This window comes from Desmodus rotundus, chromosome 8, assembly GCF_022682495.2.
Source record: "Desmodus rotundus isolate HL8 chromosome 8, HLdesRot8A.1, whole genome shotgun sequence".
NCBI classification, from domain to species: domain Eukaryota; kingdom Metazoa; phylum Chordata; class Mammalia; order Chiroptera; family Phyllostomidae; genus Desmodus; species Desmodus rotundus.
Genome location: NC_071394.1, coordinates 32,505,151 through 32,649,329, shown reverse-complemented (window position 1 = coordinate 32,649,329; position 144,179 = coordinate 32,505,151). Strand labels below are relative to the sequence as shown.

Sequence of the window (144,179 nt, the reverse complement as noted above, 5' to 3'; positions counted from 1 at the left end):
CAGGTTAAAAAAGGTCTGGCAATACTCTTGTTTGTTTGAACAGAAAAGTAATCTACATATCACTGTCATCCAGTACCTCTGAAGATGTCAGAAGGCAGGTCATTTCTCTCTGCTAAAGTGCTTTTGCTTTTATTACCAGCCCTATAACAAGATTATTGAAATGATTCAACAATAGTCATGCCACAGCCATAGATACTTGTTGAAAGTAAATAATAAAAGCATTTTATCTGAGCGGTTGTCATTTCCCCATTGAGGGATATATCTGGTACATAAGCACATTTCTATGTGTGTCCGCCTTATGTGAACTGCTCTAATTTGGTTATCCTGAGAGGTGTCATTGTAGCTTCATTCCAACAATATTAGCAGAGAGGAAGAGGTCAGTCGTTTTCAAACTGTAATTTCTAGTCACTCCAGTCAAAGGGCTCACAACAGGATTGAAACCTTGTAAGAAAGATTTTAAGGAGACTACTAGAAGGTATTCAAGCGCAATACAATAATCTGACATTTAAAATCACCATAAGCAAAACTCAGGGAAAGTAACAAGTTCACTGAATTCAGATTTAAAAGTTAGTAAGAAAGCACAAGCTACTGTTAAAGTTAGAGGGTTAAATGCTTATATATATATAAGCACCTATATATATAATGCTTATATATATATTCACTTACTAATATATTCACCTTCTAAATTTTATGAGGGCTGGGTCAATTTTAAAATTAAAGTAATATTTGTGCCTTTTTAAAGTTGTCATAAATGCCATTTTTCATTTAAAATCTTAAGCCAAGAGACTCAATAACTGTTCATTATTTCATAGTTTTCTATTTTATTCCTACCAAGAAATCAATAATTTTGCAGAGACATTTCATTAAATAAAATTTTTAGTTTTCTTGCATTTCAAGTAAATAATATTATCTGAAGGAAAACTACTTTGATTGACTTACTAAATGCAGAGAGAGAATACTGTGTGTATATGGAGTCAATTCACTGTATCCCATAAATGTTTATTGAGTAGACCCCATGTGTGAAGATTTTTGCAAAGAGCATCATCCTTATGTACCTTATTAGCTATATGGAAAGAGAGAGACATCAAACAAGCAATTACAATGAAGTAGGCCCCATGTTAAAAATGAGAGTATGATGGTTAATTATACTGAGTGGCTAAATTCCAGGAACCAGAAGGACCTCATGGAAGTAAAATTTAAATTGCTAACTAAAGGCTGAGTAGAAGTTAGCTCAACTAAGAGACAAGGGAAGAGGACATCAGAGTAGAGAAACAGCACCTGCCCAAATCCACTTTCCAGAGAATGGAAAGTCCAAAGAACAAGCAGATTTGTAGAGCAAAGATGTAGAGCTTAAGATGAGATGTCAGAATGAGGCTTAGACTTGGAAAGCTGGACATTCATCTAATTAGAAATCAGAAGCCATTGACCCAATTGAAAGGTTTTAAGTAGCAGGGTAACATGGTTAAGCGGTGAGCATTGGACAATCATTCTGACTACAGTTTCAAGAATATTTTAGAAAAGAGCTTGAATCAGTCTATTGCAACAGTTTAGCTGAGAACTAATGATCTGGCCTAGGGAGTTAGTAATGGCCATGGCTTAAAATATGGGACAGAGAAGATTTGGTGAATAAATATAACAAATGATGAAGAAAAAGAAGAAAAAAATCACATTTTGGGGGGCAATTTGGTATTTCGTAGTGCTCTTTACTGAGATGGGAAACAATCAAGATTGACTGCAATTCTCAAATATTCGATGCATGACACAAAATAAAAATGATTACTTTGCTATTTCGTTCCATGTAAATATTTTATATAAAATATATAAAGATGCATGATGTTTCATTCTGTTTTTCCAGAAAGCCAGACTGCATAATTTGTTAATCATTATTTTAGCAAATGTAGACCTGGAATTCTTAACACACTTTCCACAAAGGAAATTATAAAGCCCTAAACAATTAAGTGGCCTTTTTACAACACAATTAATGAAAAGGCTAGTTACAGCACAAATGGACAACGTCCTTTTTTTATATAATAAATTCAAAGTTTTAAACTGAAAATGCCATGTAGAGCTAACTTGTATAACCAAAATACATTTTTTGTTCATAACACCAAATATTGAACACTTATATACTCAGTGCTCAGGCCCCCAGAAAGAAATTGAAAAGTATAACCAAACACATTGGATCTGACTTACATTTTCTTATAATTGACTATGAATTCACTGACTCATCAGTGCATTAAATACCAATTTGAACCACCTTAAACTATGTTTTATAAACCTGGGTTTATTAGCCTATGAAATTTATCTAGTCTCATAAACCAACACTTCACACAAGGTAAAGTTAAATAAAATATAACATACAAATAAGTTGAAAGATTAGAAACATTAAAATGTTATTGTGGATATACACACACATATAGCATCAAAAATTATGATAAATACGTGAGCCATTTCACAATTTATATGCAAACAATGTTGTTGCAAAATTTGTTGTTTATGAAAGGATTTTAAAAGCACATAGAAGTTTTGTTTTGTTGTTTTTTTTAAATCTTGCACCACATTATACACAAGCATCCATCAGCTGGCCACTTTCAAGGAAGAAAGCTGGGTTGACAATACTTAATGGAAAACATAAAGAGTAAATTTTAATGGAAAGAGAACTTTATCTGACCAGGAGTCTTTTATCCATTTCATCCCAGTGGTGCAGTTGTTACTCTGACATTGACATTCCCATGAGTTATAAACTGAGAAAGAATTTCCATAAAAACAGCTAGCTGGCTTTGTTAAGTAAAACAGGTCCTTTTATCTCCGCAGTCTAATAAAGAAGTACAACTAAAGAACAGTGAGTGAGAAAGAAGGAACCTGTTTTCCAGCCTAGAGCCTCTTCAGTGTTTATATTTTACGTATCAACGAGGCTGATCACATCACTTCATAGATACACTCAGTGATGCTATAGCATTTAATTTGCTTTACTTCTGAAAATTTTTCTTTGTTGGTGCAACATTTATAAACGGGATGCTTCCACAGATAGGCACAAGTGACTTGAGTTAACTTGGATGTTCTGGTCTGCATCTTTTCCACTAGACAGAATATGCCAACACTCTCTGGGAAATCCTGAGTACGAGTTTGTCTAGGCAACAAACACCTCTTGAACACCTACTTTTTTTATTTATTGTGTGTTTCCATTAATCTACTTTATTTCAAGATAATTGTCAATTTGCACTCATTTGTTCAAGTATGTGAATATTAATGTTCACCATATATACATTTAATTATACCCTGAAATATAGTATTAATATGCTGCAAAAGAAAACTAGTTAGAGCCAAGGCTCCTGTATCCTATTTGGAGATAAAAGCTGGAAAGAGAATTATCATTTACTGAATAGTTGGTTTACTAGGAGTTGGCTATTATCCTAGTTCACAAAATAAATCATCTCATTTCATCCTCATCTTTCCATGAGATATGTATTATTCCCACCTTTTTTGAGAAATTTAAGTTCAGAGAAATTAATTAAATTGTCATCCTCACATATCATCTAGATCCCTGATTCTTTAGGTGTTTTTTTTTCCTGTTATATGTACTGAAAGTGAGCTGTACTTCCATATGAGGATAAAAAACATATTTATAATTTATCATACTATCATACTATTAAGGAACTTGGGACAATAATGTGTCAGAATGTTAGCTTTAGAATCAATAGTAAGAGTGGAAAATAAATTAATGCAATATTGATGTGCATTCTTTATCCCAAAAGGATATCAATGGGTAATTTTAGGTAATCAATGAATATTTAAAATTTGCTAAAATTTGTGAGTATTCTGTCTGGTAAACTTCTATTCATCCTTCAAAGACCAGCTCAAAGGTGACCCCCTGAGGCAGAGTTAATCACTACTACTGTGCATTTCCCTTACGTCAGTGTGTCTCATGTTGCATTACAGTTATGTGTTCACCTGTCTGCTTCCCTTTTGATATGTTGAGGTTTACAGAGTCTGTATTTTTCTTTTGCCCCAAAATTTGGGACTTTAATAAAGGTGTGTGCTATACAAATTGATAAATTATTGTATATTAATTATCTGGAGAATTAATGTTTTCCAGTCATCAGAAAAACTTTCCTAATAAAATGTTTTAAAGATCCCTTTCCCTTTGGTTGGTGATTTATTTCACCTTACTATATCTTAGGATTTTTCTTTAATTTTTATTGTTATTCAATTACAGTTGTATGCTTTTTCTCCCCATCCCTCCACCCCACCCCAGCTGAACCCACCTTCCTCCCCCACTTCCACCCTCCCCCTTGATTTTGTCCATGTGTCCTTTATAGTAGTTCCTGTAATCCCCTCTTCCCATATACCTCTATTCTTTATTTAATATCATGGCATATCAACACTTCGCTGATGTTCTATTCAATGCAGGTATTGTTGAAATAATTTCTCCAAAATTCAGATAATTTTACTTTTATATCACTATGTTTATAGATAACAGTAATAGACTTCTTTCTTTGTAGTTTTAAAATTAATGGTAAACATAAAAAATACAATACTTTAATATCCATGTAGTTTTTCACTTTTTCCATTAAATGGAGGAGAAGACAAGGTCTATTATGAATTCCTTATATTATCTACCTTTTTATTATGCAAGTTGGTTCAAATATGAAAAACAGCCTCAAATAGCAAAGATATAGCAAAAAAGCAAATGTGTGAAAAAACGTTAAGTCTCAGTCTATGGCACTGTTCTTCAACAAACCCTATTTTCTTTACTTCCATATGAAACAAAAGAGCCAGTCATATGTAAGTTAATAAAATGAACACAAGGGAGATGCACTCAAATTAGAGCCAGACGGTGAATAACATAGCAGGAATGTACTTAAAGCCTGGTACCAGCTCGTGACAAGGTCTGTTCTCTGTCTTAACCATCGATTTTTGGAAAAGCTTCAGGAGCCATGAGAAAAACTTTCAACCTGACAAGCACTTCAGGGCTGGGAAAGGCTCCTGTTTTAATTCGGTCCAGATGTGATCCTTAATGAAAGCATTATGGTTCTGCAGCTGCAGTGGATGGTACAAGAATGTTTAAAGAATAAATTATTTTAAAAATTTTTGTTTTCCCTCCTACAATTATGCTTGACCTGTGTTGGGTGAAATCTTAAGATACGCTATCAAGTAATTTATGGTTCTGTGCTTTTCAGAGTCTGAATATGGTACTGAACTTCATGCAAAGGAGAGAGATGTGAAAACTCAGGATGTATGGAGTACATAAAATATGTTTATCATCCTGACATAGAGTGCCTAAGTCCATAAGTCTCCTAAAGTTAACTTTCAAGCATATGTAATATGAAAATATTAAACCAACCAGAACACTGGCCCTCACAATGTAAGCTAAATTATTTACTTGGACATTACTTGCTTATTCATATTTGCATTGTGTTACAGTCCCTGGCAGGAATATATACACATTTACAACATAAATATTATGTACCTTATTTTAAATTTTAAAAAGTCATAAACCCAAAACGAATGTCATGTTTAAAAGGCAACAATAGGAACAAGATCTTACAGAGAAAAAATCCACTTGACCAATCTGACCTGCTCCTTCAACATTTCAGAAACATAACATGTCGTGGGACCTAAATATCAAGCTGACTTCATCTCTACGTGAGAAAGACAGACTCCACTCAGTATGACTTGTTTTCATTAGTAAAATAGAAAAAGAGATGGACCATGTTTGGAGGGAAATGGGAAGTTATGATTATTTTGAAGCATTCTCTGCTTGCCTTGTTTATTGTTTTGAAAATGCTCCAGTTGGGAGGCATAGAGTGGGGGCTGAGGGAAGAGCTTGCATATTTATGGAAACATTTGTAACCATATAACATTCCAGCTAAAGAAAAACCTCCATTAAGTGTAAAAAATAGTTTTTAAGCTTTTATAGCAAGTTATTTTCTAAGAGTAACAAGAAAAAGAAAAAAGAGGGAAGAACCAAGTGATTGAAAGGCATTAAATGATTCTGCTTGAGAGTAGGAAATGCAGGTTATTATTTGCTGATGGATTATTCAGAATGAATTTCATCATTCTTGCTACAAATGTTTTTTTTTGACACTTTAATTATGAAGGAACTATTCTGAAACACAATATGAGCAGAAGATGCTATAAGTTTAAGTAAAATGTTATTACATCCTCATTTTACAGAATTCACAATCACATTGAAATTAAACAGCATTTCTTTTTTGCGGAAACACTTATTACAAAAATGGAATGCATGTAGATTCACTGACATTTTAATCATTTTATTTTATGTAGTATTTAGAAATAGTGGGAATTGAGTGAGGAAAGCTTTGGAATTCAACGCCTATATACAGCACTATGTGTGTAGTACAGTCTTACATGCCATGAAAATGGAACATTTTTACTTCTATCTAGAGAAGCAAGATACTCATTAAAGGCTGACAAGTAGGTAACATATGTTGTTGGTACCTGAGTACATCTACACTCAGCTAACCTCTGTGCACCCAGCTGGTTTTTACTTGTTCTACCCTCACGCCCTCAATTTCCTAACAAAAATCTTAGTTTGTAATTTATTTGGGGATATTTACTCTAGAACAACCAGCCACCAGCCCAATGACCACACTTTAAACAAGTAATTTAAAGTTATTTTTACAAGCTATATTTATGAAGTTGTGATGTGTTGATAAATTTATCAGAAAATATGATGGCATATGAGCGGCCATAATTACATATGCATTCCAAATAATACAAAACCAACTGATTAAATGCAAATTCTCTGAGAATTCTCAACCCGAACTAATGGAGGAAACAGAACCATTAAGGTTGAAAATCCTGTTTTATCTTATTTCAGCTGGTGAAGATAGGCAATAATAAAAATTTGACCCTTAAAGACTAACTTACTTTTAGAACACAGGTGGCAAACCCAAGGCCCACAGGCCAAACCAGGCCCTCCACCTTGTTTCTACCTGGCAGCACCAAGCTCTCGCTTAGCCATTAAGGCGTAGTTACATTTAGACCATCCTAAAATTACATTGGGCCCTTTGAAGGAGACCTCGAGGCTGATGTGGCCCCGGGTAAAAATAAGCTCGACACCCCTGTGAAGTTTCCACCTAAATTAGATGATCATTTCAAATTTTCACTTCTGTGTGGTGATGTGGGCGCACTTCCCACACCTGGCAAGATTACTGAAGTCATTGTTTTCACCTGTAGAGTTTCTTTACTGCATTTCCCTGCAGTCTAGAAACTAGGACCGCTGGGAGAGTACTCCCTCTGTTGTCACGAGTTGTGCTTACTTCCCATGTAAACATGTCCGCTCCAAAGTGTGGTTACTCTGCAGGCCAGAGCAAAACACCACGAAGGTCTGCATATCAGAAGAAATGGCAATTCAGAGAGTTAATGTTATTTCCAGGCAAGTTAAAAAAACTGTTTGACAAAGATTTTACTTTGCTCAAGGCTATTGAAGAAAAAGCTATAAAAAGCTAGTTTTGCTCCTATTCTAAGTAAGAACTCAGCTTATAAGAAGGAAAAGCAAAAAAATGAAAAGATCATTACATCAGGTGAGGAAGGAAACATGCCCTTCTGTAATGTTTAATTTAATTAGGCCTTCTTCTCGAAGTGTCACACCCCCCAAATGGTAACATATTTAAAAATCCATACCCTACAGGGAGAGGAATATTGAGATAATCAACTTCCTGCCACCCTCCCAGAAGCAATTTTATAATAATAGTATTATTGATAATAAATGATATTATGATATGTTATTAAATAACGTGAAACATATAGAAATAATTATCCATTTTACTTAGCTTGCACCTGTAAGTCCTTATTTAAGCAATATATATTACCCTGATTTATAATATCAATCAATAAATTCTTAAAACGTAGGTAGTGAGTCAATTTCATATTACAGGTGATCCATTCATTAGTTCTCTGTTTTCACCAGCTTTTTAAAAGCCAGCTTTTAATATTTATCGCATAAGTGATTAAATATGTACCCTTATAAAATTAGTCTATGTATTCAAACAACTATTAAGAGATATCAAATCATAATTTTTATTTTGAAAAGTTATCTTTGGTGATAAGAAAATCCCTTGTATTTTTTTTTTGGTGTGTTTCTTAACCAAAGAAATTATAATTTCAAGCTGTTTTGCCTCTTAATCCCTTTGGTATGGCTTGAAATTAGTGATGCATATGGTTCTGAAATTCAAATATAATGCAAAAGACTTTCTACATCTCAATCATATGAATTCATATTCCATGTATTGAAAAATCAACATAAATGGAATATTTTCAAAATGTACATATCAAATGTGAAAAAAAGCATAAAAAATCAGTCTTGGCGTTGCCTTGTATTACTAAGGCTGGTTCAAGAGAGTTTTGACTGTGGCAAGACTTCAGTATCTTATCCGTCTCTGAGAGGCTGGAGGGCCGTCCTGCTTGTTCCTGCAGCTTTTCTATGCCACTTCTGTAGAAGATGCCCTAATTTAGCAGCTACACCTCCACCGTTCAATATGCAGAGAAACATTAAATTTAATAGAAGCTGCCCCTGTTTTGAAGACACACTTGATTTAAAGCCACTCGCAGTTTAGAACTGCAGGAGATGTAATTAAATTTTACAGAAGCCACAGCTTTCAAATGAAGACACATGATCTGTATGCTTGTGTGAACATACACACACATGCAGCAAAAAGGAGACATTTAAAAAGTTATTGTCCATAATTATTGATATTATAATTCAAAATACAAGACATTATTGCTCAAGTGATATGAAGGCTGTTTTTATTCATATGATAGGTATAACTATGAGAACATACAAAGATAATCATTATTATATTATTATAATAGTACTTTATGGACCAAATTGATCAATATTCCTCTATGTACATTTTACTGTTAATGTTACCTGTTCTTGGCACTATACGTTTATGGCAGTGGCAGAAATGGAGAAAATGCTCTGATAAATCATGTATCTGTTTTTTGCTGCTTCCACACTAAAAAGATTTATTAAAATAATGTGATGTTATTTAAAATAACCTGAGAATACATTTTACTTGTTTGCATGCATATATAATTCATAGTTCATTTGAAGGTGGAAAACATTATATACAGTCTTATATATATGTATACACTGTTCATTAATGCATCTAAAAAATTCCAATATGCGGAAGGAATCAAGATACAAATCTATCACAAACCATCTCTTACCTTCAAATTCTTAATTTAGTCTTTAGGGTTATCTACACTGTTCAAATGTGATCAGTTTTAAGCTTTTATTTAAAGGGAAAAGATATAAATTAAGACTCCCAAAGTCATTAAGTAACTTTTTTATGTGGGGGGGAAAAAAACCTCCTTTGGAGATTAAATCTTTGAAGAAGACTGTAAACACTCTTCAGACTGGCTTTGTCCCTTTCATGTCTGTTTAATGCCTTGGAGAAGATGTCTTCTGTTTTGACCCCCTTGAACTTTAGAGACTAGCTCAATAAGCCATAGAAAGACACAAAGTTTCAGATAGAATGGTCTTTAAAGCAAAAAACCTTCCTCAGGGCTATAGCCTCAGTGTGAGAATAAACCCAAGGACAAGGAGAAATCTCCTATTTTTGCCACCATTAATTATCCACTTAGTAATCTACTCCTGCCGTAAATGCAACACTTTCCTAAAGGACTCTACTTTCCCATGCCTCAAGCCATGGATTATGAGCAGCCCCAACCTCCACCACCTCCCCCAAACCCCTCCTTTGTTTTTCAAGATAAGCTGGGTAAATTGTGTAACCAGTTTTTAAAGCAAACCATTAGATTTTTGTTTTTGCACTGAAGCTCCTTAGAGGCCCATATAAAGAATTTGTGAAGTAAGAGGTGTGAGAATTCCTGTGTTGGTCTAAATGTGTAGAATATTCTTTTTCATTTACTGATATTTATCAGTTAAAAAGAATACCAGTTCTTTATATTACAATGGTTGTATTGGTTTCTTTTTGCCTTCTAACAATTTTTTGTTTACTCCCTCTACTTTGTAAAATCATTGTAAGTTATATTCCATAATACTACTTATTATATTTCATGCTACAGAGAATATTCAGAAAAGAACTAATCAAAAACAAATCATATATATTTGACATCAAGTATTTTTTTTCTCTTTGCGGAAAGTAGTCAGTGTAGTAATCAGATTGGCCAGCTGTATTACTAATGACCTCTTGCCAGAAATCACCACTGTATTCTAGATGTTTAAGGAATGAGGATGTTATAAAAATGTCAACAGTTGTTATCTACGGGTAATGGGATAATGAGTGACATTGATGTTCTTGTGTTTTCCATTTTGGAACTTTTCACAATAAGTATTTATTACATTGAGCAATGTAAAAATGTCATTTATATTTTGTAATTTTACTATGTAAGTTGTATTTTTTACTTAAATATATTTAAAGATAAATATGCTTGATTACTATTTCAAAATGAAAGAGATTATTTTATATAAACTAGATACATAAAAAGCCTTCTCTTTTTTTTGTAATGAAAACTGTTACCTATCACAGTGTCTGGTTCCTCATGTATCGTGGCTACTACTTAGATGTATTTTTGTTTTACTCTCATTTGTTTTAGTGTATAAATTAAGAGAAAGTGTATCAGCCTAAATAATAAATAATCGTCCACAATAAATTTCTTAAAAAACATAAATTCTTCTTCTATTTAAATGTAAATTTATAGACTTAATTGTGATTTAAAAGTCTTCTCCAGCCTTTATTAATTCTATGATTGGTTACTGGATACAAAATCTTACAGGAGCTCATATTTGGGATTTCCATATCTTAGTCAACTTTTTATTAACTTATATGTGCTAAAATGTCTAATTAAAGTTCAACTTAAAGGGAAAAAATGAGAAAATTGATCTCGATAATAGAATCATAACTCATGATTGGCTTCATTCCAGCGTTCTTATCTTTGAACATTAGCCAGAACTGTTTTGTTTTCATTTGTGTTGTTATTTTCATTGGTTTTCTTCCTTACTGAGTTATGTATTACCCTGGTTAAGAAAAGTGTTTTGTATTCACATTGTCCTGGCTTCCATTCCCAGTTTCTTTTCTCATTCAGTACATTTTGATTGAGTGTCTTACTTGTGCTAAGCATGTCTGACCTTGGAACCCAACTGTTTCATTTCCTCATCTGTAAAAGAGAAATAAGAGAGTTCTGGCCAAGATGGAGGTGTAGGTAGAGACCCTTCGCTTCCTCAAACAACCAAAAGGAGGATAACGACCAATCTGAAATCAATAAACAGCCAAAAGTGCCAGAAAATCAAACTGCGTGGAACTCCGACAACAAAGGAATTAAAGAAAAATATCAGCCAGTACAACCAGACCAGTAAGGCGGCGGAGCACCCTCCGGCTCAGAAAACCGCCACTACCTGGCGGACCTAGGGGGCGAGGCTGGCTGCTGGGCTGGCTGCTGGGCTGGCGGGCTGCGAGGGAGGGGCGGGCTTACCGGGACTCAGACGTGGCTGTGGGCTACTGTGGTTATGGAAGTAGGAGAAGCTCGCAGTCTCACTGGAGAGTCCGTTGAAAAGGGTGATAGAGATGAGCAGGCATCTGTTCCCTCTCTGGCCCCTCCCCAACAGGCAGCGTCACAGCGCAGTAAGGAGGGTCACCCTGCCCAGGTGAATACCGAAGGCCCCGCCCCCTTACAACCTATCAGCTGGGCCAAGACAAAGAAATATGGCCCAAATTAAAGAACAGAGTAAAGCCTCATAAAGAGAGCTAAGCGAGGAGGAGATTGCCAACCTATCTGGTGGAAAATTTAAAGCCCTGGTAATCAAAATGCTCACAGATCTGATTGTGCTTGTTCGAAAAATGAAACAACAAATGAAGGATATCCAAAGTGAAATAAAGCAGAATGTTCAGGGAACCAACAGTGACAGGAAGGAAACCAGAACTCAAAGCAACAATTTGGAACAAAAGGGAAAAATAAACATCCATCCAGAATAAAATGAAGAAATAAGAATTCCAAAAATGAAGAGACTCTTACAAACCTCTGGGACAACCTGAAATGTTCCAATATCCGAATTATAGGGGTGTCAGAAGGAGAAGAGGAAGATCAAGAAATTGAAAGCTTATTTGAACAAATAATGAAGGAAAACTTCCCCAATCTGGCAAAGGAAATAGACTTCCAGGAAGTCCAGGAAGCCCAGAGAGTCCCAAAGAAATTGGACCCAAAGAGGAACACATCAAAACACATCATCATTAAGTTACCCAAGATTAAACATAAAAAGAGAATCCTAAAAGAAGCAAGAGGAAAGGAGAGAGTTACCTACAAAAGAGTGCCCATAAGTCTATCAGCTGACTTCTCAAAAGAAACCTTGCAAGCAAGAAGGTGCTAGAAAGAAGTATTTGAAGTCATGAAAGGCAAGGACCTATATCCAAGATTACTCTATCCAGCAAAACTTTCATTTAGAATGGAAGGGCAGATAAAGTGCTTCCCAGATAAGGTCAAGTTAACAGAGTTCATCATGACTAAGCCATTATTACATGAAATGTTAAATCTAAGAAAAAGAAGATAAAAAATATGAACAGTAAAATGACAACAAACACAAATATCAACAAATGAACCTAAAAGAAAAACAATGAAAACAAAAACTAAGCAAACAACCAGAACAGAAACAGAATCAGAGAAATGGACATCACATGGAGGGATTTCAGTGGGTAAGTGGAAAGGAGGAATAGGGGAGAAAAGGTACAGGAAAGAAGAAGCATGGTTAGTAGGCATAAGGTATGAGGGGAGAGATGAAAAATGGTATGGGAAACAGAGGACTCAAAGAACTTATATGTACAACCCATGGACGTGAACTAAGGTGGGGGATGCTAGAGGGTTGGGGGGGCAGGGCAGAGGGGGGATAGAGGGGGGAAAATTGGGAAAACTGTAATAGCATAATCAATAAAAAATATTTAAAAAAGAAAAAAGAGAAATAAAATATAACTCATGGAGTTATTGTGAAGATAAGTTAGATTATCTAAAAAAGGTTTTAGCACAGCATGTCCCATACAGTAAATATAGAAGCTATTATTGGACAGCATCTGTTTCTATGGATATATTTATAAATTGCTGCACATAATTTATGTATATATTTGTTATTGTTAAGCATGCAACAGAATTTTTGATGGGATTTTTACTCAGGAAGCATGTAAAAGTCAATTGAACTGGATTTCTTTCTTCAAAGACAAATCCAAGTCATTTTCTGCATTCTTGGACTAGCATCTGTGGTTACCAAGAGTAGCAACATAGAATATTTGTAAATTTACTGAAGACAGGAAACATATTTCATTCTTTCTCTATTTCCTTCATCTATCACAGTATCTGCCCCCAAATTGGTGCTAAACAAAGCTTTATTGACTTAAAAGCTGAAGTGGCAGAAAACACCAATATTAATTTGATATAAAAGTGAAATGATATAAAACTTCAAATACACTAATTTTCCAGAGAAGTAAATAACCCGTAAAATTACAATATGCTGACTTATAAGCAAACGATGTAAATAAGGAAGTGAAATAAGCCAGGCAGTGAAAGACAAATGCCATATGATCTCACCTATATGTGGAAACTAATCAACAAAACAAACAAGCAAGCAAAATATAACCACAGACATTGAAATAAAGACAAACTGCCAGTAACCAGAGGGGTGGGGGAGAGGGATAACAGGGGAAAAGGGGGGAGGGTCATCAAGGAACATGTATAAAGGACCCATGGACAAAGCCAAAGTGGGGTAGGATCAAGGGCGGGAGGTGGGAATGAGTCAGGTGGGGGGGAGGGAAAGTGGAGTCAATTGTACTTGAACAACAATACATAAATAAAAATTAAATTAAAAAAGATTTAAATAAGGCTTCAAATAACAAGGTTAACTTAATAAAGGTGATTAATGTGAACAAATAAACATCAAGATGCAGCCTGCTGAAAAATAACTTCAAGAAATGAAGACTGCTGCAGGCATCCAGGAAGAAAAAAAAATAGCTCACATGTAAAAGACAAAAAAATCATGCAGATTTTTAACTTTTTTTCATATATTTCTATGAAACCTAATGTCAGAAAATAATGGAACAACTTTTTTAGAGTACTTAAGGGCAAAAGGATGTAATTGAAGGATTTTATACCCAGCCAAGTAGTCAAATAATTAATGGCTCACAAATTTTACTACTAAAAATATTTTTCTGAAAAAATTACTTACATATTAGTCACCTAACCAAAAGATGCACTGACATACAGAATTCAACACTGAGGATGATTTAGCTTTAAAAGAAAACCTAAATGCTTTTATATATAACAATAATTAATGAATGGAATGGTTACAAAACATAAGGCAAAGTGATTAATACTCTTGCTAAAGAGTATACAAAAATTCACCAATGATAAGATCAAAATTCCAGATTACATAAACAAGAGTTGTACATTAGAATTCAAGTTGAGGGAAATCATAAGTGTCCACCTTTTTCTTCTCTCCTTCTTTTTCTTTACCAAATTTTCTGAAAGTGAAACATTTTACCTATTGAACCAAAATTCATATAAAATAAATGAATAAATTTATCAACGTATCCTGCATATTTTTGTATTAAATGTTAATATCTTCAATTAGGATAATAAGTTTAATGTACTATTTGAGTAAATACAATGCAAGCCACAGCAACGGGTACATTTCAGGTTTATTCTGAAAGCAGCACTGCTTCCCAGCTGTATCCCAGACTCATCTGACCAGCCAGATACTTTCAAGTTACAACGTTCTTTTTCTCTCCCATATATTTTGGGTCATTTTCCATTTTTAGTTGAAATATTTCCCAGGGTCTAGTCCTATCCAGACATAAAACTGATTAGTTTCTGCCATGCTCCAGCCTCCCACCTTCATTGGAAGACATCATTCTTTCTCCATACATCACAAGATGAATGAACGACTCAATTCTTGCGCAAACGCTTATAATTACACGGTCTTAGAATATTCTGTCTCATCACTGGCCATCAGTGGATGGGACCCATCCTTCCTTTACTCTGTCTGTGATTCTTTCCCAAGCTTGACAAAGTTTTAATTCATTTCATGTAGTAGTCACTTGCTGTGGTCAGATTCATAGCCCTAATCATTCTCATTGACCTTAGTTATGGCTCACATCCTTTGTACACAAGCCCTATATGATTGCTGTTTAGTATAATATTTCTTTATCCATTATATTCCTACTACTTTTTTTGTAATCACAGAGAGCAGTAATACTATGGCTTGTTCTCTTTAAAGTAATTAAAAATTATCATTCTTTTTCTTGGTGAAGAATAAGAATACTTTAATAGAAACTTTTATAAGAATTTATCTATATGTAAGGTTGTTTTGTGAATAAAAATGGGTGCATAAGGTCAAATACGGAAAGATAAAATAATGAAAAACATCAAAGAATGCGATCAAATTCCAGTTTAAAGTAGATTCTGCTTAATAGTTTCTGATATATTTTCTCTAAAATTCCTTTTAAAATACTTAATTATTTTTCATAATTAGCACTATTATGCAAAATTGAGACATGTTGACAGCCTTTGGCCAAAATCAAGATAATATTTTATCAAATATATATATGGGGCAATGAGAATATGGAAAAATCTCTTAATAGACACCTCATGCCTCACCTCATGAAAAACAGGTAGAACACAATGAAAGGCCCTCTCTGCATTCTCCTACTTGAGTGTCAGAAGGAACTGTCATGATTTCTGACTGTCTGCTTCCTCAGTTCAAAGTTCAAAACATGTGGCAGCTCAAAATATGGTTCTTATCCTGTTCCTTCACCCTTACTATTCTTTTGCAAGTTACACATTATGTCATTTCTTTTTACTCAATTTTCAGTATCACTTCAGGCATGACATCTTCCAGACTATAACAGGACAGCAGTGGGAATGTACTTGTAGGAGCACATTGCATTGAGGGTGACCTGAAAGTAGAGTAGGGAGAATATTTTCATCAAAATTATCAGAGACTCTGAGGTGGGAATAGGCATGGCGTTATTTAGGGCAGCTAATCTGACTAGGGCATAGAGAACCACAGAGCAATGGAGGGATGATGTCAAAGATGTAGGCAGTGTAACAAGTTTAGATTTTACTCCATTACCAAATGTTGCCAGAATAGGCTATAAGTATGGAAATGGTGTAAACTGGTTTATGCTGGTAAACTGGTTGAAAAGTCAGTCTTATTGCAGAATGGATGATAGTTCAGAAAGCACTAAGAGTGAAGAGAGGGAGACCAGACGGAAGGCACAATCACAGCAAATACATTGAGCTAATAGTGTTATATTTGTGTGTATTATGGCATCCCTAACAAGAGAAGGAGTAGAGTTCTGTTAGAACCAAGGGGGAAACTGGACAAGGAGACAGTGTGCGTAGAGTTTAGAGTGTGGTTAAAGAGGTTAATTTGGGAGGAAAAGCACAGCCAGTGTCTTTCCCATCTGGCAATTGTCAAAATGCTCTCTGTGCCTATGAATCAGTTTCTGTTCTCCATTTTTATTTTATTTTTTAGATTCAATTGTTGATAGATATGTATTTATTGCCATTTTATTGTTCATATTTTTTGTCTTTTTTTCTTGTTAAAGAAGATCCTTTAACTTTTCATGTAATAGTGATTGAGTGGTGATGAACTCCTTTAGCTTTTTCTTGTCTGGGAAGCTCTTCATTTGTCCTTCAATTCTAAATGACAGCTTTGCTGGGTAGAGTAATTTTGGTTATAGCTCCTAGCTTTTAATCACTTTGAATATTTCTTGTCACTACATCCTGGCCTGCAAAGTTTCTGTTGAGAAATCAACTGACAGTCTTATGGCAGCTCCCTTGTAGGTAACTAACCGCTTTTCCCTTGCTGCTTTTAAAATTCTCTCTTTATCTTTATTTAACCTTTGGAATTTCAATTATGATGTGTCTTGGCATGGGCTTCTTTGGGTTCGTCTTCTTTAGGTCTCTGTACTTCCTGGATTTGTATATCTATTTCCTTTACCAGGTTAAGGAAGTTTTCTTCCACTATTTTTTCAAATAAACTTTCAATTTCTTGCTGTCTCTCTCCTCCTTCCAACATGCCCATTAGGCAAATGTTGGTGCGCTTGCAATTGTCCCAGAGGCTCCTTAAACTATCTTCATGCTTTGATGATTCTTTTTTCTTTTCATTGTTCTGACTGGTTGGGTTTTTTTGTTTGTCTGTTTCCTTGTCTTTTGATTCTCAGCTTAATTTACTTTACTATTAATTCCCTATAAATTATTCTTCATTTCAGTTAGTGTATCCCTCATTTCTGATTGGTTCTTTTTTAAGATTTCTATGTCCTTTGTCATGCTGATGAAGTCCTCACTAAGTTTCTTGAGCAGCCTTATAACCATGGTTTTAAACTCTGTGTCTGGTAGTTTGCTTGCATCTGTCTGGAGATTTCTCCTTTTTTCATTCGAGAACTGTTTCTTTGTCTCCACATTTTGGCTGACTCCCTAAGTTTGTTTCTATGTATTAGGTAGAGTGGCTATGTCTTCCAGATTTGGTATAGGAGCCTCATGTAGTAGGTGTCCAGTGGTGTATGGCCCAGTGGTACAACCTCACCAGTCACCCAAGCTGGGTGCTGTATGTGTGCTCTGCTTCTGTGTGGACTGTGTGCACTGTCCTGTTGTAGGTGAGCCTTGCTTACTGTTGGCTTCACTGGGAGAGATTAATCCCGAAGCCAATGGGCTGTGAGCACCAGCTGCAACTACAGTGGAGGTGCTACTGTGCGGAAGCCGACCCAATGGAGCAGCACTTGCTTCACTTGAGCTTTGGTCCTCACCGAGTCCACTTCTTGAGTGTGTTGCTTATGGAGATGTAATCTGTCGTGGTCTGAAGCTATCCACTTGGTGCACTGGCTCTGGGGCGTCCCAGAAGGTGCCAGGTCAGCCACCAACTTTGCCCTGCTTGGGACTACCCAGCACAAGCTACTTAGCAAGATACTTATGCTGGGCTTGGAGGTGCCTAGGAGAGGCAAAGCCATAAACCAAGTCCAGCTTCTTTTAGTGCAAGGCCTGGGCCCACTTAGTGAGAATTACAGGGCATGTCAAGGTCAGATGCTGCTTGTTTATAATTTGTGAACCTTTAAGAGATTTTAGCAAAGTTCACACCAGAAGCCAAGAAAGGCAGTTTGTATGGAAAAACCACTGGAAACAGCATGGGTGGGCCTGTAAATTGGGTGATGTGGGGTCTCAGGGAATCACTAGGGTGGGGCAAACAGAGTGAGCCAGGTTGATGGACACTTAGATATGGCACATGCTGGCTGGCTCTGTGGGGGATGGAGCCTCAGAAAATGAACCATGATCTCTGCCAGTACTTTTTTCTGGCAGAAAGCTGCCCCTTCAGCTCTCATCTTGATGCTACACAATTCAGTTCCTCCCTGTATGTCCCTGGGGCCTTTAGGGCTGCTGCCCCAGTGCTGGAGCTCAGATTGAGTGAGTTTAATATATCAGTGTGTAGTCCCTTTAAGAGGAACTGCCTGGGACTCCAGAAGCCCTCTGTCTTCCCCAGCCTCAATTCCCACTGGTTTTTACAACCAGAGTTACGAGGATTTCTCTTCCCAGCACTGGAACTTGGGGCTGGGTGGCCTGGTATGGGGCTGGGACTCCTTGCTCCTCAGGGGGAACCTCTGCAGCTGAGATGTCCCTCTCGATTTCTATCCAGCTCACATTGGTGCTGGCCCAGCCCCTTCTGCACCTCTGTGTGCAGCCTCAATGTGGCTGCTCTAAATCCCTTGCTGTATGACTTCCTTCAGCAGAATTCAGGTGGTTCTGAAGATAGTTGTTCTGTAGTTTAGTTGCAATGTTGATGTGGTTGTGGAAGGATTCGAGCACCACATTTACCTACGTCGCCCTCAATGACTAAATACTAAAATATGCATTTAATACTAAATACTAAATACATACGAAGACTAAAATAGGAAGATTCAGCAAACAGAAAAGGAGACTGAGATGATAGGGGCATTGAAATAAATTTACTTCTCAATCACCTTTGACGGGTGTGTGCTGCAGAACCACTTTGGGCCCATTTTGTGGTACTTTCCTGATAGCAAAAATGTAGGCCATTCAGCAATTTCTCTCTTTGCCAAACTCATAAAATATGGTTCAATGTTCTAACATACCTCAATGAATATTCAATAAATGCAAGATTGGACGAAGAGGAAGCTATATATACAGAAAAACCCCTATTTATGCTATCACAATTTTGCATTTTCTCGTTTCCTGAGCCATGAAGTTGTCTGTGTTGCTAATGTACAGATTTCCTGCCATTTGCTATCATGTCTCAGAAACTGTTAAAACATAGCCCCGTGTTTGCTGTGAAATTACCCTCGAAAAGAAAGCTGCCGAAGAGTACATAGCACCTTCTTTACTAGTACACATCTCCCCAATTGCTACTGCCTTCCTATTTAGGAAGAAAACCATTATATCTTTCTAGTCAGTGAACAAGCAAGCCTTATTGAATACACTTTATTCCAGACACTGTGCTAGATACAAGGATTCTTGAGACAACAGCCAGCCACACCTCCTCAAGAAGGTCATTGAAGGGTGACGAACAAAGGGTTTCTCTTAGGTTGTGAAAGGGTTAATGTCACTGCTGTGTGACTGTGCCACACAGGGTGGGTGAGGCAGGGGCTGCGGGGTGGGGCGGCGGCAAGAGTGAGACCAGAGGATCCTGTCAGTGCCATTGCAGCAAACCAGACAGGACAGTGGCTTTGGTTAGAGCATTATTAGCGAATGTTGTGAGAAGTAGTCAGATTTAAGAAATATCCCAGAGGTGGGATCCGTGTTAGAAAAGGATCACGTATGGTAATGTTTTTTTTTTCTCTGACTAAAAATGAGTGGTGATGTCATTTACTGAGACAGGGAAAGTGAAGAAAGCAAAATGTTGGGGGGAAATTAATAAATCAAGAGGTTCTTATGGGACACGCTAAGTTTGAGATGCCTATTAGATATCCAAGTGGAGTTGCTAAGTAGGCAGGAGAGAGGTGGGAACCGAACATTGGCTTTAAATCTCATTAGTGCATCAGCAGTATTTAAAGCTATGAGGCAGGATGAGATCACCAACAAGCAAGTCACGTGGAGAAGAGAAGATGCAGTGACACCGCATCTCACTCCCTCAGAGTAACTTGGCTCACACCCAATACCCTCCACTCCACCCTGGAGCTGGGTGATACTGGCCGCTGGTCACTTCCTGGAACCCACAAAAAACCATCCATTCTCTTGTATGGATGCTGCTAGCCTCATGCTAGTCTCAGAGAGCTGTGCTTCTCCTCCTTCACTGGCCTTTTGTGAGCATGTGTAGGAGAACCTCCTTCCCTCATTCTCTCAGACAAAGGCACTGGTAAGACAGTATTGGTATGTTAAGAAGACTGACGAAAACCATTATCCATCACAGGAAATTACATTACAGAAAAGGAAAACTTTCTTCTTCTACTCCTAGTACCCCACACTGTGCCTTTCCTACCCCCAACAAGGCTACCTTCCCTTTTTAAAAAAATCACAATTTAGTTTTGCTTTTTCTTAACTTCCCAATCCCATACAGATTCTTTACCCTATCATGGTACATTTAAGAGTTCTAGTAAAATGTTTTCAAAAAAAAAAGCAATTTTCATCCTATAATAAATTCTGCTAGTTTCTACAGTGTGAAAAGTACTGCATTTTTTAAAAAGTGACATCTTTCATTTTTCTTTTTTTCTAATTATATTCATATTACATACGAATTACATATCACACTTCTAAGGAGATTCCTAAATGTATTCCTATTCATGTTTAGGTCTGCTACTTGAAAAAGTTCTGCCAGTTACTTGGGATAATTCAAGTTTGGAAAAAAATGTACTATTTAAATATGTAATAAACCAATTATTGTACACAGCAGAAATGAACACATACTAATCTTTGTAATTGACTATTTTTTACTCTATAGTTTCTTCCTGTTATTATTAGTCCCTCCCTCTCACTACAAAAGTGAAATAGAAATAATTGACTGAGTTGTAGAAACAGGAAATTACTGGGAAGGCAGCAACAGAGTGCTGGAAGCAGCCCAGCGTGGGAGCTGGGCAGATCTGCATCTGATCCAAGCTCTTCTCATTCCTACCTGTTGTAGCCCTGAGATGCTCATCCAACTGACCCTCAGCACTTCATCTGCAAAACAGTGACCATCACCTTGGAGATTCATTCTGAGCATAGAGAAAATATTTGTAAATATCTGCTACATCATAGGCACTAAATCCTGACGATTATCAGACACTTTCAGACTCCATGTTTTTGTTAGGACTACATAAAATGGCCACTGGGATGGTTGGGCAGAGCCACAGAACTTTTATTTAAACTCCGACCCTGGTAAATGCAGGAGAATGTTCCCGGGTGGCCCGTTTCACCTGTCAGCTATTATACTTGACTCCCGTCTGCCATGTCAAAGTCACAGGGCTCCTGCTCTTGGCAGTGAGTCCTGCACTGTCAGCAATTCCTGACAGGTGAGACCCACTGGCCCAAGATCAGAAAGCTTGCTTGCTTTGCAAAAGGACCCGCCTCACCTGTCAGCTGTCACAGTCACTCTATTTACACTGCTCCACTCCAGGAAAGGTGATATCTCGTTCAGGAGAGTAACAGCCTGGAGTTATGAAGTACAAATGAAGTGACGGCTGTTGTTTATTAGACTGTGTGTGGTATTTCTTAGAAATGGTTTGCTTTCAGTGGGTACCTTTAGATACAGCTTCTTTCATGGCACTTGAGAGTCACACTTGAAGGTTGTGCGGCTGACTGCTTGGCTGAAAAAAGTGGGGTTTGGTGCTTAAAAGATTCCACATTCATCAGCCGGTTCCAAGGGACAGGACGGGCTCAGGGTATGGCTGTGTGGTAACATGGTGGGCTCCACCTGTCAGTTGGGTTCCCATCCAGCCTTTCTTCGTTTAGAGACCTGGTTCTAAATGTGAAATGCTGGGCTGCATAACCTCAGGGGTCTACCCTCAGCACCCAATGGAAAGAGAACATCCATAAAAAATAGTAAATTGTAATGTTAAAAAACACAACCTCCCTCATTATTACTCATTAAGTGTAAGCATCATCTAATGTACTAAAACTGTAGCCTGCAAGTACTATGGCAATTGTGTCTCCTCTGCTACTGACACACATGAACACACACATGAGGCATGCCCACTCACACATGGGAACGTGTGTGTGTGCAGGCATGCACACAGAAAGTCTTTCTTTTGGGGGGTAGAAAAAGCTATCCTCTCAGAAAGGATTGTTCAAATACAAAGTACTTAGAATTAGAAATAAAAAAATAGTCACAAAATATTGGAATAACACAGTCAGAAAAAAGCAAAACCAAGAACAAACAATAGCAACAATTTTAAAATACATATTTTTTGTTACACCAGTAATTCATAGCCCTAAAATTCAAATATTAGAGTATACAAAGTAGAACATTTAAGTAACTTCTCTCAAATACTTCCAGAGATACCTATGACATGACTCCTTAACGTAGCTTTTTAACTCACACATTTACTCATTGCTGTCCTCTCCCACTGGGATTTCACCTCTGAGTTTGCTGTTTGTCTAACTCCCCAGAATTCTACCAGTGTTGAGCTCAATGTCTGCCACAACTAGTCACTCAACACACTGGTAGAATGACTGAATATTTACACTCCTGTATTGAAAGTCAGTCCTTTTTTGGCACCAGACCATCAATAACCTGAAATGCAGAAATTTTTCAATCAAGAGCACTAAGTGCATCTACTTTATTCTCCTTAGTGAGCTCCATCTTGTGTTGGCTGCCATCCATTTTCTATCAAAAACAGTTAAAAAATTCATATTTGAAAAACAGTGTGTAAGGCAGTGTTTCCTAACTTGAATTATGTTATATACTGGAAAACTTTCAAAAAAAAATTTTTCAAACAGACACAACTATTTAGGGAATAAGGAAAGAAATAACCAAGTTACTAAGGAAGGGGTTAAGAGGAGAAACAGTTAAGTGGCAAGAGTTTTCTTTCTAGAGTTGGATTTGCGGTTGGGACGTGGGTTCATGTCGTCTGTTTTTAACCACACACAGGCTAGATTCTAGACCTATCATTGGTAATTCATTAATGGTGACAAATAACTGCAATATGTGAATGCATTCCTTTTAATGTAAATTGAAGAAAATTGGAGGTCAATATTGTCATTCTCACTCACATATATTAAAATTCTCTTTAGGAAAAGGCAGGGAAAGACAAGGCATTTTAGCAATGCATTTAAATATGCATTTCTTTTTCCACTGCAGTTACAGGTTGAATAAAGTCTGAAAGGCACGTGCGATCGCGATTAGATATAGGGAGACCCTGCCAGGCTCTCTCTTTGCACCTCAGTAGAAACTAAGTGACGTTGGGGTACTATGGCCAGGCCCAGCCCACGGGTTTCCCCAGCAGAGAAGGAATTCGAAGGCTTGAGGAACTTCTGCACTGAACCTCAGATAACACTGCAGTCGCAGTCGGCGCACAGGAAACAGCCGACCAGTGTCCGCCCATGTATCCTGGGAATGCGCATGGTCTTGAGTGGCGCCTCCAGCCCCCTGCCGGGGCACAGAGCCAGCAAGTCTTCTTGCCCCCTGAATCCTGTGTGAGTGGGTTAGGGGCGGGGGACATACAGTGAAATATGCATTTCTAACACAATGAAAGTGGTTCATACTTGTTGAAGTCATCCTTCATGTGCATTGTGGCAAGAAGTGATAAAGGACTCCTGGTCTAAAAAACTATTTACCATTTTATTCTCTAAGCTGTGTACTTTTTTTCAGACTAGGACATCAGGATGACATGAGTTTCCCATGTGAAAAAATTTTTATAGGTCATATGAATCCTTTTGCATTCATGTTGGGTAATACAATATTATCTTCTAATATACATTCATTTTATTTATTTTATTAAATTATATTGATTAAATTATTTTATTGATTATGCTATTACCGTTGTCCCAATTTTTTCCCATTTACCCCCTCCACCCAGCACAACCCCACTCCCTCAGGCAATCCCCACACCTTTGTTCATGTTCATGGGCCATGTGTATGTTCTTTGGCTTCTCCATTTATTATACTGTACTTCGCACACCCATGGCATTTCTGTCACTGCCTATTTATACTTAGTCTCCTCCCTTCCTCACCCATTCCTTCATACTGCTTGCCAACCTGGCAACCATCAAAACACTCTCCATACCCACGATTCTGTCTCTGTTCTTCTTGTTTGCTTAGTTTGTTTTTTAGATTCAAAAGTTGATAGTTATGTATTTATTGCCATTTCGTTGTTTAGTTTTGATTGTCTTTAACTTACAAAAGTCCCTTTAGCATTTCATGTAATAATGGTTTGGTGGTGATGAACTCCTTTAGTTTTTGCTTGTCTTGGAAACTCTTTGTCTGCCCTGTGATTCAAATGATAGCTTTGAATATTTCTTGTCACTCCTTTCTGACCTGCAAAGTTTCTTTTGAGAAATCAGCTGACAGTCTTATGGGAACTCCCCTGTAAGTAACTAATTGCTTTTCTTTTGCTGCTTTTAAGATTCCTTATCTTTAACTTTTGACAGCCTCCCTGTGTGTGTTTCTATGTATTAAATAGAGCTTCTATAACCCCCTGTCTTGGTGTTGTGGTCTAATGTAGTAGGCATCCTGTAGGGTCCAGTGGCATAGTTTCTCTAACACCCAAGCTGGGTACTTGAGGTGTACACTCCATGTGTCTGAGTACATTGCCTCTTGTAGTTGAGCCTTGATTGATGTTAGCAAGTCAATGGGTGGGATTTACCCAGGTCAGTCTGCTGCAAGAACTGGTTGTGACCACTGACATCCAACCTCCACCCCCTGTAGGATCAGCTGTGCAGGGGCAAGTTGGTGGTGCTCCAGTGTGGTCTGTAGCTGTCCGCTGGGTGTAAAAGCTCTGAGGTTTCCCAGATGCTGCAGGCCAAGTTCTGCCCCCACCTGTGCTCTGCCTGGGGCCACCCTACCAGAGCTATAAAGCAATCTGCAAATGGCTGCTACTTGTGCTGAGCTTGGAGGTTCCCAGGTAAAGCCAAGCTATGAATCTAAGTTGACTGCTGCTAGTTCCAGGCCTGGGGCCACTTAGCAAGAAGTACAGGGGCTGAGGGCTCACTGAGGCTGGTTGTTGCTTGTCTGAGAGAATTTAGGAAGTTATGAAGAATGAGCCAACACCAGCCATTCATATGGAAAAGCCACTGTTAACAGCTTGGGCGGGCCCATAAATTGGTTGGGGCAAAACCTCAGGGGATCTCTAGGATGGAGCAAATAGCATTAGCCAGGTTGATGGAGTCTCAGATAAGGCACCTGTCTTCTGGCTCTGTGGTTCCATGGAGGGAGGATTGAAAAAAAGAACAATGGCTTCTACCCACCTTTCTGTCTGGGAAAAAGCTGTACTGCAGTGTTCAACTTGATGCCAGATACTTGGGTTGCTCCCCATATGTCACTGGTGCCTTTCAAGCTGCTATCCTGGTGCTAGAGCTCAGAGGGAATGGGTCTGAGTAAGTCTCTGTGTGGGTTTTTAAGATTAACTGCTTGAGACTCCTGAAGTTTATTCCACTGACTCAATCCCTGCCTTTTTCTGTAGCCAGAGTTATGCAGAGATATAACTTCCTGGTACTGGAACTCTGCTCTGGGGTGCCTGGTGTGGGGGTGGAACTCCTCATTCTTGTGATATCCTTCCCAAATTTTTACCCACCATAAGTGAGTGTAGGACCAGTCCATTCGACAACCTGTATCTCTATACCTCCTATCAGTCTGGATGTATATGGTTTCTTTAATTCCATAGTTGTTGGACTTCCATTCAACTTGATTTCTGACAGTTCTGAGTGATGGTTGTTCTATATTTTAGTTGTAATTTTGATGTGTTTGTGTGAGGAGGCAAGCTTTGTTTACCTACCCCTCCATCTTGACCAGAAGTCTCCTAATCATTCATTTTAGATAGAATATATTTTATGATTCCATTTTATTTCTTCTATTGGTTTGTTAGCCATAAGTCTATGCTTTATTTTAATGGTTACTTTAGGGTTTATAGGATGCATCTTTTCCCTATCACTCTATCCTCAAGTGATACTCTAATGCTTCACCTATAGCAAAGAACATAACACCATTCTTGTATTTTTTCCTCCTGGCCTTTGTGTTTTGTTGCGCTCTCTCTCTCTCTCTCTCTGTATATATATATATATATACATATATATATATGTATGTATATATATATGTATATATATATATATATATATATGTTATAAGTCTCACACTACACTGTTTTTTTCATTTTTTCTTTGTCTATTTTTTCATCTTTTTTTTTTATCCTCACTCAAGGACATGCTTATTGATTTTAAAGAGAAGGGCATGGAGGAAAAGAGAGAGAGGGAGAGAAACACGATGTGCCAGAGAGAAACATCAATTAGCTGCCATGCCAATGTCCCAACTGAGGACCAAACCCAGAACCTAGGCATGTGCCCTGACTGAGAATCAAACCTGCAACCATTTGGTTTACAGAACAATGCTCCAACCAATTGGAGCCTAGCCACATTGGCCAGGTCTGCTTAGTCAATTTTTAAAAAGAGATTTAAATAACAATATAATCTTGTACATTAACCCAATGTAGTCACCATTTTCTGTGCCCTTCATTCCTTTGTGCAGATACATATTTACTTCTGGTGCCGTTTTCCTTCTGCCTGAATGGCTACCTTTAACATTTTTCACAGTATAAATTTGTTGGTGATGAATTTTTTCATCATTTGTATGTCTGAAATTCTTTGTCTTTATTTTAAAAGGAATTTTCATTGGTAGAGAATTTTAGGTTAACTTTTTTTCCCTTAGTATGTTGAAGATGGCACTCTACGGTCTTCCCATATGCATTGTTTTCAATGAGTATTCTGCTGTCATCGTCGTCTTTTTTCTCTGACCCATTTTATAATATTTTTCTTCATTGGTAAATTTGAGCAAATTAATTATTATGGGCTGTGGCATGGTTTTCTGTATTTCTTGTTCATAGGATTTGTTCAGCTTCTTAGATTTGTGGGTTTGTAATTTTTACCAAGTATGTAGATTTTGGGCCATCACTTTTGAATTTTTTTCTTCCCCTCCCTTTAGGCACTCTGTAATAAACAATATGTTTACTGTTCACCCATTTGAAGTTTTCCAAAAGCTTAATGATACTATATGTAATTATTTTTTTTTCCTCTTGTGTATTTTATTTTGAATAGTTCCTACTTCTGTCTTCAGGATAGCTAATAATTTTTTCACCAATATCTAATCTGCAGTTTTTCCCATCTTGTTTATTTTTTCATTTTATGCATTACAATTTTAATCTGCAAAAGAAAGATTCAGGCCCTTTTTATATCTTTCATGTCTCTGTTTAACATGTTCAATCTTTTCTCTAGCATATTGAAAAATACAGAGTATTGTTAAAGCTTTAATATTTTTATTTACCAATTCTAATGTCTTCATCAGTTCTGGGTCAATTTTGAGTGATTTTTCTCCTTATTATGGGTCGTGTGTTTCCACTTCTTTGAATGCCTAACAATTTTTTAATAGAAGTTTTGTTGAATAATTATGTATTGTTACAAATATCCTTGAGCTTCATTCTGGGACAAGTAAAGTTACTTGGAAACAATATGATTACTTTAGATCTTGTTTCTAAGATTTGTTAGATGGGGCCAAATCAGTGTTTAGTCTAGGATGAATTAACCCCTAATGTTGATAACATACTGTCAGTACTCTACTCAATGATCCATGGATTATGAGTTTTTCTTGTCTTATTGCTGGAAATAAGCACTATTCCCTGGCTTGTGTGAGCTCCCTATAGAGTTCCCACGAATACTTTTGAGTGTTTTTTTTTTCCTCCCCCCCACACAAATCAGTCCTCAACTGAATACTTGAGGAGGAGTCTCTGAAATTCTCTGGAGTTCTCTCTTGATGCAGTTCTTTCAGTTTTAGTAGTTTGTCCTGAAAACTCTAGCTACATCAGTCTGTCTGGAATCTCAGCTCTGTCTCCTCATTTCAGGGAGTCAGCAAGGCTCTGCTTAGTTTTCTTTCCCTGCACTATGTCATGAAAGGTCTCTCAAGGCCATAAGATGGGACAATTACAGGGTACATTTCTTGACTGTCCTTTGTTGCCTGATATCCAATATTTTAAAACCACTGTTCCCTATAATTTGTCTGGTTCTTCGTTGCATGAGTCAGTATGGTAAATCTGGTCTCTGTTACTCCATGATGGTCCGAAACATAAGTCTGACTAATTACACTAATTATCGAAATAGTAATAATAATTAAATTAAATTTTGCTCCCCCAATAAAGAAATTAAATTATATATATAATAATAAATCCATCAGTAACTGTTAAATGTTTATTGTTTGATTTGTACCTCAGATTTTTTATTTTTCCATCTTAGGAGGAAAACATACTTTCTAGCTTTCTGAAAAATTGAAGTGATTGCTGTATGTGTATAAAATGACACTGATTCCCACCAGAAATCATCTAAATACTGGGGAATGGCTTATGGAATATGTTTACAAGTTTTCATAGTTAGGATTTATACATTTTAGACGTTATCTAAGTCACTGAGTGTCTGGTACTGGGAAACTTACTTGTATTAATTGCTTTTCTATCTTTGTTTCTACTTCCTGGCAGTCCTTTGGCAAGCATTTATTAATTCTTCAAGACTCAGCAGAAAGAAAGAAGGAACTCTTATGAAAATGGAGAATATTATACTAAGTGAAACAGGTCACTTGGTGAAAGACAAACACCATATGATCTCACCTGTAAGAGGAATCTAATAAGCAAAATAAACTAACAAACAAAATAGAACCACAGACATGGAAACATGGAGCAGACTGACAGTGACCAGAGCGGAGGGGGTAGGGAGTTAATGGGAGAAAGAAAGGGAAGGGACTAGTCAAAGAACATGTATGAATGACCCATGGACATGGACAACAGTGTGGGAATTGACTGTGGGAGCGGGGAAAGGAATGGGTGGTGGAGGGCAAAGGGGGAAAAACTGGGATAACTGTAATAGAATAACAATAAAAAATGATTTAAAATAATAATAATAAAGATTCATAATTAAATAAAGCTTTTTTCTCACACTTCTTCCAGGTAGACACTAATCCTACCTTCCAATAATCCTATTGGTCTGATAGCATTTTGTAAATAGCACCACTTTAGCACTCACAGAATATTTGGTAATTATTTACTGCCATGTCTCTTTCCACCAATAAAACTACGTGTTCTCACATGACAGGGCTCTTCAATTTATACTTATATTAGCACTTCCCACCCACTCTTACTACATAGAGGTGATAAATATTTGTGAAACCGAATTACATATGTAAGACATTCAGGGATGTGGATAAAAAAATTAAGATGATAGGAACCAAGAATAACTTATAAAGAGTAATGGAAAATAAAGTTGTGTTAACAGGTTGGGTCAGGTTTGGAAGGATGGGGAAAGTTAGTAAGAGCATCAATATTTAAATCAGAAGAAATAGCTAGTAATTGAATAAGAAAGAGCAAAAAATGCATAAAACAACATTGTGTTTTTCCTTTTAAAAAAAGTATAAATTTGATCATCTTAAAAATTTCTCATAATTTCTGTATCTCAAAAATACTTGAAGCAAAATAGAAAATAAACACCTTAGAACAACTCCTCTAACCCTCTCCCTTCTCCTTCCTCTGATCCTTCTTATATTCCATTAGGGTATTTTCTAAATATATAGTTACCTTTTTTTAGATTTTTTAAAATTTATTTATTTTTAGAGAGAGGCAAGGGAGGGAGAGAAACATCGACTGGTTGCACACCCCCATTTGGGGACCTGGCCCGTAACCCAGACACATGCCCTGACCAGGAATTAAACCAGTGACCTTTCAATTCATAGGCCAAGGCTCAGTCCACTGAGCCATATTTTTAAAGCTGCCTCTGTTAAGTCTTTAGTACTTGCACTGAAATCTACAATTCTTTAAAAAAAATAATTAATATTCTACAACCATGTAAGGTCAATTGGGGCAACTTATTCACCTCCTTGCAGCTCTATGATTTCTCAGTTAAAATAAAGATAGCCATTCCTGCTGTAGTTTGGTGTCCCAAGTACCTATTCCTCTTCTGCTTCAAGGCCTAATGGTAAGGAATGGAACAGAGAGTAAAGTGTAAATTAAAGTCTAAGCTTATTTGGGAATGTCTGTCACTCCCAAGTGTAAGAATGGAGACAGTGACTTATACCTGAGGTCAACATGGCTTTCTCCTACCCTTCCCATCGTTCCTGAGTCTAGACTTCGACAGCCAACCATGAGGGAGGGTACGGTCTGCAAAGCAGCCACAGACTATATGTTCTGTCTGTGTTTGCTGCTTGGAGAATCTGTCTCTATCTCAGTGATGGGCAGAAATGCTCACTTACCACTGTTACAAGGGGAAGGCACCAGGGAGCCCAAGAGAGTGCAATGAGTTGTGGAATTTTCCTTGGTTCTGTTATTTCAAGGGCAGAGAGATCTGAGGAGGGGCTGTATATCTCTCATTCATTTGAACAAGCAGCCCAATAGAGCAAAAATGGAGTGTTTCTCCCACTACTATGGGGCAACTGTGTCTGGGACGTAGGGGATGTGATCTGCTGGCTGGTAGGTTCTCAATAGTCATACTACCTGTTCTTCCCACTATGGGAAGAAGGAAGTATGGAGTAGAGGGAATAAAGCCAGAAATACTCCCTTCAAAATTCCCCAAATTTGCCCCTTGTATGGGAATATAAAGATAAAGGATCCCTTCCTTAAAAACCTACCTGGCAGGGCTGGTAAAATGATTAAGTGAAATATACATGGAAAGCTCTTAAATATCACTTTCCACATAGTAGGTATTATATAAAATTAGTTTAAAAGTAATGATAGTTCTTGAACTATGGTGTCTGAACTCCAATGGGAAGAAGTTGCCAGTAAGTACTAATATTGACTAATTTTTCAACAAGCACTTTAGTCACTCCTCATATATTATTGCTATTATTAAGTACCTAACAAGGTTTGTTGGCATAGAACAATGCATTGCCTTGAATTGAAAATAGACAGTAATTCAATAGAAAAATTTATAGGCAGTGTAGAACCCCTTAAACTGAATTAGAGTCTTAAATATAGTACTTATAGTACCCTTGATGTAAGCTTTTTTAAAGCATTAGGGGAATCAAACAAACAAAGTCTATATTTTTGCATAGGGTGTTTTATGTTCAACGCTGCAATATTTATGTTTGGCACTATTCACTCCATGGGGAAAATATAGGCTGTGTGCCTCTTATTTGCTTGCTCGTTTAGTCTCACTGATTCTCAAGGGCTTACTACACCCACAGATTTTGTCACAATATGTATATTCTGAAAAGGAACTTTACCATTCAAAAGTAAGCCAAGTTTAATTTGGTAATTGTTATATACTGTAAGATATTATTATTTAGTATGTGTGAAGTACCTAGAAGATCTATCATCAGTGAATATGACATAACATAATCTATTTTACATAGTAAAATGGCTTGCCAGGATCTGTTTCATTTCCAACAAATGGATGATTTAAAAAGACTTCTTTTTTTCCTGCTCTTAGCCCATTATTAAATTTGCTATCAAAGTAATCAAGAGCAAATAATCCAGTTTTCTTAGACCTATTAGATTCTCACTTTATCATTTCAATTAATGTTTTGCCTATGGACTATTTAAATAATGTTTTCTTCTAGGAATTCTAATTGTTCAGGTCTTTAAATAACAATAGTGAAGGCCAAGTCTGCAATATTCTTATTTCTTAGAACTCTGTAACATACTAATTTTTCCCTCAGAGATGGAAAAAAGCAAGCCTTTTATCTTGCTTTTATTTGTAAATATCCAATGACGTTTATCAGTTAGAGACAGTAAAGAGCAACGATAGCATGGAAGAGACTGCAGCGGTCAAGGACCTCCTGACCGCTCAGAGTCCCAGCAAAGAAGCAAGACGGTGACTCTATGAGGTTCAAGACTTTCCGAAAGGAAGAATATAGATTACGGACTTGTACTTTCCCCACCAGACTATTCTAAGCACATGCTTGCCTAGAAACTATGTCGGTTACAGATAGTAGAAATTAAAATAAATATACTATTTTTACAAGTACAAGGTTTGTGTACCCAATGCTTAAGAAGAAAGGACTGTATTCGATACATCAGAGTTTGCGTAACGAAAGGTTTGTTCAAGAAGGCCTAGCTCAAGAACATGGGAGAACTAATCCTCAAATCCATCCTAAGAGAATCTGGAATTCAGGTATCTTTTATTGTTAATGTGTCAGAGTGTTAATGGGGAACAGCACCAGCATGTTAGAACTTGGTCCTGGAGTTTTGGCTAAGAATTCAGAGCCAAGACTCAAGTACAAGAAAAAGTTTATTTAGAAAATCACAGAGGTATAAGAAGTGAGCCATGGAAGAAGTGAACCAGCTAGGCTCAGGAAACAAGATACGAAGCAAAAGAAAGGCCCTTGGAGGTTAGGAGAAAGAAAGGCAAAAAGAATGTACTGGGGGAAGGAGAGAGGAAAGGCCCCAGTGTGTGCTGGGGGTGGGCAGGGAGAGAGAGACAGAGAGAGAGAGAGAATGCTGGGGAACGGGTTGGGGAAAGGGATGGAAATGCTCAGGGGGGAGGGATTAGTACTGCCTACTACAAAGGAAGAGAAAAGAGCAGAGGCAAGGTGTAAGTGCATGACGTAGGCAGGTAGGCTTCAAGAGGGATCCAGGGAAGAACATGAAAATTTCTAAATTTTTGTTCCTGGTTGACCCTGGCTGATCTGAGCCTGGTTCTGGAGTCATTGTTTTGTGCATATGTCCCCACCTCTCCTTGGACAAAGGAAGGCTTCTCAGGACTCAAGCAGAATTCCTCTAATTAATTAGCATATTTATGGCAAAGCTGTTAGCATAAAGGCCATCAAAGAGAGCAAGCATTTTACTCTGTTACATTACTAACAACAACAAAAATAATAGCCATAATTTGTTGAGTACCTATTATGTGCCAGGTGTTTTACAGATCCACCCAAATGATTTCACACACACACACACACACACACACACACACACACGAGCTCAGAGGCTAAGTACATCTGGCAAGATCATGGTTTATAGATCATGCAGCAGTCACTCAAGCCAATTTAAAACCTAAGTTCTTCCTCTTTTTTAAAAAAACATTTTATTTATTTTTGTTTATTTATTTTTTATCTAATTATTATTGTGTTTTTCCCAATACCAATTAGTCCCTTTATACCCTCCTTCCCCCAGCAATCACCCCACTGTTGTCCATGTCCATGGGTACTTTTTCCTTTTTGTTCAACCCCTCCATGTCCTAACCACCCCCCACCCCAACTAGCTGTCATCCTGCTCTCTATCTATGAGTCTGTCCATATTTTCCTTATTAGTTTAGTTTGTTCATTAGACTCTAAATATGAGTGAAACCATTCACTTAGCATAATGTTCTACCAGTCCATAATGTTCTCCAGGTTCATCCATGCTGCCGCAAATGGTACAATTTTCTTCTTTTTTATATTACTGAGTAGTATTCCATTGTGTAAATGTACCATAGTTGTTTTATCCACTCATCTACTGATGTGCACTTGGCAGCTTCCATGTCTTGGCGATTGTAAATAATGCTGCAATGAACATAGGGGTGCTTATGTTCTTTCAAATTAGTGTCTTGGGTTCTTTCAGGTATATTCCCAGAAGTGGGACTGCTGGGTCAAAAGGCAGATCCATTTTTAATTTTTTGAGGTAACTCCATATTGCTTTCCACAGTGGCCGCACCAGTCTGCATTCCCACCAGCAGTGCACAGGGGTTCCCCTTTCTCCACATCCTCACCAGCTTTTGTTGTTTGGTGATTTATTGATGATAGCCTTTTTGACAGGTGTGAGATAACATCTCATCATGGTTTTAATATGCACTTCTCTGATGATTAGTGTTCTTCCAATTAAACTGTTTTTATGGAACTAAAGGGGTTTGTTGGCCTTTGCACACCAAAGCCCAATCAAACACAAAGAGGAGTTTGCAGCCAAGAAAGTAAACTTTTATTAATTAAGGAAATGGTACTGAAACTGGAAAAGCCAGCATTCATGCTGCTGGTCACCTACTAGACCCAATAATCAGAGATGGGGACTGAATCTTTATGGGCACTTTATTCAGTTGGCCAGCAAACTAAGAAGATGGCAGGTTTGTACCCTAACAGACCATCTTACATTTCCTTTCAAGCCAGACTTTTTAGAAGGGGTCAAAAGTGTAGGTAAGGGGTTTGGAATTCAGGGGAAAAGTTAATCAGATAAAAGCTGCAGCATTCTTTCATCTGTGTCCTGGGCAGTGGGCATCTATCTCACTCTGGAGCACAACGGCTCAGATACCATCCTGACTGCTTGCAGTCCTCCTAAGGCACAAAGGTGGAATTGCTGTGGTCTCCTGGTGTCAAAGTGTGTCAAACCTTCAATTCCTGAAGCAGTAGCTTTTACATGCATTGATTTCTAAAAAAAATCGTCCAGCATTTGAGTCCCCCATCAGTACCACACCCACAGACACAGGTGAGACCTGGTTCCCTGGATGGTTTCTAGTGGTTAGGTTATATAGGAGTCTAAAGGAGTTTGGGTCATAATCTCTTCTGATTGGTTGGAAGTAAGGTGGGGGATACTGGATCTTTGCATCAGGTCCTAATATCACCCATGGCATTGCTCTGTCTGGTTGTGAAAGAGTGTGGTGGGTGGAGTCTTTTCTCTTCCCTGGGTCTGGAGATGAAACACAGCTGAGGCCTAAAAATTATCTCTAGTTTGACTGAAACTCTATCTCTGTGGTCAACAGACTCCAGGCTTTGTTCCTAAACTTATTTGATCCTGACAAGAACCTCATTGCCCTGAGGGCTGATTCTTAAGGGAATGGAGAGTAAAAGAGGTGGAAGCGGGTGAATTGGGTACTGGATGAGGCTAGCATGAATCAAAAGGAAGGAAAACATACAAGGTCATATTAAAAAATAAGGTTTCTATATGGTTACATTGTTGTTATGTGAGAAAAACCTACACTCATCAACGTGATCATTTGTGTTTAATTTATACAAAAAATCTAAGCTATTTAAGTTCTAGTCCATTGCCATTTACCAGCACTATTTCTGTAGGGATGAACTATACTAATTTCAATTCAGTTATGCTGATTCAAAGGCATGCGTGGGTTTATGATTGTAAGTACCTCTATGATTCAAAAAGGTAAACTGTTCAATTTTTTTTTCCAATCGATCAAGTTGACTCTTTGCTTCAGAATAAGACACTGCTACATAAAGTATTGCATGTTGATATAAGCTTTTGAACAAAGAAATGGAATTGACACTCATTATTGAAAGAATAAAGTCACCCCCATTTGCTATTGTGGCACCATTTGCCTAGCAGGCCTATGACCTTGTTAAACATGACTGCCATTTTATTCTTTGAAGCTTGTCCCCAGGACTGGAAATTACTGGAAGCAACATCAGAACTAATTGCTCCCTACAGCCACCCACAAAAAATAACATTGAAACAAACTGCAGCCTGGTGTTTCAATGCCCCAACGGCCCAGGGGCCACACAACAGCAACACCCCACCTTTTTTTAATCCAACTATAGTCCAATAAAAGCTCAAAGCCCCCACCCCTCAATGCCGCGCATCTCTCCGTACCATGCCCCTCTCCTTTCTTGGAGAGTGAATAAAACCTTTATTTGCTACACTTTCTTCTCTTTGTGAATTCTTTCACAGCCCATGTCACCGAGCACCCTAACAGTTTTAACAGGTCTTCTGCAAGAATGTGATTTCTTAATCATAAAGGAAATTTATGGGAGTGTATACCAGGTTCATTTTCTGAATGAGGAATTAAAAACTTACAGAGAACAAGTCAGTTGCCGAAGAACATAGAGAAAGCTGGCAGTCTAGTTCTCTTAAACACAGAGTGGTGGCAACAGAGAGACGCTGGAGGAATGAGACCTACCTAGGGTCCAGTCCTGGCAGTGCTTTTAACCATCACTGGCCAGACTCTGGACTAGACACAGGAATTCCAAGAATGACTAAGCTCCTTACACTTCCTGTGCTAATGGCAGCAGTGGCTTTGATGGCCCAGTGCTGTGGGGTGGCTTTTGAGTCATAGTGCGAGCTCAACCAAGAGTTCATTGTTTTCAGCTCTCAGAGTGATTTTGTATTCCATCGAATTCCCTGCAGAAAATTTTTCCCTGCTTAAAGAAGCTGGAGTAAATTGGCTCTCTATTCCTGAATTCATATCAATACTCTTGTGAGTACAATGGTCTATTGGACTTGGGGAATCAGACCACATCATTTACACCTCTGTATTCCTTAATATTTTAGACTTTAAACATCACAATTCACAAAAATATGGACACTTGTTTGTTTACTGGAGTGGCAGAAAGTTTGACTTTTCTTTAAACTCAGAAAACCTGACAAGAGATAGGGCTACAGAAAAAAATACGCAACAGATGCAGCTGCCCAGGATGGGACAGCAACTCATGTTTTGTCGGTAGCGTGTTTTCGTCTTACTTTGCCTCATCCCTTTGTCTCACTTTGCCTCATCCCTTTGTCTCGTGTGTAATGAAAAGGGAAAGACCAAGGACGCGAATGAAACAGTCATGGCCAATATTTTTTTAAAAATAGAAGAAAAAAAGAATAGAAAAAAACAAGACAGCAGACCATACAGAAAGATTAAATATTGTTTAAAAATTATCTCTTGATGTTATTTTACAGCCTACAAGCAGATCACTAAATGAAGTTTGAAACACACTGGTCTCATGAGATGGTGTCAGAAGGAGTCCGAATTCCTCCACCATCTTTGGTTGGCAGTAAGGTTGCCCACAGTAAGGAGACGTTTCTCACCCCCAACTTCCGCCCTTCTATTCTTCTTCTTCTTCTTTTTTTTTTTTCTCCAGAAGAAGTCTTAAGTGTGTCCCAATAATTGGAGATTTGCCACTAAAGTCAACCCTTCTTTCTAGCCCGGTCCCCAATCACTGAAACATTTGGGCTTGTTGAATTTGTCTTATCCCCAAGATGTCAAAAGACCAAATAATTAAAAGAAATTGTGTCCAAACTTAACAAAGTATCAATTCTTTTTACAATATTTCTGAAGATCGGCCATGTAACCTCTGCCTGAATAGTCATGTTAATTTTTTTGTCGCTTAATTAAGAGAAGGAATTCAGGTCAGATGTGAAGAATAGTCAGGTATTCTTCTCTAAAAGCAATTAGCCACTTGGTTTTAACATTTATGTTCCTTTAAAAAATTATGTTTATTTACATGTGTTTCCTCCTCTATCTCCCCAGCTCATGTGTAAACAAAGTGATATACTGTTAGCCATTTCTGGTGCATCTGTTAAGAGAATATTAGCTTCTAACAGCTGAAGATGACTGGACCTTCACCTCTAATTTATTTCCTGAAAATAACAGTTGTCAGATGCAAAAATATGTCTATATAAATACAACCAAAAAAATAAACATATGCAGAGAATCATATGCTCATAATAAAATATCTCAACACAACTCAATTAATTGATGTTTTAGCCTTTTCAAGTTCAAGTGACTGTCAAAGATTTATTCTGAGCCAGGCTGATGTGGTCAGTCACATGCAAATACAAGACAGCTGGGAGCCCTTCAGCGTTTGGGTTCTCTAGAAAGAAAGAAAATCATTTTTCTAGATTGGGAGCCAGAGTCACAAACTCAAAAGCCCACGGGGGCCAGGCAGATAACAGAAACGAGTGAAGTGGTGAAGAACATGGGCCTACTAAGGAGCCTGTGCCCAACCAAGTGCAAGTCCCCCTTACTAAGCCCTGGCAAAGTTTTTCTATCAAAAGATGTAGGCTCAGTTGTCTAGATTTTTCTATTTTTAAATAATGGCCAGGCAGCTTTTTGTTTCTTTCTCCTCTTTTAGGAAATCTCTTCATTTTTAAGTGTTGGACACTAGCTCAATTAATAAAGAACAAAAACTCAGACAAACTACTGGGCACATGAAAAATATAAGCAAAAGCTCACGTGTGCCCAGTTAGGTGAATTTCTTTTAGGTCCCGTTTCAGTGTCTTCCCTAAAAATCAACATTTATATACATCTATGTACTTACACATGGGTAAGTTATTTTTAAAATGTTTTTAAAGTGTTTAAATTAAATTAGGAAATGTCTTTGAGATAAATCACTTTAGAACAGGGCCTGCTAGGTAAGGCAGCGACAGTTCTGCTAGGTCATGGAAGAGGGAGGGAAGGCAGAAAAGTACATTTTCTTGTAGAAATTACTGTTAAACAGTATTGTAACCCACCCTACCATTCTTCTCACATTGTTTCTATAAATGCCGACTCTAGTAGGTAGCTCATAGATAAATGGAATGTTTGTAAAAATCCTAGGAACTAACTTCAAAGATACAGACTCAAGCCTTCAGTCATTCCAGTTCCAGGAGATTCGCTGACCTTCAACCTCATAACCAGAAAGACACACACCAGACCATCGCTTGACCAGTCTCAAGGTCCTTATCAGAATAGACTGTGCTGGTCTGCATGTAGAGACCCATCCCTTTGATCTTTTGTTTTATTTTCCCTCTTCCTCCTTATTAAAAACAAAAACAAAAACAAACAAACAAACAAAACCTCTCTGCCTACCTCAGAGGGTTTGGGGATGCTTAAAGGAGACCCTAGTACAGGAAAACAACAAAGTAAGATGCCTGGAGCAGAAGGATTGCCCAGGAAATGGTTGTCATCTACATTAATCAACACTGTCATTTGTTCCCAGGCAAGCATTGGAGGTATTCAAACAATAACACATTTCTTGAAAACATCCAACAGTTAAACTGTGGAAGGGTTGGTTCCTCAGTGGGACAACATAACTGGAAAACAAATATTTGACCTCAAATTGAGATGCCATGAAATCTGTTATCCAACCTGGCCATTTTTGTCCAAGACAAAGGCTAACATGAATGGAATGCCCAGGCAGCCAATGAAAATTGGGATCTTCCCAGGAAAATCAGGAAACTGTGTGTTTATTCTGTTTATATTCCAACCTCCACAGTGCAAAGAGCCTGTCCTTGGAATGGAAAATACCGATATTGCACAGTCTGTCATCTTTTGCTGTTAATTTTCCATTAAGTAAATTATTGTATTGTTTAGCAGACTGTATTTGCAAAGTGAAGTTAATTTTTAGGCTTGAAACCTATGCAAAACAAAAAACATAATGGATAAAATTACAAAAATTGATTGCTAGCAGGTCATAATTTGATTTCTGTGGTTGTGGGGTGAAGTTTGATGCAATGGAGAACCATAAATAAGGACGGTTAAATAGTTTGGATTCTTGTCCCTGTGCCATCACCAGCTGGCTGTGTGATCACAGGGAAATTACTAAACTCTGCTGTGTCACACAGCTCCATCAGCTGCAAAATCAGAAAAATGCCACCTGCCCTAAGTGCTTCAGAGACTGGTAATACAATTAAATGAGATGTCAGAGTAAGTGCTTTGAAAAAATACGACAAAAGAACACTTATTTTTGTAAAAGATGGAGCTTCACTTCTTGAATAGAAAGCACCCATATCTCTTTTTAAGCCAACAAATGGAATTGAAAGAGGGTATGTATAATTATAACAAAGCTCAAAAGATCTGGTCTCATGGGCCTCATTTTCCTCGCCCTCCCATTGTTGTGGCAGATGATTAATCACCAGGTTCTTGACTTCCCACTTTGCTGACTGGCCACGCCAGGGTCGTAGCCACTTTTTAAATCCATCTTCTGGCTTTGCAGCTATGCAGGGCAAAGAGCCTTTCCTAGTGTTAGGTCATGCCAAAGCTAAACCCGGAACCCCCATTAGCCTAATTGACAGCATGCCTTTCCCCTGGGGAGAAGAGCAATAATCTAGCTATTTATCTTGTCTGTAGGTTTATCACCGCTGTGCTCAGGCAGAGATGTTTAAATATAAAAATGAGGTAAGGCACATTCTTGCCAGACCATGTGCCATTAAAGCCAGGTTGGGTGTCAGAAGAATGGAAGGGGAGCATCTGGGACTGTGGTCCTCTCTGTTGCTGTTTAATGTCTCAAGTGGCCTTGGAGTAAGTGTCTGCTCAGGAGGGCACTAAAGGACATCTCTTTGTAATTGGGAGCAGGCTGGAGCTGTGTGGCCACCGCTACCCACGGAGCTGCTGCCTGTAAGCGGCTAGACTGCTGCTTTTCTGCAAGGCAGAAGAGGCCCATTAGAATCATGAAGGGGTGGTTTAATTCTGCAACAAGATGTGTACAAATGTATGCCTCCTATTGAAACCCATGCAACAGCTTCCAAAGTTAATTAAAAGCTAATTTTCTAATGAGGTGGCAACACTGGCAACAACATGCTATCAGTATGAGAGCGGCAGTCAGCAGCCGGTGAGGGAACAGGCCACCGCCTTCTTACGGGATGGAACATCCTACCTACATCCATTAACTACCTTCCAGCTATATTGCTTTAATATTAGATACCAGTATAGACTGTCAAAAAAAATCACAAATTGCTCTGGAGTTGCCGAAATATTGTTGATAGTGATTTTGCTGCAGGATGCTTTCCAGCTATAACATCACAGACAATGAAATCCATTCCTGGAAAGATTAAATCCAGGGGCAGTGCCGTGGACACTCGGTCAAGTGACACGGGCATTGTCATCCTTTGGTCAATTACTAATTGTAGGCCAGAATTGCAATTAGCTTTAATAACTAGAAAGTGCCTTAAATTAACTGCACTTATGTTGGTTTTGCCTCTTATTTTGATTTCAAACACACAGCCAAGTGAAATGACTCATGGTCATTACCCTAATGATGCCAGTCTCCTGGCCACAGTCCGAGTGCGCCAGGCACCTGTGGCCACTCCTTCCCATTCTGCATGGGCAGTGTGCAGTGAATGATGTTATTCAAGCAGATGATGACGATTGTCAAGAAAATAAATAACATAAAAATAAAAACTAAGATTTCCATAGAAACTCCAGGATTCTGGATATTTAAGACATAGCTTGTGGACATCGTTAAAGTCTCTGAGACAATCTAATACATTGAATAGAAGTTTATTACGTAGTCATTTAACAGTAAGATGTGGAAAGGTGTGCTTTGAATGTGCTGCTTCTATAGGACATTTCTTGTCAGTCCAATAAGAGAGTAAATTTTTAAATTTATTCTTATTTTTGATTTTAGAGAGGAGAAGGGAGGGAGAAAGATGGGGAGAAAAACATCAATGCAAGATAGAAATATCGACTGGTTGCTTTCCGTATGTGGCCCGACCAGAGATCAAGAGTCCACAACCCAGGCATGTGCCCGGGACCGGGAATTGAACCGGCGACCTTTTTATTTGCGGGAAGATGCTTAACTGAACCACACCAGCTGGGGCAGAAGAGTAAATTTTTATTGATCCTCTTGGAAAATAGTATAGTTAGGACTTTTCAGTTAACTTTACGTACACTTTTCTCTCTCTTATTCTCAAGCTCATTTTCTCTCTCTCATAGTCTCTCTTTTACCTGCTCTCTCCTCTCACTTCTTATTCTGTCTCTTGTATTTGTTCATTTTCTTCCTCTCCCAGGCTCTCTTGTGCTCACACATGCTTGTGCTCACCAGAGTTCTCTGAAGCTTATAATATGGTGTCAGGTCTATGTTGTTGCCAGTTCACAGAAACTTCAAAAAACACCCCTCACATCTCACTGGCCAACACTGAGTCAGATGCCATGTTAAAGCCAATCACCAGAAAAGAGAACGAAGCCATGTGCTTGAATCGGATTATCATGACTCACTCCTGGGACTGCGACCGGCCCGACTTCCCCTGAAGTGCAGCTGTGTGCGTGTGTGGACACCGGCACGGAACTTGGGTCCTGTTAGAAAGGATAAAGGAGGACATGGTTGTGAGGTCAGAAACCAACAGTATTTGCTGCAAAGATCATTAGCACTATTTACACTGTGGCAGAGAGAGTAGAACAGGGTCTGCATAATAGCTCACAGCATTGTTCTCAGAAGAATAAGACGACCAAAGCTGGACCTTCTAGAGAGGAAGTAGAGTGCCCCGTCCTGTGAGACTAAGACCTACCCATGTTAGCAGGTGTGAGGAAAAGCTTAAAGTATCCTAGGAGGAATAAGAACCACATGCCATTCATTTGTTCTTTAATACATGTTTGCAGAGTGCTTACTATATGCCTGACACTTCAGTTGAGTCTCGGTTATGTCCAGTGAACAAGACAAAGTCCTTAATCTCATAAAACTTACTCTCTAGCAGGAGAAGCAGGTGATGAGCAAGTTAAACATATGAAGTAATTTCAGATTGTGAAGAAACTAAAACTGTGGAAAATAGTAGAGTCCCTGGAATAGAAAAGGAGCCGGGAACCTTAGCTAGCTTTGTCAAGAAAAACATATGGGAGGCAACCAATAGAGGCTTTGATGGATGTTTCTCTCTCACATCTCTCTCTCCCCCTCTCTATGTGCCCCCTCCTCTTTCTCTAAAATCAATAAACACAGGTGAGGATAAAAAAATTTTTTAAAAGGCCCTCTGAGGAAGTGACTACAAATATAAAGTAATAAAGGGAATTAACAAAGAGCTAAACACCCATCACAAGTGCAACACAGTTAAAAGGCACGTTCCAAATACTTCTCGACTTTCTCAGTGACGATTTTATTTCTGAAATATTGTTGCAACCATTGTGATTTAAAAATCATTACTAAGAACATACCATCTGCTAAGAATTTTGTGTACTTTATTGATTCATTCAATAACTATTCATTAAGCACCTACTATACACCCGGCACTGTTCTGGACATGTGCTAAGAAACAGCAATTCACATTTCTGCGGCTGGGGAGCTGACATTCTCATGAATCTATTTCTCATCAATTAAAACAAACAAACAAAAAAAAAACCAATGAAGTACACCCTAATCACATTTGGCAGATGGGAATGGAGTAGCTTAGAGATATTAAATACCTTGATTAACATAATATTTCAAACCCTTGAATTTTGCTCTTATATACATTGCCTTTAAATGAAACAATAATAAAAAACATAATTGTAGTAAAAAATGCAAGTGGTAATTAAATCTTATAAAAGCAGTCTTCAAAATATTCAGAGTAAAGATAGGTATACACCTGTGAAGTGAGATTTTAAAACAAATACCATTAAATTATTTATATTAAAATTTTAATTACCTTAATACAAGTGTGATATTTCTAATGAAGAAAAATGAGAAAGCCTTAATATTGGTGTTTTAAATTAGAATTTTATCCACAAGCAGGCATGGATGAAAGTCATTGGTTTACATAGAACTCCCCCCAAAAAACATAGGCAGCAAAATCTCAGGCATTTCTCTTAGTCACGTTTTCTCTGATATATCTCATTGGTCAAGGACAACACAAGAAATAAAAATAAGCAAGTGGGATTACATCAAACTAAAAAGTTTTGTACAGCAAACAAAACGAAAAGACAACCCGTTGAATGGGACACCATATTCACCAATGATACCTCTGATAAGGGCTTAACATCCAAAATTTAAAAGAACTCATATAACTCAACACCAAAAACCACAAACAATCCAATTTAAAAAATGGGCAAAGGACCTGAATAAACATTTCTCCAAAGAGGACATACAGATGACCAAATGACATATGAAAAGACGCTCGATGTCACTAATCATCAGAGAAATGCAAATTATAGCAACAATGAGATATCACCTCACACTTGTCAGAATGGTTGTCATCAATAAATGATCAAACAATAAGTATTGGTGAGGATGTGGAGAAAAAGGAACCCTTGTGCACTGTTGGTGGGAATGAAGACTGGTGCAGCCACTATTAGAACAGTGTGAAGGTTCCTCAAAAAATTAAAACTAAAACTACCATATGGCCCAGTGATTCTACTTCTGGACACTTATCTGAAGAAATTCAAAACACTAATTTGAAAAGATATATGCACTCCTATGTTCTTTGCAGTATTATTTGTAATAGCCATGATATGGAAGCAATTTAAGTGCCCATCAGTATATCACTGGATAAAGAAAAAATGGCACATATATGCAATGGAATATTACTCACCCATAAAAAATGAAACCCCACCATTTGCAGCAGCATGGATGAACTTAGAAGGTATCATGTTAAGTAAAGTAAGTCAGCATAAGAAAGACAAATATAATATAATTTCACTTATGTGTGGAATCTAAAGAACAATATAAATGAACAAACAAAAAAGAAACCGACTCATAAATACAAAGAACAGGCAGATGGCTGCCAGAGGGAAGGAGGTTTGGGGGACTGGGTAAAAAAAGATAATGCTATTTAGAAGTATAGTCTGGTGGTTACAAATTATATACACGGGGAGGTAAAGTACAGCATAGGAAATATAATCAATAATATTATAATAACTATGTCTGGTAGCAGGGAGAATACTTTGTAAAGTATATGTTTATCTAACTAACCACTATGCTGCATACCGGAAACTAATAAAAAATAATATTGAATGTGTACTACAATTGACCCTAGGACTAAGGTCCGTAAGCTTAACAGTTACATTCTCTTCTATGTAATTTATTGTCTCAGACCTCATGCTCAGTTTCACTAGCTGTTAGGGAAATGCAAATCCACACTACAATGAGATACCACCTCATACTTGATAGAATGACTATTATTAATAAGACATGGAATAACAGGAGTTGGAGAGGTTGTGGAGGAAAAGAAACCCTCATTCACCACTGGTGGGAATGTAGAGCCACTATGGAAAACTGTATGAAGGCTCCTCAAAAAAAAAAAAAAAGAATAAAGTTACCATATAACCTAGCAACCCCTCTTCTAGATACCTACCATTTTCAAAATTTTGAAAACATATATTCACAAAGACATATGCACCTCTGTTCATTGCAGCCCTATTCACGGCGGCCAAGCCATGCAAACAACAAAAGTGCCCTTTGACAGATGGCTGAACAAGGAAGACGTGGTACACATATACAGTGGATTAGTACGAGCCCTAAGAAAAGATGGAATACTGCCATTTGCGACAGCATGGATGGACCCTGAGAATACCTTGTTAAGCAACTAAGTCAGGCAGAAGTTAAAGAACCATACGATTTCACTCAAATGTGGATTACAAAACTGAAAGCAACAAATGAACAAACAAGAAAAAAAAATACAAAAACTCATAGACACAGACAACAATATGGTGGTTACTGGAGGGAAGGAAGTGGGTGGGGGTAGTATAGGATAAAAAGCATCATATACATGGTGACAGAAGAAGATCTGATTTGGGGTTGTGGACACACAGTGCAATATACAGATGACACATCACAGAATCGGACACTTGAAACCCATATGATTTTATTAACCAATGTCACCCCAATAAATTTAATTAAAAATATAAATAAATAAAAATAAATTCATTGAACTTAAACTTCAATGTGTAGGTAGGAATGTTCATAGCTTTCATAAGATTCCCAAAGCCTGCTCATTCAAAACAGTCTAGAATCACCTCTTTAGAAGTTATGTATATCCCCAAAGGGAACTTTCTAATAGATTTCAATGTTAAAGGGTTCGTTAAAGGCAAACACATACCAAAATAGTAGCAGAGGTCTCTATAGAATACCACCAGGAATTCTTAGCTCCTAAACGAACTGTGGTTAGTAAAAATTGTTAAAAATAACTATTAAAAAGTTTCACTTATATTACAAATAAGAGCCCAGAAGATCCAGCTTTGCCTGTTGCTCAGGTCTGATGGTACAACACTGACAAACACCAAGCAGAGGACAGATGTGATAAGATCTGATTTATTTTCTCTGCCTTGGTTGTCAAGTAGAGTGATCTTGATATGGAAAAGGTAGGACAAATGCTGGGAAGAGGAAATAGGAGCCTGAAGTCTGTAAAAAGACTAAGAATTTCTATCTGTCTCAGTTGCATTTGTCTCTTAACTTGCAAATATTATTCAGAACTTTAAGGAAACTTAGTATCACTTCATTATTCTAGCTTGGATATCCTTAAGGAATTATGAGGATTTGAAATTTGGAAAAACACACATGAGCAAATTTAGCTCTGATGCTCCAAATCAGGTCAGAGAACTTGACTCTAGTAGAGTCTGAAATGGATTGTTTAAAATATATCTTGGGTACACTTAAAATGAAGCCAACCTATCTCAGGCTTGTCTCCTTTTAAACTGGTGTTTCTCAAATAGGAGATTATGGAAATGCAGTAAACATACTGCATACCATAATATGTTTAATGAGTTCCCTATTTAGGAACACTCGTTACTTTTTTGCAGAGCAAAATACAGCATAACTTTACAGATGCTAAAATATGAAAACTGGAAAACTAAATGGAAGTGGTATCACCTACTCAAATAATGTCTTGATGAAAGCAAAAAGATTTAGAAGCTGAATAACCATGGTTAAAAGACTGGCTCTGGAACAAGACATTTTTATTTTTTGGAACCTAGATGCATTATTTCTGGTCTGTAGCCTTGAAAAAAATCACTTAGAAAAGCCTCAGTTTTGATGTAAAATGGAGATAACAGTATCATCCACCTCCCAGGATTCTGTGAGTATGAAAGAAAAAGATATACATAAACAGTTCACCAGTGAGCCCAGGCTGGCACAGTGCACAGTAAATGGTAGCTTTTGTTGCTTTTATTATTCCTAGCTAATTAAATGTAGCATTTTTTGTAGTTGTAAGCCCCAGTGATACTCAAGGGAAAGAGTTTAATGTAATGGGATAATAAATTTTAAAACTGTTAAAGGAATTATCATATGAGGAATATTAGTAGAAAGTCTAATAAGCTTTAATCTCACATGTTAATATAATGCTCCATTAAAATGTAATTAATAATCATTAATGTTAATTTTATTTCAGAGTGAAATTTGCCAAGGTACTCAGAGAAGTGTGAAGTTATACATAATAAATGTCTAAAACATTATAAAAACATGCAAAATAACAGTATTGATATATATAAAAATGGCTCTTTGAAAATATCAGAAGATAACCTCTATAGTTTGCATTCATAAATGCATTTCTATATTTTAACATCCAGTTATTCAGAGCTATGAAAGGCTACCTACTTCTTAGTGAAACTGTGCCATACTCATCACTCACCGAGATACTTTGTTAACAAAGTACAGCAGCTAAAACAGGATAGCAATTTGTTTGCTCAGTCCTTCATTTGGGAGTGTGCTAGGCAATTCTGGAAGTTGCTAACTAAATTATCTTTTCGTAGTGACTGTACTGTCTTTGTAATATGAAGACATTCTTATTTCTTTATTCTCCATTCAGTTCACTTATTGAGTTTCAGCTATCCCAGGCTAGTGTAATTAGGAAAGGATGAAGTAGACACGGAGCCAACCCACCGTTGGGTGATGGACTACATAAATCGTAGTGCTTGATGAACTGTGGCAGGTGCTCTTGAAACGTGTGACTAAAGTGCCCTGGAGAGGAAGGGAAAATGCCATTTCAGTCGAGTCTTGAAGCACCAGGTCTATAGTTCATGGGGCGGGGTGGTGGTGATAGTAGGTAAAAAACCTGGAGAGTAGAAGCAGCAACAACTAAAGAGCAAGAAGGAAGACATAGGTGAGCACTGAGGAATACACGAGTTTAATTAGATTGGAACAAGGGGTTCACACAAATAAAGACCAAGGAGCGCTAAAAGGACTATGGATTGAACCCTGAGGAACACGCAGGCTGCACAGAATCAGGAGGAGAAGTGAAAAAGAAGGATAATGTGGTGTGACTGAACCACGCGAAGAAAGGGTGTCAGGCAAACCATAGCTTCCGACAGTGTGGTGCTGCAGTTGGGAGATTATTGGTGACCTCAGGTAGATCACGTGTGATGGAGATTGAGGACAGAGGGGAGTCATGAAAAGGAAGAGAAAAGGAGAGTTGATGGATGTAGATGAGCCTTATGAGGGATGCACTTGGTTACGAAGAGAAGACAGAAAAGGTAATATTAAGGGCCTAAAAGATGCCCACAGAAAGAAATGAGAGGACAGAATGCAAGCGGGAGCACAGAGGTGAAGCAGGCAGGATGTGAAACCAACACAGCTAGTCTCTTGGCCAAAAAGGGAAAGAAGAGGAGTATGTAGGACAGCTAGTCTTCTACAGAAATATGCGCCGTTGACAGGACATCGTTGAGAACAAAGATAATTGAGAAAGCAGGTGTGGAACTCTTTGGACAGCTCAGTCTCAGCTCCCTTTGAGTCTCATTTAGGCTTAGATCAATGGTCTCCAAAGTGGAGTTAGTGCATCTTTAAGACTTTAAAGATGTCCGTTGTTCATTTACTGGGACACACTGCATTTTATGCATATGTATTGTATGTGGCTAATTTTATGACAGAATATAATGCTTTGTAATGAGATTGGAATGAAACTAAAAATGTTTTTACAACTTAGAAATATAGAGGTTTTCTTGCAGTGTAGTGCCAAAAGAATGACAAATAAAAAGTCAAATATTGCAAATTTGCAGACCTTTTCTTTATTGCAACATTTTCTTCGCTTGGAGCATAGGAGACAATGCTTAGTTTATTTTCCTCCTGCTTTTCACCATCTACTTGTCTCTGCCTTTTTCCCTGGAGCTTCCTCATCAGGCTGATTTCTTAACATTGGCTGGCCTAAGGATTTTTTCAGAGACCACTCTTTTTCTTCATTTTACTCATTCCATACGAAATCTTTTCCAATTTTATAACTGAAAATGCCACCCCAAATGACTCCCAAATCTGTATTTTTAGCCTGGACTTTCCCCCAAAACTCAAGTCTTAGTTTTTCAACCACCTATTTAACATTTCCACTTTAATCATCCCACAAATATATATATATATTTACCTTATTATGTGTCAGGAAACTAGGTATAGCACTTGGAGTACATTATTACTAAGGCCAAATCTCTGCTCTTTTGAACCTTGCCTTCCTGTGGGGGAGACTGAAAATGGACAGTATGCATAATAACAGGGTAAACTAAGTATGTAGAGTGTTCAAAAGTAAGAAGTGTTAAGTACTGAATAAATAAGACTATAGCAAGTGGCTTGGGAGTGTTGGAACAGGACAGGCAGCATCAGGTTGCAATTTTAAATGGGCTGTTTAGGATAGGCCTCACTGAGGAGGTGGCATTTAAGCCCAGATTAGGAAGAGGTAAAAGAGTGAGTCAAATAGAAAGAATGGTCAGAGCAAAAGCCCTCTGTTTGACAGGTCTGAAGAAATCAGGAACAGTCGGACTTGTGCTATGGTAGAGCGAATAAGTGGGGTCTCTCATTCTCTGCCTTCCGACCTTCTTCTCTGTAGCACTTCTCACCACCTGGCTTATTATGTTTATGTATTTGTATTATTTTCACTTGTTTATTTCATCTCTGCTTGCTTATTTCTCCAGAATGTGGGCTCTGTGTGGACAGAGATCCTTATTAGTTTTATTTCACTGCTGTATTTCCAGTTGCTAAAAAGCACCTTGCATGTAGCAGAAATATAATAAATATTTGTTGAGTGAATGAAAAGTAAGAAAGAATATGTCAATGTAGTGGGTCTGTATCTATATTTATTTATCTTTGGATTAAAGACAGCAAAAATTTGGATATTACTGTAGTCACAGGCCATTGAGACTTAAGAACAAATAAAATACATATTTTTATAAGAATATGAATTTATCATAACATTTAGAAGGCTAAAATAAAAATAAATATGCAAACATTATTAGGCACTATTTCTAGCTAATATGATTGAGGTTGAATTATTTATATTTTTTGTATTTTTTATAATGAACATATAATTTTTAAAAATGATAAAACTCTTTCCATGTACATATAACTTTTAAACCTGTGATATTTTCTGGATTTGAACTTTCGAAACAGAGGTGCTTTTTAAAGCCATGAGTTGGAACCTTACTATAATTTTTGGTTCAATAAAATATAATTGTGGTATACCTCCACAAGTCACAATTTAATAAACCTAGAGTCTCATTTCTAGGACCAAAGAGGGTGGGGAAACGTGGAGCTCGATAACGCTGTTTTGTTTCATTAAATGTCCTCACTGTCTGTGTGGAAGTGTGGCTTGTCGCTGACAGATGATAAAAGGCAGCAGACATCATTAGTGTCCATCGCATGACTCCTGACACCGACCGGGGTGCGGGCCTCTGTTTGCTCACGATCAGAGGTGAAGTCTTTCTACAGATTGATTTGAAATTACTTCTTAACTTTAGTGTTCAGATCTGGCCATGAAGCCAAGAGTGGCTTTCTATTCCAACCTTAAAAACCGTCTTATGAGGTTTTAAATCTTTCAGCTCTGCATTTCAGACTGCTTCAAGGGGTAACTATGTTCACAAAAAGAGAGTGTTCATGGAGTAGTTTATTAGAATTTCAAAAAAGTGCCATCTCTCGGTCTGCTCGTTACTAGGGACAACCTGATGCCAGGCAATTTATGATTATTGAAACATATCATTTGCATTTAAATTAAATGAATTAATGACGATTACAATAATACATTATATTTCCTTATTGTTTGTTGCTTTAATTTTTACACATGTGAAATAAAAATATAGGTTTTTATTTGTTTCTTATAGAGAAGATAATAAGACAAATATGTATTAAAGAAATTACTTAGTCTCTGTTATTTCCAGTTTTTTCATGAGAATATGTTTTTAGATGGGTTTTTCCCTTAAAACGTGGCTTCTTTCTATGAAATTTATTTAAGAAATAAAAGAAAAATACATTTTAATTGTTTTAGAAGTTATTTCTCAACATTAATCTACATCAAAAATCCTTTTTAATAAATAAATAAATAACCCAAATGTTTTATTTACAACTTTTTATATAAAAAGGTTTTCTTATGTCAGTAAATGATAATCTTAGTAACTAAATAATTAGTATTTATTGAGAAACTATAATATGTGGGTTATTATACTAGATACTATGATGAAAATTAAAATAACAAGATACCTCCCCTTAAAATGTAGAATGCAATTAGGATGTGCAACTTAAGACACAAAACATTTTTAAAATCAAAATATAAGTCTATAGAAAACAAATTGAAGGTGACTTTATATGTTTATTCTAGAAAATGGTTAATTTCAAAACTCTATTTCCAAGGAAATCATGGGACTGGAGATGATGGTGTCCTCCTAAACCTGAATCTCTCCTCAAGTCCTTCCTCAAAATAATAGTATCAAAAAAGGGGTGTAAATGAAATCACAAATGATTCAAGCCTTTAAACTCACTAGGGAGTGGGAAATACCACAATCAATTTACCTATAAATATAGATAGAAACTTCACATTCCAACAGACCTCCTAAGACTGATATAAGCCTGTGGGTGCTGAAAGCAAGAACGGGAAAGCTTAAAAGACATTAAAAAGTTGAGCACATAGAAAAAGAATAGATCTAGAAAAAAAAAAAGTACACAGTAAGTGGTTGAATTGTGATACTGTGTAGTTCACAGTATCAGCTACAGAAAAATCGATAGAAAATGATTGGTATTGAGGCTTCAAAATGTGTTTTGGAGAGAATCATAAAAGTAAAGATTATTCCCTTGAGGATCCAGCAGAAATGAGAAAGAAGAAGGTAAGAAGGGGAAACTGAGGATCTTTCAGAAGTGAAAGAGAAACAAGGCATGCCAATCCTTTGTCTCTCTCCTACCACTGAGCATTCATTAAAACAAAATGGCCTCCTTAGGCTGATGGAAGTTGGCACTCCTGGAGTAAAGACTCTACTCCCATAATGTCTAGGAATAGAAAAAAAGAATCACACCAAATTCATACAAAGCTAACAAAAGAAGAAAACAGAAAATTCAAATCACAATACTTCAGCTGATGAAATGCTCCCTGCCAGCAAAGGATTAAGAAAATCATAAAACAGAATAATGTTCTAACATGATTTTTTCCTGAATTAAAATCCTCAGACAAGTATTTGAAGATCAGATGTAGGTATGCAGATATACATAAAGATATAGATATAGATATAAACTAGGATAATAAATCTTAAAAGTTAAGGCCATAAGAGGGGGGAAGAATGTAATGCAATAAGAGTTGATTGATCTCATTCAAGAAATTAAAAGAAGAAACAAGTCCATCTCAGAAATAAAGAATAAATTAAAAGACACCCATAGCATAATAGACTATAGTAAAATTTACTAATACACTTTGAAGAAAAGCAGAATAACAATGAGATAAAAAGATAAAAGGTCAAAGAGAAAATGGTTAAAATGGAAGAGTTCGTTTCATTTGAACTCTATGCAGAGTTCAACATGCCTATAGCTCAAGACTCTGAAGAAGGAAAATAAAACATGTACTATAACTGATTTGTAAAATATAATCCAAGAAAAACAATTATTTTTTCATGTCCAAAGGGCAAAAAGGTATTCAAGGTATTCAGGAATTAGGATCTAATTACCAGGGTTAAAAAAAAAAAAAAGGTTGGCATCAAACTTCTCAAGTTTGATGAAAAACGAAACAACAGTGGAGCAACATTTTAAAGACATTCAAACACAGAAGTTAAAAACCAAGTGTTTTATAACCATCCAACTGCAATAGAAAAACACCTTTAAAGACCGTCAACAAATCCAGGGGTGCTTTACACATGAGCCGTTCTTTGGTTGGATGAGCTTCATTAAGCTAGGAAATACCTGGGAAAATTTGAGCAAAAGAAGTGATGAAAATCATTTCACATATTTAATTTTAGAGTTAAATTTAAGCATTACATACCTAAAAAGAGAGTGGTGGGATGGGTGAAAAATTGTGTGTGCACGTTATGTGTTACATATAAAATGTTCCGGCAAAGTGGGAAGAAAACAACTGGAACGGAGGAAGAGAAAGACAGAAGAGATAGAGTAAGATTATTGACCGTTCTATAGGGAATGGGCCATAGTCAAGGATATCATGTAAGACCGAGAGCACACAGAATAGAATGTAATTTATAAAAATTATATTTAAGGGCACTACAAAGGTATAAAATATAAGAGAATCCTCTAAATAAAAGTACCAATGTTCCCAAAAAATTTTAGAGCAAAAACAGACCAAATATATATGCACAGTATATATAACAAAATATATAGGGTAACATGAAATTATATACAGATTGGACACCAATATATCAACCATCAAAAAATACGAGTGGGCTTATCCCATCTATTATGAGAAAAATAATTCAAATTGGTTCATAAAGCAAATTTCAACTCTATGGTTTTGTGCAAGGGGCCAGTAATTCAAAGGTTGAAATTATGTATGGGATAGTATATATCCAGAAAATGAAACTGTAAGACAGCAGTAATTGTGGTATTAATATAAGAAAAGTAAAATTCAGATAAAAAAACCCACAGAAAACAAAAACCAAAAAACCATCAAAGACACTCAATAATGCTAAAAGTCAAAACTCACAATAAAGATATGAAACATATAAATTATCAATATACCAAATAGCAGAGCAGCCATGTTCAAAAAGCAAGAAATACAGAAGATGCATGGAGAAATAATGTAATAACTGATGCCATACCAATCGCAGTACAAGGCAAGTGAAATGGATGAAAACTAAGAAAGGTTTTTAACGTACACTGCAAAAGTACCTTCCAGAAAGTGAGACTGATCAGGGGCCTCAGGAGTTGGAAAATTTTAGTTTTAGGTAATAGTTAATAAGCTTGGTAGTTAATGCATGTAAAAAGCTTTGTTTCAGGAACTGAAGGCACGGCCCACCCTGACTCCAGGAGGCCACAGGCAATTGACCTTTGTTCTCCAGAAGAGACCCTAAGCAATCGAGGTGGTATCTGAGCCACATGTTCCAGGGAGAGACATCCCACCAACCAGGACACAGATGAAGAAAATCACCCAGGACACAGGACACAGGACACAGGACACAGGTAGAAAAATCACCTGTCAACAGACGAAAGGACATTAAGGAAATTGCTGGACAGCAGCTTTTATCTGATTAACCTCTTTCCTTAATTCCAAATCCCTTACCTACTTTTTCCTCCTTATAAAAAAAGGCTGGCTTGAAAGAAAATGTAAGAGGGTCTGTTTAAGGTACATAACCCGCTGTCTTCCCAGATCGACAGCCATCTGAATAAGGCACCCATAAGATTCAATTCCTGTCTCTGCTTACTGGGTCTGGTAGTGACAGGCAGCACGAAGGCCAGCTTTTCCAGGCTCCAGATTACCACTCCCCGAAGCAGCATATGGAAGAGACTGCTCCCTCACATCCTTAATTACCAATGGTTACTGGACTGCATGTTATATTTTAATTTAAGGTGTTGTAACCCAACAGTAATTCCTTTATGATTTCTGACTCATGAATCAATGACTAGGAATAATACCCCCACTTAAATATTCCACAACTGTCCACGATTCCTTCTAATAGTTTCTATGGTTTCATTTATTTCATACAGAAACCACAAATACCACCAGAAATTAATCTTGTTTTAAGTCATGGTATAAGCATCTTTTAATTTCCAAATGAATACTCAGTTGTTTCAATATATTTAATAAATTATCGTTTCACATGATATATATTCAAATGCATCGAGAAATTTTATCCATAAGTAGCTAAATCATCAGCTTTAGAAACAGATACATAATTCTTAGAGAGTTTTTTGAAATGTTAATGTATAGATTATTTTTTATGAATGCAGTGATCACATCTGATTCCCATTTACTGTTTTTAATCTGAAATGACCCAAATAATTTTAAAAGCACTTATTATTTATGTATGTACATGTATGCTATTGCAAGAAAAAGAATCAAAATAATACCCATGTAACTAGTACCCAATTTACATTTGTATTGTCTACGATTTTTATTTTTGCCATTTTGAAGAGTGTTAAAGATATTTCATTTAAAAATTTTTATATTCCTAATTATCCTTGTCATTTTACTTAATTTTACCATTGATTCTCTAAAAATTTTAAAGTATACTATCCTATCATTTGTAAATAGAGAAAATTTCAATTGTTTTTTCCAATTCTCATTTGATTTTCCCTTTAATCCAAGTATTGTACAATGGCCTGTTATTTAAATTTTAATTTTTAAGTTCAAATTTTACTGTACTGTAATCAGAGTGTTGTTTACAATACTCTGTTTTATGGAACTTGCTGATGATTTCTATTTGACCTGACATATAATTAGCTTTCTTACATGATACGTGTACTTTAAAAAGGTGGTGTCTTCTATTATAAGACATAATCATTATAAAAAGATGCTGAAAGTTTTAGTTAAAATATTGATGTAAAACATTAATTTGGAGGAAATCAGGTTATTACATAAACCCACTGATAAATTTCAGCATCATCACAAATGAGGCAACCAGATATTGTGTCTTATTAAGTATTATGAAATATTCTTGCCTTAAATAACAACAAAATTATCTGGGTCTAATCTAACCTAAGATAGTTTACCAAAAATAGAGTAGAGGACTAAAATGAACGACATAATGAAAAAGCCCAAGTCTACAATGTTGGACATTCAAAAGGATGTATAACTGAGCTGCTGCAACAGATCAGTAGCATCAAAGAAAAAAGAGGTTTATTACAGAATAAAAGAGATATACAACTTAGTGCAGTACAGATCTTGATTCAAAACCTATTATAAATAGACAACTTAGAGACAACTAGGGACGTTTGAATATGGCCTTGGTAATGCATGTTAAAGAATAACTATTTGATTCTATCAGCTGTAATACTTCCTAGTTAATGCAAGGGGTGGGGGGGACAACAAATAAACAAAACACCAAAGGTCTTGTCAGGGATTTATCCTGCGATATTTATAGGTAAAATATCACCATAGCTGAGGTTTCCTTTAAAATACCTTAGCGTACAAAAAATGGGAGGATATATGAGTGGCAAAATATTGGTAATTTTTGAAACTAATTATTGGAACTAATTATTGAAATTAATAGATGGGTAGACTTGAGATTCATTGTATTAGTCTCTCTAGTTTTGTATAATGAACAAATGTGGTCAGCAATAAGTAAAAAAGTCAAAGATATTGAAAAAATAGGTAAAGATTAATGATGATTCTAAGTGAAAGACTAGAGGCAGGTAATACAGTAAGCACACAATAATAAAGTATGACAAAGTAGAAGTGAGGTGCATACCCCTAACAAAGGGCATCTTTGAGATTGCATAGAATTTAGGATTGAGGCAGATAGAAGGCGAGGAATAGAAGAAAGCAAGAGCACTCAAATAAGATGCCTAGAACAGCACCTCCTATCTGGATCACAAATGTTTGGAAACTAGAGTAGTAAGTAATTTTTTATGTCTGGATTATATCTCTTTGCTTTACCTACTCTTCCCATGCTGTTCTTTTATGTAAAGCATCCTAACAAAGGCTAAGATTACGATCTCTCCTCATAGTGATCACTGCAAGAGTTATATCTCACCATTGTTTATCTATAAAGCCATCTTTTAAAAATGAATCACTAGAATTTAAGAGACTTTTAATGGCTTTAATCTCACTTGATAAATATGGAAGCAGAAAAAGAGACCTCTGAGCTTGGTGCCATCCTAGGATGTACAGGTTAGGCACTGAAGACTTACCTGCCTTGTCACATTCAAGAGAGCAACTACAGAAGCAATTTTTCCCAATCCCATGGACAGCTGAACACTAAATAGGACGATAAACCAAAATGAAGTGAGACATTGAAATCAATTTCTCTTAGGCTTACCAGGAACCTTCAGATTTACACAAACAATTGCATTTAAAGAAGTTTCAGGGGGAAAATGCCGTACTAAGACGGGTGTCCTTAAAAAGAGAATTTGACACATGCTATAGCCTTTATAGTCACCATTCACTGGGTTGGTCCAAATATTTATAGTTCATTGTTATGACTGCCAAAACTGGCAGCCACAGGATTGTTGTCTCAATTAGGACAGTAAACAGATTGTCTCTTTTTTTAATGAAAAAATCTAAAATGTAAAACTTCACAGTTTAACATGTTTATTCATCCAAACGAGCTAAAAAATAATGGTGTGACATCTGCTCGAGAGGCACTGGCACCTCAAATTTTGGCTGCCTCCCCACCAAATCGGTTGTTGTTTTAAAAAATGAAGAATAGGGGGAGGTGCTGTCATCAAAAAAAAATCTCCTGGCATTTAAACGATCTTATTTTTCTTAAAATAAGGATCTCAAGTCTGTGCTGGGCGATAAAAAAATTTAACAAAGAGGCACAATGCGGAATACAGCAGCATTTCCATGTTTTAAATGAATTTACTGACTCACTATAGATATTTCCACACTGCTATAGTTCTTTAAGTGACTCTCCCACATCCCTCTATACCTGCATAGCTAAACCCTGAACAAAACAGTAAGAACGTTTCTGTAGGTAATGAATTCATCCGCTAGTTTTTACTGCGGATGGCACTGATTCTGGATCTGATGTCAAAGAAATAAAGTGTAGCAAACGTTACTCCATCTAGTCTGCACTGGAGCCATTCTAACAAAGGCAGGCAGTGCTGCTAGGAGAGATGTGGTGTAAGTCTTCCCAGAGAAGCCTCAGGTGAGTATAAAGAAACCTAATTGTTGGTAAGGAAAAAAAACCAAAACATTTTATAGTCTCCGACTTGACAATCTTATGCTATGAATAAAATAAATTAAAATTAAAAATTTAAGTTTAATTTATAAAAGTTTACTTCTGAAGTTTATCTAAAGCATGATTTACACTACTGAATTATCACTGACTATACATTTTAAAATCATGGAAAATATAATATTTTAGTATTCACATAAATAGAAACATTATAATAAAGATTTAGGTTTATTTTCATAGGGAATGAAGAGGTATACTAACTTATATCAAAAACATTGAGTATGGTCTTTAACAATACTAAGATAAAAATAACATATTTGATTTCCTAGAAATGAGCGATTCCTTTATTCCAGAGTAAATGTAATGCTAGTTGTCTTGATCTCAAAGAGAACCAGGAGGAAACACATATATGTCCCAATACAACCTATGACCGACCATAAATGCTAACTGTTGACTTGATTAATATTGTGGTTATTAAGTTTGATTTATTAACTGCAATAACTTTGATCATCCACCACATACAAAAAACTGTGTCAGACTCTGAGGGGACTAAAATATTAACTGAAATTTTAACATGCATTTATTAAGTATGGGTAGACCCCTTTTTATTGGAATTACAAAACTGAATAAGAACTGAAGGTCATTATCAGAATCTTGCATTATTGGTTGGATGGGAGTATTCCTTCCATCTTTAGGAAATACTGAAGATAGAAAATCTTCAAGTATTTTGCCACCTGAAAACAATAAGCAAACCTATGCTGGTACTAAGATCGGTTTTTATAGGGAACCTATCCACATGGTATGGCGAATGTAGCCCAGCTCCTGATTCAGAAAACCAGCGGGGAGAGTTAGCACACAGGACCTGAGCCCACGGATGGGTTTTCCCGTGGGGAATCAGGCCTGCATTGTACCTAGGCTGCTATGAGGCTTGCTCTTTGCTGAAACTCCCTCACCCTGAATTGAAGCAGCAAATGTTTACTGCATATCTTTAAAGTAACTTCCTAAAATCTATGCTAAATCTCCCAAGTAGGGAGTGTAACCAGTTCAACCACCTTTCCCCTTGCATTTGCAAATATCCTTTTTCTTTGTGGTAATTAGCAACTTCTTCTCCTTTGTTACCTGTAAAAGGTAACCACCTAAAGCGAACCTGTGCATAGTAAATGAGGACCATCCTTGATGTAATGTACCCAGAGAAGCAATAAAGACCTGTCCAGGCGGGGGTCGGGCACTCTCATAGAGTAGCTGAGCCATCCCTTTTTCTGCACAGGAGTTCTTTAGTCCATGGGAATTTGTTCGTCACAGCCACGACACACGGACCCCGCTGGCCAGAATCTGCATCAGGTTTTTTGTTCATTTGTTTTAAAAGAAATTCTAGATGAGGTTATATTTCTTACATTTCCTCTCAAGAGCATTTTACATTCTTGATTTTATATGCAAAATAGCAACCAGCAACCCTTCCAGCATCATTCACATAGGCTATATGTTAAGTCTGCTGAGTTAGTAGCAATTTATTTGGCAGAATATGTTAACAGACTCTAACATTCTGAAAAGTCATTATAACTTTTTTTTGTCTTTGTCTTCTGAATTTCTCTGAGCAGTCAATTATTGGAGAGGGAAAAATGTGCTTAAAATTTGTTTCTGGTGCCAGTCTCCGATTTACACCAAATACTACTTCCTACTCGATCGAAAAGTGTGGACCTCTGAAACTGCAGGCTGACTATCAGCTCTTCAGAGACTGAAACCAGACTTCAGTCTGGGATTTCTCTTCAGAGGACAGGTTGTTTCTCAGTTAATGTGAGTGTGAAGACTTGCACTCACAAAAACAGTGGTACATAAACATACATTGTCTCACTTTACCTGCTATTTAGTAACATCAGAGTTTAGCCTTTGGGACTTATAATTGTCTGAGGTCATTATAAATCAATCAGCTATACAAATGGACTAGCCATAGGTTCACAGTATCAGAAAACTAAGTAATGAAACTTGACTATAATTATACTATGCTTAGACTAATATTTATTGCTATCAGAAGGAACATTTTAATCAAATAACTATGTTGTACACCTGAAACTAATATGATATTGTATATTAACTGTATTTTTAAAAAGAAACATTTTTTTCCCCAAAAGAATACCTCAAGAACAGGATAGTGAAGTTGTTTTTTTGTTTTTTTGTTTTTTAGGGTAACGAACATATAAACATTTCTAAGAATATAATTGTCTATTTTATATACTGCAAATTCTGTTACATCTCACTTGAATTGGTATGTAATAAACAATTAGTACATATCCTCTCATTTAAATTACCACTGAAATTAACAATAACTTTATTTAATAAGAATGTTTTTTGACACCATATGGGAGGGGAAAATTGTTCACATAAATGTGAGAGGAGTGGGGGAAAAGTATTTCTTGACATGTGGCACGTCACTTGGTAAAGTAAAAGGCCCATCATATCCAAAATGCCAGCTTGGATATTCCCTTGCCACCCACTTCACAAACAGACACACCACATGGCATTAAATGCTGTAACCTTTCCTAAAAATGCCACTTGGATTGGTCTACTGTGGTGAGTGTATAAGAACTCTTGGTCTGTCTCTTGAGTTTGTGATTTCAAGGGGAAGAATCCAGTAAATAACACTGTCTAAATTGTGCCCTCTGATATTTGACATAAATGATTTGTGAGGATATTGGAAATTTTGGCTCTTTTTACACTGATGAATAATTATGCTACTTGAAAACATTCTGCAGAACATAATGCTACAGTCACATTGACTATTTGCAAAAGTCTCAAAGAATATGTAGGGTGTTTATGAAAGCTTTCTTCTCTTGGCAAGTATGGAAGCAATCTTAGCATTTTATTCACCCTTCATAAAAACAACGTGTGCACTATAAAACACTTAGTGCACACGTTTCACACTATTCATTTTCCATAAAACTTTATATAAGGTAGTGGCTAACAACTCTGCAAAATATGTTTTTCCATTTTTCCACTTTCTAAGCTTTATGTATTCATGTGCTCTAAAAATATGAAAAAATTCCATAACCAGTAAAAATATTGAATATATATGTCATATTGTAACAAACGCAAATACCTTGAAAAAATTACAGAAACAGAAAACTGCATAGGCGAGTAATATGAGACATACTTTATTCCGTTTATTTTTCATGAAAGAGTTCTACATGATTATCTGACAAGAGACAAAATGTAATTTTTAAAACACCTTTGTACTGTTCAGCTTTAAGAGATAAACCACGAAGATTACTCTGAGGAGGTAGGGCTTCTGTTATTGTCATGGGAAGGGGACCGCACAAGTACACGACAGATTGCGACATACCTCCCTAACAAGAAGAGCGAACTGACGCTGCAAGCAGCCAGAACAACATAATTACAATAGAATTCCAAGTTTATATTAATAGAGTAATCAGTTAATTAAAATCAATATCAACTGAACTTTCTATTTACATCAGTTTAGACAGCCTAAGAGGAAAGGAACTTTATTTTAGAGACATATGTGGCTCTTTGCGCTTCTGTCATCCAGGTGCCATTTCTGATGGAGCACATGTGTGCTGAGCAGTTGGCGAAGGAGGAAAAAGATTACTGTAGATGTGTGTGCAGATAGTCTCTCTAATGATGCAAAATATGTCTGGAAAGAAAGCAGGACCTTTTCATAAAATGAAAAATTTTCCATGACTTCTCATTCCTCCTTCAGCTTTGAATGTGGGTTGAGTACGTTTTTGTAAATAAGGATAGATACTTTTACTCCTCATATATGTGTGGAACAAAAACAGATTTAGTAATCTGTAAGTGATGGAGTAATACACATCGGTTGGCTGACACATCTGAAGAATTTGGGATCTGTTTTCCATTTTATCTAAATGCACCATGAATAGGTTGCCTGTCAAAGTAGAAAGATTTATAAAGGTATTCGGTAGCATACATTTTGCTACATTGCTAGGTTAAGGTTCTTTTCTTGACATATTATGCAACTATTTAAAAAGATATATCTGCAAACTGAAAATACCAGCAAAAAGAATTCAAGATGTTGTAGTTTCGGTATTTCAGAAAGCACTGGTCCCAAGAGGTGCTTTTATAAAATTATCTCCTTATAATGCATCGATTGCTGCTCAGCTAATCTTCGTCAGATTCCAGATCGGGGTCAACGTCTGCAGTGAGTCTGAGATAAAAGAAAGCATAGACAGCCAGTAGGAGGGCCAGTATAGCTGCCAGGAGAAGGCCAACTTCCTGAGGAAGGAAAAGCAAAAGTACACTGGATGAAATGAGACTGGCTAATGTTATCAGTTTATCATTAAAATAACCACATAACTCCAGTCTAGAATGAACAATTCGAACCTAATAATCACATTAATTTTTAACACTCTTTGCCATTAAGAAGCTTATTTGTACTAGACAAGAGTCATTTCAATGGCAAGTACATCAGTGGGCGAGTCATTTCTATTACTTTTTTTTTAATTTGTGGGTTACTAATAGTAAAATTAACATTTATACTTTTAAATAATTTTCATAGTTTGGATATAAAAATGTTGGCGGCAAGCAATGTAGATTGTGCCTACGAAGTTTATCGGTTATCTATTTGGTTTAATTTTATTTCTTGCTTCAATAAATTCATTCTTAGTTACAGCAATTGAACACAGTTTTTTTAAATTATCATTTCTTAATGAGAAGAAACTATTATAACCAGTTTCTAGATTATGCCTCTTTAAACATATTTATTAATTATTACTTGCTTAACCTCTAATTTTTATATTCTAAAACCTATAGTTCATAATGTGCTGGCAGAAAACTGAGCACTTAGTATGTGAAGCATGATATGGTGTGATTTATCACGGCTGTGAAGGATGGTCCTGGCTCTTTCCTTTGCTGATTTAATGTGCATTATATTAATCAATTATGTTGAACTGATAGCCAAAATATTTACTATATATACAATGGCAAAATTCATACTATATCTCAAAAATTCTATATTTTAAAGTATATACACACTATCAAGGAACTTCCTCAACATAAACATATCATTTGGCTAAACAGAAAAAAGAGTCAATAGTGCCAGTTCACTTTCCTAACGGGCCTAATATCTCCTTCTAATGTTCATTCATTTATCATACCCCTTCCTGGCATTATCTTATGGAAAGTAATTTATTTGCATGTACATGAATGCATTTTACATTTTATAAGAATGCAATGTCAATAATTCAACATATGCTAACTAAACATTGAAAATATTAAAGTGAATATGGTTTACAATAAGCATGAAAACCTGAAATTTGAAATTACAAATGGACACCTTATACACATGTTTAGCTCATAATTACATTTATTTAGATTTCTAAACCATACAAATAAATATGAATAAAAACTAGGGGGATGAAAGACTCAGTGCCAACTATTTTTCTAAGATTTCATTTTTCAATTTAATATACCAATGTTATGACAAATGAAAGTGCATTTTTCTTTGCTGAAGTTTGTAACACGTTGGCATCTCAAAAGGGCACGGTAGACTCAAACAGGTTTCATTTATTTTCTTAGACCCACAGCTGCGCTCCCAGACCCATCTGGTTACACAGCAACCAATCTTAAGAGGATGTAATGAACAAGTGATACACAACTGCAATGGCCATCTGTCCTGTACAGGGACAGCAAAGCTGCTCAGCAGCAGAGATGACCATTCACACATGTTTAATGCAAGAATAACGTTTTCACTCCTGATTGGAGGCCATCATTCTCATCTCATTGATCATCACCTCTCACTGGCGCTTTTCAACAACTTGTCTTTTCAAACCACTTTTCTAATTTCTAAATTAATAACAAAGGTTCAAGTAAGATTTACATACAAAATATGTTAAGTTTATGTAGTGCGTTGAAAACTTTACAACGCTAATAATACTATTACAAAACACTGTCTCCACAGCGAAACTGAGAGCATTCTGTAATGTATGATGTAGTTACACAATGCAGACTCAGCTGAGGTAGGGGACCTCCAGGCCAATGACAAACATCCAAGGAAAGTCTGATTAATACAAACCGGTAATAACTAATTCAAAGAAATACTTTCTCAACCTACTAATAATTCATAAATGGCTTCTCTGTGCTAAGTTCAATGTCAAGTGTTTTCATTTTATTGCTTAACTCTCCTGACAACACTGTGAAGTAAATGGCATAATCTCCGCTTTATAAGTGTGCCAGCATGCACCCGGCCAGGTCACGGGAAGAGACAAGAGGGGTTTGGTCCTAGGTCTCTTTATTTTGTGTTCAGGGTTTTCATCGCTGTGACTTTTCTGTTCCATGCAGCTATTCACATTTTCTGTATATTAAAACTATTTTAAGAGCATAACTCTGATTCATTTTCAAGAATAAGTACCGAAATAATAAAATATAATATTATGGCCATCCCGTATCAACCAGGTAGGAGTCAAGCGTGTTTGATGTTCATTAGTCCCTAGCTGCTTCTCTGACATTATCAATACGGATAAAATCACTCACCGGGGAAATTAAATAGCATTAAATAGCAATGGCTAAAAGAAACCTTGTTATTTAAAATCCTGTGCTAAAATGACAACGCAATCACAATTTGACAGGGCAAACTAATTAGTATGCCAGATTTGAAGTGTAAAACATCTCCATGGTTCTGGTTTTTAAAAGTTTCCTATTATTTTATGAGCCTTTTACATAAATTCCAAGCAAAGTAAACAATGGTTAAAGTTAAGGCTTTTCCCCACAGGTTCACAAATCTAAATGTGCTGGCTTATTTTTTCAAAAGTTACGTTCTGATGTCAGCAACTCTTCTATACATACTTCAAATTGTAAATGAAATCAAAGAAAAAATTTCGCATAAAAAGATAAACTCCACATTGCTTTCAAAAAGACAAACGATCGCACTTTCAGGTAGACTTATACTGGGAACACAGCGATTTCCTTACATTATAACAATACCCAAAATTGTAAGACTATATAAAAAAAGAGGGTGTGTATAAGAAAGTGATACATATTTACAGATAAATGGCTGCACTGTTTTCTCAAACTTTCCTTGACAGCTGTTCATTATATTGTGCCCCAAGTGGAATTTGCCACCCCAATGTTTTTCTTAAAAAGATAACAAAAACAAAAAACAAAAGAAAACTAAAACACCACATTGTGAAAGATAAAAGTACGTGTCATATTCCTTTGGTGAGAAATGACAAACAAATGCTCTTGTTACAAGACAAGATAATCAGGTAACTAATTGTAGAATGATAAAATTAAGCATTGCTTTTAGAAAGGTCATATCATGGAAATAATTTTAAAGATGAATGAAATTTCATATGAAATTAGAAGAAAACTTCAAAAGATTAATCGTCTCTCTTTTCAACAAAAAAGCAATTCGCTTTCTTTTTTCCATTAAAAACTGACAGCAGTAACTGAGGAGATTGCATTGTAAAAACATACCGCATCACACGGCAATGCTTGATCAAAATCAGCAATCAGGAGTAAAAAGAAGGCAGCGTTTCATAATCATAATAGCAAGTTCTGGAAGACAACCAAATATATCATCTGGCAGTTCAACAGCTGTTACAGCTTCGTGGTAATACCTTGGCATTTGCTATCAGCTATAACTTAGAAAAATTGATTTTTCTTATCTGTCAGATAGAAAATCATAATCTCCTTTTAACGTTCTAATATTTAAATAAAATATAAGTACTAGTCATTATAGTTTTACACACTTGACAGTGGAGCCACCAAATTAATTTTTCTATTTATAGTTTAATTTGACTCTAAATACTTGGCAAAGAATTGACATGGGTAATAATGGAAATGTAATTTTGTTGAATTTCATTGTACTAACACATTGGATTAATATCTGCTAACATCATCCCCAGCTGCATATATCCCTCTTAAGTAGTTAAAACACTGCTTTTCTAAGAGAACAAGTATGGGAACATCGTTGGAATTTTATCATGGAGAGCACTGACAACAATAATAATTCGAAGAGTAAATCTGCATATATTAATAATCTAAGTATATATAATTACATGTAAAACTTAAACAACTGTCAAATGAATTTTATTAAAAATGAGAGTTTTTGATTCAGGCCACATAAATCAGTAAAAGGCATACACAGTAGCTAGAGAAAAAATAAACTGCGATTTAAGTAGAACCGGTTCTTCCAAGTGACATTGTGTTTCATGTTAAGACCTGGTAAAATCTCTGGATAGGAAGGATGTTTCCCATTAAATAAATTCATTATAAAAATCTTCAATTCTGGCATTCATCTTAGATTTTGAAATGTCATAAAACACTTAGAATTCAACATTTATGCAATCCAGTTTTAGAAAATAAAATGGCATGCATATATCAAATTTTAAAATTACCCAGTATATGTACCTTTATTCCTATTGCTGTTTTCTTTGCTTCTGCTTTCAATTTGGTAGCTCGTAAAATAAGGTGGGCTTTTTTATAATCCTGTTTACCTAGAAAAAAATAATTTCAGACAATGAGTTATGCTTATATGTACTTTATGTTTAACAGCCATCTGAAATGTCAAAGAATGTTTAAGTAGAGTAAAACCAGGACACAAAGTTGCAAAGTAGTTCCCAATTATGGAAACCATGAACTTGTCTCCCTAAGGTCAACTTTTCCTCCTCCTCTACGTTTTCAGGAAAAAGACTTGACAGGCATCATTGATTTGCTGTGCAGTGATTATCAAAAAAAAAAAAAAAAAACAAGACAAAAACTTCTTTTAGAGAATAAGATGTTTAAAGTACAGAAAGTAAACTTGTGGAAGCATTTGGAAACAAAATGTAAATAAATGAGTATACATAAGATCCCATTAATAGGTAAAGTTAACTTTTTCTTCATAATCTAACAGCTCATTATAAATTTATTTTATTATGGATATATTATTTAAATAATCAACTTCTGAACTATCTCAAATTTTTCCAAATAATAATCTAAGAAAAAAGGAACTGTAGATAATTAATTTTTACTCATTGAATCCATTAGAGAAAACATATATTTAACGTGTTTGCTCTTAATACAAGACGGAATAAACATGGCTACATAAAAGATACAGGATAGCTACATTTAGTATTAGTTTTAATCTTCTCTACCACATTTCATAGGGAAAAAATGTACAAAAATGACTTAGGGTCACCAAATTTCTTTTTTCGTGTACTATCTCGTGACTCCAGTGAGTAATAACAGAGCTTTATAGCCTGTGAAGAAAACAGGCTTAACAACAACAACAAAAGCACTGACTGGAATATACATGTTTGTTAACCTCACCCTCAACTAGGAACTGGGTCACATGAGTCTCAGCTGTAACAGTATAATAGTCATTCTGAGTGGGAGTCAGCATTTGTGCAGCAATTTTATGCTGGTATGCAGCCTTGTTATTTGCATCTTACTGCCTCTCCTTTCAGTGACTGGTGCCTTTCCAAAACTTCCTCCTTTATTTTCTTTAATTTCCACATCTTCCACACACTGAAATAAACTTGAAAGCGGTTGATCTAACCTAAAATAGATCATGAAAATTCAATGTGTGACGTATTTCTTAATGTGTCTGCTAATGATTCAAATTTGTGTTTAAAATTCCTAAAATGTTTTTAAAATTAGAAATGACAGAGAATTGAGTCAATTGGATGGGAGTAATGAAGATAGGCTCTAGATGTGTGCACTAGACACGTGAAAGTGTCTATTTGGCTGGAGGTCAATTTGTTTAAGAGAAAGAGTGTATGCTATGCTCCTAACCACTGTTACACAGCAGTCATTCTGGATCCACACGCACGCAAAAGCTTAATAAATGCTATTTGATGATGCAGGTCCAATAATCCAGAGATAAGTGAATTGTAAAAATGTGTATCAAATAATCTAAATTTAAATTATAGAATGAACTAAATACAGAAAAATATTACTCTGACCCATTTAAAATGAGCAACATTTGATTTCACTGGAAAAACCTTGACAAACGTTCATTCTGATTTCACATCTCAATGGTCAGACTATTCCCGTCGCCATCCCTGCCGAGATACAAAACAGGTCAGAACCACGAAAATGGTGGCGTAGCAAATGTCTCTGACACCCAGGCTTACAAAGCAAGTTTCTAATGAGAATCTACAATGGAATTGAAAGATTATGGATATGAGGCCAAGAAGTCATCCTTGTTTTATCTCACATATACCCTATAATAACCCCTGAGTGCAGGGGGAAAAATAAACAAATGAAAAAAGACTAACTTAACCCATACGCTGTTCATAAAACAGATTCAAATATACTTCAAAGAGTCAGTTAAAGTGAGATTTTATTACTCTATTTCACATGCCTTTAAGCATTGGTTAAATAAATGTGTTCTATTTTGATTCAAATCCTATAATCTCTTAGAGAATAATATTCTAGCTATATATTAAATTTGATATGAACATTTGAAACTGTGTTTTTGAGTAGATAGTTTCAAAAATTATTGTACATCTGGTACTGCTCCAAATACTGAATATGTCATTAATTCAGCATTCTCCTTGCTAACTGTGATAACTATGACTTCAGTTCATCCAAAAGTATATACTGAAAACCACGGTTTCAGCCTACGCAGTGAAAACATTCACGGCAGCATCTATTAAATTCTTTATAACTAAAACCAGATCTTTCCATTATATCCAAAGAGGTGTTTGACATTTTATTTTTACAAAGCTTCAATAAAGGCACCTATGTTCACCTGATTGTAAAAAAATACAAAATACAGAAGCCCCCACTTGCTGAACACTTACACTTGGAAAAAAGTACATTTATAAAATCTAGATTTTATATATAGCTGATTTCTTAAATACACTTGGGTCTGATTTTGGTTATATTAATAATGTAATAACCAAAGTCGGTATTTATTTAGCAATTGCTCATTACACTTTATATGAGGGAAAACATGGACAATTCAAGCCAAAGAAACCAATCTGGGGCCTCAAGTCATCCTGTTTCTCTATTCTCAGTGATACTATTCATGTCATTTCTTCCCAAGATATAATTTAGGTAACAATAGCGTTTCCTCCCATTTCTGCTATTGACTGATTTGTGCTTCTGTCTTCCCACGTAATCCTGTAACACTTTTATGGTTTTTATTTTATTGCTTTAAAATAATTTTCAGTTACAGTTGACATGCAATATTATGTTATTCTCAGGTGAACAAAATAGTAATTAGACATTTATATACCTTATAAGGTAATCACTGTGATAAGTCTAGTCTTCATCTGGCACCATGCATAGAATTATACCCTAATTTTAAATTATCATATAGTGAAATTGATATTTTTTCCCTTTTGGTATAGAGTTCTACGAATGTTCACATTCATAAATAGATTCATGTAACTGATACCATAATTAGGACACAGACTAGTTCCATCATTCCGAAAAACACGCTGTGCTATCCTTCTGTACCCACTCCTCTTCCCACCTGTAACTCCCGGCAACCACCGGTCTACAGTTCATTTCTATAGATTTGTCTTTTCAATCAAGTGGCATGAAGTCTTTACGTTTCACCCAAGTTGTATTCAATATATATAAGCAATTCATTGTTTCCTGACTGCTAATTAGCTTTCCATTCTATGAAGTTACCATAGTTTATCAATTCACTCACTGAAGTACATTTAGGTTATGTTCAGTGTTTGGCAAGCATGACAAGAGCTCCTATAAACACAGGTGTCCAGGTTTTTATATGAACATATATTTTCAATAATCTGAGCAGAATTGCTGACACATGTGATAAGAATGAGGTCTGTCCAGAAAAAGTCCAGCCATTGTTAATATAATGAGAACAGTTTGTGCAACATCAATGTAACCTGGCAGCCAAGGAAAGTGGACTGGAATGTGCATGTGTGAACAACGACGACTTCACTGTACTAGTCAGTGGGGGCTGGAGATGCCATTGAGTGAGCATGTGTACTAGGTGGCTATCCTTATTCAAAATGACTGAGCAAGTAGAGCAATGCATCTGCATCAAATTTTGTGTTAAGTTTGAACATTCCTCCACAGAAACTATTAGGATGATTCAGAAGGCTTTCTGGGATGAATGAATGAGGGCAGTGCAAATAGATGTGTGGCACAAACTGTTTGTAGAAGGCTCTCTATAATATGCTGCCCAAAGCTGGAAGTAAACTGCCATCCTTGGAGATGCCCTCAAGACAATCTAAATATAATGGAAATCTTCCCAGTAGCAAAGTTTGAGTAGTACATTTTGTTGTGCACTTAACCTGGAAAGAGAGGTAACCTGAAAAAAAACAATGTTACTTTTCCTTACTTAGAATCTGAGTCTGTCACCTAGTCAGTTTGGATTATTCAAACCTATCGGTAAACAGGCAAAATGGTGAATCGGTGTTGGCTGGAACAACTGATGCTGGTTGTCAAGGATTATATGATTCATTAATACATAGTGAAGGCCAGAAGGAACATGAAAACATGTGAGGGAACTCCTAAGGTAATCCCACATACTATGATGACCAATGGTAAAATTTAATAAAATTTCTCTGTAACTTTCTAACTAGAAGAATCACCTAGGACCTTCAGATATGAAAACCTGGGTTACCCACTAAAGGCAAAAGGCTCATCAAACCAAGGTGCTTGATAAAGACAAGAAGATCTAGAGTGAATGTTGGAGGAGGTAGGTCATAAATTATAACCACTATGACTAGCTAGAGTACAGACAATGAAAACTGAACGGATATTTCTTTTCTTACTCCCAGAGTGTAATGCCCATTTTTATAAACAATCAATTTCTCTGTAAAATCAGCATTATCAAATTTATAAAAATACTTCTTCCTCTTCCCTGAGGCTAGCACATTAGAAGAAAGAAAGAAACAAAGAAAGAGAGAGAGAGAAGGAAAGAAAGACAAAATATCACTCAATATTATTCAATATCTCAAGATCCTGGATTTAGAGAACAGCAATCCCAGGCTTGGTTGGAAAACACTTGGATAATTATTGAGGATCTTAGATGTTCTTCAGGTTTATTTTCATGATAAAAGACGGAAAATCCAAATTGAAATAGCATAAAAATGAGGAAGAGGGCGAGAGGGATGGCAAAGGAGGAAGAAAAGGGGAGATTAACCATTGATAGATTCCAGGAGATAAGAGTAAGAGTTTAGTTGTGATTGACTGAATTCAAGTCTTAACTGGCTCTGCAGAACTTTCTCTTTCCACCACCAGTTTCTACTTCTTATTTTACTCTGGAAGCATGGCTATTCCCAGCTCTGGCTCACATTCTTATAAAACTAAGACCAAAGCGTAATAGATATACTTCCTTGGATTCACTTTAATCAATCTTATGCCCAAAACAGTTATCAAGTTTCTTCCAATTACAGAAGACTAAGATTTACCTAGTAATATGTGTCCACTTCCCACTGCAAGCAACTTTAACAAATCAAAGCAATCTGTCTCCTATTTTTCCTGTGAAACATGAATTGAAAATACATTTGAAAACTCACGGCAACAGAATTTCCTGTTTCAAGTCTTAAACAAGGATTATGGGTATCAACTAAAAGCAAAATCATAACTAAAAAGAAAACACTGGTGCAAAAACAAATTCAAATTATACGTGGACTTTTGATAGCAAAGATAATACCACATATATTCATAATTTTTATTTATATGTACTTTGCAGACAATCTATGTATATCTACTTCTTAAATAATATTTTAAAAAGCCATGTTCAGTTATAATTTCTAATAAGTCAATATTATCTGTGTTAAAATTTCTTTCTTATTCAGTATAATTAATATATTTAACTTTAGCATGAGCACTGTTTCTATAAATAACTACAAGTAGCTATAAAAACATATAGTTAATAAAAAATCAGAAATATCTGGGTACCTTAATATTATCACTTACCATTCCTCATATTACATTAATTTAGAAATAGAGTAATTTATGTGCTCTATTTAATGCAACATAAAAACCTATGTTTCTGTCATGAATTATTTAATATTTAAGGCAATACTCAGTTTTACCTATGCCACTGTTTTACTGAGTTACCTTAGTTAGGTGAAAAATTAGATTATTTAACTGCTTTTGGTATTTGCTTTTTGATTCCTTAGTTTTGTCCAGAAATGACTGCATCTTTGCCCTTTGTTGATATTGTTACCAAAGTTCATTATCATGTGAATATCTGGTTATTGCTTTATAAATGTTCATCTTTCAGAAGCCCAGTTCTTTTTGTTTCTCAACAGCGGACTTTATTCTAACCACACTCATTACCACCATGTGCCAGTATAGCTCTACCTCTGCCTTGGCTGCTTTAAAAATTAATGCGCTGTTATTTTCTGAATACTGCATAAGCTGCTTATGAGTACATTATGCTATCAAGCAAGCCCATGCAGAAAAGCTTCCTAAACTGTTATTCTTTCAATGAAAATACAGCTGGTTCTGCTTCAAAGGCACATCTTTTCACCTGCAAATGGACTTGCTCCTACACTTATTCCTCAATTCATTGTCTTTTATTTGTGTCTGGAAATCTTTAATTGCCTTTAATTAGAAAAAAGTAAATTCAGTGCTTTAATCTTGCAAATACATTCAATCATAATTCTGTCTGGGATGAATACCAAGTTCTATTCACTGTCTGATCTCTATAACAAAGATATATAATTTATTGTCCATTTATATAGACCACACCAATTAAGATACAAAGGAAAAGCAAAGGCATAAGAGTCAAAATATTTGAAAAGAAAAATTTGCAGTCTAAACTTAATTGCTCAAAGAAATTACTAGAAGATGAGTTATTTACAGCATGCCAAAAATACTGACAAAATCAAAATTTGGTAATTGACAGTAAAGACTTTTATATTCCCTTCTACATTTTTAGAATAATTTCTCATCAACTGCTCCAAACCCCTCCTTGCTTCTTCCAAAAGCAAAACACTGTTTGGCATCTTACTTTTCTCATATTAACAAGATTATATTCAAAAGGGCAGTTCGATTTGGAATATAAAGTAATTTCTCAACTGACATATGAATACAATTTTTTAGTTGCTACACTAAACACCACAAGTAACTGTAGAAAATGCATCACAAAAGCAAGGGTCAATAGCATTGCTTATGGAATCCTACAGCAAACTCAGCACCTATGTCAGTCAGTACAAAGGGTCGACTTTTTGATAACAACAAAATGAGCAAAATCACAAATGGCATGGTCACAGGCAAATAATAATAAAAATGTTAAACAAGATGATAAAAAGAAAATCATTATAAAACCAGAAACACCATATAAAATACAGATCCAGTGAATTATTACCAACATAGTACACTTTTATAGTGAGCCAGACATACAAAATGATGTCACATGTTCCCTTAAAAATAAAAAGAGGTGTTAGGTATGGAAGTAAAATCTTCAAAAAAGTATTTTTCTCAAATTTATAAATATCTGGGCAGATGAGAGGAAGCTGGTAAATAAATCCTTACAAATGAAAACCTCATGCAAACTTTTAAATATTATGTAATAGAGGCAACTCAAACCAATTATAATTTTTCAATGTTTGGACAAACAGCTTGATATTAATCCTACATTATAAAGGATACACCATCCCCTAACACCACATTAAATACTAATAAACAAGTACTATGCTTTGGGTCGCTATAAAGATGAACAAACAAGTTGCTCATGAGATATAAGTTACTTTCCAAAAAATCACACTAAAAATGCTAACCAAGCAACTTACTTATGTACGCAGGGGAATGTAACTAAGAAGATACTATAAAGTGTATCAATTTTAGTTTGCTCCTAGCCAAAAAATTCAACAAATATTTTTCTTAAATACTTGCTATTTGTAATGTACCCTTGGGGTCAGAGAGATAAAACCAAAGGAAAACAACAAAAAGTATCAAAGGAAGATTTAAAAACTTCAGAAAAGTTAAATAGCATTATTAAAATATATTTTCAAGTCAGTTAAATACACTGCTTTTTATTTTAAGAAAAATGACAAAACATTTAAGACTACTTTAGAGTAGTTTAAACAAAGGGTAAATAGAATTTTATCTAAGAATTAGGGAAATTGTTTTATTGATCACTTTAACAAATGTTCATTAAATACTTTCAATCGTTAGGGATAATCATTAGGGATGCAAAAATATAGAGCTTCTACCTGCAAGAAGAATGTATTTCAATCCTGATAAGTAAAAATATAAATATATAAATACATGCATGCATATATATTTAAAACAGGTAGGAAAAAAAAGTGGTATGAGCAATCAGTGAAGTAAAATATTCAAAGATCTTGCCTGGGCCATGTAGCTCAGTTGGTTAGAAAACTGTCCCGATACACCAGGCTGTGGGTTCCATCCCCAGTCAGGGCACAGACAAGAATCAACCAATGAATGTATCAATAAGTGGAGCAACAAATCAGTGTTTCTCTCTCTCTATCTCTCTCTCTCTCAAATCAATAAATTAAAATAAAATAAAATAAAATAAAATATTCAAAGGACTTCCAGTCCTGAATGTATGGTAGGCTGAACTGAGACAGACCCTTTTCTCATATAAGTACATAAAAACAGTAGGAAAATGTCCATTCTATAATGCTATAAATGTATACATTATGTTTACAGAGACACACATACGTACAAGTATTTATGGTAAGAGGAAATAAAGGAGATGTTCAAATGCCAGAAATAAACAACAACAAAATATCCTGAAATCAAGACAGCTAGTTCCAGCTGACATTCTGGTAGCCCTGGCGTGGAGGTGGCGGGCGGCATGTCAGTGCTTGGTTTTGGGTGTCAGGCACATTGGCTTTTAAGGCCCAGGCATGCACAGTGCCTCTGTGAGACAAAAGCTGACACTGAGACAGACCGAGAAAGTTAAGGTCCTCAAAGGGCTGACTGTGTCATACAAAGAGAGAGAAAAATAGTCCGCACTTGTTTGGTGAAATAGGAATGAGTCTTCCTGCTTCCTCTAAATTTGGGGTATGGGGGAAAGATGTGTCTCCTGTGAGAAATACAAATCTGAAGCCTTTAGACCCAAAACAAGGTGTGAGGTTCAAATTTCAGGAATATTAAACCAACAAATAAATCCAGAATAATGGTCCCAAAACCATAAAATCCTTACTGTCAGTAATTAAGTAGCACATGGCTCTGGAAAAAAGCTTCACAATTCAGACTGCTAGGGCTGTCACAAAGGAAGAAAACAGAAACAAAAACAAACGAGCCTCTACTGAACCTGGATACACACACTCAGAACCATAAAGCCCAAAGGGATTTTAAAAAACAGAAAGGAAGAAGAAAAAAATAGCATGAGGCAGAATAAGTCAATACAACCAATGGGAAAGTTGGTACCCTAAGAGAAATGGGAGAAGAATCTATAATTGGAGTTTAAAATAATTAAGGGAGAAAAACCAAAGAAATAGAATAAAAAATGATTTTTAAATTATCTAATAGACATTTTACACATGACTAAAAGGTCACTGAAATTATATATCCATGGGTGCAATTTAGAAATAGCAATAAATAAATGACAGAGAGAGAGACAGAGACGGACAGCCGATTCAAATATCAACTAGAATTATGTACCCAGCTAAATTATTCCTTAAGTATGAATGCAATATAACAATACTGTCTGTAAAGGAGACACTGAGAAATTTTGATACTAATGAATACTTTCGTGAAGGCAAAGGAGCAAGGAAATTCACCAGAAGCGAGATGGGAAACACAAAAGGCTGAGCTTAGTAAAAGCAGCAAACCTAAGTTACCACTGGTGATTAAAAACTTAAAAATAATAATTGTAATCACTGAGTGTGTGCTTTTAAAAACAAGAGAGAAATTAATAAAACAACATAAACAACAGGAGTAATCTGGTATAAAGAGTTAAAAACTTTATATTGTTTATGATAAAGATATTGATACATTTTAGATTTCATTAAGTCAAATGTACCAGATAAAATTTGAGAAAATTGAGAGAGAAGAAATTGAATGCAAAACTTTAAAAAATTTTCAGAAAAGAAGGTTATTATAGAGATTGGCAAGAAAAAAAAGATCAAAAATACATAATAAAACTGTGAAAAGATAATCTGGATTGTTCATTCACAATAAATGATATGGGATTAAATTTGCTTGCTCAAAATCAAAGAATCATAGACTATATCAAAAACACAAAACAGTGTCAAGGTTAGATGATTGGAAAGGGGTGGAAAATTAAGTATCAGAATATTAAACAAAAAGAGATATTTACCAATGTCAATGTGAGACAAAAACAACTCTAAGAAAAGCCTTCATAGCATTTATAAATGAGTCCATTATTTAATAGAAAAGGAGGAATTCCCAGAAATATATACCGGTTTAGAAATGCTATGCAACAAAAACATAGCCTCACACTATAATATATAAACCAACACTGAAAAAGTAGCTCCATAATCTCCACAGTCTTAGTGAGGGTGTTTTAATTCTCCTTTCTCACAGAATGACAGTTCAAACATTCACGTAAAGTACAAAACAGAATAAATAACACAACTAACATAAGCAGTATTACACCTGAATGTTAGAGAATACCTACTCCTTTCAAAAACAGACCAATTAACAAAACTGATCACATTCTAAGCAACAGAGGAAAACTTAATTCCAAAATCTGACATCATATTGAAAATATTCTCTGAAAATAAAAATTAATCAGGTTAAAGTCAATTTGAAATATCTGTATTTATCACTCATATGTAATTCAATAGATATTATATTGAATATATATTATATAACATATAATTTATATAATTGAACAACTTAAGAAAGCTCTAAATAATGTAATGATGCCAATGATATAATGAAGAAAACAGATCCATTAAATGAGTATATTAGTAAAAAACATTTGAATAATAAATAATAAAGCATCCAGCTCAAATATCTAAAGAAAAAGTTAGAGAATTAAAATGAAGGAAATCATAAAGACAAGAGTAGAATCACACAAAAAAAAACCAACAGAACCTACAGTAACAAAAGCTAACTCGTTATAATGTGTATACAATTGGATAAGTCTCAGTCAATGTTGATGAAGAAAAAAGAGATACTGTAAAATTAAATAATATCAAATATAGAAATTACAGTAAAAATGTTTAAAATATTACTATCATTTTCAAAGAAGCGACATTTAGATTGATTCTCAGCAGCAAAAACAACAGTCTTTGCTTTGCGGGACAACGCCCAACCCACTGAGCCACACCAGCCAGGGCCCTTAAAAACAAAGGTCTAAATGCAGTGGCATGATATTCTCATGTGTTGAAAAGCACACGATGAAATAAAAATAAAAACTGCCAAATGAGAATTCTATAAGCAGAGGAAACTCATTTCAAAAATAATGGTATGACAATATCATAGAGGAAAGAAACTGAGAACTTGTCACAGCAGGCAGATATCCTAGGAAGTTCTGAAAAAAATGCCCATCGGACACAAAGAAGAGGATTTCAAGGATCATAGACGGTACGGGATGGAAAAGAGAAGTAGGATCAAAGGAATTGGTAAATATGTATAGAACTGTATGGCATAAATAAACTATAATAAAGTCTTAGTTGCTTGATAAATACAGAAAGAATTAAGAAATGCAAGAACCCTATTTTGGCCTTAGCATTTCCAAACTAGGAGCAGAGATGTGGGGACTCTCACCACAGCTACAGTGCTGTTACAGGGTTGACTTCATGAACTTAGATCTTGTGACTTCGTTATCTTTACATCTGCCGACATGTAATGTCTGGCCAGGGAAGTAGTACAGGAAAGGGCTTCTGCGGTCAATTTTCTGAAATTGAGTCCTGGCTCTAACTCTTACCAATTGTAGAACCTTGGGAAAATTCTTCAACCATCTGTGCCGGGTTTCCGTGATCTGTAATAGTTAAGGTAATAATTGTTCCTATTTCATAAGACTGCTGTGAGGATAAAAAAAAAGATGTTCCCAGCACAAGATGTCTAATGTTTGTTAGCTACTTCTATTACATAAGAAAAGAGAGTTTTAGAAGTAAATTAGTTGTATTTTTATATAATTTGCCTAGCACATATAAATATTTGGACTGATACACTTATTAACAACTATTTATAAAATACCTATGTTAAAACAGTTCATAAAATTCTTGCTTTCATTTTTGAAATTACTTATCTCTAGAATAATACATGGAATATTAGCCAATGTCATACCATCTATTTTTTAAAAATTGTTTCTGAAGAAATGATAAGGCCCAAACCAATTTACTTCCCCTTGGAGTCAGCAGTATTTCATTTTTCTCAGTTTATTGCCTTGAAAGTGAGGGTTTTCACCTCGGTTCAGTTCACACTTCCAGACCATGCTACAATAATTAAAACAGCATCCACGCACTCTGAAGATTCTACAACTACAAGGTATTTCCAGTGGCAGTGTCAGCTCATTGGATTCTTACCTGAGCGAAGAATATTGTTTTTTAAAAAAAGGCTTTTATGAAAGCCATTAATCACTGTCATTTAGCACATAATTGAAAGGCAAAACTTTTAGCAGATGATAAATATTAAACAATAATGTTAAAGTCACTGTTCCAAGAATGGTACCAGTCTTGCCAAATATAATTACTAACTGACCATACTAAGTTTACATAAATGAGATTTAGTAAAAAGGGGACATTACACACATATGAGAAAGTTTATTAGCAATCTAAATTAGCTTACTAATAACTTTAATATTCACAAAACACTGGAATACTCACTTCGTTTGCTACTTGTACTTTTTTAAACACCAGTGCTGAAATATCCCCCCAAGATCACTGTAGCTGCTTTTAGCCCTTCCTCACATTTTGTACTATATCTTGGGAACATCTGCACAGGGCTCTATCTGAAAGAGATGCTACCAGTAACAGAAAATCCATCATCCTTAGTGTGAGTTCAGGCTCCTGGTACCTTCGAACTCTGTCACAGAAAATCAGAAAATCCTTCCTTGAGAAAATCCTTGAGTTAGTTATGTTAATTATTTTTTTATGAGTTAACTAATAGCTTTTCTATTTCATTTCTTTCTCTACCTTTAGAAAAACCTTTTATTTATAGGACATTCTAGAATGTATGCACGAGAATCTCAAAACTGCAGGGCATTATCCTTAAAAAGACTAAACAAAAGTAAACCCTCACTCTCCTAGTTTTAACATATTTTGTTTGATTATCAGCACCGTATTTGCAACGTACACACAGAGTAACTCATTCTGTGACACCCATGCAACACAGAGTTCACCAGCTGCTGTGATACTTCTCACAAACCTTACAAGAGCCCTGTGAGACAGGTAGGTCATGTGCTTATTTATACAGGGGGTGGGGGGGAGTAGATTTGCAGTTGTTCATGTAGAAAAGAACATAATAATTAATAAATAATACTATAAGAATAAACTCTGTGTTTCACATACTCACAACTGTAAATCTACTTTTGACCCACCCTGTATTCTCCAGACTAAGTAAAACAGAAAAGAGAACTTTCTATGGGAACAGAATGCAGATACGAGGAGCTATCTGAGAAGATAGGCATGTTCTATATTGCCTGTATGTTTAAGAGTTGGATTATGGATTGACTCACAATGTGCTTACTCTTCATCTATGTGGCTAGCACATTGCATTTGATCAGAGACTTCAATCTGGTAAGTCAGTCCTTCTATTTACACATATAAATAACATAAGAACTCCCTATTTATCCAGAAGCCATCCTATAAGTGAAGAAAGGATAATATGAACTAAATCAAACATCATAAACCTCCCCTGTAGAAATTATTCAGTTAGAAATATTGTTTTGTAATTTGCATTTATCTGCTCCCAGTTAGGTGAGTTCAATATTTACATAACACTCTTTAATTTCATTTTTTATTGTAATAGCTGTTTGTTTTGTTGTTGATTTGTCTATTTAAATTTCTTTTTTGTAGAACTATCTCCTTTTTGCCCATTTTACTATGGGTTTCTAGACTATTTTATCTGGGACTTTATTTTTCTACATACAACTTTTCATTGGTTATATGTATTATAAATATTTTTTCACTTTTTTTGCATCCCTTTTATTTTGCAGAAATATTTTTTTCTTTATGGAGAGCAATTATGTATCAGATTTATGAGATAGGTATATATTCTTTCAATATCAATTATTTCTACTTATTTTCTGATTTCTATTGCCAACCTCTTTGTTTATTCTTCAATTATTTAAAAGGTTTTTTATTAACATTCTTTTAATATCCAAAAAAATAAGAATGGGTAGAATAGAAGAAGCATGTGAAAAATAAGGAGGGGAGTTGGTAAGGGTAAGTTACCTTTTTTTGCTTCTGATTCCTAATTTGCTACATTTTGTTCAGATTTGTGGTTGTAGGACTTGGGGGACTTGGTTTGTGACTAGTACGTGGGTAATTTTTTTATAATATTCCATGCATCCTTGAAAAGAATGGGTAGAAAATCCTACATCATCTACAGCATAGTCTAAAACAGGTAAGCTTGTCACCTTTCTATCCTGGTAGGTAGACTTTCCTCCAGTCCCTCATTTTACTGAGGTAAAATTATAGAAGGATCAAGTCAAGGAACATGTATAAAGGACCCATGGACAAACACAAAGGGTGGAGGATTGAATGTGGGAGGTTGGGGGGTGGGTAGGACAGGGGAGAGTAATGGAGGAAAATGGGGACAACTGTAATTGAACAACAATAAAAATAAATTTAAAAAAGAATTTTGAAGTTATCAAATAATTACCATTAATAGATAACAGAATTAAAAGTTTTACATGGATAAAAAGATTTAATTAAAAACACTAGTTATATAAAACCATAAGGCCTAAGAATAAAAATTTTTTTTGTTTTACTAAATTAATAAAAATTATAAGAGGTTTGAAAAACCACAGGTATACAAAATGTATTTTTACATTGGTAGGCAGATCTGCATTTAATTTTTTGTTCCTTAAAAACTCTACATACTCTCTCATTTTTCATATTCTGCACACTATATGTATTAGGGAAGAGTTATTTTCTTAATGCCACAAAAAATTGCTGTCTTTTCTTTATCTTAATTTGCAGGAATGTATCAAAGGGAAGTCACTGCTTACCGATTTGCTTTCTGTACTGGTCAACAGGAAGTTTTATAGTGTAGGCAACTTTTCTCCCCATCTTTGATCTCCAAAATGCCTGCTGCAAAGAAAAATAAAATTATGGTGAAGTCCTAAAAAATCAAAAGCACTATCTACAAAATTCAAGAATAATTCATCCATAAAATTCATTTCTAAAGCAGTGGGTAAAAGTGCCTTTGACTTATTCCCATTAGATATCAGTAAAGAACACAAAATCTTTTCAAACAAATTATCAGGGATACAATTGGGGGTAATTAAATTTTCCAATCATTTCTTCTTGGCAACATTCATTTTATCAAGCACTATCAATGCTCAATTAACACACGATTAGAGAGAGCATTATCTGTAAATGTAAAATAACGTAGTATTTATGCAGTTGGTTTGAGGCTGTGGGCATGTTCTTGACAGTGTTTCTTTCCAATTACCTACTTTGCTACCCAACAAGCCTGAAGTCTGAGTGTCAGATACTTTGAATTTCGTTTTACAAAACATGGCATAGGTAACAAAAGTGCAGGAATTTGAGTTCTAGTCCTGCCTCTTTTCTTTAAAACGGCTTAAACTACTACCATTTACTAATATTCTTTCTTACTACATTATATATGCTGTTTGATTTAATCTACTACATATCTTGCAAATCCTAGAATTTTTTTGTTTAAATATTGTGGCTGAGATAACCTACTAACTAAAATCCATATTCTTCTTCTCTTCAGTACAGAGTTAGACTGTATTTCCTAACTTCAGTTCAAAAGTGTGATTGAGTTGTCAATAGAATGAATGGAAGTGATGTGTCTCACTTGCAGAACTGAGCATTAAAAATCTCCCCCCTTGAATCATACGTTCCCCTGCCCTAACTGGCTACAATGTAAATGATCCCTAGACAAACCCTAAGAGTACATTTATAGGAACACAGAACCTTGGTCAGCCAGGGCTGTAGGAGAGTATTCTGTTTGCCACCACAGTACTCTACTGAAAAAGGAATGAACTTCTATTATGACTGAGTGCATGATACATTGGTGGGGTCTTAGTATAGACCTAAGTGTTCCCGGAGCGGTGCCTGAATGTTGTTCCTCTGCTCTGGTAAGGAAGCTGCAAGATAAAGATGAAGTCAGGCAAGAATAGACCAGTGTTTAAGCAAAAATATAAGGGACTACGAAGCCATGTAATTTGGAGACTAACAAGATTAGAAAAGCCAACTTCTAAAAGCCAAATAGTTGGGAATAAAAGTGAAAAGGGTGTTGAAGAACAAAGGTCTACTAAGACTTCTTACTTAAAAAAATAGAGACAAAGCGGAGATTAAGGATGCCCCTCTCTCACCTGATCCTTCGTTTTGAATCATCTGAAGGCGGCCACTATTTGGGTGCAAAGAGAAAAGCACAGAAAGTCCTAAAGTATAGAAAGGAAGCAGGAAAGGAAGCAGATAAAAGAACTATATCTAGGACGCACAGTGCAGTGTGTTTACTGGTACCTGGAACTAACTAGAAATGCTAAGAAGGTTACTAAAGTCTGAGGAAACCAGAAATTCTGTCTAAAAAAGTCTGTGAGTGAAAACTAACCGTTGGGCCTCTAAACTTAACACAGCAAAGTGTGAGCCTCCATGCAAAGCAAACGCTGTAGATTGGTAACATCCACTTCATATATGAGACCAGAAAGGAGAACTATCTAGAAGGCAGAGCCATGGAGAACAATAGACAAGAAAATTTATCTTAAAAAATCATAATCAGGATCTAAGCGTAACCACTGAACCAGCTCAAAAAGGTCCTAATCTATTTAACAAGATACTGAGTTGCTTTCAGAGAAAACAGACCAAAACCACAAGTCATGCAGCCAAAGCATGTGGAGAGAACTTTGACCTCCAGTTGTACCCAGGAACCAAAGTCTCACCCTATCTCTCCCCGCCCCCCAACACTGGAAGCCTTTCAGAAGCGAAGGGCCCATTGTCCAGGCAGATCAGTGCTGCAGCCCTTTTACCATAAATGGCCAAGCTCCAAGGTCCTCCAATTAAAAGGTGCCCCACCAGCACTTCCGCATACCTGTTCCCCATCACCCCTTACAAACCCACTTGAATCCTGGATTGCGGAGCTCAGACTTTTGGGCCATAGCTTTCCCACTTATTCTTGCTAAGTGCTCTGCAAATAAAGTGACTCTAAATTCTCCACTGCAATTCTCTCAGTGTTTAGTGTTTGGCTCCGCTAGTGCTGGGTGGACAAACCCTTTCTGGTGGGTAACATGAGCAAGTAACTTCTGCTGTCAGTACAATGGGCCTTCTAGTGGTCTGCAGTGTAGCAGGTTTCATCACCACGACCGATCAGTGACTCCTGTGTGCTCTCCATTCTTCCCTTTCAAAATGGGGGCAATGATTGGAGATACGATTCGTTCACCTTCTGCTTTATCATTATTCATTAGGGGTTCGGTGAGGCTCAGGGAGAGTAAGTAAACGTCATAGTCTGTAAGCCTCAAGCAACCACGTTCCAGTCTGAGAGCGGACGCGGTGGTTTGGCTGTAGGTCCGCGACTTTGTGCTGGATGTAGCAGATAGGAAACTTGTGGATCTCCCTTGCCGGGAGCCAGGAAACAGGATGTGCATGGCTATTTCATGACCAGAAAGAGAGACTATGGGGAAAACTGATGGCTACTAACTGAAGTACATTCTCTCTCTCTTTTCTGAGCACACTGGACTCTATTTTCCAGCCTCCTTTGATGCTACTTGTGGGCATGTGACTGACTTTTAACCAATGAAATCAGAGTAAATTAATGTCTGCTACTTCTAGAACTAGCCTGTGAAAACTTTCCCTATGTACTCATCCATCTGGCTGAAATAGAGTTGACCTCCAAAGTGACACTGGAAAAGACCGTGGTGAGAGGACAGACATGACATCTTGGTTGCGGAGTAACTGCACAGAAAACAGCTATTCAACCGACTTGTTTTCCTCTCTCACACCGCTGTGAGAACAAGCAATAAACTTGTAGCATTTGAGCCTCTATTGTATTAGTTACAGTGAGTAATATCACCCTAACTAAAACAAGTATGTTTAGATGTCTTCACATAAAAGGATGTAATTATCAAGGTGTAATTTTGCTAATGAGCATTATTAAGGTTCTCCAACACCAAATGAATTTGAATATGCTTAGACAAAACTGTACTGTTTACTTATATATGGTCATACACAGCAATGTTAATAATACTCCCACCTAATAGTAAAAGGCATCTCCAAATTAATAATTCTTACTTATGTGTAAGAAAATTATAAATTCAGCTAAAAAATCTCTTTCCATTCATAATTGTCAAATTTATATTACAGAAATATTTAAGAATATAGAAAGTAAGACAAAAAGTCATATATATTAAGTCTTCACTCCTCATGTTTTTTTAATTACTTTATTATTGTTCAATTACAGTTGTCTGCATTTTCCCTTCATCACTCCCCCCAACCCCAGCCAAACCCACCTCCCTCCCCTGCTTTCACCCTCCCCCTTGATTTTGTCCATGTGTCCTTTATAGTAGCTCCTGAAAACCCTTCTCCCCACTGTCCCCTCTGGCTATTATTAGATTGTTCTTAATTTCAATATCTCATTATATTTTGTTTGCTTTTTTCTTTTGTTGATTATGTTCCAGTTAAAGGTGAGATCATATGGTATTTGTCCCTCACCATCTGGCTTATTTCACTTAGCATAATGCTCTCCAGTTCCATCCATGCTGTGACAAGGGTAGGAGCTCCTTCTTTCTCTCTGCTGCGTAGAATTCCATTGTGTAAATGTACCACAGTTTTTCAATCCACTCATTTGCTGATGGGCACTTAGGTTGCTTCCAGCGCTTGGCTATTCTAAATTGTGCTGCTGTGAACACTGGGGTGCATAGGTTCTTTTGGATTGGTGTTTCAAAGCTCTTACGGTAGGTATAATCCCAGCAGCGGAACTGCTGGGTCAAAAGGCAGTTCCATTTTTAGTTTTCTGAGGAAATTCCATACTGCTTTCCTCAGTGGCCGCACCAGTCTGCATTCCCACCAACAGTGAAGGGTTCCCTTTTCTCCGCATCCTCTCCAACATTTGTTTGTGGATTTGTTTATCTTGGCCACTCTGACTGGTGTGAGATGGTACCTCATGGTGGTTTTAATTTGCATCTCTCTGATGGCTAGTGATGCTGAGCATCTTTTCATATGTCTCTGGGCCCTCTGTATGTCCTCCTTGGAGAAGTGTCTGTTCAAGTCATTTGCCCATTTTTTAATTGGTATTTTTGACTTCCTGGAGTGGAGTTGTGTGAACTCTTTATATATTTTGGAGATCAAACACTTGTCTGAGGTATTTTTGGCAAATATGGTTTCCCATATAGTTGGTTCTCTTTTCATTTTAATGCTGTTTTCTTTAGCCATGCACAAGCTTTTAATTTGGTGAGGTCCCATTTGTTTATTCTTTCCTTTATGTCCCTTGCTTTAGGGGGCATATCAATGAAGATGTTGCTGCGTGGAATGTTTTGAGATTTTCCTGCCAATGTTTTCCTCTAGGACTTTTATGATATCACGACTTAAAATATTTAAGTCTTTTATCCCCCTTGAATTTATTTTTCTGTATGCTATAAGTTGGTGATCGAGTTTCATTTTTTTTGCATGTAGCTGTCCAGATCTCCCAACACCATTTGTTGAAGAGGCTATTTTTACTCCATTTTATGCTTCTTCCCCTTTTGTCAAATATTGACCATAGAGACTTGGGTTTATTTCTGGGCTCTCTGTTCTTTTCCATTGGTCTATGTGTCTGTTTTTATGCCAGTACCAGGCTGTTTTGATTATCATGGCCTTGTAATACAGTCTGATGTCAGGTATGGTGATCCCTCCTGCTTTGTTCTTTCTCAAAATTGCTGCAGCTATTCAGGGTCATTTATGGTTCCATAGAAATTTCTGAAATGTTTGTTCTATATCTGTGAAATATGGCATTGGTACTTTAATAGGGATTGTATTGAATCTATAAATCGCTTTGGGTAGTATGGCCATTTTGATAATGTTAATTCTTCCAATCCACGAGCATGAGCATGAGCTTCCATTTGTTTGTGTCTTCCTTAATTTCTTTCTTCAGTGTTGTGTAGTTTTCTGAGTGCAGGTCTTTTACAACCTTAGTTAGGTTTCTTCCTAGGTACTTTATTTTTATTGTTTCTATATCAAATGGGAATTTTTTCCTGATTTCTGTTTCTGATATTTCATTGTTGGTGTACAAAAATGCCTTTGATTTCTGAGTATTGAATTTGTATATCAGTTACGTCCTTTTCATCTCGGGCATTGTTCAATGCCACAATATCTTTGTTGATATTTTGTTTAGAAAATCTGTCCATTTTTGGCAATGGGGTGTTAAAATCCCCTACTATAATTGTGTTCCCATCAATATCTTTCTTGAAGTCCTCCAAGATTTTCTTTACGTATTTGGGTGCTCCTATGTTGGGTACATATATATTTGCAATGTTTATGTCTTCTTGATGGATTCTTCCTTTGAGTATTATGAAGTGACTTTCTAGGTCTCTTTTTATGAAGTCTATTTTGTCCGATATGAGTATTGCTACCCCAGCTTTTTTTTCCTGTCCATTTGCTTGGAATATTTGTTTCCAGCCCTTCACTATCAGTCTGTGTAAGTCTTTTGTTCTGAGGTGGGTCTCTTGTAGGCAGCATACATGTGGGTCATGTTTTCTTATCCATTCAGCTATTCTGTGTCTTTTGATTGGATCATTTAATCCATTATGTTTAAGGTTATTATTGATAGGTACTTATTCATTGCCATTTTTTGTACCTGTGTTCCTCTCTCTTTCACTGTTTTTCTTCCTGTTCTTAAAGCAAACCCTTTAGCATCTCCTGCAGAGCTGTTTTGGAGGAGGTATATTCTTTGAGTCTTCTTTTGTCCAGGAAACTCCTTATTTGGCCTTCCATTTCAATTGAGAGCCTTTCTGGGTAAAGTAGTCTTGGTTGCAGGCCTCTGGTTCTCATTACTTGGAATATTTCTTGCCATTCCCTTCTGGCTTGGAGCATTTCCATTGAGAAATCAGCTGCTAGTCTTATTGGGGATCCCTTGTATGTTACTTCCTGTTTTTCCCTTGCTGCCTTAATGATTCTCTCTTTATGTTGGAATTTTAACATTTTAATTATGAGTGTCTTGAAGTGGGCCTCTTTGGGTTCCTCTTGATTGGGACTCTCTGGGTTTCCTGGATTTGTGTGACTTTTTCTCTCATCAAATTAGGGAAGTTTTCCATCATTACTTTTTCAAACAGGTTTTCTATCCCTTGCTCTTCTTCTTCTCTTTCTGGTATCCCTATTATATGGATATTATTACGTTTCATGTTGTCCTGCATTTCCCTTAACCCCTCTTCATTTCTGAGCCTCTTTTCCTTTTCTTACTCATTCTGGGTGTTTTTTCTACCTTGTCCTCCAGTTCGCTGATCTGATCTTTTGCTTCATTGAATCTGCTTTTGATTCCTTGTCCTGTGTTCTTCAGTTCAGAAATTGTATTATTCATTTCCTCTTGGCCCTTGTTGATAGTTTCTATTTCCTTTTTCATTATGACATAGTTTGCAGTGAGTTCATTGTAGTTTCCTTGTAGTTTCTGGTAATTCTCTGTGAACTCACTGAGTGTCCTGATAACCATTCCTTTGAACTCAGTATATGGTAGTTGACTTCCTCTATTTCATTTCGCATTCTTTCTGAGGCTTCCTCCTTTCCTTTCATTCGGGGATTGTTTCCTTGTATTCCCATTGTTTGTGAGACTCTTCTTGTTAGCCTCTGCTTTTTAAATTGATCTGTTCTGACTCCTTGGGTTTATGGTGTGAACTTCTGTGGTAGAATACCTGTGAGATTCAGTGGTGCAGTCTCCTTGATCTCCTGAGCTCGCTGGTCTTGGGCTGTCGTTTATGTTGGCTCTCTGTTTTGAGTTTTGATTGTTGTTGGGTCTTTCTTTGGTGGGTCCTTCCCTCCAGCTGGTTAACTGAGGGTCACTCTGTCCACCACCTCTTGTATTCTGTTGTGCAGGTGTGGGCAGGTTGTGTTGAAGCTGGTTCTCCCATGTGTACAGGGCTTTGAGGATTCTCTCATGCTCTTGTTCAGTTGTTTATTCTGAGTAATTTCTCCCCCATTTAGTTGTATTTCCAGATAGGTCCTTGGTTGAGTTAGTGTGGCTTCTGCTCCCTCAATCACCTTCTTCTGTTCTTATCTGTTGGTGGTTCTTTTGTTGGTGGGTTTCCTCTTCCAGCAGGTATCTTGGTGTTCACAGTTTCCACCTACTCTTTTTTGTGATCAATTGGAGGGGGAAGGCAAAATGATTTAGACAGCGGGAATGTATTCTATGGTATTTAAAGTACCAACCCCGTAGAGAAGAGATAGGAGATCCTTTGGATATGTATAGTGTTAACCATGATATTTCACCCAACTAGCCACTTTTTAGAAATAGTGGAAAGAAGATAAGACTCTTGTTAGGGATGGGAAGGATTATGAGTTGGATCTAGAAAGCAGTGAGCTTGTGGGAAGTCAGATTATGAGGTAAGGTGAGAGCAAAGTATAGAAAATAGGTGTAGTGTGTGAGAGAATAGAGTTAACCACACCGGTAATAAAGTTCAAGAAACAGTGAAGTGGGCTGAGATCTGGGAGGGGTGCTGTGTAGTATTTACAGTTGTATAAAACAGCAATTACTTACAATAGTAATGGAGCAACAATCATATGACAGAATCTATGTGATCTGCATAACTAGAATAGGGAGTATAGGTCATAGAGTAGTGTGCTAATGGAACACAAGTGAGGTGAAAGACAGAAAATTAAAAATACATTATGAAAGAAAGAACAAGGAAAACCAGTCAAACAATGCAATTTAACAAGCCAAGTCAAGAAGACTAAATAGAAAAAAAGAGAAATACAAAAATACTAATAAAAGATGTAACAATAATGAAAAAATAATAATACAAATATACAATAACTTGCAAGTTCTCTGGAGTAGCAAAGTGAAATTTGTCTCACTGTCTCAGCTGTTGGGATGACCCCTCAGAGTTGGACTTGGGTCCAACTCTGGTCTTTCCACAGGTCCAGGTTTTATTGTCTCACTTGTGGGAGTTAAAAAAACAAAAAAGAAGGAAGGAAGAAGAGATAAAAAGGGAGAGAAAGAAAGGAAGAAGAAATAAAATAAGAAAGGAAAGAAAGGAAGAAGGAGTTAAAAGAAAAAAAAATACTTAAAAAAAAAGAGCCTCCTGCTGGCTGTAAACCAGCTAAGCCAGTTCTGGTGGTCTTCCTGGCTATAGCAGGCTGAGGGGGAATTGCTTTCACTTTTCTCCCTTCCTGAGCCACACTCGCCCAGCCTCCAGCCCAGCTCCTTAGTTTGCAGCGGGGCCCCCAGGGCCCTTCTGCACCCAGCCTAGCCTTCAGTCCACCAGTTATGCTGTCCTTGAAGCACACCAATTAGGTGAAGTTCACACACCACCTTCTTGTTCGTTGCTGTCCTAGATGCTAGGGACTCTCAGAGTCCCTTCAGGCTAATTCAGCACCTCCACTGATTAAGTCTTCTGGGGATTGCTGACTCCCTAGAGCCCTGCAATTCTCCTCTGTGAGGGCGTCTCCACCTTCCTCTTAGAGAGCCAGTCTGCCCTGCAGGGGGGGGGGGGGGGGCCACAGTGGCTGCCACTGCAGATGCAGGTGCACCTCTGCTGCTGCTTTCCCCAGGGACACAGGGGTTGGGTGCGCGGTGTCAGGCTCACTCTGTCCCGGGCATGTGGGTGTTGCAGGACAGGCAGCCCCTGGTCCCACAGGGTCAGGCGTGCTCCCTCCCGGTGCTGCGGGCATGTATACTACTGGGGTGGGATGGGCAGCCACTGGTCCCACAGGTTTGGGTGCACACCCTCCCTGAGTCTTCGGGTGTGAGCACAGGGTCTTTCTCACCACCACGGGTATGCAGGGGTAGGGGCGCAGGAGGCCTGGGCAGCTGCTGCAGGAGAATTCCCCACACAGCTGCTGAGTGCCTCTTTTTTCACTTTTTCTTTTTTAAAAATTCCTCCTGCTCAAGCCTGGCACTCCAAACAAGGACCTGGCCTCTCACACAGCCTCCCTCTCCAACCAGACCAGGGACTACCTAGGCCAGGGTTTGTCACAGCCCAACTCTCCCCAGCCAGGGTCTATAGTATCAGTGGGTGCACACAGCCCCTGTGTGTTTGCCACTTCGTCCTTATTCCCCCCATGACTTCAAGCAACCAGGTCTCTCCTGGTGCTGCTCAAACCTTGTTTGTCAGGGGAGGGAGCCACTGACCCAGCTCTCTCCCAAGAACCCTGTGGCAGACCTGGCAGGCACCAGGCAAGGAGCTGCAGCCACCCTGGTTCCTAGGCTGGACCCAGGGACCTTATTGTCTTGAAGCACTCTCTTTACTCTCTGATTTTTCAATGTTCTCTACAATTTTTGGTCTCCAATCTTCATATATGCTGGGATACTTTTGGCTATTCACTGTGTTCCTCAGAAAATAAGCTAGGTGTTTCATCCATGTGCAGGGGGAAGTGGACTCTGCTCCTACCTATCTCGCCACCATCTTCCTCATCCTAAAATCGGAATATAAATTCTTACATCTAAGATAACACATCCTTAAAATTCCAGAAATAAAACCAGAACATGACCTAATTCTATATTCTCAAGTTTTATAATTCAGAACATTAAAAAATAATTCCATTAATAGAAGTACCCTGAAAAGGTCAAAATATACATTTAATTGTATAGAAATGATTTGCATAGTTTTATATTTATTAATTGTAAAGAGGAGTCAAGTTATTTTAATCTTGATTTCTTATTGTGTGGGTCTAAAAAATAATCACTTAAGTTTAGGAGAGAAGTTAGTTTAAATGAATAAATACACAAAACATTATTCCCTGTTAAATTTAGTTTTGTCATTTGCCTTTATGGAATACCTTAAATTTTTAAACAGCAAATTACTCACACTATGTACCAAAATTGTCACTCACTATTATTCTTCCAGTTCCTTCCTTGTCATTTCAGCCAATAACCCAAAAGAGATAACATTTTAGAAGCCAGCATTTTATTCACTCATTACCTGTAATAATAAACAGAAAATAATAGATCCACAGGCAATGTTTCCTCACCAAAGTAAATTTAAATTTATTCACTTAAAAATAAACTTTAAATAAACAATTAAGACAAAAAAATCTAAAGAACCCAAATTTTTATAAAGACTTATACTCTGTAAGCAGACACATATTATATGGATAATAACCTGTGAATATAAAACCTTGAAAAGAATTTCAACCTAGGAAATTAAGGAGAAACAAGTTTAAAAATTTTGTTCCTATGTTTTTTAAAAATATATTTTAATGCTTATGCTATTATAGTTATCTCAATTTTTCCCTTTCACCCCTCTCTGCCCAATACCCCCATTTCCTCCTGCAATCCCCACCTTAGTTCATGTCCATGGTTCATGCAAGTTCTTTGGCTTCTGCATTTCCTACACTATTCTTAACACTTCCCTGTCTACTTTGTCCCTACCAATTATGCTTCTTAATCCCGCAACTTTCCCCCATTCTCCCCCTGCTTTTCCCAGCTGATAACCCTCCAAAAGATCGCCATATCTATCAGTATCTGGTCCTGTTCTGCTTGTTTGCTTTTTGTTTTTTAGACTCAGTTGTTGATAGCTGTGAATTTGTTGGCATATATGTTCATAGTTTTGATCTTCTTTCTCTTAAATAAGTTCCGTTAACATTTCATGTAATAATAGCTTGATGATGATGAACTTCTTTAGCTTTACCTTGTCAGGGAAACACTCTATCTACCTTTCCATTCTAAATGATAGCTTTGCTGGATAGAGTAAAATACGTTGTAGGTCCTTGCTTTTCATCACTTTGAATACTTCTTGACAGTCCCTTCTTGCCTGCAAAGTTTCTTTTGAGAAATCAGCTTAAAGTCTGACGGGAACTCCTTTGTAGGTAACTGTCTCCTTTTCTCTTGCTGCTTTTAAGATTCTCTCTTTATGTTTAACCTTTGGCATTTTAATTATGATGTATCTTGGTGTCATCCTCTCTGGGTCCAATTTGTTTGCTTCCTGGACTTGTATGTCTATTTCCTTTGCCAAATTAGTGAATTTTTTTTCATTATTTTTTCAAATAAGTTTTCAATTTCTTGCTGTCCCTCCTCTCCTTATGGCACCCCTATGATTTGGATGTTGGCACATTTGGAGGTGTCTCAGTCTTCTTATACTATCCTTGCTTTTTGGAATTCTTATTTCTTCTTTCTGTTCTGATTGAATGTTTATTTCTTCCTTATGTTCCAAATCATTGATTTGTATCCTAGTTTTCTTCCCTTTATTATTGGTTGCCAGTAGATATTTCTTTTTCACTTAGTAACCTTCATTTCTTCCTTTATGTTGTTGCCATACTCAATGAGTTCTTTGAGCATCCTAATCACCAGTGTTTTGAACTCTGCATCTGATAGGCTGGTTATCTCATTTCATTTAGTTCTTTTCTGGGGTTTTGTTCTGTTCTTTCATTTGAGCCATATTTCTTTGTCTCCTCAATTTTGCAGCCTCCCTATGTTTGTTTCTGTGTATAGGTAGAGTTGCTTTGACAGCTCCTTAGTAGTGTGGCCTATTGTAGAAAAGGCACCGGTTGTGTGGGGAGGAACCTTAGGTAATCACCAGTGCAGGGCAACCCATTTCACCACTTTGTGGCTCTATGTTGGGGGAAGGTCTTGGAGAGGGGGCAATGCCACTGCCTGGCTTCTAGAGATTTGCACAGCACTTGCCCTGTTTCCAGTCACTTCACTTCCTTCCCGTATGTGACTTGTGCCCTTCCAGCTATTGCTCTGGTTCTGAATCCAAGAGTGGGTTGGTCTGCATAAGTTCTGAGTCCATGCAAGCCCTTTAAGAGGAGTGTGCTGAAAATCCAGCAGTTTCTTATGCTGGCCCAACCCCACTGGTTTTTACAGCCAGAAATTATGGAGATCTTCCTGGTGCTGGAACCCTGGGCTGTGTGGTCTGGCCTGGGGCTGGGATCACTCTCTCCCAAGGTTTCCCTCCCAATTTTTATTCAGCACATGTGAACGTGGGACCACCCATTTCACCACTACCATCTCTATGCCACACTGCATCTCCTTGCCTCTCTGCCTTTCTCTGTATATCCTGGATGATTGTGGCTTCTTTAAATCCTTGGTTGTCGGACTTCCATACAGCTCAATTTTCTGATGGTTCTGGGTGGTATTTGTTTTCAGATATAGTTGTAATTTTCCTATAGTTGTGTGAGGAAGCAAAACGTGTTTACCCATGCCTCCATCTTGACTGGATGTTCCTATGTTTGTTGAGTGATTGGTAACCCCTAATCGAAATGTTAAAAATGTAAACTTTATTTTTGTGTTTATTATATTTTATTCTTTAAGCAAAATGACATCCTACCAAATGTTGAAACAAACATGCCTAGAAAATTCACACATGCACAAATACTCACATTTTATTAGTTACAATAAATACAAAAAGTTAGAAAATATTTTACTTTCTTAATAAAAACACTCAGCCTATTTTAAATCATCTAAAGAGATATCTATTCATGTGTATGGTGATGAATACTGTCAACTGTCAATGCCTCAAACATCAGGAACTTCTAAAATATTCTGACTTTTCTTTGTTCTTCAAAGTCTTGTAGTAATCAGCATTCATTTCTATTGCCTTGATGGTTAGATAGCAAACTTTCAAGAAATCCAGGGAGAAATTAGCACATACAGCTACAATTTCTACTGAGACAGCTATTTGCATACAGGATCATTCACAATTTAAAATGTGTTCCCATATATGTGAAAAGGGAATAACATTTATATTAGCATGTACAATACCAAAATGTTTTCACAATTTAATTCCTTGGAGAGGATATCTCATCACCTTCTTTTATAAAGAACACTACATTCTCTGAAGAATTAACTTGCTCTGGGACCTAAAAAAACTAAATTATGGGTTAATAAGATAATATTTATTATTTATAAATCTTGCTGTAGGAATAATTTCATATTAAATTATCTGAGTTTACAATATTCTTGAAACTTGATAACACATATTAAGGAATAAAATACTAATTTATGTAATATGTAAATTGCATATTTAAATAATTCATAGTTACTTTTTTATTTAATTAAAATTTTACACTCTATAGAAGTTTAAGATTAAAGGGTGTTTCAGTTTTTAATATAATTTCTTAAACTTGTTTGGCACAGCAATTTTCCACATGTATTTGTAAGCTTAATATGTGACCTTTGAAAACAAAAATAGGAGATCCCAAATGTAGGCAAGGTAGGTGGAAGCTACACTCACCTCCTCAAAATACCAAACTGGAATTATAAGTAAATTATAGAATAATCATCCTGAATAACCAACTGAAGACTTGCTGAAGAGAAGTCTTTTAACCAAGAATTTACAAAAGAAGCCACATAGAGAATGGTAGGAAGAGCAGAGACACGAAAAGCACTGGACCAGCACCCATGGGTGACAGCTGAGGTTCTGGATATCTCAGCTGCGTAGGGATTTCCCCTGAAGTGTGTAATCTAAACCCCACGCCTGGCTCCCCAGCCCAGAACACAAGAGCCAGGCAGAGGTACCCACATAACATCTGGCTGTGAAAAGTAATAGGGTTGCTGTCCACTAGGGACAGATGGGAGTTTGATAGAGACCCAGGCACCCTCTTAAAGAGCCAATGTACAAAATCTCATTCACAGCACTTATCCAGGGCTCTGGTGAAGGGAGGATAGAGTGGACTAGATTTGTGTGAGGAAAGTCTGGGTTTTCTGGCTCTAGGGAACCAAAGAGAGAGCTCCCAGGATACCTTTGTGAAGTCATTCTCCAATATTGGAGATGCCATCTTTCTTGGGTGGAGCACTCCACTCCATGCAGCATCAGTCTTGGGAAAAGCAAAACCCCATGTCCTCTACACCCTCTCGCCTATCACTGTGGAGTGTAAGCTCTGCTGAGGACTACAGACAGAGCTCTTTCAGTAAAGAAGCCCAGCAGGCGGCCAGTAGGCAGAGGCAAGCTGGGCAGATCTCAGGTTACCTTGGGACTTTTGCTGACCTTCCCAGTGGTCCAGTGCTCATAAAACCTGGCCTTGGTGCATACCTGGACCTTCCTCTGAGATCCAGGCCCTGCAGCAGTAGCCTCAAACTGTGCAAAAGCCAGTTACAGGTAGTGTCTTACACTGGCCTGTATCAGAGTCCCTCTCAAAGTGCAGACCCAACACACCTAATGGCCAGCTTCAGAAAACATCAAAGAAGGATCTAATAAGCTTCACATGCAGCATATCCAAAGAGAAATTTTGGCAGGGACCAAACACTGCTGAGGTGACTTCTGCTTCATGTGGTTACCACCTGAACAACAATTCACACACTGGGGTTGAGGTTGTGCTTCACAGTCAGCCAGCCATAGGGACGATCTCATGCAGAAACAGGCCAATAGCAATCAAGAGTCAATTATAACATGAGTGCCCACATAACTCACACAGGAGACATTCCTGGAGCACACACCCAGCTCAGGTGATCAAGGAGACAAGCACCGGACCCCACAGGGCACCTACAACATAAGGCCACCCTACCAAGACTGGGAGTCATAGCAGAACTATCTAATACACAGAAACAAACACAAAGAATCATCCAAAATGGAGAGACAAAAAAAGATCTTAAATGAAAGAACATGAGAAATCTCCAGAAAAAGAGCTAAATGAAATAGAGGTAAGCAATTTATCACATATAGAGTTTAAAGTAATGGTTATTAGGATGCAAACTACATGCTACAGGATGTAGACATCATTAAGAAAGACCAGTCAGAAAAGAATACAATATCTGAAATGAAGAACACAAAGAAGGAATAAAAAGTAGGTTGGATGGAGCAGAAGATCTAAATATATAAAATCAGAAATGAAAAAGAAGTAGCAGCACCAAAGAAATACAAAGGATTGTAAGAAAATATTATGAGCAAATATGCCAACATTCGGACAATCTGGATGAATGGATAAATTCCTACAAAAATACAATCTTCTAACACTGAATCACAAAGAATCATAAAATTGCAATAGACAGATTACAACTAGTGAAATCAAAGCAGTAAACAAAAAACCTCCACCAAACAAAAGTCCTAGACTGGATGGCTTCCCAGGTGAATTTTAACAAACATTCAAAGAAAGACTAACACATATATTTTTCAAACTATTCCAAAAACTGAAGAGGAGGGATGACTCCCAAGCTCATTTTATGAGGCCATCATTATCTTAATTCCAATACCAGATAAAAACACTACAAAAAAAGAAAATCATAGCAAATATCCCTATTAACATATATACAAAAATCCTCAAGCAAAAATTAACAAACTGAATCTAGCAATACATTGAAAAGATCATACACCATGACCAAGTGGGATTTGTTCAAGAATGCAAGGTTGGTTAAATATCTGAAAATCAACAAATGTGATATAGCATGTAAACAAAATGAAAAATAAAAACCATATAATCATATCAATAGATGCAGAAAAAGCATTTGATAAAATCCAGCACCCATTTATGATAAAAACTCACAGCAAGGTGAGAAGAGAGGGAACATAATTCAAAGTAATAAAGGCTGTGTATGGGAGAAACCCATAGCCAACATCATACTCAGTGGGAAAAACTACAATCATCTCCCTAAAGACCAGGAACAGGACAGGGATGTTCACTTTAACCACTCTTATTCAACATAGTATCAGAAGTGCTAGCCATAACAATAAGAGTAGAAGAAATAAAAGGTATCCAGTTTGGAAAGGAAGAAGTAATACAGTCATTATTTGCAAATGACATGATACTGTATATAAAGAACCCTAAAGATTCCACCAAAAAACTCCTAGAACTCAAAAATGAATTCAGTAAAGTAGCAGGATAAAAAATAAAAATCCAGAAATCAATTGCATTTTTATACAGCAATAATGAACTATCACATAGATAAACTAAGAAAACAATCCCATTCACAATTGCTTCAACAAAAAAAAAGAAACAGAGAATAAATTTAACCAAGGATGTAAAAGACCTGAACTCAAAAAATTATAAGACACTGAAGAAAGTAATTGAAGAAGATACACATAAGTGGAAGGATATACCATGTTCATGGGTAGGAAGAATTAATATTACTTAATTGTCCATACTAACCAAAGCAATCTATAGAGTCAAACCAATTCCTATGAAGATACCAATGGTGTATTTCACAGAATTAAACAAATATTGTAAAAATTTATATGGAACTACAAAACATCCCAAATAGAGATAGCAATCTTGAGAAAGAAGAACAAAGTTGGAGGAATCACTACCTGATATAAAACTATCCTACAAGGCCATAGTAATTAAAACAGCATGATAATGGCATAAAAACAGACATATAGAACAATGTAACAGAATAGAGAGCCCAGAAAAAAACCCACACCTTTATGGTCAGTTAATATTTGACAAAGGAGGCAAAAAATACAAGGGGTAAAGACAGTCTATTCATTAAATGATGTTGGGAAAATTGGACAGTTATGTGAAAAAAAGTAAGATTATACCACCAACTTGTACAATACAGAAGAATAAACTCAAAATGAATTAAAGACTTAGATGTTAGACTCAAAACCATAAAATAAGAAGAAAACATAGAAAATATTAGACTCAAAACCATAAAATGAAGAAAATGTTAGACTCAACTAAAATAAGAAGAAAAGATAGGCAGTAAAATCTCTGACATTCTCTGAGCAATATTTTTTCTGATACATACTTTCAGGCAAGAGAAACAAAAGAACAAATAAACAAATGGCACTATACCAAATGAAAGAGTTTTTCACAGCAAAACACCATCGATAAAGTAGAAGACAAGCCACTAAAGGGGAGAATGTATTTGCCAACATATCTGAAAAGGAATTAATATCCAAAATTCATAAAGAACTTACACAACTCAACCCCAAAAGAAAAAATATCCAATCAAAAATGGGCAAAGGACCTGAGTAGTCATTTCTCAAAAGAGGACGTACACATGGCCAATAGACATATGAAAAGATGCTCAATGCCACTAATCAGTATAGAATGCAAATTAAAACCACAATGAGGTATCACTTCACATCTGCCAGAATGACTATCATCAATAAATCAACAAACAGTAAGTGTTGGCAAGGATGTGGAGAAAAGGGAACCCTCGTGCAATGTTCGTGGAAATGCAGACTGGTACAGCCACTGTGGAAAACAGTGTGGAGTTACCTCAAAAAATTAAAAATGAAACTGCCTATGACCCAGCAATTCTACTTTGGGAATTTATTCAAAGAAAACTGAAACAGTAATTTGAAAGTATAAATGCACCCCTATATTCACTGTAGCATTATTTACAATAGTCAAGTTTGGAAGCAGCCCAGTGCTCATCAGTAGATGAATGGACTAAAAAGCTGTGGTACATTGATACAATGGACTACTACTCAGCCGTAAAAAAGAAGAAACTTATACTCTTTGTGACAGCACAGGTGGATCTGGAGCACTTTATGCTAAGAGAAATAAACCAGTCAGAAAAAAACAAGTACCATATGATTTCACTCATAATTAGAATCTAAGAAATAAAATGAACTAACAATCAAAACTGAGAAAGGTTCATAGAGAGCAGGCTGTCAGCTGTAGGAGAAGGGGGAGCTGGGTATGAGTATGGAGAGATTAATCAGAAAAAAACAAAAGAAAAACTCATGGATATGTACAACAGTGTGGTGATTTGGGGGTGGGGTGGATGGTGGTGGAGGAGGGTATGGGGGTATAAACAGTGATGGACGAAGACTTGACTTGGGGTGGTGAACACAATACACTGTACAAATGAAATGTTGTAGAATTGTGCATCTAAAACCTGTACAATTTGGTTAACCAGTGTCACCCCAATAAATTCAATAAAAAAGAAAAACTAAAATGAAAACATACAAGAGTAGTTTCATATTTAATCACATTCTGAGGAAGTTATTTTATTGTTCATTTATACCTTTCTTATGAAACCTATAAAGAACAAGTAAAGAAATAAGAAACCTGATGTCTTCACATATGTCTTTGCCTTAAAAAAAAAAAAGTATTCAATCCAGGCTGTGACATGTAAATACAGATCAAAACACAGGTTATTAAAAAAAAAATCTAACCTATGACTCCAGAAAAATAATCATCTCAGAACTTTTATTTAAGTATGAAATTATAAATAGGCAGAAAAGATGTTTGGTTATCACTGGATTATAACTGAGAACCAATCATGAAAACACAGTATCATTCTAAATACAGAGATGAATAAGGTAGTAAATAAAGGAGACACATGTCCTGATCTTTGGAAACATTACAATGTTTGCAAAGTAATATTTTAAAAATTCAAATTGATCATGTAATTAATACAATGGCCTATTTCCTAGGTTAAGCAAAAACCCTTAGTATGAAGAACCATTAATGTCCAAGTTTGTCATTTGTTCTCTACCCATGTTCCAATGCACTATGGAATCCAGCTTTTAGTTCCATAATTTTGGCAAGCTCATTCACATTTTCATGGATTTACTCATGCTCTCAAATTTACTTTAAATGTCACTTCTATACTCCCCCACTTGTGGAAACTATATTTTAATATTTCAAGAAAGGGTTCTTAATTCAGATCTCAAGAGATAATTGTACGTAATATAGAAATGAAGAAAATAGTCCATTTAAAACAAAATAGTCAATTTAAAAGACTAACAAAGTACATACCTTTGTATCCAAGTAGAAAATGTATATCTTGACATAAATATATTGAGATAAGTCATTATATGGATGAACAAATTCCTACTGAATTAAACTGCACAGCTAAACAGCAGTCTTCCTAATGTTTTAGGGATCAAAGTGACCACCTCGTCTTTTCCTTGCTAATTAACTTCCCGTATAGCTGCAGAGAGAGTATGTAAAAACTTTAATATAAGAAAACATGACTTCTAAAATCTAATCACTTGCCCATGCTGATATAAAAATTCATAAGAAAAGTAACTACAGGACAGTTATGTATGTAACCCCAAAAATTCATGTTCCAGGAAAAGAATCTTAGTCACTGGGACTAACCCTCCAGCCACATTATGGGACTAAAATGAACAGAGTCCCAATGAACAGTGCTGGGACAACTGTACATCCTTATGGAGCAAACAAACAAAGACCTGGACCCCTATCTCACAGCACCCACAAAAATCAATTGAGGATAGATCTTAGACCTAAAAGAAAATAAGAGTTAAACAATAAAGCTACTAGGAAAAAGATATTATTGTCATGAATTTGGAGTAGGCAAGTATTTCTTAGAGAGAACACATAAAAGCAAATAAAGAATGTACTGGATTTCAAAATTAGTTTCTGCTCATCAAAAGATACAGTGAGAAAATAAATAAGTTTTTGAACGGAAGTAAATAGTTATAATACCCGTATCTAATGAAAGAACTTGCATCCAGAATGTATAAAAAATAAATAAAATACAACCCAATAAAAAATGAGTAAACACCTTGAACAGAAATTCTGCCAAAGAAGATATTCAAATGAGAAATACGAACATAAAAAAGTTCTCAATGCCATCAGTAATCAGCAAAATGCAAATTAAAATTTAGATATCACTGCACACACATTAGAACAGTTCGAGCAAAGATTTAACATACAAAATATTGGCAGGATGTGAAGTGACTGAAACTCTCATATATTGCTGATGGGAGCATGAAATCACACAACCACTTTGGAAAATTGGCAATTTTTAACAAAGTTTACTACCAGCAATTCCACTCCTAAGAATTTACCTAAGAGAGACAAATATATATAGTCACAAAAAAAAGCTTTACACAAGGATGTTCATAGCATCTTGATTCATAATAGCCGAAAATTGAAAATAGCCCCAATAATGACATAAGAACAGTGGTTTATTCACCAGTATAATATATTATTCAGCAAAATAACTGATAATACATAACAATGGAGACAAATGTGAAAAATGCTATGCTGAGTGGGAGAAGCAATAGCTCTTTGGACCTAAATTGAATGGGCATTTATCAGTTTTACAGGTGCTTGTAACATCACTTAACAATGATGACTATCCCTGCTCCTTCCCTAACAATGAAACACTGACCCCCTATGGGTAAGGAATAAGTAAGAGGTGAGAAAGCAGAGATGAAAAGTATGTACAAATCTATTACAAAATAAAAGGATGGAGAGAAAGGATAGTATGTAGAGAAGTTTACATTGAGGTTGACAGATTTTTTTGGTTATGCTTTTTCTTGCTTCACTCTTGAGGACTTTTGGTTTTTGAGATGGAAATTTGAGCCCATCAAAATAAGTGGGAGGAGCCAGTAAAAAGTGAGGGCTGAAGATACAAAAGGAAAAGTCAAACATGACAGAGGTGTCCAAGTAGATAGAAAGGGACAGAATTCAGTGCATACTTGAAAGAATAATCATATCAGACTACCTCTTTCACTTTAACAGGAAAGAGGAAAAGGATGGTTAATAATACATGTAAGATTTGAGGCTGGGTAGCCCGAAGTAGAGGGAGCTCTATCTGGTAACTCTACTTTCACTACGAAGTAGAAAGCAAGATTATCTCCTAGGAGTGAAATGGAAGGTAGGAAGTTTAGGATGTGAGAGTACAGAGGCTGGGATTTACACTGTGAAGGAGTAGAAAGAGTTACCTAGGGAAAACAGGATTAATGAGAAGCACTAAGAGAACAAATTAATTTGGTAATTAATTAATTCGTGAAACATGGTAGCAGCAAACTATCTGATTATAAATAATACATTTCTTTCTGAGTGCTCAAGGGCTCACTGCTAGCACAGGGAAGGGATAGACCGCTGGATTAAGCAAAGTTTAGGTTCCCCAGACAGGCATGACAGAAGGGCAGTAGGGCACAGAAGTTTAGGAGACTATAAAAGTTGGTGGAGTCGTGTATCATGGAGTCTAGAGAAGCAAAGAGAGCAGGGGCATTCAAGTTAAACAGAAAGTAGATCGATCTTTGGACATGAAGATTTGGATGAGGTCAGATAACCGAAGTATTGGGAGTAAAAAGAACCTTTATCACAGAAGAACCAAGGTTATTAATAAAGTATAAGGTAATTAATGTTATTGAGATGGAGAAGGTTATGATCCAGGGTGAGCAAAGTGATAGGAAAACATTATGGCAGTTAAGAAAATGAGAAAACGGATAATACCGCATCATACGTGTGAATGAGGATGCACCCAGGATGGCAGCAGGATTGGGGCTATGGTAAAAGGAAAGACTCTAGGCTACTGTAAATTAGGAAGACTGAAGAGTGACCTGAATACCCACAGGTAGCAGTAAAAAAGAGGTGGAGAGCACTATAGTCAAATGGAATGAACCACAAAGGAGTTGGGTTTATTGAGTTTGTTTCATTTGTCCTGCTGGTTTTTATATGCATGGAAAAGTGAATGATCTGAAGGTGGAAGTAAGGAAGTAAAAAAATAACAACCAGACTCTTGATCCACAGGTATGCAGAGAACAGTTTCCACATAAGATGGGTTCAGGGACATTGTGCCTCTAAGAGAATCAGATTTCAATTAATGTCAAGAGGTAAAACAAATAATCACTTAAGTGCTTAAGGATGGATGGGATTCAAGAGGGATATAAAGAAAAACATAAGGAGGGACAGAAATATCAAGAGATTGGTTTATGAAAAAAATAAACACAGAACAATATGGGCATGACAGTTCAGGGGGAGACAAACAGCCAAATAGGTCATGTTGGATAGTGAATGAAGGTAACAGAAATGTGTAGCATCTGAACTACCTTATCTCAAAAGCACTGCGAACTGCACTGAGTACCGAGACCTGTTAGGAGTCATCTATGGCCTGGGGAAAATGAGGAAACCCCAGTCCCTCTGGAAAGGGTCAGCTGGCTTGGAACCAAGTATCTCAGGAAAAACTCAGGTCTCAAGAGTCTAACTGGGCACACATTCTCAAGCAGGGACTAGAGGCTCTAGATCAGCCCTTGTCAAAATGTGGTCCATCCATCACTTGGGATGCTCTTTCAAATGCACATTCCTGGGCCCCAGCACAGTCCCACTGACTCAGTCTCAAGGGCTAAGGTCTAGGAACCTCCAATTGCTTTGTGTTTTCCATGGTTTTTTTTTTTTGGGGGGGGCATTAATGTTTGAGAACCACTACTTTTTTTTTAAACATTCATGGGAAATTTTTCTGTATGTCAGCATTTGAGAAACACTGCGGGAGGTAGATGTGAGGCCTGAGCAAGGGCTGTGAGATCCTTTGGTGGAGGCTGAATGGGGTAGAAAGACTAAATTGTGGAAGCTTTCAGTAATTGTCTGAAACTTTAGACTTTTTCTGAACCCAACAGGAAATCATAAAGGGTATTGTGTGGTAAGGTAACCAAATCAGACACCTTTTAATAGATCAGAAAGACTGGGAGGTTTGATAACAATTAAAACCGATGAGGACAAATAACTGATGGGGCGATCCACGAAAGGGAGCAATGCAGCAAATGGAAAGAAAGCAGCATTTGGTATTTGACGTCTCAGAATGTGGGAACAGACCAGATGGGGGTATGAGGCAGAGGAAAAACTGAAGATTAAAACTGAAAAATTAAATACAGTTTCCCAGGCTACACTCTTCAAAGATACCCGGTCAGTACATTTGGGGAGGGGCCAAGGAAACTGCATTTTAAACAAACACCAACTCCCTGCCAAGGTTTTCAAGCTCAGCTAAAGTTTTTCATGGACCATAATGGGCAAAATAGACAGTTACTAATGCCATTAACAAACATGGGTAACATAGAGGGGGAAACCGACATGAGGTAGGTGGTAAGGGTATAGCAGTGTTACAAATCTGTATCATAAAAATGTTTATAGTTGCTACAAGAAAGCAATACACTTGTCTGTCCTAAAACCTAATAGAATTAGTTGATCCAAACATAATTATATCACAAATTCCCTGGCCCCGTCCAAGAAGCACCCACAAATATTTTACTTACTTTTATTAATGCCTTTTTAATGCACAGATTGTTGTGGCATCTGGACGCATGACACACTTGAAAACACATTAAATTTACACTGCCCGGAAGAGACAGAATCTGCCGCGCACACACCACCAATAATGCTCATCACTGGGGGCTTTCTGCTTTAGCTCGGCCCCATCGGATTTTTTTTTTTTTAATTCTGTACTTTGCATGATTATCAAAGGAATGGGCATTTCAAATCTGGGAGGAAGACAATTTTCATCAAGTAAGTGACAATTTTCCTAAGCAAAAAAAATGATCATTACTATTTACCAGGGTTTAAATTCAGCAAAATGGGAAATGAACTGCAGTAATTTCTTGTATTATATTTGTAAAAGCAGGCAGGTTGGTTAAGCTACAATTGGCCTATGATATAACTTGTAATAGTTGATTTAGAAGTTGTTAAGGACATAAATTATACTTTCTTTCAAATAAAGGTTATATCCTATGTAAAGTATACTACTTTCAAACAATTTCTACAGGTCACAACAATATCGTACCAAATAAATAAAACTGCAAATACCGTTTTTACTATTGCAAAGTACTGAAACAAGACAAGACACATAGCCAACCAAGTAAAAAGAGCAAAAATGTCTACAATTCTAGTACAAAACCAGTAGGGCAGGCAGATTGTCCCACTGAATGCTAAGAGCCTAACAAGCCAAGAGGAATGAGAAGCCAGTATATGTTTGGCTGCTTGGATTCTGAGGAAAAAGAAGTTTCATATATACTTTGAACGTCAAACAATCTACCTTCAGATTGTTTTTCCTGAATAGACAAAGACTTATCAAAAGTAGGGTTCTAGATCTAAAGGTCACAAAATTAGGTCTTCAATACTTATACTTCTTTAAACTGAGTTATTTTAAGGAAATTATATGGAACCCAAGGTTATTTCAATTATCATACAGATAATAAAAAACTTAGCTCCATCTACATGGCACCAAAAACTGGTGGGTAACTGATTAGGAAAAATTATAAGCTCTAGATGCAAATATCTCAGATGGCATCTATTTTTATCCCTGTGACTCCTAAGTAAAAAAATATATATTTTATAATAATTCTTCAATATGTACTCCCTCTTCTTGGTTCTAAAGTACTGCTCCACTTCTGGCGGTGGCTTCTTTCTCAGAAAGATCTGACTAATCAGTTCTTGAGATTAAGACACCGGTTGGGTAAAACAGGGAAAAGGATGTCAATGTTTCAATTCTCCATCATGCCATAGGAAATATTCGAAGTTTTGTTTGCTCCTCTCTTTTATGGTCTATTACTTGCTAGATACTCTTTTATTGAATTCCAAGTCCCTTTCCTAGCCTTGGATTAGGTGGTTAGTAATAAGACTGGTCATCACCGAAGTAAGAGTGGGATAATCTCAGTTTCCTACTATCTCTTCCTGTGATCAATTTATCTTTGTCATTGAGAAGTCCACTGCAAAGCTTTTTGGAGCCTCTGCGTCTATGTACCTTGTCAATCTCTGACAGAGGACTTGAAATTGGCTCATTTACAATGCCACTTGTCCAACTTTTCAAATTTTGCTCAATAGTCACTGAACTTCCTTGATCTAGTTTAATGGCAAGCATTACTTATGCTAATTTTAGTCATTTCAATGTGTATTATCTATTTGAAGTAATTAGGTTTCCATATTTAACAAAAACATCCTAGGAAAAGTCACTTAAATGTACTTAAAGTGGGCAAAAAATAACCTAGATTTGTCTGTCTCTCTCTCTCTCCCTCTCTTTCTCTCTGGCTAACTACTTCAGGAATAATGAACTAAGAAAGAAAGTTCTAGATTGGCAAATAGATGGTTTTCAAGAAACACTCAATATTTGCCCTCTGGCATAATACAAGCATAGAAGGGAAACAGCCCGCAGACATAAAACCTTAGTTTAGTCCTGTCTTTTCAATAAAAGACTGAGTGACCTTGACAAAGTCAAGCTGTTTCCCTTTTTAGACAATTCCTAAATTTCTTCAAATGTATAAACCCAGAATACATAAGCATATGCTTCAAGTAAAGGATAACTACTTCATGCCTAGAAACACACCCTTGTATATTAGGACAGGACCAATAATAATACTACATACTTTGTTAACTTATCTTTTAAAACCAATGAAAGACATGTTCACTGAGGTAAGCTTAATTTGAGAATGTAAGGCAAAATAAACAGCTCAAGGCAACCATCAGAATGCCTTTTATGATTATTTTGTTTTTAGTTAGTTTCATAATTCTGTATGACTTACTAAAAATAGCTTTATTAGTAAATAGATACAAAAAATGAATAGTCTATATCTAATTCATTGAAGGTGCAAAAATGCATTACTTCTATTGAAAACTCATTTGATAATATCATCACCACTTTACTAATATAAGAATATTTCAGGCTTATAGTTTTCAAACAGATTGTGTTATTAAAACTTCATTTACAAATATTGATGCAAATGACATGATTATAAAACCACCAAATTATACTACCAGAGGTATCCAATAAAGAGTACGGAATTTAATAATATGAGAAAACAATGTGGAAAAAGGTTAATGGGAAGAAGCACTGGGTTATTAACTAATATAACTCTACAGTATGGAAACATAAACAGAAATACAGAAGAAAGTACAATTCTAAAAAGTATATTTAAATGTTTTTAAAACAAGATTGATACAGAAAAGAATATAACAGATATAAACCAAAACACAAATAAGAAAACCAAATTTCTACTCTGTAGCAGATTCTATCCCCCATCTCCTATTCCCTAATCCCTATGATGTCAAATGTATAGTGCTTTCTACGAGGCATTTCAGTTTAAAAGATGTCAAAGTACTGCTTGATCACTGGCCTTTTTAAATATCATTCTGTCTCATAAAGAGAAATGATTCACAGAAAATATAGACTTGAAATAGTCAAAAAGCAATAAAAGAACTTCAAATTACATCAATGCTATGGACTACAGAGATTAAAACACTTCACCTGCAAAATATCTAGAAATTATCAGGGTTCTGGTTACATGAGTGTTCATTTGTGAAAATTGTAAATTTGTATCTACCACCCCTATCCTTTGGGCTATTGTTGACATACATTTTACATCTTCATTCTACTTAGTCAAACAAATCCTCTTGCCTTACACTTAAACAAAAACAAAACAACAACAAAAAACCTTTCCTCAGATGAGGCACAGGACAGTGCTTAGCAGTGAACAGAGCAACAGAGTAAGCCATAGCTAATATGTTTGCTTTAAGCAAATATGTTTTTAAAAATTTTTAAATGAGAAAAATGGCTTTTATATTTACCAACATATTTGCTATTTCTAGTACTCTCTACTCCTTGTATACATTAATGTTACATTTTTCTTTTTTCATAAAATACTTCAATATTCCTTGTAATACCAGTCTTTGGGAAACAAATTCTCCCAGCTTATTGTTAGATACAAAAGTATTTAGTTTGTCTTTTGGTTTTGAAGAATATTTTTGCTGGGTATAGAATTCTAGGGTCACAGCTATTTTTTCAGTACTTGAAAGATGTCACTCCTTTGTCTTCCGGCTGGCATAATCTCATGAACACTCTTCAAATTTTTCTTCAATTCACATTCCTCCTCTGCTCTGGCTACTTTAAAAAAAATCCCTGCTTTCATCAAATTAACTTTGATATGCTTTGGTGTCTGTTTATTTTTATCCCAATTTGGGTTCCTTGAGTTCTTAGATCTGCAAGCTTAAAGTTTTCATCAAGTTTAGAAAATTTTCTGCCATGATTTCTTCAAATATCTTCCACCCCCCCTTTTAGAACTTAAGCTACATATATATTAGACTATTTCATATTCCTCATAAGTCACTGAGGCTCTGTCGTTCATTTTGGACTGATTTTATTACAATGCCTTCAAGTTCACCGACTTTGTCTTCTGCAGTGTCTTTCTACTAATATCCAGTGACATTTAAATTCAGAAACTGTATTTTTCATAACTAGAAGTTCCTTCAATTCCAATACCTTCCTTTGCTCTCCTATGTGTATATTTCCTTTTAAAAAATATTTATAATAACTGATTAGCTTTCTTGCTGGTAGTTCCACCAAAGCTGTCAGTTATAAGTCTGTTTTTATTGACTGGTTTTTTTTCCTGGTTCTGTATCAAATTTTCCTGCCCCTTGGCATGAATCTTATTTTTTATGGATAGTGGGTATAATAAATATTACATTGTTGAGGTCTGGATATTGATTTTTTTCCTCTGAAACATTTTTGTTGTTGTTGTTACAAAGAAGGGGAGCCAACTAAATTACTTGAATAACAGTTTGATCAGGGTTTATCTCACTTTGTCTAGATTGTATCTGGCATAGCCTTCACTCCAGAGATAGGTCAGCCCTGCTTATAAGAAATTATCTACTCTATAGTCTCCACTAAATGCCCTGGTTCTGACTGGCTAAAACTCTAATACCTCCCCATTCCGTGTAAGCTCTCATAATTGTTCAATTTAAAACGCCCTTTCAAAGCTGTGTCATGACATGTGGAGTTTTGTACTACTTATGCATGGCCTGGTTAAAGAATCTTCACTCTTGCCTATCTTTTTAGAGAACCAACTCTTGGTTTCACTGATCTTTTGTATTTTTTTTTGACTCTATGTCATTTATTTCTCCTCTGATATTTATTATTTCCTTCCTTCTATTCATATTGGGCTTTGCTTGTTATTCTTTTTCAAGTTCCTTTAAGTGTATAATTAGATTGAGATTTTTGTTCTTCCTCGAGATAGACCTGTACAGCTATGAATTTTCCTCTTAGGACTGCTTTCACTGTGTCCCATAAATTTTGGGTTGTTGTGTTCTCAGGGAATAAACCAAAATGATAAAACCTACAAAGCACTCACTTTATCTGATTAAAGGGATAGTGATTCTGTTGTGTATTAAAGGTTGAAATTTAAAGGATTTATTCAGAAAGCAGCCACAAACTTTCAAGATAATTTGTTTGCTACTAGCAATGGTTGGTTTCATATATTTCAGCAATATTCTAGTCTTCATGATGATAAAGTATGTAATTTAAATGTGAGTGCTAAAAGGCAATAAAAACTTTTAAATATAAGTTTTGGTTTCAATTATTCAAGAGGAAAATTATACAAGCCTGATATAATATTTATATATTTCATATTCAGGAAGGTAATTTCTACATATAGAGTGAAGCTTCATTTAATTTGACAAAAAAAGCTGTACAAAAGTACCCAGACATATAACATGAAAAATAGAGACATTTATTGAAGAAGATATAAGATACAAGAAACATTGTACATAGGATGATGACACCTCAGTCCCCTTCAAAGTAGGCACCTTGGGTCCTCACACAGTTCTCCCAATCACCATCAGCTGCTCGGTCATATTTTCTTTCCTGAATCTCATCGATGGTCTGAAATCTCTTCCCTTTGAAAGGTGATTTTAGTTTTGGGAAAAGCCAGAAGTCACAGGGTGCCAAATCTGGGTGGTGGTAAGGCTGAGTCACCGGGTGATTTGATGTTTCACCAAAAAACTCTGCATGAGACATGATGCATGAGCGGGAACATTGTCATGATGAAGCGGCCAATCACCAGTTACCCATATCTGCAGCCTTTTGAATCATCCAAATAGTTTCTGCAGGGGACTATGTAAGCTTCTTGCAAAATTTGGTGCAGATTCTTTGCTCTACTCGCTCAGTCATTTTGAATGTGACAGCCACACAGTACACATGCTCACTCAAAAGCATCTATTACCCCCACTCACTAGCACAGTGAAGTCATCATTGTTCACACATGTGCATTCCAGTCCATTCTCCTTGGCTGCCAGGTTACGTCGATGTCATGCAAAATGTTCTCACTATATTAATAATGGCTGGACTTTGTCTGCACAGACCTCATATAAGTTATCTTACATAAATCAATAATCACATTAATTCACAATATATTTATTATAAAATATTCTATGAAAAATTGTTTATGTGATGGTGCACATATAGAATACATATGCACAAGGTTATATGTATATACAGGCAACAAGCATTCATTCTAGTATTATCATGTGCCCAAAAGACAGCACCATGCATTAAGTTTAGGGCATAAAATACAATGAATTTTCAATTAAACAATAAAGAAAGTTTCTAAAATATGTCCAGACAAAAACAGTATTATTTGTAATTGAAAATGGAGGCAAAGAATAGGAAAAGAAAATACATCTATCTTAGAGCAAAGAATGTAATTAGTAAAGAGAAAAGAAAGAGTTAATTTCCCAGTGAAAAAGATGCTCTGGGTAGAATGAAAATGACTGAAGTATCAAAATGAAAAATTAGAAGGTGGTTTATTTGATAACATAGGCTAACTCTTAATGAAAATCTACTATAATACCTAGAATACACTGATATGAAAATGATGAGTAAATTATTTCTCAAGTGTGATATATCTAGGAAATAGATCAGTGAAACCACAGCATACAAACAGAAAAATTCACATATAGAAGCAAAAAAAAAAAATCACAGTTTACATTGTATTCACATTTAAAATCAAACATCGCTTTTTCGCATTCTGAAAATCCCCACCTCCACAAATACGGAAATAACAACAAGCCATGGCTTTAATATAATATTTTTTCTAACCTAAAACAGCTGCAAAAAACAAATCTTGCTGGAGATAAGCTTGGTTATAAATATCAACATTCCCTTTAAATAAGGAGTCCAGTTTTCATACCATCTGCCTCCTTCTAAAAGGGAAGAAAACATGAAAATCATAAACCAGAACATTGTTTCAAATAAGACTTTTAAAAATGAATGTAGTAAAAAGGCTATGAATGCCCCTAGCCCTTGCTTTTAGACTTGCCCTGTTTAGCTCAGATCAAAAAATGGGATTTAATGAAAGTAAACAACTCTTATTCCATGAAAAACCTGCCTGAAATAATTAACAAAGAACAAAAAGAATGTTGTTTTCCAAGTTCTTCACATTATTGGCCTTAGTCACAATATTCGACTGAATAATTTCTCCTTAATGTGTCACACACATCACTGTATATTTTTTAACTACATGTGACACTTTTGTTACCTTACTTTTTCCAAAACGTTTTTAGAGCCTGTTCAAAGACTTTCATGTTATTTAAGTACAAAAATTTAGTTACTAACAGAACAAGGCTCTTCTGTTTATACAGATTTTATCTTCTGCAAAAATCATTCCTATGCCTCACTCAACAAAGTGGTTTTTTTAATACTCCGTTTGGATTTTATCTTAAAACCTTCTTTCTTCTTTTGCCCTTAAATATTTTTCATTCTTTGTTAATGACTTGTGATTGAGCATTTTAATTTTTTACTGTATCACATCATTATAACCTCAATAATTGTGTCCATTATCTGTATGGACTCCTAAAAGCATTATTTAACTGCTAAAAGCATTCACACACACACACACAAAAGGATTAATGCAAGAGGGTTTACCAAGTAGAGTGGTTCAGACTAGTATACTAGATATACCTACAAAAATGAATATCCAGTATGGTAACTTACACAGCTTGGGGAAAATAGAAGAAATTTAAGACAGAAAAAATGACATACTCTTTTAAAAATAAATGTAAATATTTAGTCCATTCCCTCAATTACAGAGGCAGGACTCTGAAAAGCTACTGAAACCCAAGTGCCTAGGGAGTCCTGGTGTGCTTCATCCTCATTCTCATTTTCATTCTCCCCCTTCCTCTTTCTCACTCACACACAAAGACACAGCTATATATTGCAAACAAAAAGCACCAAATTAAATCTTCAATCATGAGCAATTGCTATTATTTTAAAGGGCTAAGACTGTACTTAAATGTGTCCTTCATAAGAAAAAATATGTCCTAAGACATTTTTTAATTCACTTTCATTCTGTTTTAACTATGGACCCCCTAGGTCTGTAATTATTTTTTTACAGTTCTATTACAAATAATAAATGGCATTAAATTGCTTTCTTGGAATGCTGCGTCTTCAGTGTGTAAGGAGGGAGGAAAGGAGATTTCTTCAAAGTAATGGTCAATAATATTTAATCTCAAATTAATTATTTAAAATAAATAACCATTTTACAGCAATCAATATTTCAATTTTTTCATGATCTTATGCAGACACTACAAAATGAACAATTAGATTACCAATGTTACAAAGGAAACTTTTTTTATCTTAGGCCTGTCAACTATTACTTTAAAAGTAAAAAGATTTTTTCATATTAAATTTAGTCTACTGCTTGTTTTCTGACTTCCCTCCACTAGACTGTAGTAACACAACAGCAGGCATCCTTGTCTTCTTCACTGAAGAATCCAAACAAAACAATGTGGCATATAGTAGATACTCAGTACACATTTTTAAGTAAACATTCTCCATAAAACAGTTATGTTAACTTAAAACATCCATGTTATGCTTAATTACATAAATGTACATAAAAATAATCTGAGTTTTAAAATATTACCATAAGTCACCTTTTATAAGAATATAAGCCTCATAAAGGGTGGGTTAACTATTCCCTACTTTAACTTGTTTCCTTTCTGGTTCTGTCACTTTTTATTTTTTATTAAATTTATCAGGATGACATCGATCAATAAGATTATATAGGTTTCAAGTGTACATTTCTATGATACATAATTTGTATATTGCATTGTGCGCCCTCCATTCAGTCAAATCACCTATCGTCGTCATATATTTGACCCCCTTTAATCTTTATTAACCCCACCCCTGCCTTCTAATAACCCCCATATTGTCTGTGTCTATGAGTTTTTGTTTTTCTTGTTTATTCATTTCTTGCTTTCAGTTTTCTTTCCAACATATGAGTAAAATTATATGATTCTTAACTTTTTCTGGCTGATGTATTTTGCTTAGCACGATACTCTCAATATCTATCCATGTTTCACAAATGGCAGTATTTCATTTTTTTTCTTATGACTGAGTAGTATTCCATTGTATATATATGTACGACATCTTCTTTATCCAATCCTCTATCGAAGGGCGCGTTTCAGTTGTTCCCTGTCTTGGCCACTGTGAATAATGCTGCAATGAATATAGGGGTGTGTATATATTTGCAAATAAATGCTTCCAAATTTTTCAGGTAGATACGAAGAGGGCTTGCTGGGTAATACAGTAACTTTATTCTTAATTTTTTGAGGAGCCTCCACAGTGTTTTCCACAGTGGCTGTACCAGTTTACATTCCCACCAGCAGTGAATGAGCCCTTGTTCTCTGCAACCTCTCCCAACACTTGTTATTACTGGTCTTGTTGATAATAGCCACTCTAACAGGTGTGAGGTGGTATCTCACTGCAGTTTTAATTTGCATTTCCCTAATAGCTAGTGAAGTTGAACATCTTTTCATATATCTGTTGGCCATTTGTATGTCTTCTTGGGAGAAGTCTCAGTTCAGGTCCTCTGCCCATTTTTTAATTGGATTGTTTGTTTGGTGTTGAGTTGTATGAGTTTTTTATATATTTTGGATATTAACCCCGTGTTGCAGCTGTTGTTTGAAAATATCTCCTCCAATTCAGTTGGTTGCCTTTCTGTTTTCATGGACATTTCCTTTGCTGTGCAGAAGCTCTTCAGTATTATATAACCCCATTCATTTATTTTTGCCTTTACTTGCTTTGCGCTTGGGATCAAATTCATAAACTCTTCTCTGAAACCAAGGTCCATAAGCTTAATACTTATATTTTCTTCTACATAATTTACTGCTTCAAATTTGATATTTAGGTCTTTCATGCTTTTTTTGTGTGTGTATATGGGGACAAACTGTAGACTAGTTTCAATCTTTTACATGTGGCTTTCTGATTTTCCCAGCATCACTTATCGAAGAGGCTTTTTTCTCTCTATTGTACGTTTTTGGCTCCTTTGTCAATAATTATTTTTCCATTTACATGTGATTTATTTCTGGGCTCACGATTCTGGCCCATTGGTCTGTGTCTTTTTTTTTTTTTTTATCTCTGTCAATACTAAGTTGTTTTGATTATCATCACTTTGTAGTATAATTTGAAGTCAGGTAGTGTGATACCTTGAATTTCATTCTTTTTTCTCAGGATTGCTTTGGCTAAATGGGGTCTTTTGTGGTTCCATACAAATCTGATGACTTTTTGTTCTCTTTCTTTAAAAAATGATATTGGGATTTTGATGGGGATTGCATTAAATCTGTATATTGCTTCAGGTAACATGGACATTTTAACTGTTGATTCTTCCAACCCATGAACATGGAATATCTGTCCATTTCAATGTGTCTCTTTCAATATTTTTTAAATTTAATCTTTATTATATTTTTCCCCATTACCATTTAGTCCCCTTATATTCCCCACCCTCCCGCAATCACCACACTGTTGTCCATGTCCATGAGCCCTTTTTCCTTTTTGCTCAATCTCTCCATCCCCTAATCTTCCCCGATGCCCAACTAGCTGTCATCTGTTCTCCATCTATGAGTCAATCTCTTTTAGAAATGCTTTGCAGTTTTCAGCATATAGGTCCTTCACATCTTTGTTTATTCACAGGTATTTTATTCTTTTTGTTCAAATTGCAAAATAAATTGTTTTTCTCATTTCTTTTTCTGAAATTTCATTGTTAATACATAAGACTGCGGTGGATTTTTGCACATGGATTTTGTGTCCTGCAACTTTACTTGTTTATTTTTTCTAATATTGAGTAGTTTTTTGTGTGTGTGAGAATTCTTCGGAGTTTTCTGCATAGAGACTCTTGCCGTCTGCAAAATGTGACACTTTCACTTCTTCATTCCCAGTTTGGATGCCTTTTAGTTTTTTCTCTTGCCTGATGGCTCTGGCTAGGACTTCCGGTGCTAGAAAGAGTGGACATCCTTGTCCTGTTCCTGACTGTAGAGGACAAACTTTCAGTTAACTGTCACTTATTAGTTGATCCAGCTAAGCTCTTTTCCACTTTTTAAATGAGTACAGTAATAATTTAAAGGTTAAATTAAATAGTTAATTCATATAAACTACTTAACATGGTGTTTCCCAAATAGTAAGTACTATATCTTTTTAGTATCATCATATCAGGCTGGCTCAATCAATTACTGTTGAAGCAACACTTAGTCCAAATAGTTTTTAAACAAAAATAAACTGAGGTTGATGATACTAAATACTCATTAAAGAAGTTAATGAACTCCCTTATATTTAAGGTTCTTAGATATAAAAACAGTCTTTAAGATATTAGAATAACTTATTTACATATAAAATGTATAGTTCCTGCTATTATTTGGTCCTTTAACCTTCTAATCATCTATCACCAGCTAAGTGACTGAATAAAAGTATCTTTGGATAACTTGTAAGATGCCAAATTATATAGTTGTCTTACTGTCAATAAATGTTGGAATATATATATCTACAAATCCATGAGTACTCAAAAGTATTTATCTTCTAAAATGGAAGGCTTCTGAACAACAACAAAACAAAAGCTTAAGCACTGGTCCTCATTTTTAAATTTGACAACTGAATATCCAATCTTTGTCAGATGTCCCAAAGTATCCTCCAGTCTAAGAAAAGAATCTTGTTAGGTCACCACTTCCACCAATTCTTTGTTATTGTCTCCCCAGGAGTTGTAAGTTCTTGATATTATTTCCACTAAGTCTGCATGTCACCGTTTCTCTTGTACATCCACCACATGCACTGAGCAGGTCAGTACCGTTCCTACTGGAGCAGCAGGAGTCTGACTTCAGATAAAATTGGTTCTTTTGAGGCCTCAAATTTTTAATTTGTAATAATTTAAAATCCCAAATGTTTAAAATAACCTTGGGCCTAACACATAATGGAAAACAAGAAACACAATCTTAAAATATCCTTTAAATTATACTACATTCCCAACAATGTCTTTCTTTTTTTTTTTAATATATTTATTGCCAACAATGTCTTTCAAAACCTTTAAGAAAAGTATTGTAAATATTCCAATGACTTTTCTACATTTTTTGAGAATTAAATATGACTGTGATATTATACTACTTTATTTAAAAGCTTATCATAAAAATGATTTTATAAAAGCTCTGAGTAACTATGTCACTAATTTTAAAAAATTTTCCTTTGTTATGAAATAATTAGGTCTTCCTTATCACATTAACCCAAATTTGGGGGCAGGGGTTGGATTATATGTAATGAGTCTCTCTAATGGAAATAACATATACAACATTTTTCTAAATGTATATTTTTAAATTATTGCTGAACTCTAAACAATTTAAAGGAAAAAAAAGCCAAATGAGCTTCCCAATGCAATTTTAATAGTAAAATGTGCAATCTAATTTTTTATAAGCACATAATACTACCCAGCAACCTCCTTGCTCCAAGTGAGCTCTGTCCCCCATTTGACTCAGTAGTTATTCCAACTTGCAGGGCTCTGCTCAAGTCCTCAGCCCTCCTTCATTTTAGTCTGGTCTAGCAAGTCACAAAGAGAACAGAAATCATTATGTAAGAATCACTTACATTGCAATCTTGTTCTAATTCACCCACATACCAACACACACATGTGCACACATACCAAACACAACAAATCCACACATACATGCTCAGCCACACTGTCCATGTCAGTATCTCTAATTTGATTACAGTGTCCTGTCTCCTGCTAAGGCATCTCCTCTGCCCTGAAGCCCACGCCATCTATATACCTTTCCCTACCTTTTGTTCCCCTCCTTTATCTCCCAGACCTTTGCCTGTCTCTGGGGGTCACACCAGCCTTACTGCGTTAGCATTATAATTGGTGGTATTGTGTCCAGTCTTCCTCCCCTCAAATCCATCCCCCACACTGCTTGCAGAATAATTTTTCACAAATAAAATTTCATCAAGAAATCCCCCTGATGTATATCATTTAATATTTCTCTACATCCTTCAGGACAGTTCTAATTCCACAGTTTGGTATAATCTAACCCTATTTTCCCTCCAATCTCTTCACCTTCTTCATCTCCCACACACACTGTGCTCCAGCTACTTTGAATCACACACAGTTCCCTAAAATAATACTTTTTAACAGTTTACCGACTGCCCATGCTCTTCCTTTCTCTGAAAACCATTTCAAATATTTCTTTACCTGGATATCTTATATTCCTTTAAGAGAGCAGAAAGGTGTGTCAGTCAGTCATTCTACTTACGTATCTTCCAATTTTCCTTTCCCCCTGAGTAGAAAGTAGTATTGTACTTCCCAGTCTCCCATTTGAAATTAAGCAATTTGCTTTGACCAGTGAAACTTGAAATGCCAGTGCTTAATTAGCTTCTCTCCCCCAACTGCTGCAGTGATAACGGAAGTACATCCAGATGCAGCCTTCAGTGACATGGGTCACTTTCCTACCCAGTCCATTCTGGACATGTAGTCTGTGTGAGAAACAGACATATGGGACACCGAGATTTGGGCCTGGTTGTTCCTAGAGCACAACCTAGGCTCCTCTGACTGATACAAAGGGTTACCTTTCTCAGGAAGCCTTGCAGAGGCCCAGCACAGTCTGATTCAAATGCTGCTTCTCTGAGTGATGACCGCATTCTGTTCATACTCTTATCACAACACAACACTGCAGTTAGGTGGCTGCTGTAATTGTCCATCTCCCTTCAAATTGTACTTCTAAGGGAAGGAGCTGGTATTTCATCCCTGTATCCTCTTCACTTAGCATAGTGGCTAGCTCACAGTAAGTGCTTAATTTACTGTTCATTTGTTCATTCATTCATTCATCCATTCACCCATTCATTCATTCATCCATTCATTCATTCATGTATCCATTCACTCATCAAGGGTCAGGAACTACTCTAGTTGCTAGAGACAGAGTAAAACCACAGCAAACAAAAAACCCTGCTTGCACTCATAGGAACTAATATCCTTGTGACCAATGGCAATAAACAAGACAAATAACGAATGTAGTTTATAAGACAGTGATAAATGCTAAGTAGAAAATATAGAACCAGGATACCAGATGAGGCCTCTTTTAGAAGGTGACCTTTATAATAAAAATCTCAAATTGAAGTACATAAATTGTCCATGCAAATATCCAAGAGCAACTCTAGAGAGAATACTGAGAAAACTGAGATGGGAACATGCTTGGTATGTTCAAAGAACCACAGGAGAGCCAGGACAGATTAGCGAATGGGTGCTTAGAGATGAGATTGGAGAGGTCACAAGGGGCCAGGTCTTACATATAGGCCAGTCTAAGAGTTTTGTCTTGTATCTTGAGTAAAACGGGAACCATTGGAGAATTCTGAGTAGAGTGAGGTATGGAAGGGGACAGAGGATAGGATCAGACATATAATGGAGGCCCATATTCTTTCATATTATATTTCCTCTCCCTACAATGCATTTGAAAAACAGATGAACCAATTAGTCAAGAAAGATTAAACATAATGTTGAATACCTGATATTTTATGAAGATCTTAATCCCTTTATTAGTTATTATGCAGGGACATTGATTATAGCCAATACATGTTTATCAAAATATAGAAATGTACCAAAGGATCAGGGTATACCAACATCAAGACAGGTCAAGTAATTAATGCAGCAATGAATCCTAGTAGACAATTAGTAATACTGAACAATTTAACAAATAAATCAGATAAAGATTCATAGCTCTGTAGCTATTGTCTCATTTACTTGCATTTGCCAAAATACAAAAATATAGTACAAGTATAATCATTTTCACCTTCTTACACTGTTTTCCATAAGAAAGAACAACATTCTGAACCCAAGTTCATTGCCAGAAGCAAACAAACCAAAACAAGAAAAACAAAGTGAAAGAAAATAAACCACAAGTCAAAAAACCTTTTGCCAAATGTTAAATCAAATAAACACACCTTGCGCTGTGTCCTTGCCGCTGCCAGGTCTGAACTGTGGAAAGCTGCCAAGTGGAAAGCTGCCAAGGGGTGTTTCCAAAGGCAGGATTTTTACCGAGGAAGCTGTGCTCGCGTTCCTAGCATATTCAATTCCAATACCAATAATAATATTCTTAGTTGCTTTTTCTTACTGGAATTCAAAATTTAATATTTATATTAAATAGATAATCTGCAGCTCCTTAATTGTCCACAAAATAAAATCACTGTGGTAGCATTTTTCCAAAAGGTATTTTTAAGTTTGCTAATTCTGTTCTATGTTCAATTGAATTAAGTTCTATGGCCGAACATACTTGGAAAATGTTGCATATATGCACGTTTTCACTAGACACACTTTCATAAAAAGGCTTTAAGAAGTTCTATAATAGAAAGCCCTATTTAAATTTACATGACCTAGTGGTCCAAAATTTATTTAAATGAAGACCCCTTTTTCCACTGTAATAAACAGTAATGTTATTTTTGCATGTTACACTTTAAGAATGGTACATTGTATAGCAAATATCTGAAAAGCAGTGGAAGATGTTTCCACAGTACTTTAAAGTTGAATATGAGTATAAAGAGACCGATACAAATTTATTTTCTTATTGCAACTTGCCCAAAGTTGACCTATAAAAATAACTACATTTATCCAACCATAAACTTTTCAGCGTACATTAATTTTTAAACTAAATGCTCATTTAAAAAGCAATAAGGAAAATAACGTATTATTTATTCATTTTTGTTCAATGAATGTTTACTAAATGACTATTATGTGCCAGCCACTGATGTTATCTTGTTTTATGCTACCACTGATCTCATATAGGTAAGAGTATCAAATTTAAATGGCTCCAAACACTGTCTAATAAAAATAATACCAACACAAAACTTAACTCCAAGTATTTGAAAACACAAGTTTTATTCATTCTAATCATATCATTAAAAAAACAGCTCATAATTTGTTGGGTAATTTTAAATACTGATAATAATCTAGGTCAAGCATCATAATATAAAAGCATAGTCTTCTTTTAAAAATGCTGCTGCAAAAGAATGAAGTTGAACTACTAACTCACACCATCTACAAAAATTAACTCAAAAAAAAAATCAAAGATTTAGATGCAAAGGCTGAAACTATAAAATGCTCAGAAGCAAATACAGGAGTAAAACTTCACGACCTTAGCTTAGGCAATCATTACCAAAAGTACAAACAACAAAATTAAAACCAAGATAAAATGAACTTCATCAAAGTGGAAAAACAAAGCTTTTGTGTGCTCTAATGTACACGATAAAGGAAAAGATGAGTCGCAGAAGGGAGAAGATATTTGCAAATCAGATCTGAGAAGTATACCCAGAACATATGAAGAACTCTTACAACTCAATAGTAAAAATACAAAGAACCCAATGAAAAAAATGGGCAAAGCATCTAAACAGACATTTCTTCAAAGAAGAAATACAAATTGCAAAAAAGCACATGAAAAGATACTCAAAATCATCAGTCATTAGGGAGTAAATCAAACCACCATGAGAAACCAACTCACATCTACCAGGATAGCTGTACCAAAGATAGACAAAAAGAAGTAGTTGCTGAGAATGTGGAAAACTGGAACCTTCATGCATGGCTGGTGGGAAAGTAAAGTGGTACAGCCATTTTAGAAAACAGTTTGGCAGTTCCTCAAAAAATGCAAACATATAATGACCCTATGACCCAGCAATTCCAATCCCAGATGTATACTCAAGAAAAATGGAAACATATGTGCACAAAAAGATTTGGGCACAAATGTTCCTAACAGCATTTTTTATAGCCAAAAAGTGGGAAAAACCCATGAAGAATAGATAAATAAATTCAGTACATCTTATAATAAAATATTATTCATCCACAAAGGGAATAAAATATCGATATACATTACAACACGAATGAAGCTTGAAAACTTTATGCTAAGTGAAAGAAGCCAGTCACAGATGTCCAATTAATGCATCATTTCTACAGGTCTCTTTATATGAAATGCCCAGCATGGGAAATCTATAGAGACAGAAAATAGATCAATGGTTGCTTAAGGCTAAGGGTGGGGGAGAAGAGATAGGGAGTAGCTAATAGTGGGTGCAGTTTCTTTCCGAGGGGATAAATATATTCTAACATTTTAGAATATTGCACAACTCTGTGAATATGCTAAAAACCACTGAATTGTACCCCTTAAATAAATTTTATGGTTTGAATTATGTCTCAATAAGGCTGTTATAAAATAAGTCATAATAATTTGGGTCTACAGTCCTTATCTGAAATGCTTGGTCCAGATATATCCTGGAAGTTTTAGATTGTAGAAAGGTAATGTCCCATCTACAATGAACCTCAACTGGGAAAACTGAGTTTTCTAATGCTGAAGTGACCTTCCCAATCATGCACATTTAACGTGGAAAAACGGCAGCAATTTTAACTCAAATCTATCTAATCAAAGAGCTCGCTCACTTTCCTCTACAAGGAAGAACGTGTTCAGATCAGACAGCAGAGAGACTTTACGTCTGTAAAATGGAAAAAAAAGAACCCTTCCATATATATTAAAGAGATTACTGTGAGGGTGAAATGAGATCATTTATGAAAATGTTTCAAATATAAAGGTTTATATAAATGTGAGACAATATTATCTGGGATTTTCACCATATACCTAAATCAAGGTTTAAAATAGGACTACTTTTAGTCAAATTAGATACAGGCATTCAATACAAATATGTTAATTTTCTTAGAAGAACGCTAAGCATTCATTTAAACAGTTTTTTTAATATCTAAGAAAGAAAATTCAAATATATTCAAATGGTCCATAACTAAACTTCCATCATCTCAAGTTTTCATAAAGTTTTAATAAGCCACATATAAAAGAGGCATAATATCTTAGAGCAGCTCTATGTGCCCAGAAGCCAGGGAGATTACTTTTACCTTACAGGTAACTTCTTAATCTTTTGAAAATTTTAAATGACTTCAGTTTATTTAACAGCCTGCTCACCTAAGTTTCTAGGGTAAGTAGGGGATTGTTTCTATATCCTCCCTCAAGGAAACATTTGTTATAAATAGGACCTGAGTGGGTATAACCCAAGGCAACTTTTATTCTATGAAAGTATAGTCATAGCATTAAAGAATTTTATGGTTTGCTGTATTTGGAAAATAGTGTAAGAACCATTATTCTGAAATATAAATCTGATCATGTTGTTCTACAGTTTAAAAACCTGAAATGGATTCTCATTGTCCACAGGATGAAAATTGCTTTCTATGGCATATAATAGCCTTCTCAGTCTGGTTCAGCAGGTCTTTATTGCCTCAACTCCAGCCACTTTTCTCCAAATTATGTTCTAGCCACTGAACTTCTTTCATTTCCCAATCACATGATCCTACTTGCAATTTAGTGGTTTTATAAATCTTGTTCTCCTTGTCTCAAGTGCTTGAATTCACTGGCATCCTTCAAGACCTCATTTCAATGACACTTCCTCTTTATAATCACCTATACCTGCCAAACAAATCTTTACTGATTAACTAACTGATTGACATATAACTCACTTACTACATACTGTACATGTTTATCTGTATAAGCACAGAGTTTTGGTGTACAATGGTAGCCATTCTTTCTTACAATATTACAGTATTGACTGATTTTTGCCTTTGGAAATAAAATTCTAAAATCTTTACATAAATTTTGTTTCATTTAAAGTAAAGATGGAAAATGGATTATTAAATATAAAGAATAATAGATTCCAGCTTTTCCAGTCCATATAAAACCAAAGAGATGCTGGAGTAAGCCAAACTGCAGTGCAATAACTGAGTAACTTTGGTTCATTTGAGTTAAAAAGTTCAGTGTTACACACGAAAATTCAGAGATCAGGTCATGAGATGTAAAATTCTTCTGAAAAGGCTCAAATTACAAATATCTTAGGCTTTCTGGTCAAAAAAGCAAAATCGAGACATAGCCATGTCACTGAGATTTGTGTGCCCTGAGAAGCAATGCAGAGCACGAGAGCACCAAAACTGCATTTCCGTAGCCGCTCTCAGCACAGCTGTTCTAGTTCCAAAGGAGCCACAGACAAATACATAAACAAATGATTGCAGATGCGTTCCAATAAAACTTTATTTATAAACAATAAAATTGGAATTTCATACAATTTTCACATCACAAACTATTATTTTAATTTTTCCAACGATTTAAAAATGTAAAAACTATTCTTAGCAGGTCACACAAAAACAGGCAGTGAGGGAGATTTGAGTGGGCCATAGGTCACAATGTGCCAATCAATGGTTTAGGTATATTTTTAAATCTATTCTTACTCTTGAATTACTAGGTTTTATCTTTGGCATAAATAAATCAGAAGATCACAAAAGTTTACTTAAATGTAGAGTATTGTTATTGAATTTTTACATTATACATCTTCTCTTGCAAGCAGTTTATTACGTTTGCAGTCAGTTTTTAACTAGATTTAACATAATACTTAGAGCTACCTCTATAAGAATATAGGACTCGAGGATGTACCATTAATTTTATATTTCTATAAATCATGGCTTTTGTGTTTATATCATATCATCTTTTAATCAATAGTCATATGTCTTACTGGTGTTTTATTTTTTCCCCCAAAAGCAAAACAGGATGTAGTTTAGTCCCTTCTATTCTTAGGAGTTATTTTCTATTGCCATCACACCAGAAATGCAAACTGCATGACAAAAAAAAATTAAGCTTTAAAAATGTTGCTCTGTTTTCTTCTGGTATTTAATTCTACAGAAAAGAAGTCTGAGATCAGCGTAATTTTTGTTTCCTGATAGTGATGTGCCATTTTTTCCTCTTTCTAGGTTTTTAAAGGATTTTTAAATCATAATTTGAAAACTGTTTGATACTGGGTCTCTTTGGGCTGTTACATCTTTTATAAGTCCTTTCTGTACTCATAGGTCTTCTCAGCTCAGAAAGTTTTATTTCATGTTACCTCTTTATTATTATTTTTCAAATGCTATTTTCTTCTTAGGGACAATTATGTATATTATAGTCTCTTCCACAGAAACTCCAAATATTCATATTGTGAACTTCATTCTTTTTCCTCCATCTATCATCTGTTCAAGAATTCAGTATGTTAGCTACAAGAACTTTTCAAGTGTATTCTCCACACCAATTCAATTTTCTACAGTGATATCAATTCTGCTCTTTACGGCATCAATTGTGTATTTATAATATGATATTGTGGTATGCAGAATAATGCCTCTCCCCCAAAGACGTCAAAGTCCCAATTCCCAGAACCTGTGAATATGTAACCTTACACGGCAAAAGGGACTTTACAAAAGTAATTAAATGAAAAACCTTAAAATGGAGAGATTATCCTAGTTTATCCGGGTGGGACTTTAAAGGTAGGTAACTTTCCTAGCCGTCGTCAGAAGAGGATTTGTCTACAGAAGCAAAGTCAGAGAAATGCAGTGTTGGTGGCTTTTAAAATGGAGGGTGGGAACCATGAACCAAGGAACATGGGCAGCCTCCAGAGCTGGAAAAGGACACAGATTGCATCTCAGAACCTCCAGAAAGGAACGTAACGCTGCTGATAATATGTTTTTTGTCCAGTGAGACCTATGTCAGACTTCTGAAGTACAGAACTATAAGATGATGAGTTTGTGTTTTTAAGTCACTAAATTTGTGGTTGTTTGTTACAGCTGGAATACAGAACTAATCCAGTTCTCATATTTTTAGTTTTCTGTCAGCTTTTTGTTCTACCTTACTATCTTCCTAGTCACTTAATCATTATCTGTTCTTTTTACATTCAGTTCTCCTATCCACAGAGGCCCTGTAGTCTTGTACGTGTTAGATGTCCAAGAATTTTCTTAAATATTCTTCTTAGCTTAAACTTCTTAGATTTTCACAGGTATGTCTCTGAGTCTTCTACTGACTTCATTCCCCTTGGTTTTATGGGATTTCTTGTCCAGAACATTTTGGCATTGAAAGGGGCTGTATAGATCATTTCTATATAGTCCAGTGTTTACAAAATGCGCATAAGCATGGGTAGGGGCATGTTGAGGAGAGAAGAGACAGAGTGGACCTCCAGGAAACACAAAATAGAATCAGAAATTGGGAGGTTCTTCTTAAAATTGTAATTTCCCATCTATAAAAAATGATTTACCCTGCCCAGAGAGAATCACTGTAAATAACAAGAATGAATGATAACATGCAAGCATATTTTTGAGAAAAAAAAATGGTAGCACATCACAAATCGACTCTTTTCATGGATAACGAAAGAACTTGATGCCTGGAAACATTATAAAACCCAACAAATGATATGTCTATGCTGGAGCCAAGTCTAAAACTTTAGGTCCAGTGTACCTTCCACCTGGTGTGGGTAATAAACTGAAACAGACAATAAAGATGTTGCCGCAAATATCCATACAATTTATTATTCTACATAATGTGATACATAAATATTTTTAATATTCAAAGTATGTAAAAACTGTTCTTTGGATTAAGTCATCTTCCTTCTGTCTTTGCTTAAATTTTAAGTTGTTCAATTTAAATGGTCTGTTATTTCTGCAACTATGTCACTACACGATACTACTATAGAAGAACTAAACTTTTTTATTCCTGTTGTTACTCTTCATGTTCACTTGCTTGAAAACCATGAAAATGACAAGACCCTCTCATTTATGGCGCTGTCTCCACCTTCTGATTCAAGAAAACAGTGTTTGTTAAACCTCGCAGTACTGAGTATTACCTTTTTTCTACTGTTGTTAACATTTCCAAAGAGGTAAGCTAAGAAATAAACTTTTCTTTTTCCCAAAAACATACATCTATCTCACTCTATTGTTGCAAATAGACTTCACATTTCTACCATATAAGAAAGGATTAAGTGTAGTAATATGTATCATATAAAAAGACTTGGCTCTAAGACTCTCTGATTCTTATTTGTCAAGTAAGAAATGTCCTGAGAATATCAAATATGATAAAATATGCATCACTGTTTTCCATTAATATCATTTTAGTCATTCTGAAAGAATACCAAAAAATAACTATATTCTAAGCTGAATTTTCACGAAGACCTTCACACTTAGAGCCAAATCTACTGATATCAAAAACATGGATAACACATAGGAACAAAGACTAGGGAGGAAGACTAGCCTCATGTTTCTACATAAAGGAACTTCCTCTGGAACTACGGTCCTCAATGAAGATGTTTTTGGCCTTGAGATAAGAGCAGGAAATTCTTTGAGCTGGTGGACCTCTACATGATACAATATTTAGCACCCCTAAACTGTAGAGTCCCTAAACCAGCAGAGTTTTTTAAAGACATTGTAATAATTTTAAATCACCTCCACATATTTGAAATGACCCAGAGGTATCACCTTAGTTAATCTCTGGAGTACAAGATTAACTGGAGGTTACCTGGCGTAACGTCCTGGTTTCTTACTCCTTATTCACAGCTTCCAGTAAGAGAAATGATCTGAGAGGTAGAAAACATCCATTGGTCCATATTATTCCAATGGGTAGAGATACCCTATTATAAACCTGTAAACACTAAAGGTTTGCCCTCTTTTACTCTCTCTCTGTCCTGGACCATGCAGAGCAGTAACTCTGAACTAAAATCTAGGTTCTGAGAAAGGGAGTGCAAGTAGTAGGGGATAGGAGGTGCTAGTACTCATTTATGGTCTCCTATCTAAAGCACTATGTCCAATCAGCTCCTTAGTAACCAAACTGATAATGCAAACTTCATTCGTCTGTTGACAAACCCAAGAGAAGGAATGAGCTATTATTTATTAATCCCCTAAAAGCTGTCATTCTCTAATCTATTTGTCCTTATTTCTAGTTCTCTATCAGAAATGAAGTGAGTAAAGAAAGGGATAGTTAAATACTTCTTAAAAAGAAGACAACAGGCTCAAAATGGAGTTGCTTACGTCCAGCCCCACATCACCAACCCAAGACTTAATTACAATTTCAGCTCTTCCAAAACAGGAATCTTAAACCAGTCTATGAGGAATCACCTGATCAGCACTAGTTAGGTTAACTAGTTAGGTAATCTGCCTGATAGGCCCCTACCATTCCCTAAAGGAAAGTATCCTCACAATAATCAACCTTTTTTTTTTTTTGCCAGTATAAATTCCTCATTTCCATTCCCTTCTGCCTAAAAGTCTAGCTCCTATCTGCTAGATTGAATGCTGTCCAATTCAAATCAATTTTTGCTCAAATAAACTCTCAAACATTTTAATATTTCTGTTTGTCTTCTAACATACTAAACAGTTTGAATAAAATTGTAAGCAGTAAAGAAACAACAGGTGCTCCTATATACTGTTGTGTTTATTACAAAAGCCATATACTTTTTCTTCATTGCTTTCCATATCTGATGACAATATCCACTACTGATACCCACTTTTATTGATAAAGCTAGATAAAGGAACTTGGGGGAAAAACCCTCTATTTATAGCCTTCTATTTTAATACAGAAATCAGGAAAACAGCCACAGTGGAACCAACCACAATATTTTTTAGCCACAGGAAATTAAAATGTTATAAAAGATTATTCATTTAAGTTTAAGAGTTTTAGGAGTCAGGTAATCATGTTCTAGTGGCATCTTTTCTTTGTCCAGAATGGACCCTGATCAAAGAGAAAATGTATGTACTTAATGTTTACTTCAAAAATTCAATTTAATATTTTCCCAAAATATTTGATAAATTCTCTTTACTTCTTCAAATACAGAAATATGATTTAAGAGAATGATCAAAGGAATTTGGAATAAAATACAGCTGACATGGTGTTGAAAGACAGCAACAATTTATTGAGCAATGGTAGTTCCTGTTTGCTAAATGTTTAAAAAAAAAAAAGAAAAAGAAATAGGATTGGGGATTGGCTGAAGACCCTGAACTAAAGTAAGCTATAGTAAGATGCACTCCGGAAGAAAGAATATCCAACTCTGCTCTCAGCTATGTAGCTTCGGATATAAGTTACCCAGTCTCTCTGTGGGATGAGCAAAGGGAAAGAGTAATTTCCTTTTTACTAAGAAGTTGATCAAAAACACATGTTCTTAATCTAGCATCCACTTATGCTTCAAATTAGTCTTTTCTAAGAGGAGAGTCAATAGCTTTCCTTGGCTTCTCAGAGTGGTATATGTTACCAAAAAGATATTCATCTTTGGATTACAAGGTAATCTTTCCCAATCCTTTCAGGATATATATAATCTTGAAAAAAATCTAGTGATGTCAGGAGGGAAATTGTCATGCATGACATTCCTGATGCACCTAACCAGAACTAATCAATAATGGAGAGAAGAATGGGTTTCTTCCCCATTTCTAAATAACCCAAAGATAAAAAAGAAATTACAAGGAGGTCTGCAAATATTTTAAGCTGACTGATCATAATCACATATGTTTACAAATTCAGATCCTATAGACAAAAGGAGAGATGAAAACTCTAATCAATAACACTTTACATCTGTGTAGATCATTACTTTAAAAATACTTTCACAATCAATTATCCTCCTTCCTTTTTAGGAACAAAGGGCACATAAATATCCCCACTTTATAGATAACAGGTATAAGGTTTGCCTAAGGACAAACACTCCCTAATCCTGCCAGTTTCCGGATTTTTAGGCCAAGGATCTTCCCAGTGTTAACAAGCTATAAAAGCTTCCTTCTTGGAGATATACAGTACACCTAGCAGAAGGAAGTAAAAGCAGACTTTTAGCCCCTTTGTTTTCTCTCTGGAATGTTTACTCTGCTGCATCACTGGGGAAAGGCTGACATGAGCAAAGAAGAGATTTAAAATGGTTATTTGTGGTTACCATCTCATAGTTAATTATTTAATATGGGCGAATTAAGCAAAATGGGGATTTATATGCTGGTATCAGCCCTCTCCACAGAAAGGTCTGAAAGGAGATCATACATATATTGTCCAATAATGAATTGCCTCAACTTCCCAAGAAGCTCCTTGAGATCAAACAGGCAGCAGCAAGAAAAAGAATTCCACATATAAGAAACCAGATCTCCTAGGCCCCTATTCCCAGTTATCCACACGGACACCCTTGCGGGCTCAGTGATTCATCAAGCACTGGGAAAAGACTCCCCCGCTCCATCCGCCCCTAATAAAACCACGCTGCCTAAAGCTCTTCTCGGCAATTGTTTTAGTCTGCAGATACCTGTAGATTAAAATGGGAAGATGGAAAGTGTGGAGAGTCATAAAATGGTAGATGAACGACTGAGGAGAACTACACAACCCACTGAACTGAAGAATGAAATAAACGGACGCGAATTAACTGACAGCACCAAGGGGCCAATCCCTAGCTGAAGGCCTTGGAGAGGTGGGCGTGGCTAGGTTTCCAGGGCCCAGCCGCCTCCGCCCGACACTTTGGCAGAGCGGAAACCACGCGTTCCTTAGCAACAGAGGCAGTCGTGCCCACCGCCAGCCCGAATCCCGCACAGGTTATTTCCCACCCCCACCGTGAGCGCCCAGTTCGCTGGAACGGGTCTTTAAGTCATTACCATACCTACTGGGTTTCCCAGGGCCCGGGTTTCTCCTCTTCCAGATCCTCCCTCAGCCCAGCCCGCCCAAGTGCCGTTCCCAGGAGCGGAAAGATCGTCTCCAAAACGCCTTCAATCCCGGATCCCGAGCTTCCTAGCCAGAGCCTCCCCCGCCTCCCAGAAATAACCCTCTCCGGACACACACATACACACACTCACACCTCAGCTCAGCCAAGGCAAGGACCGACAAACTTCGTGACCGGCTAGAAGTGTTGCTGTACAGGGTCCTGTCACTTAGAGGCAGGGGCTAGACGAGCCAGCTGCACCCCTCCACTCCCAGAGAGATGGACGGAAAAGAGGCGGTGCTCGATCAAAGCGGGCGGGACCAGTCCTCAGCCTGAGCTCCGATTGGCCAGTCTCTCTCCCGCCTCTACGCTGGTCCTGGACACAAATGCGTTTTCCTTGTGGCCTTAACATCCTTTGGAATCCTAGGCTGGAATACCTGCCTAGAAACGTGACTGTAAAAATTCAAAACAAGGACTGAGATTTGTTTTATAAACACTAAACACAAAAGTGAGTTATTTTGATTATTGAACTCTTCCCACCTAACAGTGTACCCATTCACCGTCTCCAGGGATCATCCTGGATGTATGAACTGTCTCAGAAAACAATGTTGTTTGCTAATTCAAGCTTTTAACAGAGAATTGATCAACATAGAAAACATGATTCCTGAAATACAGCCAACAACTAAGGTTTGGAAGTAGGTACAGGAATCCAGTTTTCACATCTACAAAATGGGAAGAAATATTATTAGTTATAACTTGGAAAATATTTGACAATTGAATAATTTAGACTCATGTAATCCTCACAATACACAATGGGAGAGATTATCTACAACCTACAAATGATGAAAGTGAGGCTTAGAGAAGTTGCATTTATTCAATAATTTAACTAGTGAAAAAGTGCCTGTAGTCATTATTTTTATATTTGTGGTAAATTACAATTCTTTTAAAAATTATGCCACTTCCCATTTAATTTTTCTCTTGCTCAACTATGTCACTTTCTTTTAGTCCAGTGATTTTCAACCAGTGTGCTGCAAGAATTTTTGAAACATGCAATCCTGGCTATTTAGTCAGGGCCACAGACCTCTTTTCCCTTACTCTGTCAAATTAAAAAATTACAACAGCCAATGCAACAATAGCTGTACAGCGTGAATAAATCAAAACTACACCCATTATTTTTGTCAGATGGGCAAAAAATGTAATATTTTTTGATGTGCTGCAGAATTTTAGTAATTAGTTCATGTGTGCCATGAGATGAAAAAGGTTGAAAACCACTGCTCTAGGCCAGTGCAGCCTAGTTTAAAAATGCCTTTAAGAAAGGAGATGCAGGCCCTGGCTAGAGTGGCTCAGTGAATTGAGCACCCACCAACAAACCAAAGGGCAGTGGGTTTGATTCCCAGTCAGGGCACATGCCTGGTTTGCGGGCCAGGTCCCCCATAGGGAGCACACAAGGTGCAACCACACATTGATATTTCTCTCCCTCTCTCCCTCCCTTCCTCTCTCTAAAAATAAATAAAATCTTTTAAAAAAAAAGGAAATACAATACAAAAGAACTGAGAACAACTCTAAATAGACTAACTAGAAGGTTCTCTGAAATCTCCCAGAAGAGCCAGGAATTGAATCCACAATATAATTTTATTTTCTCTCCTCCTAAATCACTTGCTGGTCTCCAGTTCCTCTCCCAGAATAAAGGTACAGTTAAATGAGATTATTTTAATACTCTTAACCAGATTAGGGGGTGAGGGATTAATATAGTGAAACCCTTTCCTGACTATATGAAACCAATGCCCAGAAGTGTTTATCTTGTCAGATACAGTAGTAGTAAGAAAGAAAGAAAAACTAAACCAAAATACCTTGGTAGAAATGCTTTGAGATTCAATTCAAATGTTCATCACACTATAAAATGGTTGGAATAATAGAAACACTCGAATTGCAAATGATTTTATTCTCTTTCCTGCTGAATTTTCAGTTCTGCGGCAAGCTTGCTAGCTATGAATACCTCTGCACAAAACTTTTTTGATTTCTATGACTCATGATCCCCATTACTTCTTTAATCTTCTAAAATATTTGGCTTTAGACTAAAAAGAAAACACTATAATCATATATTAATAAGTACATTATTTAAAGAAATACTGTAAGATTAAACAAAAGGAGTGAGTTATTTATTTGAATCTTTTCAATTGCATATTTAAATAACTACAGCAAATGCACTTGTTTGAATATTCTCACATATATAAGATGACACATTTAAATAAATGTATTATAGTCATGTAAATGTGTAATCATTGAAATAAACACAGCTGTATATGCCCCATATGTATAAAGCTCCAGATGTCTGAAGCATACATTCAGAATTCGGGAACTCTACACCTTGGCGTCTGGTTAATCACCCAGTAGAAAATACCACGCTATATATGCACAAGAATACACTTTAAAACTCTACCCAGAGTGAGGAAATAAGGTGGGAGCGGTGAATAATGAATCTCTGGAATTGGACTTCTTACCTTGAAAAGATTTTTATGAAATAACTTATCCCAGCAAGTTGTTCTGCAAGTGGTTTTCTGATCCACAAAACGGGCGCCAGCCCACCAGTTATATGAATATGACTATGGCAAAGGAGTCTTTGAGCACTTTTCAAAATACTCAAACTCAAAAAAATAATGTTTCAATTAATTGGTAATACTGTCCACTTTTGGAGAATGAGAATCTCATGTTATCCATGCCTCATGTTATCCATGTTTTCATGTTTTTAACTTATGCTTCTGCTTTAATACTTGGAAATGTATAATTTGAAATTCCCCCATAGACACAAATGTATATCAAAGGAAATTATGAAGAGCAACTAACCAAAGAAAAAATAAAATATATCTTAAGGACATTGAACAACTTAAAATGAAAACATCCAGATATATGTTATGAATAGTTTCTTTCTTTATCTTATGGTGAAAGACATGCCATTTAGCTATACTCATGGTAAGATGAAATATAAACAGAACCTAATATTTATTTGTGCTAACTTCTTTGGCTTACACAATATCAAAATATATTGAAATGTAGGGGAACCAATTTGGATAATTTGCATATATTATGATTCTGCCATAAATATATAGAATTCATTGAATATATTAAAATAAGAAACATAACATCAAGTTACTTAATCTCGCTCAGCAGTCCTTTATCTAGCTAAACTTGTAGCGTGGTCTGCTGGCTGCCGACTTGCACTCTGCAGACAATTAGCTCCTCCTGGTCTGCTCATTAGCCCTCCATGGTTCCAGAAGACCAAGTTCCAGTCCAGATTCACATCCCCGATACCAACAGCAACAGCAATCCCTGTGGTGGCCAGCTGTTTCACAGCTGGCTAGAGGCCCCACAGGAGCAGGTGGACCCTTTAGGCCAGAAGAGCTGAAAACAGGAGCACTTCACTGACCCCAACGACATTGTCCACTAACAGTCTGCACATATACATGCACTAGCTGCTAGACACTAACACTCTGGGCTTATTCTCCAGCTATAGGGCTAGAATCTATATACCATCCAACCATTTTAGTGCAAGGTCATTTGGAGTGGGCCTTGTGTCATGGAATGCAGCTCCTACTCCAAACTAATCCAACAGAAGGTAAAGACCAAGCTCTTCAGCCTTGGGCCATTTTTACAATAAGCTCTTCCTATTCCAAAGGGCCAGACCAACATACAATCACTATTTGTGATCTTCTACTTTAGGGAGAAGTATCTTGACTGTAAACCTTGGGAGAAAAAGTTCATTACTGTCTAGGTGATGTATGAAGTCTCCAACTTGATTATCATGGGAGATATTTTTAGTAGGGGTTCTTAGCTGGTGGAGAGGATCCAGACAGAGGTCTCAAAATTTGCATCATAAAATAGAAAACTTGAAGAAACTTCATCACATCTGGCATTCCTAGCAGTTCCAGGTTGGCCCTCAATTGACCCTAGACCTTCCTTTAATGCTGGTCACAGACTATGACTCATCCATTCACTTGACTCATAATAATGAAGCTGAAGATGCCAACTAGCTCAGACTTCCCTAGAAGGCTATGTAAACAGATATGAAGGCGTGATGGTATCCATGGGTACCTTATGTGTTTAAGCCTGTGTCTTCTTCAGGGCCTTGTCTCTAGGGCCAGGAATTGGATTTTGAGAAAAAAAAAAAAAAAAAGAGAGAGTTAAGAGAGACAGAAAGCGCTGGTTCTTTCTACAGAAGCTGAGGTGGAAACTGAAAGGCAGCTTTCTTTGCAGGGGACAGGGGTTGGGGGGATTCTGTCTTCCTTTGGACCTACCTCTACTGTACTATTTCTGGAATGTCTGGTGCTTAGAGGCACTCACCTTCCAAGCACGTTCCCTTCCCCAATCAGCAACAATGACAGTGAAAGAAACTCCCACACCCAAGGATAACTAGTAATATATGAGGTATTATTCCAGGTAGCCTGTTCTTATGGCCTTCTCAATTTCTTCTGGTAGGAAACGAGTGATATTGTATCATTTCACATAGAGTAAAAGAAGCTTAAAGCAGTATACTGCCATTTCTCCAGCCTTTGTATTATTGTTGTCATGCATTTTACTTCTATATATGTTATGAACTCAACAATGCATATTATTATTCTTCTCTTAACAAATCAATTTTTCTTTAGAAAGATTTAAAAACATAAGTTTTTAATATTCATCCACATATTTATGATTTGCAACATTCTTAATTTCTTTGTGAAGGTGTATGTTCTCATCTGGTATTATAATTTTTTTCTGCTTGAAGAACTTTCTTGAACATTTCTTATGGTGTGCACATGCTAGTGGTGAACTGTGCACCTTCTGTATGCATGAATAAGTCTTTATTTTTGAAAGATATGTTGCTGGATATAGAATTTCAAGTTGGAAATTGAAAGATGTTACTCACTTTCTTCTGCCTTGCCTCATTTCCAATAAAAACTCTATGTTATTATCTTATATTTGTTTTTCTGTAAGTAATGATTCTTTTTCTCGTCAGCTTCTAAGATTTTCCCTTTATCAGTCACTTTAAGTGATTTTATTGTATACCATGATGGAATTTTCTTCATCTTTTTGTGTTTGGATTTTATTAAGTTTCTTGGAGCTATGGGTTTATAATTTACATCAAATTTGTAAAAGTTTCAGTCATTATTGCTTCAAATGTTTTCTATCCCCCAATTCTTTCATCTCCTTAAAGGAATCCCCCCAAAATACATAAGGCTACTTGACATGTTTATATTTTTCTAATTTTTTTCTCTCTTTGTATAGTTTTGGGTATTTTTTTATTGCTCCATTGCTTCCTATTTCAAGTTCATTTCTATTTTCAGCTGTGAATCATATCCAGATTTTCATCAGGTATTTTTCTCTATGTTTAGAAGTTCAATTTGGCACATTTTCTGTATCACCCATGCCTTTTCTTAATATATTCATTCACTCCTCTATCTTCTTGGGCATTTGGAAGATAATTATAGTAGCTGGGGGTTTTTTTACCGTTGTCTACTAATTCTATCATTTATATCACTTTCTGGGCCTGTAATTATTGATTGAATTATTTTCATTATATGGGTCATATTTTCTTATTTCTTTGCATACCTAGCAATTTATTTTTTTAAACTGAATATATCACACATTTTGAACTTTACCTTGTTAGATGTTAGGTTATTTTTTGTGTTCCTGAAATATCCTTGAGCTTTGTTCTGGAATGCAGCTGTTACTTATGAACAATTTAATCCTTTTTAGGCTTGTTTTAAGCTTTGTTAGGCAGGAGCAAAGTAAAAAATCATCTATTAATCTGTCCCCACTACTGATGGAATACACTTGTGTTTATTTTAACCGATGCCCTTAGAATTATGATGTATTTCCATTTTGACTGGTGAGAACACAAACCATTCCTGATCCTCTATTAGCCCTGTGAATTGTTTTCTGTGCTTCCACCAGGTAGTTCTCTCAGACTCGGGTCGTTTCCTCACACACATTCAGTGATGAATGTTCAATTGAAATTCAATGTAACTTCTGTACCTAAGCTCTCACTTTGCAGTAGTCTCCTCTCTGGTATTCACCCCCGTGAACTGTAGCTAGCCTTGGCCTTGCCAGTTCCCAACTTCATTGTCTTCACTGAGGATGGAGGCATTCATAGACCTCACCTCATTGTTTTTCTCTCTCTCAGGAATCGCTGCCTGATGTCTAATGTTTGAAAATCATTGTTTGAGATGTCCAGTTTTTTAGTTGGTTCAGGTGAAAGTTTCGCTCTGATGTCTATTACTTAATCATTCATAGCTGGGAAGAGAAGTTTTTGAACTGCTCGATTTTATTGTCAATTATCACATTTTGAGGGGTGTAGGAGGAAGCTGCAGTCTTCAAGGGCTGATGTGTATTGCCCTATGAACACATTATGGCAGCAAGAATGCAGAATAATTTAAAACAATTGAAGTGTAAGAACATCAAATTTTGGCTGCAAACATATGCAAAGTCAAGTTTGTGTGTATAACTTTTCAGGGATTTTTTTCCCTTTTCTCTGCTCAGAATCAGGGCAACCATAGTCCTTTGGGAATAAAAGCATGAGTATATTTATTTTGCTTCCTCCTTACACTCAGGTTTCTAATTCAGTGTTTGAGAGTTTGTTATTAGATTTTCCATCTTGGGTGGGCCCTGACTCCTCAAGTCTGTGAAAACCACCGAAGTTTCTAGCTTTGACATAAACTTTTAGGGCAAAAGCAGTTTCAGTATTCATACTGCTTGCTGAAATACAGCTGTTTTGATTACCTTATTGTATAATATATCACCACAAATCTAGTGGTATAAAACAACAAAGTTATTATGGTCAAAAATCTGATGGGTCAGGTGCTTGGTCAGGACTCAACAGGAAGTGCTTGCCTGTTCTACAATGTCTGGGCTCTCAGCTGGGAAGCCTGAACTGCCAGGGAATGACCCAAACGGCTGGCAGTCGGAATTGTCTCTAAGCTCCTCTGCACAAATGGCTGGTACCTGGGTCAGGATGCTTGGAAAGCTGGATTGCACTTCAGCTGGGGCTGTTGACAGCAGAATCTATACATAGCCGGACAGTGTGGCTTGGAATTCTTGCAGCAGAAGGTCACATTGCAGAAGATCTTGGGATGGAACAAATTGCTGTAGCCATCTTTGGAAAATATAATTTGCCACACCTCTGATATTATTGGTTGAAAAATGCTTTCATCTTACTAGCTCTTTGGATGTCTGGATATAGGTATAGATTAGATATAGATTAGTTATAATATAGATATAGATAATATAGACACAGATGTAGATATCTCCAGCATTTTTGGTTGTTTTCAGCATGAAGAAATTAACATGAAGAATTTCAAAGGTCAATTTGGATATTTAAGCTCAATAATAATACTACATATTGGATTCTTGTCTTTCGTATATATGTTCAATCAATTTTTTTAAGTTCCATGAAAATTTTATTGGCATTTTGGTGAGTATTTGACTGATACTCATTACTGATTTTTAGATACCTTGTGATATTAAGTGTTCTTATTCCTGAACATTACTAGTCTTTTTTATATCTCATTAACTAAAGTTTCATAATTTTTTCTACTCAGGTTATGCCCATTTCTTTTTAGTTATTTTATATTACAGTTTTGTGGTTTTATGAATGGAATTTACTATGTGCTTTTATATTTCCTGATTGCTTACTGATGGTTTCTGGGAAAGCTTTTGATTTTTATTGTGTATTGGTCTTGTATCTAGCTATTCGCCTTGCTTTAATTTCCTAGCTGTTGCAAAGGGTTGTTTGTTGATTAACTTGAAATTTGGAATCATGTACATATAATGATAGACTGTCTTAAAATTTAGAATCTTATATGAATGTATATATGAACGTACATATCATTTTATTTTCATTGTTCCATTAGCTAGAACCATCAACATAACATTTAAGAATAGCTACAATAAAGGAAATTTTCATCTTGTTATTAATTGTATTTTAAAATATTTTTAATGTTCTATCATGATATGACATTCACTTAAATCTCTGGTACTTTATTAAGTGAATAATCTTCTATTCTAGCTCTGTTTTGTTAAATGTTTTTATTGCAAATGAATATTTCTATGAAGAGTTTATCATTTATTACTTACCAAATTAACAAGTAATATTTTACTGTTACTACATTCATAGATATTTTAATATGGGAATATACTTTATCCTGTAGAAACACTACACAGTCATGCCTTTTAAAAAATGTTGCTCAATTTTACTTGTTAATATATTCTAGGTTTTTTTGGTATCTATTTTGTAAGTCTAATTGGCATAGAGTGTCTCTAATCCTGGCTCAGTTTTGGTAACTGTTTGGTAGCTTATGAGTTAGATAGTCTCGCCTTATCTTCTTTTCTCTGAGAATCTCTGTAGACAATAGGAAATTGTTTATTTTGTGAAGTCTTGCCTGCACTCACGCTGGGTACAAATTATCTGGACTTGCTACTGCTTCAATTTCTTCTGGGGTTAAAGTATTAATTCAATTGTACTTTCTTTTGAACCCACTTGGAAATTCACATTTTCCCAGAAGCAGATAACACTTTATATAGGTTTAAAAACTTGTGAGGTAAAATTGTACATTTTCTTACACTAGTTTAAACTTTATTCAGTGAATTTGGTTTTCTAATGTGTTTCTCCCTTTTTTCATGACCATGTTTTCCAGGATTTTTTTTTACATTTATCTCTGTAAAAATCTTGCTTTTGATTTATCTTGATCAGCTTTAGAAATCTTTTTTATTAGTATGTTTTAATTTTATTGACTTCGGTTTTTCTAAGCTTTTTGTCATTTTGTGTTCTATATTTTAAGTTAGTTTTAGTCTTTATTGCTTCCTAAAAATGTATTTCAGTCGATAAATCTTTCTCAGAGTTCTGCCTGGGCACACAGAATACATTTTGATAAATAGTGCTTTTTATACTTTTAAAAATGGTTTATAATTAAGATTTAAGAACTTCTTAAAAGCATTTTCTTTAATTGATAGGTTTATAGATTTTCAGAGGGCCTGGAGGGGGAGCTATTATTTGTGGTTAATTTCTTATTTCCTTGCAAAAACTTCAGTGAATATGTCCTCTATAATATCAATTTTAGGGTAGCATTTTTGACATTTACTTTGTGGTTTAGTACATGGTAAGTTATTTTTTATTTTGGTGCCCTACTTGTGTTTAAATCCTCCATTGAATACAAACTTCTATAAAAATATATGTTAATTTACTAGATCAAGTTTGTTAATTGTGTTACACAAGTATTTTGTATTCTTGTTTTTATATATCCAATTCATAAAATCCTAAGTTTCTAAGGGTAGGTATTAACATTTCTAACTATGATTGTGGATGTATTAAATTTTTGAATATATTTATCAGTTTCACTTAATATATTATATAGCTATATTGATTGGTGCATAAAGATCCTTTACTGTTCTATATAGCTAAAATTCTCATATTATACTAAATTAGTATGCAATACTCCTCCCCCACCCCACTTAATGCTGCTTCCCCTTTATTTTTGTATGACTCTTAGAAAAATAAATAAATGGTGACAAAATAGATATATTTAAAATTAGCAGTAAAATTGTACTTTAAATATCAATGGGAACTATTACATTCTCTTTCTCATATGGCCAACTGTCTTCTGTTAGGCTTCCTGAACAGAGTCACATTATCAGCCCAGAAATAAAATGAAGTTGTGATGGTGTATTGAGGATTTTCCTTCTCCTAGGTGGTGATGAGGGTAGTGCCAAAGTAAGTAATAAGAGAAAGGCAGACCTTATTACAATCCATTTTGGAGAACTTGGGGCCCTTTCAGAACTGAATTTAAATTGTAGACCTATCCAATCTCTATGTGATAGGTTGGGGAAGTTATTTAATATCCCCATGCCTTAGAGTTCTCATCCATAAAATTAGGATAATAATATCCAGTTCACCGGGCTGTTGTAAAAATTATATATGATAATGTTTGAAAAGTTATAAAATTTGTAAAAGTTATAAATAAATTATATATGGTGTTTGAAAAGTTATTAGTTATAATAAATACATAAGTTATTTAAAAGACTATAACATGTTAACTTTTTGTAAAAGTTATAAAAATTATACTATGCTTGAAGAGTTTTGAGTGAATTATATATGATAATCTTTGAAAAGTTATGAAGTTATAAGTAAGTGTTATACATGACGTCATAGTTAAATTTACTCTAAATTGCTTTATTTACTCTGTAAATCGGACCAAAGAGAGGAGCAGGGTCACAATCTATATGCTGGGACATTACTCATCTCCTCAGACTGCGCTGTTGGAAGTGATGCCGCAACAGACACAAAGGAGAGGCAGGCAAGAATCGAGACAACTGAACTTCAGCTCAGGTCAAAACAAAATACTTTGCCACTGCTCATATGCATAGAGTAGATTAACTGTTATACGAAACAAGTGCCCAATTTTAGTGATTTACCATGGTAAAGGCTTATTTCTTGCCAACTTCACCTTTGGCACAGAAAGTCAGTGTGGTCTTCGCTCTTGTCAGTGAATTAGGCTTCTTTTATCTAGAGATTCCAGTGTTCATAGCAGCTCAATGATCTCAGGTGAATTCGATGCCTATGGAAATAAAGGAGAATAAGAACAATGATCACATGGATGCATTTTTAGGAACCATGCATAGCATAAGCAGCATGTACAATTTCCAAAGTTTTCATATTGCACTGGCCAGAAATTAGGCACCTGGTCATATCTATTGGGAGAGGGGGAGCTTGGAAGTATAATCTGTGTGCCCAGGATTAAAAGAAAATAGCACTTGATAAGCGTATAGCATTGTCTCTGCCACAGATATCATTTGGTCAGATGCCAGAATAAGGGCTTGGAGTCCACACATTTTTTTTGTAATTTCCTCACCTAAGTTTTTTCATGTACCTTTTTTATGTCCTTCAAAAAATCCAATTTTTGCTTAAACTGAAGAATGAAAAGAAGCATATTTTATGACTTGCGAATTAGCTTGGCTCAGCATATCTTTGTCTGGTTCTGGATTCTTATACCTGGCTATAAAGTTCAATCACTCAGCCACTCCAAGTTTCAGTAACCTGAAAAATGTCTGTCTAAAATCACAGAAATGGAAAGTTAAATTGAGATGATACCTGAAAATCTATTTATAAATTAAGAAGCATGAGGCACTACTTGCACTAATGAAAAGATGGCTGAAAAATTGCTGTAACAATGATTTGGCAGTCCGTTACCACTGTCTGGCTTCATCGAGTCCATTAGAGTCCTGTGCAAATTACGGTGTTTAAATAGCAGGTGTATGTTTGAGTTTTACATGTATTATGCACCTGGAATTTATGTCTACTTAATACTTTTTGCCTTGGCTGGTGTAGCTCAGTGGATTGAGCATGGGCTGTGAACCAAAAGGTCACCAGTTCGATTCCCAGTCAGAGCACATGCTTGGGTTGTGGGCCAGGTCCCCAGTAGGGGGTTCATGAAAGGCAACCACACATTGATGTTTCTCTCCCTCTCTTTCTCCCTCCCTTCCCCTCTCTCTAAAAATAAATAAATAAAATCTTAAAAGAAAAGAAAAAATACTTTCTTATATTGATAGGGTTCAAATAAGCTATGATACAAAAAATAATGAAGTCATCTCAGGGAAAATGATACTACCATTAGATACAAGCCAAGTATTAGGAAGACAGTGATTCAGATGAAATAAAGAAGGAAAGAAGTTTTTAAAGGTCAAGTTTAGCAGGGTCTAAAAGTGGAGAATGTAGTTGGTCATCAACATTACATTTGATATCAGAATAAAAAAGAAACCTAAGTATATAGTCTTACTTAAGCTAATTCTTCATCAAAGAATTGAAAAGAGGAACTTAATTCTTTAGTTCTTTTATTGTTATAGACATTAGTTTACCTTTTAAAACACATTTCTTCTGTAACAAATTATTACGTATTTCACACTTGCAACCCTATCTTTAATAATCTAAATGGAAACTTCAGATCAAATAGTTTTTCATGAAAATTAGATGTGCCAGATGTATAAAGGCCCAAGTTATAATTTTTACACAGGCTAGAACATCATTATGTCTTCTGGCTCCCCTCTTACTTTCCATTTTGCCTTTCCCTCTCTTTTCCTACATTTACTTCATTATTTTTCCACAAGTTTTTCTGACTATGTATATATTTTATATATTTATTCAATAAAATCTGGAAACCACACAAAGGAAAACTGAGTTAAATTCCATGTAAGAATAAATGAGTTATTCTGCCAATTATCATAACAAATTTCTGTCAGCCTCTCATGTGTCCGAAGGTTAATAAATTCACTGTCTTAATGTTTTTCTAGACCCAAAGTTAGAAACTACTATGCATATGTTTCAGTTCAGTTTCCTTTTGCAAAGTCGATTGACACTTTGATTCTGAATGATCATTATTATTTTCCAAACTTGTATGAGATCTTTTCTTAAAAAATGGCTTTTGGGGGCAGGCTTAAATTTGAGTTGAAGTGTTTGTGTCCGTGTGTGTGAAAGAGAGAGACGATGTCCGCACAAGTACTCATTGCAAATTTTGCTGATGACCATGAACTCTTCTTCATTCCTCATGAACTCTCCATAGCTTCTGGACCCTACCCCAAGGGTGTCCAGCCCGCAGCCCTGGGGCCACAGGCGGCCCAGGATGGCTATGAATGCAGCCCAACACAAAATCTTAAATTTACTTAAAACATTTCTTTGTTTTATTACCAAGTTTTATTACTTAGATATGTACATTTTCTATATTAGTGATCACAAACTTAGGAGCTGCTTGATGATTTTAAAAGATTATCGAAAGGGCTGGCTGCATAATTACGGTTATTACACGAGGATATTTTGCTTATCTGTGGTGGTGGATATCACGAAAATTATGCACGGACCTTTTTGTTTTGCTCATCAGTTTTCTTTAGTGTTTGTGTATTTAACGGGTGGCCCAAGACAACTCTTCTTCTTCCAGGGTGCCCCAGAGATGCCAAAATGTTAGATACCCCTGCCCTACCCCTTGTTTCTTCTGCCACTTTAAAAAAAATTTCCTAGCAACTTCTATCATACACTAAGTGGTAGGTGAAAGCCAATGAATCTATCTGTTCCTGATACAAAAAAAACTGAAGGACAGCTTAATTTAGCGACATCAGAGCAGATTTGTGTTCACTGTATTTTCAGTTGCCGTTTGCTGTGGGAAGCCAAAGACTAACATTCCATCTCATGTATTCACTGTTTGTTCATGTCTGATGTGTCATAAAGTCCTCCAATGTTGCCCCAGTGACACGGGGCCAAAAACATGTCCATTAACCGAGGAGAAGGTAAAATGAGTTTGTAGTCATCGTTGTTAAGGAACTGAATCGCACATTCTGTGCCCAGGCTCTGGCCAATAAGACACCACATAACGTATCTATTAGCATAGTCCAGGAGCTAACCTTTCGTATTTACAGGATAAGAATTTTAATTTTTCAATCTACAGGATTAATAACAATTCAATGCTTTTTTTACAATGAGTAATTTAATTGTTAGAAGTACCAGATTTTTTTTTCTACTTTTCTCTCCTTTATCTATATTATGTGGAAGTCAAATTACTGGAAAGGTGTTTGAGCATCTTTTCATATGTGTATTGGCCATGTGTATGTGATCTTTTGAGAAGTGTCTATTCAGGGCCTTTGCCTTTAGGAACTTTCCATTTGTTGCAATTTAATATTATATGTATCAACCTTCCTGAGACTAATCAAATCTGGAACCCTAAAAAGTGATTTTTTTTAGTTGCAGAAGTATGAAATATCACAAATTCAGGAAGATAATGTCATCATAAAAGCCCCTAGAAACAATAGCAGCTAGCTTACTTTGGTGACATTCTGCTGAAAAGGTCTTCCTACCTCTACTTTGTGATACAATGACTGATGTTTTTAAAAGAGGCTCTTAAATGTAAAATTGTAAACAGATGTAAACAAAATTAAAATTGTAAATGTCATAAGCTTTCTAGGGTCTCCAAAGAATTTACTGTGTTCCTTAAAAACTAGCAAAAAAAGAAAAGAAAGAATTAGTTATCCTCCAGAGAATGTGAACTCTATAAATAATAATTTAATGTATAGGCTTATATGTGTGTGTATATCATTTGGTTTTACGTGATAAGTATTCAAGCTTCTACATAATTAGCACAAACATAGAATGAATAGGTACTATTATTGTCTTTCAATATCAGCAGTCTAAAGAGGCAGCTTAGTTTATGGTGAGCTATTATCAGAAGTAATTGCTTGGCACAGTTAATAATAATCAAAATTATAGGAGGTAAATATATGATTCATCAGAATAAATGAAAATCATAATTCTCTGAAAACAATGATTAGAAAAATTATCTACACTAACTAATGCAAAGACTTTCACAATATGTTCTTATTCTAGGATACAAAGTACTCATTAAAGTCTTATTTTTGAAGAATATTTAAAACACGGAGGTGACTTCTCAAGTGATAAATAAGGCTAACAGTGTATTTACTATAATCTCAAGATTGATATCAATGGCTACAGAAACAAACATAGAAATGGTATATGGTTCTCAGTATTATCTTCGGATGACACACTGGGAATTTTTATTTTTACCTCATACTTACTCATATTGTCTAAAATTACTTATCCCAAAAGGTGCATTTATATTCTTTTTATTCTTTATTCTTTTTGTTCCCTTCAAAGGAAGGAGAGAGGAAGACAAGTATGTGTTTGTGTATGTACATGGTTGTATAAATTCAAATGGTAGCTTTTCTGGCATTTAAATCAAAAAAAGTGTTAGATTAATTAGGTACATTCAATTTTTACTTTCATACCGGAAAATAAAAAGTCAGTTTTATTTTCAAGTGTTACAATTTGTTCAGTGATTTAAGTTATCTAAAAGTATTTTATTCTTCATAGGCTCAGTTCTACTTAATCTTCCACATTTCCTTGGTTAACATTTAATAATAAATAGGTAATCTCAAACAGCATCTGTTCCCAAAAGCTCTCCAAAATCCCTCGTTTGGCCCATGTTTTAATTACAACAAAGATATTTCTCTCTGAACATTTAGTAAGTTTTATTTACCACAAATGTCTCAAAATCAGGGATTACATCTTATTTGTTTTGAAGTGACTATTGTTAAAATGTCTACCCCTTTTCCCCAATTTGTAATTTTAGTTCCATTTCAACCAAAATGCAGTGGTGATTTATTACCTTTTGGCAGGCATACAAAAAATATTCTAAATTTTATTTTGAAAAGTAATAAACAAGAAGAACTAAGAAAATTAGTGCACTCCAAAGATAAAATATATGGACAAATCAGTGAAAGAGGACAATCGATAAACAAATGCTTTAGCCATAAGGATGTAGTGTAATATGTGATGAAGATGATATCTATCAAGAATGGAAGAATTAGTCTATAAGATGTGTCTATTTTAACTAATCAATTTACAAGTATGATTCATCCCAAAAGTAAATTGCAGGTGTATAAAAAGTTAAAACTAAACCAGAGAAGGA

General features: G+C 36.0%; 1 protein-coding gene across 6 annotated transcripts; it reads right to left on the bottom strand.

The window, feature by feature from the left end:
- Positions 1-60,548: 60,548 nt before the first annotated feature.
- On the bottom strand, positions 60,549-128,970 carry TRIQK (triple QxxK/R motif containing). 6 transcript variants are annotated; one of them, XM_071222227.1, is made up of 6 exons: positions 128,842-128,964; positions 90,408-90,496; positions 80,438-80,519; positions 77,189-77,242; positions 65,803-65,888; positions 60,549-61,668 (listed from the first exon to the last, which is right to left on the bottom strand). In XM_071222227.1, exons 3-6 carry the CDS (start codon positions 80,496-80,498, stop codon positions 61,555-61,557), a joined length of 315 nt encoding a protein of 104 aa, XP_071078328.1. In that variant the 5' UTR covers positions 80,499-80,519; positions 90,408-90,496; positions 128,842-128,964; the 3' UTR covers positions 60,549-61,554. The 6 variants fall into 6 exon arrangements, with proteins under 6 accessions (XP_071078328.1, XP_071078329.1, XP_024428075.1 ...); XM_071222228.1 differs by having other exon boundaries at positions 80,438-80,516; XM_024572307.3 differs by lacking the exon at positions 90,408-90,496 and having other exon boundaries at positions 128,842-128,970.
- Positions 128,971-144,179: the final 15,209 nt, after the last annotated feature.

Coding starts and splice junctions, on each gene's coding strand:
- TRIQK (XM_024572307.3), bottom strand. CDS start 80,498: ATGGGGAGAAAAGTTGCCTACACTATAAAACTTCCTGTTGACCAGTAC. Junction 65,889..77,188: donor TTCCCAAGGTTCTACAATTG/GTAAGAGTTAGA, acceptor ATTTTTTTCTAG/GTAAACAGGATTATAAAAAA. Junction 61,669..65,802: donor AAACAGCAATAGGAATAAAG/GTACATATACTG, acceptor TTCCTTCCTCAG/GAAGTTGGCCTTCTCCTGGC.